At 43.4% G+C, this 144179-nt stretch overlaps 2 protein-coding genes across 2 annotated transcripts; one reads left to right on the plus strand and one right to left on the minus strand.

Moving 5' to 3' along the window:
• Nucleotides 1–32905: 32905 nt before the first annotated feature.
• LOC131830133 (uncharacterized) lies at nucleotides 32906–50075 on the minus strand. Its single transcript, XM_059172511.1, has 6 exons — nucleotides 49847–50075; nucleotides 48929–49747; nucleotides 46959–47000; nucleotides 40864–40928; nucleotides 39808–39948; nucleotides 32906–33118 (listed from the first exon to the last, which is right to left on the minus strand). The coding sequence occupies exons 1-5, from the start codon at nucleotides 50073–50075 to the stop codon at nucleotides 39844–39846; spliced, it is 1260 nt and encodes a 419-aa protein (XP_059028494.1). The 3' UTR covers nucleotides 32906–33118; nucleotides 39808–39843.
• Nucleotides 50076–50394: 319 nt separating this feature from the next.
• LOC131830135 (contactin-associated protein-like 3) lies at nucleotides 50395–107035 on the plus strand. The gene is made up of 13 exons (XM_059172512.1): nucleotides 50395–50410; nucleotides 52138–52267; nucleotides 52899–52907; nucleotides 63334–63461; nucleotides 73830–74000; nucleotides 74913–75131; nucleotides 83954–84193; nucleotides 84738–84968; nucleotides 86182–86315; nucleotides 87121–87208; nucleotides 98674–98904; nucleotides 99131–99202; nucleotides 103890–107035. The coding sequence occupies exons 1-13, from the start codon at nucleotides 50395–50397 to the stop codon at nucleotides 104081–104083; spliced, it is 1863 nt and encodes a 620-aa protein (XP_059028495.1). The 3' UTR covers nucleotides 104084–107035.
• Nucleotides 107036–144179: the final 37144 nt, after the last annotated feature.

Genomic DNA, 144179 nt, shown 5'->3' on the forward strand with positions numbered 1-144179 from the left:
CACATGTCAAGCAGTATGATAGATACAAAGACGAATGTGATGTTCATACATTATGCTGTATTTCCTAAAGAGACTTGCCAACTGGTAGAGAAGAATGACATGCATAAAGCATTATAACAGGTGTATAAAGACTTAGGCTGAGTCCATGTTATCCTACCAGCTCTCAGTAAGGAGTGAAGATCAGATTTCTTGTTGGGTTGAGCAGAAGATAACAGGAGCTCTGAAAATATAGAGGAATATATCATTGTTTGCTTTTCTAAAGAATCATGTTTCAAGCTGGTCTCGTCAAATGGTGAAAACGGTTTATTTTTTGCATGACATCTCTGATAAGTTCCAGGGGTTTTGGTTTTTTTTTTTTTTTTTAAGATTTTATTTATTTATTTGACAGAGATCACAAGTAGGCAGAGAGGCAGGAGGAAGGAGGAAGCAGGCTCCCCACTGAGCACAGAGCCCGATGCAGAACTTGATCCCAGGACACTGGGATCATGACCTGAGCTGAAGGAAGAGGCTTTAACCATTGAGCCACCCAGGTGCCCCAAGGGTTTTCGGTTATTGATTAAAGAGGAACCAGCTAGGCTATCATTGAAAATAGAAGGAGAGATTAAAAGCTTCCAGGACAAACAACAACTGAAAGAATTTGCAAATACCAAACCAGCTCTACAGGAAATATTGAAAGGGGTCCTCTAAGCAAAGAGAGAGCCTACAAGTGGTAGATCAGAAAGGAACAGAGACCATAGACAGTAACAGTCACCTTACAGGCAATACAATGGCACTAAATTCATATCTCTCAATAGTTACCCTGAATGTGAATGGGCTAAATGCCCCTGTCAAAAGACACAGGGTATCAGAATGGATAAAAAAACAAAACCCATCTATATGTTGCCTCCAAGAAACACATTTTAAGCCCGAAGACACCTCCAGATTTAAAGTGAGGGGGTGGAAAAGAATTTACCATGCTAATGGACATCAGAAGAAAGCAGGAGTGGCAATCCTTATATCAGATCAATTAGATTTTAAGCCAAAGACTATAATAAGAGATGAGGAAGGACACTATATCATACTCAAAGGGTCTGTCCAACAAGAAGATTTAACAATTTTAAATATCTATGCCCCCAATGTGGGAGCAGCCAACTATATAAACCAATTAATAACAAAATCAAAGAAACACATCAACAATAATACAATAATAGTAGGGGACTTTAACACTCCCCTCACTGAAATGGACAGGTCATCCAAGCAAAAGATCAGCAAGGAAATAAAGGCCTTAAATGACACACTGGACCAGATGGACATCACAGATATATTCAGAATATTTCATCCCAAAGCAACAGAATACACATTCTTCTCTAGTGCACATGGAACATTCTCCAGAATAGATCACATCCTCGGTCCTAAATCAGGACTCAACCGGTATCAAAAGATTGGGATCATTCCCTGCATATTTTCAGACCACAATGCTCTAAAGCTAGAACTCAACCACAAAAGGAAGTTTGGAAAGAACCCAAATACATGGAGACTAAACAGTATCCTTCTAAAGAATGAATGGGTCAACCGGGAAATTAAAGAAGAATTGAAAAAAATCATGGAAACAAATGATAATGAAAATACAACGGTTCAAAATATGTGGGACACAACAAAGGCAGTCCTGAGAGGAAAATATATAGCGGTACAAGCCTTTCTCAAGAAACAAGAAAGGTCTCAGGTACACAACCTAACCCTACACCTAAAGGAGCTGGAGAAAGAACAAGAAAGAAACCCTAAGCCCAGCAGGAGAAGAGAAATCATAAAGATCAGAGCAGAAATCAATGAAATAGAAACCAAAAAAACAATAGAACAAATCAACGAAACTAGGAGCTGGTTCTTTGAAAGAATTAATAAAATTGATAAACCCCTGGCCCGACTTATCAAAAAGAAAAGAGAAAGGACCCAAATAAATAAAATCATGAATGAAAGAGGAGAGATCACAACTAACACCAAAGAAATACAAACTATTATAAGAACATACTATGAGCAACTCTACGGCAATAAATTTGACAATCTGGAAGAAATGGATGCATTCCTAGAAACATAAAAACTACCACAACTGAACCAGGAAGAAATAGAAAGCCTGAACAGACCCATAACCAGTAAGGAGATTGAAACAGTCATTAAAAATCTCCAAACAAACAAAAGCCCAGGGCCAGACGGCTTCCCGGGGGAATTCTACCAAACATTTAAAGAAGAACTAATTCCTATTCTCCTGAAACTGTTCCAAAAAATAGAAATGGAAGGAAAGCTTCCAAACTCATTTTATGAGGCCAGCATCACCTTGATCCCAAAACCAGACAAGGATCCCACCAAAAAAGAGAGCTACAGACCGATATCCTTGATGAACACAGATGCGAAAATACTCAACAAAATACTAGCCAATAGGATTCAACAGTACATTAAAAAGATTATTCACCACGACCAAGTGGGATTTATTCCAGGGCTGCAAGGTTGGTTCAACATCCGCAAATCAGTCAATGTGATACAACACATCAATAAAAGAAAGAACAAGAACCATATGATACTCTCAATAGATGCTGAAAAAGCATTTGACAAAGTACAACATCCCTTCCTGATCAAAACTCTTCAAAGTGTAGGGATAGAGGGCACATACCTCAATATCATCAAAGCCATCTATGAAAAACCCACCGCAAATATCATTCTCAATGGAGAAAAACTGAAAGCTTTTCCGCTAAGGTCAGGAACACGGCAGGGATGTCCATTATCACCACTGCTATTCAACATCGTACTAGAGGTCCTAGCCTCAGCAATCAGACAACAAAAGGAAATTAAAGGCATCCAAATCGGCAAAGAAGAAGTCAAATTATCACTCTTCGCAGATGATATGATACTATATGTGGAAAACCCAAAAGACTCCACTCCAAAACTGCTAGAACTTATACAGGAATTCAGTAAAGTGTCAGGATATAAAATCAATGCACAGAAATCAGTTGCATTTCTCTACACCAACAGCAAGACAGAAGAAAGAGATATTAAGGAGTCAATCCCATTTACAATTGCATCCAAAACCATAAGATACCTAGGAATAAACCTAACCAAAGAGGCACAGAATCTATACTCAGAAAACTATAAAGTACTCATGAAAGAAATTGAGGAAGACACAAAGAAATGGAAAAATGTTCCATGCTCCTGGATTGGAAGAATAAATATTGTGAGGGACGCCTGGGTGGCTCAGTTGGTTAAGCAGCTGCCTTCGGCTCAGGTCATGATCCCAGCGTCCTGGGATCGAGTCCCGCATCGGGCTCCTTGCTCTGCAGGGAGCCTGCTTCTCCCTCTGCCTCTGCCTTCCACTCTGTCTGCCTGTGCTCGCTCTCACTCTCTCTCTCTCTGACAAATAAATAAATAAAATCTTTAAAAAAAAAAAAAAAAAAAAAAAAAAAAAAAAAAAAGAATAAATATTGTGAAAATGTCTATGCTACCTAAAGCAATCTACACATTTAATGCAATTCCTATCAAAGTACCATCCATCTTTTTCAAAGAAATGGAACAAATAATTCTAAAATTTATATGGAACCAGAAAAGACCTCGAATAGCCAAAGGGATATTGAAAAAGAAAGCCAACGTTGGTGGCATCACAATTCCGGACTTCAAGCTCTATTACAAAGCTGTCATCATCAAGACAGCATGGTACTGGCACAAAAACAGACACATAGATCAATGGAACAGAATAGAGAGCCCAGAAATAGACCCTCAAATCTATGGTCAACTAATCTTCGACAAAGCAGGAAAGAATGTCCAATGGAAAAAAGACAGCCTTTTCAATAAATGGTGCTGGGAAAATTGGACAGCCACATGCAGAAAAATGAAATTGGACCATTTCCTTACACCACACACAAAAATAGACTCAAAATGGATGAAGGACCTCAATGTACGAAAGGAATCCATCAAAATCCTTGAGGAGAACACGGGCAGCAACCTCTTCGACCTCTGCCGCAGCAACATCTTCCTAGGAACAACGCAAAAGGCAAGGGAAGCAAGGGAAAAAATGAACTACTGGGATTTCATCAAGATCAAAAGCTTTTGCACAGCAAAGGAAACAGTTAACAAAATCAAAAGACAACTGACAGAATGGGAGAAGATATTTGCAAACGACATATCAGATAAAGGACTAGTGTCCAGAATCTATAAAGAACTTAGCAAACTCAACACCCAAAGAACAAATAATCCAATCAAGAAATGGGCAGAGGACATGAACAGCCATTTCTGCAAAGAAGACATCCAGATGGCGAACAGACACATGAAAAAGTGCTCCATATCACTCGGCATCAGGGAAATACAAATCAAAACCACAATGAGATATCACCTCACACCAGTCAGAATGGCTAAAATCAACAAGTCAGGAAATGACAGATGCTGGCGAGGATGCGGAGAAAGGGGAACCCTCCTACACTGTTGGTGGGAATGCAAGCTGGTGCAGCCACTCTGGAAAACAGCATGGAGGTTCCTCAAAATGTTGAAAATAGAACTGCCCTATGACCCAGCAATTGCACTATTGGGTATTTACCCTAAAGATACAAATGTAGTGATCCAAAGGGACACATGCACCCGAATGTTTATAGCAGCAATGTCCACAATAGCCAAACTATGGAAAGAACCTAGATGTCCATCAACAGATGAATGGATCAAGAAGATGTGGTATATATACACAATGGAATACTATGCAGCCATCAAAAGAAATGAAATCTTGCCATTTGCAACAACATGGATGGAACTAGAGCGTATCATGCTTAGCGAAATAAGTCAAGCAGAGAAAGACAACTATCATATGATCTCCCTGAAATGAGGAAGTGGTGATGCAACATGGAGGCTTAAGTGGGTAGAAGAAGAATAAATGAAACAAGATGGGATTGGGAGGGAGACAAACCATAAGTGACTCTTAATCTCACAAAACAAACTGAGGGTTGCCGGGGGGAGGGGGTTTGGGAGAAGGGGGTGGGATTATGGACATTGGGGAGGGTATGTGATTTGGTGAGTGCTGTGAAGTGTGTAAACCTGGTGATTCACAGACCTGTACCCCTGGGGATAAAAATATATGTTTATAAAAAATAAAAAATTAAAAAAAAAAAAGTACTTATCACATAGGGTTGTGATAAGGATTAAATGCATTAACCTATGGAAAACAACTAGAACATAGTGATAGCTGTCTATCAGTTAAACAAATGGGACAGACCTATACCATTAGGGCTTACTGTAACAATTTGGGTATTTTTTTTTTCCAATGACACTCTTTACTGAATAACCTAATCCTTCTAAAGAGCATCAAAGTCTAATAGAAACCTTAACTCTTTGAAATCTTGACTATAGCAATTTGCCTTTTAAGTATTTAACTTCAGAACAAATGTAAAATATTCCCAAATTTCCCAAAGGGAACAAAACAAAAGACTGCTTTCCCCTTGTTATCAGTGGCTACATGAAGTAAGCAGAGAGGTAGAAGGAATTTCTGTCAGCCCTCAGAGGAACAGCTACCATTGCTATGGCAGATCTGCAGACACAGACATACGACGTTCAGTACATGGCCTTTCACCCCCCCTCTAAGCAAACATGCTCAGTTTGTTTTGTTTTAATTCAGGTATAATTTACATACAATAAAATACAAGATCTTAAGTGATTCATTGATGAGTTTTGATAATCATATATATCATGTTGGAGAGTCTTGACTCAAGTGCTGCAACAATCCCATCTCAAACATAGAATGCTGACTGCAAGAAAGAAAATAATAAATGGTAATTAAGTTCTAAAGCCTGTCCACAGAAGTCAATTTCACCAATAACTGACACACTATAAAATGATGCAGCTAGTATATGAGCTAACTCAATTTTTACTGGTTGTTCTTAACATCCAATCCTGACTTAAAACACTAAAAGGATATTCTAAGTTACACCAAATTAACAAAATGCCTTTAGAAAAAAGCATGTGCGCTGAGATTTCCTATTTACCTTGTCTCAAAATTTTACTTGTACCCAAATTAATGTCATTTGCACTACAAATTTAACTAGAATTTTCAAATAGAGAATAACCAAAAATAGCTCCTTAAGCCTTATTTTATGTGTCCCTGAATATAGACAGTCTTATTTTAAGTACAATTATTAAAAATAAAGCACTTTTGAAGTTTCTTTGTAGTACTACTCAACATAATATATAGATATACTTATCCCCAAACAAGTTATAAACTAAAATACCAGTATACAGTACTAGTATTCAAACCAGTAACACCTTTTTTCTGCCACAATTATTTTAAGAAAAATTACTTCCACAGATCACATATAAGTTATTTTAAAAATTCTAGTTAACTGGAAGCGGTAACATACATGGAACGCAGATGGCAAATAGAAAGTGACATGTAGATTACAGAGGTAGTGATCAAAAAGCAGTAAGAGCAAACCTGAAGTTGCCTAGCTCACAAGAGGAACTGACGTTGAGCTGAATTGGCAGCAGGAATGAAGGAATAAAGTCAGACTAACAAGAGGAGACAAGAAGAATCGAAAGCTAGTTAGTAAATACCAAGACTGCACTATTTTCCAGGAATTTCTGGAGCTTTTCCCCTGCTTTCTGTCAGGGCTATCAACCAACAGATGCTTAAGGATCAGGTGAGGGGAAAAAAAATTCAGCCACTGATTCATAAGCTACATCAGGTCTACATTTTTTTTCCAACAAATTTTAACAAGTTTAAAATTAACAAAGAGTTTCCAGGTATGTCACAGTTATATCCATATTAGCAACTTCACTAATCAAATTATGCTTTAAACAACTGCCACTCATAGACTTATACGGGAGTCTCATTTAATGCAAGATTTTTTATTTCTGACTAGGTATTCTTTTTCTCTATTAAATGTGTAAAATGTTTATATCTGGTTTCTAAATTGAAGATTCATATTGGTAGGAAAGCAGAAAAAGGAGATGCTGATTTTTCCAGTTGATAAAGTGCTAATTGCATTATTTGAGAACAATTTGTCCTAACATATAAAGCATATAAACATTCCTGTACAGAGCAAATTAATGCTGCCTAAAATCTGATTTTATAAAGTGAAAAGGGTGCGTAAGCACCAAAGCCTAAACTACAGAAATATTAAAAATATTTCTCAAAAAATACAGAAAACTACAGAAATATGAAAAATATTGCTCCAAAAAAATTGGGGATTTTAAGCATAAAGTATAGTGGTCAGAAACAGCACAGGACACAGGAACATTTGTTTAAAAATTCCCAAGGTGCCAGGCCTGCACTAAAATACTTCATGCATAATGTCTTTTGTTTGTTTGTTTATTTATTTTTATTATGTTATGTTAGTCACCATACAGTAAACCATTCGTTTTTGATGTAGTGTTCCATGATTCATTGTGCATAGTGTCATTTACTAAATAGAAGACCAAAGTTCCATTCTCAGCTTTGCAACTGAAAAGCCTATGACTGCAGGTAAGTTACTAAGTCTCTGGGCCTCAAATATTTTTGTTTCTTTTTTCTGCAAAATGATGATCCTAACACCTGATGTAATTTCTTTATTGGTTGTTTCAAGGATCAAATGCGGTATCTGGAAATATCTTTAAAACTATAAACTGTAAAGGGCTATTAGAATTGTAATAAGAAGCTGTTATGATTTGAGGTTGCATGGACTAGAAATATCCTGTTATTTAATTTTAGTTTCAATGTCTCATTACAAGGCAACTCAATATGTTTTTATAAACAAATTATAAAAGAAAAGAATTCCAATATATTCACTTAAATCCACTTTAACATAAATTTTAGGTTCCTTTTAACACTTCTAAATTAGCTGCCCACAATGGCAAACCAGAAAGGAAAACTGACTGCCAAGTAATTTATGAGCTCTACTGGAGCTTTCTATTCCTCCAAACAATTAGGACCTCACAACTTCCTCTAAAATTGTTACATTATACCAACTTGCCTTGACTGAAGAGTTTATACACATTTTTGCTTTGAAAAGAAGTTTAGATGTCACTATGTGGAGTTCTTTTTGTTGCTGTTGTAGTTTCATTTGTTTTAAGCAGGCTCCATGCCCAGCACAGGGCTTGAACTCACAAACCGGAGTTTAGGGATCCCATGCTCTACCAACTGAGCCAGGCTTAGATCTTACTTTCTGAAGGAAAATACCACATTCTTCAAAGGTAACATCAAGAATTGCTAGTAATTCTTCTACTTAGTAGCAATACCATAAATTGGTTCATTTGGCACAAAAGCTGCAATCTGTAACAAAGAACTATGAAACTGTTTTACCTTTTATTCCAGAAACCCCACTCTAACAATGTGCACTAAGAAAACAATGTAAACTATGCAAAGATAGTCACAATATGCTGTTTTTAAAGGGAAAAAATGGAAATAATCCTAACACAGCACAGTAAGCAATGCCTGATATTTAGCCCAATGAAATGCTACCTATATAGCTTTAAAAATGACAAATACCCACTGACAGATAAAAATTAAGCTGTGAATACCTAAGAAGGTAATTATGAGCATAAACACATTAACAAAGAGGGAATGATAATTTCCAGTGACAAATACCTGACACAGAATCAACTTCTTCTATTGTTTAAATTGAAGATTACAGTTTTAAACAAATACTTTTTAAAGGAACAATCAAGGCCCTCTGAACTTTATTTAAATGTAAGCAAACCAGAACCACAGAAAAATATCTAATCAAGTCACTGATAATGCTAGCAATGCTCTAAAACCTAAAGTACAATTTTTGTGTGTATTAAGGGATTATTCCTCTCAACAAATTTAATCAATTTTTCTTCAGAGCTGTTATGAAACAATGTATCTACAAGTGTTCAAACCTACATCTGTGAATCTCTAAAATTTAAGTTGCCCAACTAACTGGTTTTAACGAGCGTAAGAAACAATTACCTCCTTCCTAGCTCTCTGGATGAATACGATAAGGCAGATTTCCTGTTTCAGAACTCTGCTGCTGTTAAAATACACACACGTAAACCCCGCCCCCTCCCTGCCATGGTTCTGCTCCCACTAACAAACATCCAAGATTGACTACCAATGACAAATCAAATAAAATATGGTTATAACTTACAGAACAACTTTCAGAAAGATCATCAGTCCAATATGCATTAGATATACTTGTCAGTATTATATACCTGAACTATAAGCCAAACGCTAACCTAATTTTCTACAGCAAAATCATAATAAAGTATATGAAAAATTAAAAAACTTAAAATTATGACATCAATCCAGCATTATTGTAAAGTACATAAGAGTGTATCTTTTACGCTCTAATCTTTATATTCAGTGTTAGGTTTATGGTACTTCTGTAGTTCATTTCATTATAAAAGCCATGCTTTTTATCATTTAATTTACCAGAGATAACTATCTAAAACACTAGGTTTGGGCTGCTCTTTAAGGTCACTAACTTTCACAAAAAGAAAGACATTCCAACAGGTAAGACAAAAAAGATGATAAGGGATGTATCAATAGTTTGAGAACAAAGGCCTAATATTTAGTGCAAATTTACTCAATACTAGTAAACTACATTAAAAAAAAAAAACACAACAGATTCCAACATTTCTAACTCTATTGATCTTTTAGATGCAGCTGTGCACAAATTTCCTAATGTTTGAAACTACTACACATACATAATACGAAGGAAAAAAGCTCAATACAAAACGTATCGCCAGCAAGTGGGTTTTCATTTTCCTACTAATTAAGCTAAAACTGTAAAATTTCTAAATTTACTTCTATCAAATTTACCTTTCAATGAAACCACTGCTAATTTGAACCATTTTAATGGAAGAAAGCTCCAAACAAGTGTGTGCTAGGCTGCTTCATTTTATATTTGGCTTTAATATAACAGCCCTAAATCTCTTTATTTTATATCTAAGCCAGGACATCATCTAGAAATGACTTGCTTTTTTTTTTTTTCCAAGTGGCAAAAATAGTTTTGCCTAACTGCTGTATTTTAATCCTGGAAGGGTTTATACTAATATAAACTAGAAATACAAGTCTACTTTAAAATATTAAGGCACAGATATTGGCATTTATTACTACATTAATAAGAATCATATTACTGATTTTATGAAAACTGCCTTGGTTCTAATACTGAAAAACATGATTTATATTCTCACTGAGGATATTTTTATCATTATATCAACTTTATAATCACTTGAATAAGTGGATCATCAAAAAAAAACCTCTGAAATTACATATACTAAAATACTAGCCAAAATTCATATTTTAAATTTTAGTAATATGCAGATTTAAATATACTAAAAAATATGAGAGCAAGTCTACATTGCTTGGTTTGAAAAGGCAGTACTTTTAGTTTTAGTCAGCTACCCATAAATGCTTGTTCCTAAAGCAAGTATCATTTTAGTATAAATCCAATTATCACAATTGGGGGAAAAAAGCACAATTACTAATCAATTAGTTGTGGAATCTTCATATGCAAAGGAGAATATACAGAAAAACTTCGAAAATTATTAAGCTGAAACATGAAAGATAAAAAGGGAGATAACTCTGTCAACCAAAAAGCTGTTAAAAAACATAAAAAGGTCAAAATACAGAAAAACAGAAATACCAACAGTTAGATGGGAGGGACAGAAATGAAAACAAGGGAAAGGAGCTCTTAACACCTCACACCCTTTAAATACTATTAGGCAAACAAAACAGGTAAAGACTGAATATTTGGATAAAAATCTCACCTACATACATGCTCCCTCACTTAATATAAGAGACAGAATTTACACACATATTATCTGTTTATACAAAAGGGCACCATTCTCTTCATGACCTACCACTCAGACCCGAACAAATTCTATAAAGTGATGCTTGTCAAACAATCTACTTTCATCAGACATGAGTTTTAAATTGGCAAGATGATTCTTACACAAAAAATAGAGGCCCTAAACACAAAGTTAGATCCTATCTACACTGAAATAGTATGCCTGATCATATTAATCATTTGGCATAACAAACTTCTCAGTAAAAATATCAATAAATAAAGTAGATTAAAACTAATCAGACCCTATTAAGCCCAATATGCAATTTTAAAGACATCTATCCAACCTGGCAACACCAGTTCTTGGGGTGGGGGAGGGAGGGTGTGAAAAGGAATTATGTTACAGAAACAACTTATATATTGTAGCTTGAAAAAGCAAAATTTTAAATGGGAAAAATCACTTCACAGCAGAAAGACAAGAACTGAGTTGTACAAGAAAGCAGAGGACCTGAAAAATATTTAAAGCAAATATTTAAGGAATACATATTAAATCAGTTCCCTGATGAAGTTCCATAATAATGAATTTCTATATATCAACTTTTAGGAAAATTACAGCTTAAAACTATCAAAATCTCATATAACTTAATATCTCAAGATAAAACATGGTGTTCCCACTTAAACATCCAAATAATCTTGTAAAACTAAAATGGCTAAAAGCCAGACTTCCATTACATAAGCTTTAGTTCTCAACCAATATCTTCACATTTTATAAGAAAAATATAAACACTGGCATAACCTCTAAGCTTTATTTTTGCAAAAGCTTAAAATTTGGTATTAGTCTTTAAAGACTATAATTAATAGATAATTCCAAAAAAAACAGAAATGTCAAAAACACTCATATCACTAGATTATCTTAACTTTTTCCTGTATTTGAGTAACAGATCGCAAACCTTAGTTCTTGGACACTACACAGTAATCACAATCTGTGTGACCTTTTCAGTATTAAAAAGAATCCAAATAGCCTTAATAACCAGCACGTGAGTGTATTTTACAGTATTATCTATAATCCTGATCATAGTGAACAGAAACTAGATATGCGAAAATGCATCAGACTTTTTGGTGTGCTGATTCTTATTTTCCATAAATTTCCTACAACTAGCCCACGAAAACTAGCCAGATGTCAGACTGCTTCTTCAGTTTTCAAAAAACATAGATGCACACATTTACAAAGTATTTTTACCATTACTTCATTTTCATTAGTACCAAAAAGGTATATAGCATACCTAGATCAAAATTTCCTTATGCTTATTGAAAGAATTTTATCTCATTTAAAAAATGTTACTCTAACAAGTAATTTTGTTTAAAAAAGAGAAGAGTTTGTTTCTTCCTCAATACTTTTGTTCTAAGTACATGAATTAATACATTTGCTCAAGACATCATTTAGCTAATAAGGTTAAAATTATCTCCCTGTTTTAATACTCTTAAAAATAAACTTAAATAAACTTAAATACTCTTAAAAATAAACTCTGTAATAAATAAATAAATAAATAAATAAATAAAATGGAACTCTGATGGGCAACTAAAAGGAATGAACCATTGATACAATAACTTAGATGAATATTCAAGGTGTTATGTCGAGGGAAAGAAACTAATCCCAAAGTGACATACATACAAATCTATGTAACATTTGAACTGACAGTGGCAGAGCGCACAGGAGTGAAGAGGCTGTGGTTATAAAAGGGCCAACAGTAGAGGTCCTTATGATAATGGAACTATAGAGTATTTTGACTATGGGGCAGATACGCAAAACCTACACAAGTGACAAAGTTGTACTGTACTAAATGTATGCAAACAAATGAAGAGAAGAAAAACTGGAGAGATCTTTCTTAGGCCCCCAAATTTTATCAATGTCAATATCCTGGATATGATATATATTTTTTTTCTGGATATGATATTTATACAACAGTTTTGCAAAATGTTACCATTAGTGAAAACTGGGTGAATTGTTCCCAGGACTTGCATATATCGTTTCTTAAAAGTGCACTGGAATCTGTAGTCACCTCATAAAAAGAAGTATTTCAATTTAAAAAATTAGCAAGATGGTAGTTCACCTAAGAACTTGCTCCAAATAAGAGCATTAAAACAGAAGCTAGAGATGATCATCCCAGGACCCTGGTATCAGGATCTGAGCCAAAGGCAGATACTTAATGACTGAGCCACCCGGGCGGGCCCTGAACAGATTTTTGCCAGTATGTATTCATCCTTGGGGTTCTTCCAATTTGCTTTCTTTACTGTAATTATATTTTCTGTTCTCCTTTCTCAGTTTGACACCTTGCCATGTGTTTGCTATTTCCTTCTTAATATCCTTCTTAAAGACCTGTATCACAGAGATAATTAATTCAATTAGTACACCCTTTGGAAACTCATGACTTAATATTTGGTCACATAATTTACCTACTTTATGACTACTTTGATCAGATGACAATTCTATCACCAACTAGCTTTCTTCCCAATACTTTTCACCCCTTTTTTCTTATAATCGTTTTGCATGCATTCGTGCTGGTTCCTTTTCCATTACTTGGGCTAAAAGGATGAGAGCTTTTCAAGGAAGACCACACGGCAAAAGGTTTACTTGGGAGATGGAACAGAGTCATCCCTTGGGCTAGAGGGGTAATTCATTATGAACAAGTTTTCAGCACATGTTGGTCTCAGTTTACAGATCAACCAGGATGTGCCTTCCTTCCTCGTTGGAGTAGCCTCCACAACAGCTTGCTCTCTTGCTCATCACAGAGCCAGCTCACTGGGGCTGGCATTGCTGCAGCTCCAAATTGAGGAAAACCAAGTGTTGGGCTCATTTCACAGAAATAAGCCCAGAGGCCGAACTGGGCCCATGGAGGCTCCGACTTCCCCAGCATCTGACTAAGGCCAACTGTCTGATGCAATCCAGGAAAGAAAGGTAGTTAAAGCTCTACAGAACAGTTTCATCTGAGAGAGAGGAACAAGACAAAAGAGAACATCCTTTCCCCTTCCACCTTTCTGACCAGCTGCTCTGGCACACAGTGGTTCACACTGAGACTCGGAACATATCCTGCTAGTCTGAGCAATCAGATGTGCTAATTACAAATCTACAGTCAACGAGGTAATCACCCCCCTGAGCCTTCCCCTCCTCCTAACCAGCCTTACTGTCCCCCATGCTTCCCTCACTTTTGTAGAAGGTCTGCAAATCCCGATCAACCGTTGTCAAGTAAGTTTTTGCATCAAATTCTATGTCAGAGGAGTACCCGCTAAGATGGCATGTAAGATTATTTCTGCACATTTAGTGTCTATGAGGTGGTTTTCCCTCATGGACAGTCTCTCTTGCACCATCATGGAAACAGGGCTACTGAAAAGTGTGGTTTGTGCTTCTACACTTCAGTACGTCTCCTTTGCAGAATCAAACTGTCTCCAAGGGAGCTCAGCTATCTAGTTCATGGCACCGTTGTTCATGGAAGTTTTAGGTGTGGATGTGCTCTGTTCATGAAAAGCGCACTGCCAGACCCCGTGCGCATCACAAATGCTTTTGTTTTCTACCCACCTGCTAACATACACACGTTCCTTGATCCATCATCAGCTCTGCTGCAGGTACACTTGCACTGATTTGGGATTTCAGATATCCACTAGTGTCATAGAATGAAGCTTGTCTTGCTCACTTCCCTTAGTGCTTCTGGATGATTTGCAGACAAAGGCAGAAAATGCTGACTTTATACATTTTTCTTCAAGAAGTTCATTTTGTCTATGAAAACCATCTTAACTCAGCTACAGGTCACCACATTCTCTGTTTCCACCTTATCTCCAGACTGTTCCTTCTCTCTTCTTCGCTGAGTCCTCTCATTTTCATGACTTCTAAACATTAGTGTCCCAGGGAACAGCTTTCATTCAGACCTCTCAAATTTGTTCATTCTTACTTCTGAGGAGAGGTGGTTACCTGATCCCTTAGCTTCAAATACTAATTTTATAAGAACTTTAAATACTACCATAAGTTGATAATTTCCAAGTAAGTATCTCCAACCTGGGGTCTTCCCTATATCACCTCTGCTCATACAACCAAATGCTTATTCCCATGTAAACCTGTGCATTTTATAATCATTTCATTCAAGTTGATATCATCCAAATGCCTTCCTGAATGCCTTCCTTTTCTCAAGTATTACATTTCATTATTTCAATTTATAACTTCCTTGCTATTTTGTTGACATACTATGTATGTATATAGTATGTGTATGTGTGTACGTATTATGTATATTATGACATATTATGTGTATGGTATGTGTATGTGTGTTTATTTCTTTTCTTTCCCTATCAGAATGTAAGCTCCATGAGGTCAGGAACAAATTCAGTTTGATCACGTGTTTCAGCACCTAAAACTTGAGTGAGGCACAGCAGGTACTCAGTATTTGTTAAATGTGAAAACGAACATATAAGCAAGTACCTGAGAATAAAAACAATTCATACCATGTCACCTAGTGTCCATCTGTTTAATACATACTAACTCACCTGGGTAGCTCTGACTTGGGGACTCTTCCTCTAGCATCCATGGCTGCTCTCCTTGCTCCAACTTCAGGATCACTTCTGGTTTAGGGATGCAACACGCTGTAATTGGGAAATGACATGGGAATTCGGCGAGGCTTATAGGCTTCAGGGCCCTTGAAGAAGACAGAAGACGAAGCTTCAGGGGCCAATTACAACACTTCATTCTTTACAGTGATTCAACAATCCTTCTGCTTAATACTTGAAATCTCAAACTTAAATATCATTAAACTCAACAAAGCTTGTACAGGTGTCAAGCCAAGAATGAAATACTAGGAGTCTACACGGGAAACAATTCTTACCCACTGAGACAAGGTGGCTATAGTTCTCCAGCATCACCTCCCTGTACAGGGTCCTCTGAGCAGGGTCCAGAGGCTGCCACTCCTCCTGGGTAAAGCCCACAGTCACATCCGCAGATGATAAGGATCCCTGAAACAGCACATTTGTATTCAAATTTAAGTAATCACAATGGGAAGACATGGAAAAGCTGTCGAATAACTGTTACACGGAGTTCACTATTCACAATCAGAAGATGTGTTCTGGCGTGCCTACCTTTGTACTTGGTTGGAGAAAGCATGGCAGACATTCCTCACCAGTGTGATAAATTACCGGCATCCCATCATGTGCCTACATGCCATAAAGAACTCTCCTACCTTGAGAATCTGAAAACCAATAAAACCATATCACTGTTCTCAAGGAGCATATAATCTGACAGACACAAGCATGATGCATCCAACTACCATGTAGCATGAAATCCTACTACAGTAAAACAGGTGCAAAGTAGAGTGAGATTACAGAGGGGAGAAAAGTTCTATTCCTGCTATTAGGGCAGGTTTCACTGATAACACAGTATCATTCATGAGCCTGGGCCAAGAGCATAACCATCCACACTTCTAAAATATGGAGTTAAGGGGCACCAGTTGGTTAAGTGTTTGCCTTTGGCTCCGGTCATGATTTCAGGGTCCTGGGATCGAGCCCCATGTCAGGCTCCCTGCTCAGTGGGGAGTCTGCTTTTCGCTCTCCCCCTGCGTGTATGTGTTCTCTCTCTCTGTCAAAGGAATAAAAATCTTTTTAAAATGTAGTTAAAGGAGTCAGTGAACACACAGGAAAGGACTGCTGGGACTATGTTCACATAAAGAGCTACAGTCGTCTTCTGGGAAAATGCTGTTTAATAATTCTGAACATAACTCCTGTAGGATGGGGTGTCCAAAATGTTTGGTTACTGTTCCATGTAGAAAACCTTTTTCTCTCTTTCTTTCGTTTTTTTTTTTTTTTAGGAAACCCTTTTTTATAAACAGTAAACTTACAATGTCAATTTATATATTAAATTTCATTATTGTTATTTTTCCTAAGTCACTATTATTTTTTCAGATGAATATATTTGGCATGTAACATTGTATAACTCTGATAGGCTTATATACTGTAACGATTGCCAATGTAGCTGTATTTATTGTATTACATAATTACAGCACATTAGTGTGTATATCCATTTCACTGTATACTAGATTTCTTCATTCTTCTCTTTATGGATTACAATAAATCTAGGGAGATACCCAAGTATTTTCTTCCCATAACTGAACTGACTGTCTTATACAGTTCATAGCTTTTATACCACCCATTTATAAAATGACCACTGTGGAAAATACAGCAAGAAGAAACAGAGACATATCATTCCCAGGTTATCAAAACAAACAGCTAATCAATGTTCATGTCATACACTAAAAATTGGTTACTAGGAAAAACAAGACTATTTTCCAGAAATGTATAAGGTATTATTGAGAAAACAAAAAACAAAGAATACCTAAGTAAATGAATACATTATATTCATGGCTTGGACAACTTAATATTACAAAAATATCTCATTTCTCCACAAATTGGCCTATAGATTCAAGACAATAAGAATTAAAATCTTAGCAGATATTTTTGTGGAAACTGATAACTTTACTCTCAGACTTACATAGAAACTTGAATGGCCAAGAATAACCAAAACTACCTTGGAAAACAGAATGGATAAACTCACACTAATTATATAAGCAGAATCTAAGATGACGACCTCCAATGGATCCAACAACGTGACATAAACTCCTCTTAAATGGAAGAGACTTAAGTCCCTGTGATTGTGATACATTCTACGGCAAAACAGATTTTGCAAGTATAAATGAGATCCTTTAATCAGTTGACTTTGGTCTAAAAGGAAGATTTACTTGGGTGGGCCTGACCTAATCATGTGAGTCTTTTATTAATTTATCTTAAATATTTTATTTATTTATTTGAGAGAGAGAGAGAGAGAAAAAAAGAGAGCACATGAGCACACGAGCAGGGTGAGGGGCAAGGAGCCCAACATGGGACTTGATCTCAGGACCCTGGGATTATGACCTAAGCCAAAGGCAGACACTTAACCAACTGAGCCACCCAGGCATCCCACATGTGAGTCTTTTAAGGAACGTAAGATATCAGAGACCCTTCTTCTGACCTCAAAGAAGAAACAAGCTACTGTGACTCCTACGGCTGTCCAGAAATAAATTCTGCCACATATGTACAGATGGGAACCCAACCAAGCCTTAGATAAGGAGTCCCAAGCAACACCTTGATTGCAGCATTAATGCCTAAGAAACTTAGTTAACCTACTCCTAACTCATTCTCGTCTATACATATGAGCCATATGAGCAGGGAGCCTGATGCTAGGATTGATCCCGGACTCCAAGAGCAGGACCTGAGCCGATGGCCAATACTTAACCCACTAAGCCACCCAAGAACTCCTGGAGAGACTTTGTGAAACAATCTCGTATAAATAGGAGTTTTCCAGAATAGCAGATAGGATAATGAATATTTCAGTCTCCTAGGTGCCCTCAGGAGTATCCTTTTTTTAATGTCCAAAAATGCAGGTAGTTAACGTACAGCGCAGTATTGCATTCTGCAGCACAACTCAGGGACTCATCACTTCTCTCCACCACTCAGAGCTGACCACAAGTGCCTTAATTGCCCATCATCCATCGACCCCTCCCCCACCCCCTTCCCTCCATGACACCCTCAGAGTTCTGTCATGAGCCATCACCACGGTGACCTGATGACACGCATCCAACGTTCCATTTCAACTGTCACTCTGTGAGCCGAGCCCCTGGCGGTTGGGTGAACAGGACTAACAGTCCCCACGATGGGGAACCTTAATTGCTGTTGTATAGGTATGTGCCTATCGATTTTCTCAATTCTCTTCTCTGGAGCTGGCTGCCTCCCTTTCACAGAGATCGGCTTCTTCTCTTTGGCTTTTCCTCTCCACCCTCTGATTCCCCCTCCCGGTTGGATGCCTGTGTTTGTTCCTTTGTCTGGGTGATTTCATTGGGATTTTGTGGGGAAGCTGCCTTTCTTAAAGCGCTTCGATGTTCAGAAAACCGTACTCTTTCTGAATGCCCATTTCGGACACAGTCCTACAGGGATAACACACAGGTCACACGCCACACTGCTGTCCCTGCATCAGGAGAATCTTGGTGCGACCCAGGCACCACATTTGAGGGGAACGAATTGCCGGTCTCCTCTTCCCGATGGACATGACAAAATCGGAGAGGAAAGGTCAGAGGTCGAAATGCAGCTGTTTTTAGAAGGAGAGACACTGGAGGATAGCGGGGTGGTCTCATGGGTTGATGTGCAGGGTTTCCCGGGCCGTCTGCTTGATGCCTGGGAGTGCATGGGAATGGGCTGTGCCACCGGGTGGGTGCACAGAACACACGGCAGCTGCACAGAGGACTGTCTGCTGCTCTCAAAGGTACTGCTGGGCTGGGTTCTCCAGGCCCGGCTTAGGGAGGGAGACAGGAGACGGTCTGCTAAACCTACAGTCTCCAGAGGGGATCAAGAGACCTGAGAGTAGACAGGGGATGCTGGCGAAGAATGAGAGAGCAGGGAGGGACTCACGCCAGCCAGGGTAGCCTCACTTCCATCCAGCCTCCTCAGAGCAGTCCGCACGGCAAGAGCGGGCCACTCAGCATCATCAGTCTCCTTCCTGAAACCAACCACTCCCAGCCCACATGGCCACCTACATGTCCGTTTGTACAATCGACTGCTCCTCGGGACTGGCGAGCTCAAGGCAAGCGAGTTCTCGGCCAGGTCCTATGCAACTGTTGGGAGTTTGAATCAGCTTGGGAGCCAAGCAGAACCCCAGGAGCCTGGGCTTCAACTGGCCTTCAGGACGGCCTTGGGCGACTGGGCTGACCTTGCAGAGAGGTGAGGGAACGTGGCTCAAGCTACCCGTTCCTGGTCCTTCACTAGGGCCCCACTGGGCAGAAACCACCACTTAGTTGATGTCAGGGCACCAAACACAGAGGTGAGTGAGGACTGAGGCTGGTCTCGTGGCCCTCGCTCTCCCCTACAGAAACCCTGGCACAGAGGGATTTGAGACTGTGAGGGCAGCTCTTGGTTCAGGGCTTCAGGACCTTTTAGCAGGGGCCGTGGGTTGGTGTCAGGGGCTCAGGGATCTCCAGCCACAGGGAAACGACGACTTTCCTGTCCCAGATCCATCCTTCATCAGGGTGGCAACTCTGGACGGTCCCTTCGGCACCCTATATTTCAGGGCCCTCCACTGTCCTCCACTGTGGCTTTACCCACAGCCAGCTGTCTAGCTGAGTCCCTAGGTGGTCCCTTCCTCAACACCTGCCGAGCGGCTGGGAAGCATCCAGTCCTCCCCTAGGTCCCAGGCACTCCTTGGACTCAATCACTTGGGACACCGTGGTGGCACACTAACGTCTAGGCTGGAGGGCAGGGAAACAGAGCACAGAGGGTTCTGGGGAACACTCTCGGGTAGGTGTGGCTGCTCAGTGGATGTGACCGAGGCTATCACGCGTGCTCACAGCGCTCTGTTGCGTGCTTTTCTGTCCTGTCTCTGCTCCATACAAGCCGTTGCCCACGGAACCTGTGGGTGTGGGAGGGGGCGGAATTCAGAGCACAGCACATGGTGACCCGTTCCTAAGTCCCACCTGGAGGGAGGAATGCCTGCTGGGCAGCTGGCGAGTAGGGGCAGGAGACGGATGGACTAGAAGGAATGGACTTCCAATACCCCTATGGGCTCCTGACAACAAGGTGCCGACACTGTTCTCTATTTCTGTGTGTCTCCCAGAAATCTGTGGGGAGTGTCTCCTGGAGGATGTGGAGACGCCCCCACCCACGCCGCCCACTCCACAATGCCACAGCAAGAAGAGAGTCCGGTTCTCCCTCCACAATGAGATCTTCACAATTGAGGACCCCAAGGAAGGTACCTTGGGGATTGACTCATTACGTTGATTAGAGACGCATTCTGTCATTCAGTAGCACAGACATAACCAAAGCTTTTAAAACTGCTGAGACACATTGTCCTCTGATTTCACTGGTAGCCATTTCCCTCTATGCCGTCCGTCCGTCCCCTTTTAAGTCCACAAGTCATGATGAGATCCTCATTCAAACTTGATCCAAGGGGCACAGGAAAAAAGTGTCTACTAGCTGAAGGGATGGATCTTAGGTCTTTCTGGAACACACAGGTCCCTATAGGTCTCCCCAGGAAACATCGTTCTTAGATGTGTAGGAAGGAAGAGACTATGTTTTTTGCCAGGAACGCTGAACAGAAAAATGGAACAGAATATGACAGGAGGTTTCATGATGTCCCCCCTTCACTTCCGCCCATTAGCCACATCTTACATGGGTGTGCTACGTATCTTCAAAGGAACAGAACGACCTCACCACATTTGGGGAACTCAAGTACCCAGTACATTCCACGTGGTTACCGTTCTACAAATGGGGCCAATGCATTCGGTGATGTCTTCTCATTCTGGAAACAGACAGAAATCTGCGCACTAATGTCTCACACAGTTGGGTTCCCAATAGCCCCAGAAAGGCACTGCCCCCAAATCCATCACGGGAGGAAAGAACACATTCAGTGGCATCCATACACATCATAGAGTGCAATTCAGGCGTAAGAAGAAACTAAGGTTTCCAATATTTTACGAAACAGATGGAACCTGGAAACTTAACACGCATTTTGAAAGCAAGCACACAAGGAAAGAGGTACATTACACGATCCCAGGCTTTGAGGACACTCCAGTAGGGACATTCGTAGACCCAGAAAGTGGAAGGGACAGTGGAGGGAGGAAACGGGGAGGGCCGGTCATGTCGTCACGGGTACAGAGGTGCCATGAGATAGGATGGCAACGTTTTCCCCGTAGATGGCAGTGCGGTCTACAAAGCATCACGGATGTCAGCAGTGTCACTGAACGGACACGCACTAACAAATATAACCCGTCCCCAGTACTTAGATTCCATCACCGAAAAACCCACTACTCCAAGGCACGATAGAGGAGCGATAGGGTCACACAGCAGAGGTGCAGGGGAGACAGCTGAACAGGCCCCATGACCAGCTGAAGAAGTGGCAAGCTGGCTTGGCTTCACAGTGGGCAGGAGGGCTCAGGGGACTGTGCCCTGAAACCCAGGGTGCCTTGAGTGTTTCCCAGACAGATGCTGAGAGTTCCCACTGATGACATCCCCTCCGTTAGAAAGCCAAGGCTCCATTTCCCTTTTCCATCCTGCTCCCCTCCTCTGTGTTTCTGTGTACACCACTGCGTTCTGCGTACACCACTGTGTACTGCGTCCACCACTTTGTCCACCACTGTTGGCCCACTGGCAAGTCAGGCCTTGCTTGGTCACCCTTCACGTCCATTCCCTCTGGCCCCGCATCCACATCCAGCAGACTTAACTCCCCAAGTCATTCCTGAGTAGCGCAGCCAATGTCCTGACAGCTCCTCTCTGTTCTCCTAGACCCTGTGGAGGGCCAGTCCAAAGACCTTCCTAGGAGCTGGACAAAAGAAGGTCCCCCAACTCTCCCTGAGGTAAGCTCGCCTCTGATTTCTCAGAGACACAAATGGTGCTTCCTTGATTTCTTCCATCAGTGGAGTTTGATGAACATCTGGCACTTTAACTCCCAGGGGAAGGGGGCAGCAGTCTCCCCTCGTGGAGGAATGCTGGGTCTGACCTCTTACACACAGTGGACCCAAAAAGGGTGAGGACACAGGACAGCCTCAGTTACAAACTCCATGGGATCAAACACCTTCAGCAGAAAAGGTTTCTCCTTGAAAGAGAACGTTCTGCCTGTTGATCAGAATGGACTTCGGAGATTGAATGATGCTCCAGCATCATTCAAATGGTCCTCTTGAACTCAGGTGGGAGGACATGGACTCAACCACGGGACCTCATCCAATTAACTGCCTGAAGTCCTCCCCAAACCAAAGAGCTGGCCCAACAGAGGACAGGATGCTGGGATCCTCACTGTGTTTCCTTTTCCCCAATCGCAGGTAGACGCTGGGAGCAAGGACAGCTGTACGTATTTAAGACCATCGGGCTCTGGGAGGAAATCTAGAGTACAAAGAAGCCTGCCCCCTGATTCTGGGTTCCAACAAGGAATGGGGGTTGGGGGATACTGACTGAGACTGTCTGGTGAGGCACGGTCACCACGTCAAACAGGGCCTGGGAGAACTCGTACATAGGGAAGGGGTGATCTGTGTGCACGTGGGATGAAGGCCCTGTGTGCGTGGGTGTGTGCGTGGGTGTGTGTGTGTGTGTGTCCCCATGCATTATGCTTGTGAACACGATTGTGTGTCTTTCCCAGGAGATCTTTCTCACACTTCCATCACAATCACAGTGTCCCCCTTCCAAAACACTCTCATTACCCTGGCACACTTTACATACTCCTTCCCCTACTCCCCACAGCTGTACCTGGAGGACATTTCCCTCTGATTTCCTGGGACGGGCATGGTGCGGAGATGAAGGGTCCAAACCCTTGACCTCCTACTTGGAAAGCCAAGATTGGAGCTCAGGTTCCAATCTGAAAGTTGCTCTGGCCTACCCACCTGTGTCAGTCCCTCAGCCAGGGCATCATGATGTACCATGGGTGCTAGCTAGCAAAGGGCCATCAGCATCTGTGCACACAGCCAAATACCTAGATTCTATGATGGTCCCCGACAGGACCCAACATGACACAGTGGCTTCCATGGACACAGAAGCCAGGGCAAGCTTAGAAGCCCACCTTAAAGATTACAGGCTGGTCCCTGGAGTCAAGTGCACAGAGAAAAGCCACATCCTCATGCTCAAGCCCACATGGCTGGAAAGCGTGTGGACCCGTGGAGGACAGAACAGGGCAACATCGGTCATAGCCGGTCTCAGTGTGTACACACGACCGACCAATGGCAGAAAAGCATCACGGAGGGAACTGACTGTACTTGATAAGATTTCCCTAAGCCTCAGGAAGGTTCAAATTCTCTAAGCACACACTCAAACACCACTGGCCAATAGGAAATCAAGGTGAAGCTTGGGTGGAAGCTTTGGACCCAACATCCCCGGAGCAAATCTCCTGCAAAGCAGGCCTACAGCCGATCAGCACACACTCCCAGACTCCTCTGTGTAAGCAACTTCCCACTGGTCAGAACACCTGGGAGGGTTCGGACAGCCACTGTCATCAGGGGAAACACACACACACACACACACACACACACACACACACGGGACAGCTCAAGAACAGTGGAAGGAATCTATCACACTTATCGACGGTGCCGGCTGTTTACGGAAGCTACGATGTCCGTGCTCTCCAGTGTTGCACATGGCATTTTCTGAAGACAAAGGATGAGTGAAGCAAACTACTAGGCTCCTTTCCTGAGGGTTGAATGCAGCCTGGCAAGCAAGGCACCTTTTTATGCTGTGCAAGATTTTACACAGATGTGATGCATATAGTCGCAGCATGTGGGATCTTGGGCCCAGAGCTGATGTCCAAAGCAGCAGCGTGGGACACCTTAGTGGCACGTCAGTCAGGAGAGGTTATGGGACTCGGTCTTCACACAGAAGCCAGGTTAGGCTTCCCATGTCCTGGACTGGCTATTTGGCTTTGATCGGGCTCGCTTTAGCTAGAAAGACAAGAACCCTCTTCGCGTTTCCTCCCTGCTCCTCTCCCGTCCCTTCCCCTCTGCACCAGGACAAGGCCCGGCAGCAGTGCGGCCTGTACCTCCTACGCGCCCCCACACGTGCACACTCCCCTCCTGTCCTCATCCACCCAAACTCCCCGCCTACTTCCTACTTCCTGAGCAGTCTCACCAGTGTCCTCATGGTGCCTCTGTATCCTCCTAGCTCTCCACGATGACCTGATGGAAGAGCTACTACCCACTTTGAGGGCCGAGGAGGAAACTCTGACTCTCCCTCAGGTAAACTCATTGTTCAAGATTTTGTTTATTTGAAAGACAGAAAGACAGAGAAGGGGAGAGAGAGACAGATAGACAGACAGAGAGTGCACGAGAGCGCAAGCAGGGGGAGTAGCAGAGGGAGAGGAAGAAGCGGGCTCCCCTTTCGAGCAGGGTGCCCAATGCGGGCCTCCATCCCAGGACCCTAGGATCAGGTCCTGAGCTGAAGGCAGAAGCTTCAATGTCTGAGCCGCTCAGTCACCTCACTAAAGTCATTTTGTGCTTCTGAGGGACAGCCAGTGTTTGATTTCTCTTTCCATGAAAGTGTCTGAGCATGGACATGCCAGAGGGGTGAGACCATGTCCTTGGTGCTGAGAGCCTGCCGTGAGTTTATACCATTAACGGACAGCAGATTGAGACGGGCACCACCATTGCTTAGGCAATGGATGGTCGTGAGCATTTTCCACCAGGTCGTTCTGTCTATGGGAAATGGCTTTGGAATGAGTTGCTGACGAAAATGGATGGGGGAATTTTGACATAACGTGCTGGAGCCAAGGACAAGGGGGTCATTTTCGGGAGGTCATTTCCTCCTCCTCTGGATCATAGACTCAATGACCGCATCGCATCTAGCTTGCTTACGACACACACCAAGAGCACAGAGATGTGTGCACACGGTGTGCACAGGGTGCGGGGATCCTCACTGGGTTTCCCTTTCTCCAACTGCAGGAGGCGGCGACTCGATACACCCCATATGCTTATTCCCCCATCACTCCATTTAGGGGGACAGATCTAACTCAACAAGGTAGGGTTTTCTCTCCTCCTTTGGTCTGGAGAGCTTCCCCCCTTCTGAGTTCCTCCCGGGAACAGAGGCTGGGGCGGACTGAACAAACGGAGTGTCCTGCAGAAACCCAGGACCCTGTGCTACAGTCCCTGCAAACCAGTAGGTCATTCGGGCGGTGTGCTTGGTGCGTCGGAGGGTTGGGGCTCGCTTTCGCGTGGGTCGATGCGACGGGACCGGGCATGTGGGTGTGTGGACTGCGTGCGTTTCACCAGAAGACATCTCCCACTGAATGGACTTGAGGGCACAAGTCAAAGTTTCAAAGCCAAACCTCCTTCATTCCTGCTGCACACACCCCGCTAAGACACCACATTCCTCGCTGACCACAGCTCCACCTGGAGGGTTGCTCAGGATTCCATCTCCTCAGACAGGGACGGGGAGAAAGGAAGGGGCCCACATCTGTCCTAGCTCGGGACGTTTCTCAAACAGGGTCAAAACACAAAGGAATCAGAAGCTACTTTAGTCGACCCAAACATCACCACCAGCCTTACAAAAACGCTCCCATCTTGAATGCACATAGAGGGAAGGCTCACTGGCAAATGGCAATGGCCAGGAAAGCTTCATCATTAGCTCGGGGCCCGATCCGACTTCCTGACAATCTGCTACATGGCCAGGTTAGAGAGTGCCCTTCTCTCGCCTGGCCTCTGCGCTCTCGTGAACTTGCCGGATCCTGACTGGGGGAGCTGGGTCCTGGGAAACTGGGTCCCGCGGACTCCAAGGACACACCCACATGCCACAGGAAAGGAAAGACTGGGAAGAATCAGCACTTTGCGGATGGGGACTCTGTTGGAATGGTCAGATGTCAGTACATAGAAATCCTGGGTCTTTGGTTTTCCTGACCCTGCATGACTCAGGGACAAATAGAAACCTCTAGGGTACTTGTGCTTGCATTGAATGCAACCCTGCCACACAGTGTTCTTCTGCAGAAATACAATCTCCTAGAAGAGGCGAGAGGTTGGTGGGAGCAGCCAAGAAACGGTCTTGACCATGACCATGACACAGGCGCTGGTTGGAGGAACTTGCCTGTCAGTATGGAACGTGTCTCTTAGTGTTTACCCTTTCTGCTTGAAGAGGTCACCCTGATTCCACTCCCTGTAGCTCAAGTTCAGAGTCAATATTTCTCTCTCCATTCCTGCTCCTTGCCCTGACCTCTCTCGATGCAGCAGCAGCTTGCTCAGTCCATACCCACGCCATACACTCCCGGGCACGCCCACCCCAAGCGAAACTCCCTGAGCTCTTCCTGCCGAGCCCCACCAGTGGACTGACCATTCTGTGGATCTCTCCCTAGCTTGGCTGGATGGACAGGCGGGTGAGCGTTCAACAGGAAAGAATGAGGAAGACGCCCCGTTTTACACCAGAGTGGTACGCTGGCCTTTCTTTGGGGGAGACACAAAACTCTTCTGGCTTTTTAAATCAAGGTTACATAAAAAAAATCTCAGCATGCACCATTGACAGGGTAGGGAGAAGTTTGAGAGAGAATCTGTTACCAAATGCTACCTAACCCCGAAGGCATTGCAGGGGGGCTGGGACAACCACAGCAGGATCACCTACCATCTGGAGGGCAGGGAGCTTTGGTACGGGTAGCAGCTATTCCTCCTTACCACCTATTTTGTCCAGTGGGACCTGGAACGTGGGACCTCTAGGAAGATTGGGCGCATCTGCAGAGGACTCATTTTGCTCTTGTCACACTTTGTGGCTCACGGGCCTCTAGCACACTTCCGCATCGGGCTTCCTCCCATCCCCCAGGGAACAAAAGAGCCATGCAAACAGGACAAAGCCTGATTTGATGTTCATACTGTTTTCTTTTCTGAAATCACAGGTGTCCCTGCTGGAAGAGGACGGCGGTAAGTATTCTGTACTCTAGAGTCACTCACTTGTTTGCAACAACCTGGAAAAGGGCAAAGGTCGGGGCTTCCTCACAGGCTCCACCACGAGAACCACCCTGATTCCAGGTCCGGCGGGACTGAGAAGAAGGGTCGGAGTAACAGAAAGGGATTTTCTGGCGAAAGACCCATGGCCTCATGGCCCTGTCCCCAGAAACTACTGCGCTGCTCTTAGGTGGTGCAGGTTTGGGGGCAGGCAGTAGGTGTGCCTTGGAGATGGACTATTTCACAGCCAACCTAGGCCCTGTAGCTCCAACAGGAGCCAGAGTTTCTATTCACATCCCTGCTCCTCTCCAGGACCTTTCATCCTCCAGGAAGGGCCCACTGCAGCTCAGTCCATACTGATGAGCTCCCCACTTCCACACACTTGTCCACACGTGCACGCCAAGCAAAGCTCCCCGAGCGATTCCCGAAGAGTCCCATCAGGGTCCCGACACTCTCTGTGTGTATCCACCTAGATCCCCTCGACAGTCTGTTCGATGACCCTGAGGTGGACAGCACAGAAGGAGAGGTCCCATTTTTCACCAAGGTGGTAAGTTAGCCTTCCTTCAGGTGAGGTACAGCATCCCTTATGTCCCTGATACTCGCAATCAGATCCGAACACCTCAGCACGTACAATGTCCTTGGTGAGGAGATTCTTGAGGGAGCGACTCTTAGCCAGGGACACCCCATTTCAAAGACCTTGAAGGAAACAGCAGGTTTGGTTACAGTCCACAGGGTCCTTAGCTTTTTCACGGGTGCTACTGACACCGCCGTGCCACCAATGGACCCAGGGCATGCGACCTCTAGGTGGATTCCATATCACTGCCCATGACCCTGCCCATCACCAAGAGACCAAAAGAGCTGTGCACACAGGACGAGGCAGGACTTGATGTTCATCATGTTTTCTTTTCTGAAATCACAGGTGGCCCTGCTGGAAAGGGAGCATGGTAAGTATGCTGTCCTCTAGAGTCACTCATTGCTTTTGAGCAACCTGGACAATGGGCAAGGTGGGGCCTCCTTGCAGGCTCCATCTTGAGAGCTACCCAGAATCCAGATCCTGTTGCAACGAGACTAAGGGTCATGTTCCGGACCGAGACCCGAGGCCTCGTGACCCTGGCCCTGGAAGCTACCGTGCTGCTCTTAGGTGCTGTAGGATCGGGTGCTGGGCACAAGGTCTGTTTCCATGGGAATCCATGTGCTGTGATTCGCAGGGTTGGTGTGTGTGTGTCAGGTGGATGAATGCTGTGCTCTCGAACGTGTCTGGTCCCCTCAAAATGGCGATTAATGGTGTCCGCGTTCTCAGGGATGTTTCCCATCACTGTCACGTCATGAACGTCCATTCATGGGAAAACTCTTCAACACTTACAATTGAAAGAGGGGTTCTTTCCTTGCAAATACAAATCAATTCCCCCAGAAAACAAATCCCGTCGCTAACTAGGAAGGGCTAGACTGTGCCCCAAAGACACAAGTGTGTCTTTTCCAATCCCTGTTACTGAGTCAGTGTCCATGGGGCTCTCCCGCCAAGCTAGGTCTCGGGCGAGAATGGTCACAGCACCTCCCCCTTGACACTGCACTCACACACACACATCTCTGCATCAGAGGCCCCACGATGCATCTTCCCAACCTCATCGAAAACACTGAGTGCGGGGACACACTTCCTCCCTTCTGCAGGTGGCTTCCGGGGCAGCCGCGTACAATAGCCCATTCGGGGATGACCCGCACAAAGGGGTAGTGGCCAGGGAACAGATGGGGCCAATTCACTCCGTGTTTCTCCATGGAGATCTACCATTTCCCTGCAGATACTGTGTCTGAGAATGCAACTGGCCTTCTCCCAGGGAAATCCCACACCCACCACTGGTCCATGCTGGGGATCTTGGAGGTGGGTCCAAAAGGTGTCCTATCCAAGGGGAATGAGGTGGTCTTCAGGGACTGAGCATCACTGGGGGCACCTGGGCCCCCTCCATGCAGGAACGAAGGATGCTCTGTGCATCGCAAGGTGGCCAAAGAGAACCTCAAACCTCAACAGGGGTGACAGAACAATCATCACCCATTTCGCTGGCCATCTGTCCATGCAAAGGCCTTGTTAGATTTGGAAGGTTTGGGCCAAGAGACAACTCAAGGGAGTTCAGTGCCTGGGAATGGAAACAGAGCCAAATCAGGGTTTCAGGGTTCTTTGGCAGACAACAAGACTTTCTCTCATGAGAAACATGTATTGGAACAGAATCTGATTTTCCAACATCTCTTTTTCTCACTCGCATGCGCGGAATCCACGGGAGTACATTTCGCTGCTCTCCGAGGACACTCAACGGGCTTTTCCAGGGTAGTTGCACCAGTATGCATTCCATGAATTGCATACAAAGTCTCTAATTTTCTGCCTCCTTCCAACATGGGTCCTGGGTTTGAATTCCTGGTTTGGGTCCTCGCCACCCTAACTGACAATGCCACAGCTCAGCATCCTTTGGATTCGCATTGCCCTCACGATGCCTTACGTTGAGCATCTTTTCGTACGATGTCTGTCTGACTGGCCGAGTCATTCGTTCCCTTTGCAGCACAGACTATTCCAGTCTTTTTCTCGATTCTTTCATTTGGTGAAATCCCGGTCTTCTTTTGTTTGGTTGGTTTTCTTTGTTGTTCTTCCTTTTTGTCAGTGAACACACCTTTTCTGAAATAAGGATTGCCAAGGGTGTCTCCAATCTGTGGGCTGCCTTTTCACTCTGTTCACTGTTTCAGAAGAGGATGCTTTTCCTGGGCGGTCCTCTTGGGAAGCATCGTGATGCCAACATGAGCGCATTTCCTTGGGCATTTCTCTTCCGCTCCCAGGTGCCCCTGCCTATTTGTATGCCAGCACCCTCCTGTTGGCTCGGGGGAATCATCCAAGGTATTGGAAGGTCAGCTTCTAGAGACCCACCACCGACTTCTTCATATTCAGAAACGTCGTGGTTCGCTGTGTTCCTTTATGGTTTCCTTATCTATTCTAGCAGCTCCTCTGTCCCGAGAGCATCACATTGTATGCTTTCGATCAGTGCTGCACGGAATCCGCTCCCCATTTATTCTAGGAACTGGGGCTTCACCTTAATCTCTTCGGGTCCAAAGACCTCCAGCAGCACCTGGTGGGTGTGTGTGAGCCCAGGAACGTCTTCCCTTGATCAACATCCCTGTCAAGCCAGCCACTGATGCCCGAGCAATACACAGGAGAGCAGGCCTCCTCTCTCGCTCCTGGTTTGTGTCTAGTGCTGAGTGATCCAGGAAAGAGTCTGTCTAGGATCCATCATACACAGTCATTTATTATCTCAGCGCAGTACACGGAAATCATCAAGGGAACAAAATGTCCAGTTGCTCACTCCCACTAGCCACACGTCAAGAGTCCCATAACGACTGGAGTTTCTGATGGTTGCGCTGGGAGGGGACAACGGTCATGGGCATGCAGAACTGACACTGAGGTGACTGCTGCAGCGTCCTGGTCTCATTAGAAGGCATGAAACTCCAATCCCTGTCTCCTCCAAGGGCTCCGGCTCCGCCAGCCCCGTGAACCTCTGAGAGCACTGCAGAAAGGTCAGGCAGATACTGCACGGCCCAGAGACATCTCAACGCACCTGGGATGAAGGGGTGAGGCGGTTTCTCTCCTAACGGCATTGCTCCTCTTTCAGTTCTTGCAGATCTACTGATAGAGAGCATCGAGGACTACTCCTTCAGTGAGGACGAAATCTCTTCAGGTAGGGAATGGCACCGAGGAGGGGAACACTGGGACAGGGCTCCCGGGAACATGGGGTTGCCCCTGCCGCTCTGGAGAAGGAAGAAGGTGGGTCAAAAACCACCAAGGAAAGCGATGCTCTGGCACAGGCATGATTTGCTCATGTCACGTTCTCAGGATGAAAAGAACAGACGAGGTGTCCACGGGCCTTTAGGGTAGGCTGGGTTTGTCATCACCACTCGACTCCTTGCGCGGCTCCTTGAAGGATCTTTCCCATCAAAGCTGCTCGTGCCTCCCTTGGCCACTGCCACACGTCAAAGCTTGGCCTCTTTGCTCATGGCCTCTCGGGAATGGTGCACAAGAGATTCTGCATCATTCTTGGCACGGGCCCAGACCTAGTCATGCTCAGGACTTGGCGGCCTCAACCGCACTCTCCTGGGCAAGAGACACTACGCGACACTCCGTTCTGGTCTGAGCCAGGAGGTATAAGACAGGTCTAAATTCTCTCCCTCATAACCTCCACTACCAAACCATCCTGGTTCTCTCCAAGCTGCTGTACTTCAAGGGGACGCCCAGAGCTGCAGAAGGGAAAGCGTACTTCCCCTGGGTTCACTACACAGGCTCCCGTAAATCGGAGCTTCTGCCAGCCTTCACACCCCAGCCGAGTCTGACCTGGGGACGTGTTCCCAAGGGTGGGATGGCCCCATGCAGCTGCCCTGGAGAACCCCTGTCATGGGCCACGGTCCCCCGGGCCTGTGTGAAGGGGCTGCTGGACCTGCTTCACACACTTGCTGCCCCGGGTCCACTCTACCTCTCACTAGCTGGCATCGAAGCATAGCACAGAGCCTCTTGGGAGCAGGGACAGGGAGTCATGGTTCCTCTCACAAACCCACCTCGCTGGCCCACAGCCCTGGCCATGCTCCCCACTCCCTAGGCATGCCCAAACGGCAAACATTCCTCAGGCCTGCCCAGGGCCCTACACACACCCCGACCCCGTCCATTCCTGGCAAGCCTCAGCAGGAGCACTGGCAGGAATCCCGTGTTTCAGTAACCACACCGCTGGACGTTTTCCAGCCCTGAACAGCTGAGGGCGCCTGCACAATTTCCCATGCTCCTGTCTCCATTCAACCTCTGTAACACTTAGGGAAACAGAGGGTGTTGCGTTCCCTGAAACACGTCCCTGGGAAGGTCATCCCAGTCCCTGGGCAGACATGGGCTGTGGGGACGTGGTGGGCCATCTCTCCCGGCACTTCCCCAGCAATCCCAGACCCATGACAGCTGCTCCCAGCACAGACGGATCGGGGGATTGATTCCAGGGGACCCAGGATATCTCCTCTCTTTCCTTGGTGGCCCCCTCCTGGACAACAATAGGACTGGTGGAGCTTGGCAGGGGGAAGGACATGGAGCATCTCTAGGGGAGGAGATGGAGGAGGAGGAGGAGGAGGAGGACGACGAAGGAGAGCAGGGAAGGACAGGAACAAGGACAGAGGAAGACAAAGTCCCGCAGAGGCAGTCTTAGGGACAGTGACAGCCTCCAGGGGGGAAAGGATCACACAGCCAGGCTTCCGGGTCTTGGAGAGAATCGGAGGTGGGAAGAACAGGTGGGCAACCAGAGACCCCCCTGTACCCTGCGGAGATCAAACGACCAAGGCCAGGGAGGACTCGGAGCTAGGGACGCACCCCACTGAGGGCAGAGCCCAGCATCCCCAGAGCAGCAGGCCGTGGGTCGTCACCTGCACTAACTCCCCTTTGTTCTCTCTCAGGGCCAACCCCAGCACCCTCGCTGCTCCCTAACCCGAAGAAGGATTCCACAGAAGGCGATTCCGATGGAAGGAGCCACCCTGCGCCTGTAATTCACTTTCACCTCCATCTCTTGGGCTTCCTCTCTCCTCTGTCCCTAAGTGCCTCCGCCCAGCTCTTCTCCTTTCCCTGCTTTGACAACGCCAACCCCGGAGGCCCTCGTCTCTGGCAGGCACTCAGGCTCTGCATGGGAACTGCTGCATGAAATCCCTGGGAAGCCCTCCTCACCCCTTTCCTACCATCACCCTGAACCCTCACCGCGGACTCTGGGAAGCAGCCCCGGACAGCAGAGCAGGGAGGAGGGCTGGGAATCGGCAGGGCACGGCTCACCCGGCTGGAGGGGCCTCGGGAAGGGAGGCTGGGCCTGGGTGTCCCCACTTGGTTCTCTGATGCCGGGGAGTCTGTGCTCATGCCCACTTCTGCTCTTGCTCTCAGCTCTCAAGAAACTTTCCTTTGGTGGACTTGGCGCAAACGACAAGGGAAGCAGAAGAAGAGGAGGACTCGGGAACAGGGTGAGTCGGGCAGCAAAAGGGGCCGGTGAACATGGACACATCTTTTCTCTCGTTGCCCCGTCCCTGTTGTGGGTATCTCAGCAAACAGCACAAAACCCGGGGTGCTGCCCTAGCCTCTGACCACAAAGAGGAGAGGAGAGGAAGATCCCAGTCCCTGCGGCACTAGGAGGTCCTGAGAACATCCCACGGGGAACCTCTACCTGATCCCTGCAACTCCCTGTGGTGGTTGGGCGCTGTCGTCCAGGAGCTGCTGATCTTGGAGGGAGGGCCCTGGCTGCCTGGAGGGACTGGACCCCAGGCAGCCTAGGCACGGTGACCTTCTGGCAAAGGGCTCCACGCCCCCCATTGAGGCCCTCCCTCTGCACGACCCAAGCCTTGCACTCCCACCCTGCAAAAGCCAGCAGACGGCTTGCTCCCGGACGACACTAGTCACGAAGAGACAGTGGTGGGGTGGCCTCATCTCCCACTTCAGGCACGTGAGAAATGAGCAAACAAGACAGGCCCCCGGGCTCACAGGAGCAGGACAGCTCACCCCTCCCAGCGCTGCATCCCTGTGGGCGGGGAGTCGGGCCTGGTCTCCAGCTGAGTCATGTCCGCGGGCCACTCCTATACGATCTAACCAACACCTCCCGTCCCCCAAGCCTCCAAGATGCCTCGTGGGAGGTAGTGGGTCCCCTCATGGCACATTTTGCTTTGTGAGTTTCATACTCTAGAGACTCTCCTCGATCCCTCAGTCGGCAGGGGAGACCCACCAGGGAAAGGCCACCCTGCCTACTCCCACCTTGCCCAACACCTGCCCACAGCCTGTGGACTGTGCGAACTCACTTCCCATGGGGGTCGGGAGCACGTCGTCTCTGCCACGCCACCTGCAACACTCATGTGGGCAAAGGCTCCCCCCACAGAGAAGGGCACGTCCAGGGCTCTCAGAGAGGCTGGGGAAGGGACAGCCCAGCAGGAGGAGGACCCCGCCGTCATGGAGGAGGACGCTCAGGGAAGGGGCCTGAGGGACCCTGGCAGTGTAGCCTTCATTCAGCCCCAGGGGGCCCACAGGAAATCCCCCTTTCTTCAGGTCATGCATGGGTTCTGCAGGAAAACCTCCACCTCAACACCTCAGAAGACACGTCCCGCAAAACCCCACAGGCCTCTGGTAAGGCCCAGGCCACACGCCACTCACTATCTCACACCACTCTACCCGTTGTCTCCACAGCTGCGCCACAGGACAGTGTGCCCACCACCCCGAGACACCAGAGGCTCCCAGCGTGCTCCAACAAAGGGAGCCAGGACGGCCCTGGGGCCCCACTTGCGACTCCGATTTGGGCCCGGAGGAGGATTCGGCGTGAACGTACAGGGAAACACGCCTGCAGAAACGGCTCTCTTACGCCTAACCTCTGTAGGCCAAAGAGAAGACTTCTGGGCAGCCCACCAGAGGACGGCACTGGAGCCCCGAGGACGGCACTGGAGCCCCGAGGACGAGACGAGAGGACCCTCTGAGTCGGCCACCACACCCAGAGTTGGCTGCCCGGGCCCTGCCGATGACGGACACTTGGAGCACGAGGCAACCACCTGGGCCCACAACAGTCCGTTGTGTGGGGAGACTGGGCCCACCTGGGACTGGGCGGGACAGCAGCCTTCCCGTTGTCTCCCCTGTCTGCTGCAGGGGCTGCTCCTCCTCCCGCTGTCCCCTGGAGTCCCCGACAACCCTGCAGAGCATGACACATGCAGGACGAAGCGGCAATGCCAGGGCCCCTTGACCACCCTGGGATCGACTCGAGGGGCAGCAGCCCTACCCCTGCTGGATTCCCCGAGGGTGCTGCACCGGAACCGCCCCCGTCGCTTCGACGCACAGGACTGTGACCAATGCTGGACTCAACACTGGCAGCAGCCCCACAAAACGGGCCCTGCTCAGCCTGTGTGTTTGGCAGCAGCAAGAGGATTAGGGAGGAGAGGCTCTCCCCTGCACTCAGCGGCCTCTTCCTTTTACAACTCAGACAGCAGAGGCCTCCCCCAGCTGGGCCTCCGCCACCTGACCAGGAACGACCCACGCGGAGGGACAGCTCTACGCCCCTATTCAGCAGGAAGAAGCTACAGAAGATGAGACCGTCCTCCTTCAACAACCTTCACCACGCAAGGCTCCGCACTGGTCAGGGGCACACGAGGAGGGAGGGGAAGGCTAGCTGAGCGCCAAGCAGGAGCTGGCACGCCACACCGCCCCCCAACCTGTGATACGGGGGACATCCCTCAGGCGCTCTGACTGCCCTCAAGCTGAGGAAAGGGAAAAACAGATTCTCCACAGATGGAGACCAAACCCGGCAAGACCGGAGTCTCCCTTGGTTTGTAAAAGTCCTCGTGATTCTGTAGGAAGAGGCCTGCTTAACGAGAGCCTAGCGACCTGCCAGAGGCCCAGATCTCCGTTTCCTGAAGCCCTGACATCTCCCTCCCCTCCACGACACTGAGGGAGGCTGAGGCTGAAGGAAATGTCCGTAGGACAGAGTTTCTTTTCAAACGTGCAGTCCCTGGGATGGACCTGTGAGAGGAGGAAGGTAACATTCCTCCAGGAAGCTCCGCACCATCTTTCAATTCATGCCTTCCTAGCAGGAAAAACCACCTTCCCTTCACAAGAGCAAAGTCAACTGTAGCCTCGGTGTCCTCTGTCCTCCTGCCACATTCTTGCAAAACCTCCCTTTTGCTTGACCTCCTCCAATGCCATCCCAGAAAGTCAGCCTCCTGTCACGACCCCAGCAAGCAGCCCTTTCTACCCAAGGGTCGTATCCCTGTGCCTTAATAAAATGCACCTCCTGCCAGCAGAGCCGTCTCAAGACTTCTTTCTTGACCATCGGCCTTGAATGCTAACCTCTTTCCTACATCAGTCCTGTCTCCTGTAGGGCTCCTGTGGAAACAACCCTGCAACACGGGCCCATTTCTGTCAACTCTTCCGACTCCATCCACCTCACCCACTGCACATTCTGTGTCCTCCGAGGACTGGACCCTTCTGTGATTCTTGCACTCAAACCCTCACATGGCCCCTCTCTCGGTCCTCGACGTGGTTGACGTTGCCCTTCTGAAACTCCCCAGCCTCCCATCCTCACTTTCTTTGTCTCGCAGGTTTATCTGGTCCATAGGTTCTCATCACCAACATGCTACAACCGGTTTCTGCTCCTGAGTAGAGGACTCCATTCCTTTCCTTTGTCCTCAAGCTCAAATCTTAACTCTCTGATGTTTGTCTCACAACTTTCAAAATTCTTCTTTCCCCTAATGCCTCTCTACCAGTTTCTCTTCTTCCTTTTTCAAGCCGCCCTCCCTCCCTCCCTTCCTTCCCTACATGATCTTTTCGTTCTTTGTATTCCTTCCTCCCTCCCCCTCTTTCCTTTTCTCCTTCTGTTCTGTTAGTCCCCACACAGCACTTCAGTACTTTTTCACCCAGTGTTCCGGGACTGACTCTTTGTGTACAAGACCCAGGAGCTCACGGCAATTCGTTCCCTATTATAAAGGATGAAGGGAGACCCACACGGGGGCATCTCAAAGGTCTGCTTCTCTGCAAGTCAACGGGAAGCTTCAGGGTCATGAACCCTGGCCTTCCACACTAGAGCTGGACACGGGCTACGCTAAGCATTCCCCACAATCCCCTGTCATCCAAGACCCTGAGAATACAGGCTGTCCCACCAGAGACCTGAAGAGTTTCATTTCTCGGCTGAAATGGGCCTCGAGTCAAGCCGCCGCCCGAGTGTCTGGAAAAGTCACTGGCTTCAGCACGACTCACGGGTATATAGTCTTTGAAACGGAAACTTTGAAAATTTAATCAGCAGTTGACGTGGTATGAGGCTACCATGTAGAAAGGTCTATCTGAATTCTGGAAAGGAACAAGGCACGCGACTACAAGTGGCTTGCAGGGGTAGACGCAGCGACCATTCCTGAAGGGAGGGGTGGAACGCGTTAAGGGAGGAACGTGAGGGAGAGATCCTGCCACAGCCCCTCGTGCTCTGGCCATTAGCACAGGGTTCACACTGCACAGGAACCCGGGCAATGCTGGAGCACAGCACGGAGAGGTCTCACGTGCCTCACCTCACTCCGGGTGTGCTGTGTCCTGGGAAGACAAGCCTTGTATTTGCTGACAATGTGGAAGAGCCTTCAGCCATGGGTCCCTGGTACCAGGGACATCAGAGCTCGTTCATCCTGGATCGCAGCACACCCATCTACCCAGTGTGGGAGAGCCTTTAGTCGGGGCTCTAATCTCGGGAGACACGAGAGAACTCACCCTTTCGAGGAATGGAGACATGATACACATGGGGGGAACAACTCCAGGGCAGTGCTCACCTCTGTACACAGTAAGACCACTGGAGACGCACCTCAGCGATGGAAAGAAGGTGGGGGACCCTTGTTTCAGAGAGCTCTGCTCTTCTTCATGACCAGGACCTCACACGGGGTAGAAGCCATGTGCTGGGATTGCTGCACAAGAGCTCACAGCAACATACATCTCTTCGAAGCCATGGGCACATTCCCACAGACAGAAACCAATTGAATTTCATCTTCAGGGAAAAGCATTTACGCCAGCCACACCCTTAGCCAGCACCCGAGGATCCACACCGGCGGCAACCCCAACAAATGCGGTCAACGTGGAAGAGCCGTTCGATACAGCTCTCACATTTGGAGACACCAGACAACTCAGAGCAGAGAAACCTGTGTCTGTCATCACTGGGGCCCCGCCTGTACCCAGAGCGCCCACCTTGCTCACCGCCACAGAAATCACACAGTACAAACCCTTGTCTCCCGTCACTGAGGCAGAGCCTTTAGCCAGAAGTGGGCCCTTTCCCAACACCAGAGAACTCACACAGGGAGAGCCACTAGCCCGGTCATGAACCCTGGCCTTCCACACTAGAGCTCGACACGGGCTACGCTAAGCATTCCCCACAATCCCCTGTCATCCAAGACCCTGAGAATACAGGCTGTTCCACCAGAGACCTGAAGAGTTTCATTTCTCGGCTGAAATGGGCCTCGAGTCAAGCCGCCGCCTGAGTGTCTGGAAAAGTCAACTGGCTTCAGCATGACTCACGGGTATATAGTCTTTGAAACGGAAACTTCGAAAGTTTAATCAGCAGTTGACGTGGGGGTGAGGCTACCATGTAGAAAGATCTATCTAAATTCTGGAAAGGAACAAGGCACGCGACTACAAGTGGCTTGCAGGGGTAGATGCAGCGACCATTCCTGAAGGGAGGGGCTGGAACGCGTTCCTTGAGTCAGGAAGGGAGAAACGTGAGGGAGAGATCCTGCCACAGCCCCTCGTGCTCTGGCCATTAGCACAGGGTTCACACTGCACAGGAACCCGGGCAATGCTGGAGCACAGCACGGAGAGGTCTCACGTGCCTCACCTCACTCCGGGTGTGCTGTGTCCTGGGAAGACAAGCCTTGTATTTGCTGATAATGTGGAAGAGCCTTCAGCCATGTGTCCCTGGTGCCAGGGACATCAGAGCTCGTTCATCCTGGATCGCAGCACACCCATCTCCCCAATGTGGGAGAGCCCTTAGTCAGGGCACTAACCTCAGGAGAACGGGAGAACTCACCCTTCTGAGGAACGGAGACATGACACACATGGGGGGAACCACCCCAGGGCAGTGCTCACCTCTGTACATAGTAAGACCACCGGAGACGCACCTCGGGGATGGAACAAAGGTGGGAGACCCTTCCTTCAGAGAGCTCTGCTCTTCTTCATGTCCAGGACCTCACACGGGGTAGAAGCCATGTGCTGGGATTGCTGCACAAGAGCTCACAGCAACATACATCCCTTCGAGGCCATGGGCACGTTCCCACAGACAGAAACCGGTTGAATGCCCTCTTCAGGGAAAAGCATTTAGGCCAGCCACACCCTTAGCCAGCACCCGAGGATCCACACCGGCGGCAACCCCAACAAATGCGGTCAACGTGGAAGAGCCGTTCGATACAGTTCTCACATTTGGGGACACCAGACAACTCAGAGCAGCGAAATCTGTGTCTGTCATTACTGGGGCCCCACCTGTACCCAGAGCGCCCACCTTGCTTGTTTGGCTTTGGTTCAGGTTATGATGTCAGGGTTATGGGACTGAGCCCGGAGTCAGGCTATGGAAGGCATGGGGAGCCTGCTGATGGGTCCATCTCATCCTCTGCAACTCCCACACCACCACCAAAAAGAAACAGGAGAGAGAGAGAGAGAACGTGTGCCGAAGTCCACTCAGACATCCATTTGTAAAGATGCCCGGGATTCGTGGCTCTAGATGAATGGCCCAATAAAGCAAGTGTGGGCAGAACGTCGATGGTCGAGAGAATGTTTATTTATTAAGTTTTATTTTATATAAAAGAATTTATTTTTTATTAAGTCAGTCGTGTGTCTTACTAAGTCAGGCTGCTATAACTCGGGACTCTGCTACCAGGGGCAACATGAAGTTCAGAGGTTTGGGGCAGGGACTTGCAGAGCCTTCTCCATATGTGCCCAGAAGTAAATTTCCCCCACAGCCAACTCTAGACATTCTGGTTAAGGGTACATCTCCAAGTTAACCAACAAGAAGAGGCTATCATTTCCTCCGGAAGAGAGATGAAGCCGGCAAGAAAGACACCCAGGTCAAGGCCTGAACCTCAACCCAGGGGGGAGATTCAGAACCAAGACAACTTACCACTGCGATGCACGTGCACCAGGGAGATGGCAGCGGTCACACTCCTGGACGTGCTGCACTTCCATCTGCACTGAAGAGACAGAGGCCAGACGCTTTGGATGCTGCCCAGGAGGCCATGTCCCCTGAGCCTCGAAGCACCACCTGTAAAAACAAGGAGACCATTCAGTCGAGGTCTCAGGACCCACACATGGGGAGACACAGAGTCACCCATAATGGAAAGCAGGCCCCTCCCTCCCAGCAGGGAGTGCAGGCTCAAAAAGGCCAAAATCACAGGGCCCTGCCATCTGTCAAAGTCTTAGCATGGCTGCTGGAAGACCTTCCCCTAATACATGCTTAGAGATTTGGCTGCCAGAACTCAACACAGGAAAAGAAAAAAACCAAAAACCAAAACAAAACAAAACAAAAAACCCAACAACAACAACTACCTTCCCCTTCCCCAACACCCTTCCACTATAGGGTCGTGGCTAAGGCAGGCTTCACACTGTGCGCATTTTGCCCTGATAAACGTCAACCCTCCAATAAAGCACAGAGCTTAGAGCTAGGCTTGGGCACCCCGGCGACCTGGCTGGCTGCCGTGGCTGCCTGCCTCCCTCCCTCCCTGGCTCCAGTCCTTTCCTATGAGCATCTGCCTGGGCCCTGGTACTCTGGCTCTGCCCCAGGTACCCCGGGCTCTGGGTGCAGGCCGTCAGAAGGCAGTTGAAGTGTCGCAGACTCCAGCTGGCCAGCCCTGTGCTCCCCTCAACCCAACCACCGTGGTAACCAACGTGGGCCCAGGTGCCAGATCGAACTGCAGCCCCCACCCTCCTGCTCAAACACAGGTTCGCCTCAGAAGCAAGGCACATCGGCCCCAAATAACCTGCCCCTTAGCCCCCACCCCACCGCCCTGAATATCCCCTCGGAACGGAAGCCCCAGAAGCCAACACAACCACCATTCCAGGCAGCGCATTTCACTCATCCTCACGTCTTGCACAGGTTGTCTGAAGGGTCCAGAAAAACCCGCCTACGTGCTGCTGTGATGTGAGAAACCCTTCACCTCCCCAGAGTTTGAAAGGTCACCTGACCCATTTTGGAGGGCTGTCCCAGTGACCACACCCACTCCTCCTGCCAGCCTGGGACTCTGCCTGCAGAAAAAAAACAAGAAAGAACAAGAGTTGGTGATAATGTGAAGAAAAAGGAACCTTGTGTACTGATGGTGGGGATGAAAACTGGTGCAGCCATTATGGAAAACAATGGGAGGTTCCTCAAAAAATTAAAAATAGAACTGTCATATGTCATATGTTCATATGTCATATGTTCCAGTAATTCCATTACTGGGTATTTGCTCAAAGAAAAGGAAAACATTTGAAAAGATACGTTTACAGTGCAGCACTATTTACAGTAAGCAAGATATGGAAGAGCCCGTCAATAGATGAATGGATAAAAAAGACGTGACGTATATATAGATATAGATAGATAGATAATAGATAGACAGATCTCTAATAGAATAGTACTTGGCCTGAGAAAAGAATGAAATCTTAACATTTGCAACAACATGGATAAATCTAGAGGGTATAAAACTAAATTAAATAAGTCAAAGAAAGACAAATATCCTATGATTTCAATCATATGTGAAATTTAAGAAACAAAACAAAGCATAAAAGAGACAAAAAAAAAGAGACTCACGAATATACAGAACAAACTGGTGATTACTAGAGAGAAGGTGGGTGGAAAGAGGGCATGAGACAACGAGGGTGTATCACTGAAAAGGAAAAACAAAACTCGATCTGAAGTCATTATTATTGTCTATGTAGAAAATCTCAAGTAACTTATAAAAAGAAAAAAAAACTATTGGAAGTAATGAGGAAATACCAAAACATCATAGGATACAAGGTCAATATAAAAAAGTCAACTATTTTCCTATATCTGAATAAAGAATTGAATTCCATATTTTCAAATGAAAAAAATACCATTTACAATACACCCCTAGAAAGGGGTACTCAAGTATAAAATCTAACACAATACATATATACAGGAAGACAAACCTGATGGAAGAAATCAAAGATCTAAATAAATGGAGAGAGAGTTCATATTCATCGGTAGCAAGACTCAATATGGCTAAGACGTCAATTCTTTCCAACTTAATCTATAAATTCAATGAAATCCAAATAAAACCTCCCAGTTATCTTGCAGATATTGACAAGAAGATTCTGAAGTTTACACAGAAACGCAAAAGATCTAGAAGAGCCAACACACTGGACACCTGGGTGGCTCAGGTGGTTGAGCATTTGCCTTCAGCTCAGGTCACGATCCCAGAGTCCTGGGATGAAATCCCGAGTCAGGCTCCTTGCTCAGAGGGGAGCCTGCTTCTCCCTCTGCTCTCTCTGCCTCTGACATCCCCTGTTTGTGCTCTCTCTCTGACAAATAAATAACATCTTTAAAAAAAGTTTAAAAAAAACAGAACAGCCCACACAATGTGGAAGAAAAATGAGAATTCACCTCACCTGGTCTTGAGACTTACTATAAAGCTACTAGTAACCAAGACAGTGTGTTAGTGCTGAGAGAGACACACAGATCAACAGAACAGATTACAAGGACCAGGAATAGATCTACCAAAATAAAGTCAAACATTTTTTGACAAAGACACAAAGGGAATAAAAGGAGAAAAGATAGTCTTTCAACAAATGGTGCTCAAACAACTGAACACTCATGCAAAAGAAATGAAACTAGACACAGACCTTACACAAGTATTAACTAAAAATGAATCAGAGATCTAAATGTAAAAATGCAAGAATAAAGAATACAGGAGAAAAATCTCTCGGACACTGGATTTGATGATGAGTTTTTAGATAAAACAGAAAAAGCGTATTCCACGGGGAAAAACATGCGTTGGATATATTAAAAATAAAGTCTTCTGCTCTGTGAAAGACATTTTTAAGAAAATGAAAGGATAAGGCCCAGACAGGGAGAAAATATTTGGAACACAGATATCTAATCAAGGCTTTGTGTCCAACATCACAAAAGAGCTCTTAAAGCTTCAATAGTAAGAAAACAAATGACCAAATGAAAAATATGCAAAAGATTTGAACAAACACTCCACCAAAGATATAAGGTGATGCTCCACATCACCTCAGTGGGGATATGCAGACAACATGACAGTTATTGGAATGGTTACATCAAAAATAATGACAGTACTAATTTCAGGTCCAGAATCAGAACAAGATTCTGATTCATAGTTGGTAGGAACAAAAACTGATACAGCCACTCTGTAAAAATAGTTTGGCAATTTCTTGAAAAGCTAAACATACATACATACATACATACATACATACATAACCAACACAGCAATTTCACACCCTATGTTTTTGAAAACTTATGTTTTAAAACCTACATGCGAATATTTCTAGCACCTTAATTCAAATGGTCCCAAACTGGGAAAATCAAGCATCCATGGGTTAACAACTCTGAAATCACGTATGTAATTCTGAAATCATGTGTATGTATTCTAAAATTGAACTATCAAATAAATGAAATTCAGATATTAGCTAGATTCTCACTGTTAATGCAGGAGATTACAGACAAGCAAGGAGAGGTTAGAATGTTCCATTTGGTAATGATTACAACAGGAGACAACAGTGGGAATACTTAGCTTATTATAGATACAGATGGTTACATACTAAACTATTTATAGACACATGTATATACACGAGAGAGTATATACATATTCCCTTCTTGAGTTAGCTGAGAGGGTCTTTGAGCAATGACTTCCCAGTCACAACAGACACACCTAGTCCCCCAATCTTGGTTTCTCATACTATGCTCCAATGAAAAGAACCAGAACTACTGAGGCGGGGGAAATGGCTAATCCTAGGGCAGGAAAGACAGAAGATGAACCTGGAAAACCTACTGCCACAGAGTAAGGAAGAAATATTCAAACAATAACAGGGTATGTCAATAGACAAGGGAACCAACAGAAGGTGCCTTTTAAAAAATTTATTGACTTGTTTTTGAGAAAGTAGGAAAAGGAGAGAAAGCATAAGCAGCAGGGAGGAGCACAGGGAGAGAGAGAGAATTTCTATTTACTTACTTACTTACTTACTCATTTATTTATTTGACAGACAGAGATCACAAGTAGGCAGAGAGGCAGGCAGAGAGAGGGGGGGAAGCAGGTTCCCTGCTGAGCAGAGAGGCAGATGTGGGGCTCCATCCAAGGACCCCGGGATCACGACCTGAGCCTGAGCCTGAGCCAAAGGCAGAGGTTTTAACCCACTGAGCCACCCAGGCACCCCAAGAGAGAAAATTTCAAGCAGGCCCCACACTCAGCAAAGAGCCCAACGTGGGGCTGGATCCCAGGACCCTGAGATCATGACCTGAGCCGAAATCAAGAGTCGGACACTCAACCAACTCAGCCGGCCAGGTGCCCCTAGAAGATGCTTTTACTAACCAACCTGGAACAACTTGAGCAACAAAAGGAACAAGGTATCATTGTACTATAACCAAAATATAAAATAACTAGCCATGAATTCATGCTGATAGTAAATAGGAGAGAACAGAAAAATCTCCTATGCAGAATTCCTGATAATTTATGTACATAATCATGTAGCTACTCCAACAGGAAGGAGGTATAGTGTAAGTGGTATAGGGTAATTGCCCACTTTCTTCCAAGGAGTCCAGTATGAGGACAGAGAAAACAAAGTAATAAGTCATGTCCAGAGCACTAACCCTTGATATGATAAGACCAAATCACATTTTATCTCTGTGGTCTTCCTCCAAGAAACCCATAACCTCAGTCTAATCATGAAAACAACAGCAGACAATTCCCAATTGAGGGACATTCTACAAAACACCTAACTGTACTCCTCAAAACTGCCCAGATTATCAAAAACAAGGGAAGTCTGAGAAATTGTCACAGTTAAGGGGAGCCTAAAGAAACGACTAAGTGAAATGTGGCATTCTGAAACAGAATACCTGCATGGGGAGAAAACACCAGGGTCAACTATCGAAAGACAAATCACATCCCGTAAAATAAGAGTTTGCAACCCATTAAATGGACAAGCACTAGTATCCCTAATCTATAAAAAGCTAGACACTGAAGAAGAAGAAAAACAAAAAAAGCCACAAACCTAAGAGGAAAATGGGCAAAAGATATGAACAGAGGGTTCACAGAAACGTAAATACCTCTTTCAGATACATGAAAAAATACTTAACCTCACTCATAGTTAAGAAACTTGCAGATATAAACTTCATAAAATACCATGTTTATCTTTCCACTGCCAAAATTCCAGAAGTTGAACCACGTGTTTTATGGGAGAAGCTGTGGACAAACAAGCACTCAGGCGGTGTCGATGGGAGTGATACAAAATGATACCATAATCCCGAATGATCGAGTTATCAATTCTATGCACCCGTTGACCTGGTAGCGCACTTCTGGGAATTTATTGGATAGAAAAAACCTATACGTACAAGGTCATTCATTAGAACATGGTTTGTAATAGCAAAAGGTTTGAAATAATGCATAACTAACAATAACCAGTTAACGAACTATGGAACGTCCATGCTTGAATTACTGTGCAGTTATAACAAAGAAACAATCCATGTTCTGTTTAGATACAGATGTCTGGGACAGGCTTTTAAGAAGTGACAAAAAAGCAAAGGAAGAACAGAAAATCACGTATAGACTCGTTACTCAAAGTGTGGCTCTCTGAGCAGCAGAGTCAGCTTCACCTGGGAGCTTTTTAGAAATGCAAAACCCAGGGCCCCCACCAGATCCACTAAATCAACACCTGCATTTTAACAGGATGCCAGTGGTGTACAGCTGCATCTAAGTTCGGAAAGCCCTAAAGATGATGGATTCCCTTCCAAATAAAAGTAGGGGGCATACAAGATTATCTTTTAACTGAAAAAAGCAGCACTGCTAGGACAAACAAGACAGACAGACATATCTACAGCAGGAGGACCATAACTCCAGTTTGTCTGGGACTGTCCCGATATAGCCAGATGTCCCATCCTAACTTTATGGAACCTCTTTCATTCTCAGTGGAAGTGTCTCAGTTGAGATGAAAAATGTCACCCTTCCTAGAGGGAACATCACTTAACATTTAACCATGTTATTACTAATTCAAAAGTATTTTATTAAAAACAGAGAGAGAGAGAGAGAAGACCAGTCAGAAAAAACACAGACTGAAAAAAAGCAGTGAGCCAAGGATGGTTGGGCAACAAACCCAAGGAGAGGCAACGTCTGGGGCAAAAGGGAAAGACAACTTTGTGAGGAACAGTAAGGGGATGTATCAGAGTTAAGAAAGGAAAGCTAGCAGGCAGGTGTCAGAGACAACAGAGACTGAGGGTTATGCTGCAGGATGGTCAAGTAACACAAAGCCAAAAACTGGATTTGACTACAATTTGGTAGCCTTTTCCAGAGCTGACTCAGGTGAATGTCGAAGAAGCAAGAATGCATTCATGAAGTTGAAATATGAATGAGAAATGCAGAAACCAAAGCCAGAACAGTTGGCTATTCAAGCTAGAGATGTGAACAAGCTGACACAAACCCTTAGGGAGAGTCATCTGGAGGACGCGTGGTCCCTCCATTCCACCAGATCTTCAAAGTCCTATTCCTGCATCAAGCAGTACCATGAGAGAGCTGTCTACTCAGACCTCATTGCTTGGTCCCCTGAAAAGCATCCATACACTTCTAGTACAATGCTGTGTCTACCAGATATGATTATAGGCAATTTCAGTGTTATTAGAAAAATCAAAGGAAGTTTTACAACTTGCACAACTCTGTGAAATTAAGAGTCCTGCTTCTCATTCTACCAACTGTTCTTTGAATTTGCTTGATATACTTCCCTTCAAGTAATTCTTGCCTATTTCTATTTTTTTGTTTTGTTTTGTTTTTTTTTTTAAGATTTCATTTATTCATTTGACAGTCAGAGATCACAAGTAGGCAGAGAGGCAGGCAGAGAGAGAGGAAGGGAAGCAGGCTCCCTGCTGAGCAGAGAGCCCAATGTGGGGCACGATCCCAAGACCCTGGGATCATGACCTGAGCCAAAGGCACGGGCTTTAACTCACTGAGCCACCCAGGAGCCCCTCTACATTTTTTGGTTTAAAAATATGAATCCTTTCAAATTTTAGAAAACTCATTTTCAAACAAAGTGGAAATAAACAAACAAAAAGCTCACCTGGGATGTGTTCATTTTCTGCTCTTAGTGGAGGAGAGAGAGCTGAGGAAGAAGGAAGGAAGAAGGAAGTTAGAAGAGACTTGGCCTGCCTTGCAGTTCTTGAATTTACCTGCCCACACAGCTCCACATACAAGATACTTCCCTCTCCATGTGTGGCTCCGATAGATGTTGAGCTTAGACATGATACTTTTCACTGAGTGAATGTAAACATTTGTTTCTTATTGATTTATTACCAATTTAGGTTCTGTGACACAGAAAAATTAAAAACATGAGAAGATGAGTTGAACATATAACAGTAACCTAAAGGAGGAAACAGTTTTTCAGAACTGATGTGGGAAAAATTAAAAATTAAAAATCTCAAGCCACACTGTTCATCTGTTTTCCTGTGAACACTATTAATCCCCTGAGGTCAGAAAATCCAAGAAACCTCTGGAAAAAGGAGATCGGGGTATTTAAGGCAAGATAAAAAATATATGTTTAATGTTTGTTTCTTACAACTTTCAAAAGGTCTTTTAATGAGAAACTATCTTTGACGTAATTAACAGTGACAAAATGAGCCATGGCCTGGGAATTCGCAGACCTCACTTTTAACCATGGTTCTGCCACCAACAAACTGCATGATCTTGGTCAGTCACCTTCTCAGGCTCAAGTTTTTTTTTTTTTTTTTTTTCCCCATTTCTCAAATAAGGCCAAAACAGATAACCTCGTGCCTGCACTACCATCCTGTACGTCTATAAGGCCAGGAGAGCAGGAACCTCTGCATCTTTCTAGACGCCATCAACAATGGCAAATGGGGAATGGAAAATGAGGGGAGGAGCGGGTGTTCAGGGAGGGGTGATGACAGAATTTCCTTCGCTATGGCTGCTGCCCTGTTTGCCCTCAGACTCTCCAAAGAAGTGACATTTCCTGTGTAGCCAGCGTGCCCACCCTCTCAGCTCCAGCTCATCTCGCTCTTCTTAAATTTGTCCCAGACCTGCCACTGTCACACAGCCTTCGATGGCTTCAGGATACTGTCATGCTTTTACATAACAAATAACAAATGAATACATAATAAATAATAACTGGGGGCCTGGGGAATGTTAGAGCGGGGAAAGGGCCTTGGTGGCTAGCTAGTACAGCCTCTCCCCTCCTCCATTGCACAAATGAGTTAACCGAGCAATGAAAGCCCTAGAGAATTGTCAAAGCTCCAGCCTCACGTTATTACATACACAACAAATACAAGAGCAGCTAACAAAATGTGAGTGCTCAGGGGACGCCTGGGTGGCTCAGTTGGTTAAGCCGCTGCCTTTGGCTCAGGTCATGATCCCAGGGTCCTGGGATGGAGTCCCGCATTGGGCTCCTTGCGCGGTATGGAGCCTGCTTCTCTCTCTGCCTCTGCCTGCCACTCTGCCTGCTTATGTTTTCTCTCTCTCTGACAAATAAATAAATAAATAAAATCTTAAAAAAAAAAATAATGTGAGTGCTCAGAATAATCACGTCGACTATTCGGCCAGAGCAACTCACTCACATCAGACACCCTGCCTGGTTCTCCTACAACCGCGCCCCTCCTAGGAAGCCCGGCGCACTTAAGACGCGCAAACACACACACGTCATAACGCCAAGAGTGCACGCAGGTCGCACAAGCACACTCACCCCTACCCGCAGCCCCACCCCCTCCCCGTGGGTCCGGCGCACACGTCACGCATGCAAACTCCCCACCCGCCGCCGCAGGACGGCGCGGCCAGCTTAGCGCTGCAACCGGACACCTGCGGGCCTTGGGAACCCCAGAGCCAAGGTTCCCACTCCGGACCCTGGTCCCTCATGCAGAGACGCCGCCGCTCGCCGGCCCTTCAACTCTGCAGGCAACGCAGAATCCAGGAGTCGGTCTGGTGCCCGCGGGGCTCCGACCCACAACCGGGCACCCCCGCCCCCGCCGGACCCCCGGGCCGCACAGGGCCCCTTAGGCACTCGCCCCCATCCCCGGGACTCACCCCTAACTCCCTCACCTCGTGAACCCGGAAGCCAAAGAAGGTTTTGCAGGAGGGGCTGGAGGCCGGGGAAGAAAAAGCCAGGAGGAGAAGGCGGAGATGCACATGCGCAGAGGGAGGAAACAGCGCAGCGGCGAGGAGCTGGAGGCCGGTAACGGTCCAGCGGGGAGGAGAAGGCGGGGATGCACATGCGCAGAGGGAGGAAACAGCGCGGCAAAGGAGAGGAGCGGAAGGCCGGGAAATGACTAGCGGGGAGGAGAAGGCGTGGACTCACATCGGTAGAGGGAGGGAGCGGCGCGGCAGCGGCGAGTAGCTGGAGGCGGATGAAGGACCAGCCGGGAGGAGAAGGCGGGGAAGCACCTCTGTTGAGGGAGGGAGCAGCACGGCACGGGGCAGCCAGGAGCTGGAGGCCGGGAACGGACGAGCGGGGAGGAGAAGGCGGGGACGCACTTGCGCAGAGAGAGGGAGCGGCGCGGGGCGGCGAGGAGCTGGAGGCCGGAACGGACGAGCTTGGAGAAGGCGGGGACGCACTTGCGCAGAGGGAGGGAGCGGCGCGGTGGCGGGGAGGAGCTGGAGGCGGGTGAAGGACCAGCCGGGAGGAGAAGGCGGGGACGCACCACTGTTGACGGATGGAGCAGCGCGGCGCCGGCGTGGGGGCGGCGAGGAGCTGGTGGCCCGGAACGGAGGAGCGGGGAGGAGAAGGCGGGGACGCACTTGCGCAGACGGAGGGAGCGGCGCTGAGGTGGCGGCGGGGAGCTAGAACTCTGCTCCTGGCAGCTAGTGCTAGGATAGTGCGTCTACCCTTAAGAGGGCTATCTAACCCTAAGTCTTAAAAAGTTACTCATCGTACTGAGCTAGCAGGGGTTTAGTGAACATTAGAGGCGTTGACCATGTATATCTGGCGCATAAATGATTCAGTACCTCTCTCAAGATTCTCTTCCCCGGTGTACCCCATGAGCTTTTCTTGAGAAACCAGCTGGAGAGTTTCTGCCCAGTCGGCTGAGCTGAGAGATTGCTGTCTGAGGTACTCACTCCTGCTGCCTGGAGCCAGGCCTTTGTCCTGGTCCTTCGACCAAATTTTAGACGCAAGCCCAGAGAAGGGAAGCTGTGTTTGGATTTCATCTCTGTACCCGCTATTTGTGACCAGCATGGTTATTCTCCAATGAGAAAAGCAGCAAGCTAGCAATTCGGTATTAATACTAAAAACCGTTCATGTGTAAAAAACTGTCCATATACCAAACTTGAAGAAAGCACGCTCTCATCTCCTGCAACCTCCCACTTCACGCAACTTCCCCCAATGTTAACATTTTAACAGAGCCATGGTACTGTTATCAAAACTGGAAGCAACTCGGGCGCAATTGTATTAACGAAATTACAGAGTTTGTTCAGATTCCGTCAGGTTTTCCACGAATGCCCTTTTACTGATCCAGGATTCTGTCCAGATACCACGATACATTTATTTAATCATTATGTCTGCTCCAACCTGTAAGTTATTTTGGTCTTTCCTTGTCTTTCATGGCATTCACATGATTGAAGAATAGTGGTCAGGTATTGTGAAAAGTGCCTCTGAATTTACGCTTGCCCAATGTTGTCTCCTTATTGGACAGGTATATATTTTTAGGAAGAATACCCTTGGAAGGATGTGCTCTACCTATGTATCAGGTGACACATGATATCAACATGATTCGTCATACTAACCTTTAGTACTTGGTTAAGGTGGTATCAGCGGGGTTTCTGCACTATATATTTAGGATTTTTCCATATCCAGTCTACACTTAAGAGTGGATTGGCTAAGTCCAGTGCACACCCAGGGACAGAGGAAATTCACTTAGCCCCTTTTCGAATTTATGGTCATATTTTAAAACCACCAGGAGTGTTAGTAAATTTGAGGAGAAACTCTGAGGCTACCCAGGTATCCTGTTTATATTTATAGTTTTGGCCACTAATTTTCGCTTTCATTGTTGGGTCTTGCCTGCAACCACTTTTACTGTGGTGTTCTAAAAGGAGATTTTTCTGTTTTACTTATATGTTTATCGGGATTCTTCTGTAAAGGAAAGATTTTCATTTTCCTCATTTATTTATTCCATCATTTGTTTATGTCAGTACCGGCTCATGGATAATCTAATTCATTCCCCGTGGTCATTAATCAACCCTGCCTTTTTCACCCAACCCTTTGGTCTATGTTTTACAATTTTACCCTTTTCAGAATGTCAACGGCATTATATAATATTTATCTCCTGAGTTTGGCTTATTTCACTTAGCAAAATTCATTTAAGACTCATTTGTGTTAAAAAAAAAAAAGACTCATTCATGTTCTTGGTCCTTTTCTCAGATCAGCTCCTTTCTCTCCACTCTTTTCATTTCACCCATGCTATTATTATGTACCCTATGTCACAACACTAGAAGATAAACGATCTGAACGTTTGAATCTTAACCGTGTAGTAGCTCTGTGTATGGGATTTCTAGATGTCTTCAAAGCCTCTAATAGAGACCGTATAATTGTATCCAAGTTAGGTTTGTAACAGTTGTCAGCAGTCTTGATTTGAATTTATAGAAGGTCTGACCTGAGAGTCTATGGAATAACAAATACATTGGAACTCTGGGCCTGGGTGACAATTCCAGCTAAAATGAATTTGCCCCTCAGGTGTCTTTCTCATCTACGTTAGAAAAGCACATCTTGGGAAGTAAGAAGGAGGAGTCTCTAAGTATATGTTAGTTGGAGAGAATCCTACAACTATTTGAGGTTTTTTATTTTTTCTTTTTCTTTCTCTCTCTCTCTCTCTCTCTCTCTTTTGTTTTTAAGTAGGCTCACTGCAGGGCTGAGCTCATGACCCTGAGATCAAGACCTGAGCTGAGATCGAGTCGTTTGCTTAACCAACCAAACCACCCAGGCACCTCTTGAGTGAGTTTTGAGCAGAGTGTAGTTCGGAGAGAGGAGCAGATCCTAGGTTTTCACAGGCGTGTTCACAACAAGTGAGAATTGAGAATATTGCCCCATTCAGAAGCTCCCAGGCTGCCTAATGGAGAGAAGCCTGGACCAGGGCAGCTGGGCTGGAAGGAGTGAAGGATGGTTAGATGACCTGGGAAATAGAACTGTGCTGGAGGCATTCCAGGGATTTGTGGGAAAGGGCCTTAAAACTAGATGTGAGTCAGTTTTGTCTCACCAATCCCAGTTCAACCCTTACTCTTTGTTTTGTGCTCCCTCTTCCCAGATTCTGAGCTCTGCTCACACAATGAATCTGGCATTGAAAGCTGTGCTGTTGAGTTCTTTACAAGACAGCAGTACAAGGAGAGTTACTTATTTTTCTTCTTGAAGGTTGAGAAGAAATTGGTGCTGAAAATGTAAGTGAATTTCCCTGTCTTTGTGTTGGGGCAGAACCCAGAGGAAACGTTGAGTTTTCCTACCCCAGTCCTGTACTGACCACATCACCACTGGTTTAAGAAAAGATAGCCATTTGAGAAACTGCAATGCTTTAGAAAAACAAAACGTACACTCACTTGAAAGTGCCTCCATCCTTTTTTTCTTAGCTTTGGCTGCCTTCTCTAACTTGAGTAAACAAGGAAATACAGATGTAACAACTTTTGTTGTACAAACTTTGCTGAAGGTTTCTCATTTTTAAAATTTCTTTGAAACAGAACATAGGGGTACAGACATTGTTTAAAAATGTCCTAGACGATAGTTCCATTCACCCAGTGAAAAATTGCACACTCAAGCTCTGCATGGCCAAATCACAGTCAGATGTAGTTGTGTGGGTGGTTTACATATGTCCTTTCCTGCCCCTTCTGCAAGGTGAAAAGGGTATTCTCCCACAGAGGGGCATTTCACCCAGGTGATGTTTGCAGCTTTTTAAGAAGGCAGGTCCGGGAACTGCAGGCAGTCTGTACCTTTAATGACTTCATTCCTCTTTCTCCATCCCAGCTCTGCCTTCAGAGATTTCTGCATTTTTCCAAGGAAGACCAGCAAAATATGAAGAAGTCCTGTGTGAGTTATTGAAGTCATTTTCTGCTTTGTTTTATAATGGAACTTATGAGGATTATGACTCGTGTTTAAAATAGAAAAGTAGAAATAGATAAAATGAACCTGAGGGAACCAGCATGACACAGTGTTTCTCAGACTTTAGTGTGCATCAGCTCAAAACTGGGAGGTGTTTTAAACCATAGAATGGGGCCGGAGAGTTTTGGTTTTGAACAAGGTTGCAGGTGATGTTGAGGTGTGTAGACCAGTAGCATTGGATTAGTAGATCAATAGGGCAAAGTGGCACACACACACACACACACACACACACACATCATATAAAGTCACGTGGTTATCAAATTTGCAAATATTTCAGACTTTTGACCATGACTCCCCCACACTCCCTCCCCATCCCCCATTCCCCCCCCCAAAAAAAAAACATGCATAGAGCATCCCTATTCCTTTCGGAGCCTAAAGACTTTCTGGGATCAAGAGCTGAATAAAAAACTTCTGTTTCTCTTTATATAAATGATGAACAACCTTCTTGTGGCAAACCACAAAATAAATGACTATAATTATTCTTCAGTGGAAGCAAAAGACAGATTACCAAGCAGAACCCAGTTAATGAGGTTTTTTAGGAGAAGGTATTACTAAAGCCCATATAGAGAGCTTTCCCCCGGTCTTGGTTTGTTTTTGTTTTCCCTTTACAAAACCTCGAATTTTTATAGAATAAGTTGAACGCATGTCCTTAAAATAACTCCAAAATTCTCAGACCCTGGAAACCACTAATCTACTTTCTGTCAGTATGGACTTGGATCTTCTGGATCTATTGTAGGAGTATAGTCATACAAAATGTATATTTTATGTGTGTCTTCCTTCACCTTGTGTAATGTTTTTAAACTTCATCATATTGGAGCATGTTACAGACTTCATTGTTTTTCTTTTCTGGCTTTATTAAGGTATATTTGACAGAACTATAAGGTATGTAGTGAACATTGTGATGATTTTGATATTCGTATACATTGTGAGAGGATTCCTCCCATCTAATCTAACACATCCCTCACCTCACATATTTCTTTCTTTCTTTGTTTTGGGTTTTTGTTTTTGTTTTTTTGGTGAGAGTATTTAAGCTCTGGAGTCAACAGATTTTAATTGTGATATCAGCTGTAGTCACCGTGTTATACATGAGATCCTCAGACCTTCATTTTATAGCTAAGTGTGCCTTTTTACCAAGACTTCATTTCTATCATTGAAGAATATTCCATTGTGTAGAAGGACCCGACTTGTGTTCATCCACTTACTGGTTAACAGACATCTGGCTTATTTCTGCTTTACCGCTGTTGGGTAGTGCCGCTCTGAACATTCATGTGCAAATTTTGATAGAATACATGTCTTTGGTTCTTCTGGGTATTTACTGAAAAGTGAAAATGCTGGATCATGCATTAGTTTTAAATTACCGCCGAACCGCCTGTTTTTCATAATGTGCACAATTTTATATTTCCACCAGCAATGCATGAGGGTTAGTTTCCCCTCTTTATTGACAGCACTTGTTGTCATATTATAGCCAACATAGTGGGTAGGAAGTAGCATGTCATTGTGGTTTTGATTTGCTTTTCCCTAATGTCTAATGAGTACCTTTTCAAGCGCTTGTTGGATATTTGTGTATCTGCTTTGCAGACATGTCCATTCAAATCCTTGGCCTGTTTTTAATTGGATTTATTAAAGAGTATTTTGGGTAATAGATTTTTATCACATATGTGGTTTTCAAATATTTCTTCCTATTCTGTGAGTTGTCTCTTCATTCTCTTGAAAGTATATCCTTTGATTCACAAAAGGATCTCTTTTCCTTTGTTGTGTTTGCCTTTGAGGTCATATCTAAGAATCTGTTGTCATTCTAAGATCATGAAGATTCACTCGTGTATTTTTCCTAAGAGTGTTATTGTTTCTAGCTCTCACATTTAGGTCTTTGATCTATTTAGAGTTAATTTTTGTATATGATATGAGGAAGGGGTCCATTTTTATGCATTTGCATGTGGATATTCAGTTCCAATACCATTTGTTGAAGAGACTCTTTTTTTCTCCCATTGAATGATCTTGGCACCCTTGTTGAGCGTCAGTTGACCATAGGTGTATGGGTTTGTTTCTGGACTCCCACTTCTGTTCATTTGTGGAGATGATAATATTCATATGTGGATATTATCATGCTGGTTCCTTGTGTTTGATACTGTAGCTTTATAGCAAGTTTGAAGTCAGGAATGTAAGTTCTCCAGTTTGTTCTACTGAACAAATTCTTCTTGACAAACTTGTCAGGATTGTTTTGGCTGCCTTTTTTTTTTTTTTTAAAGATTTATTTATTTATTTGAGAAAGAGCGAGAGCGAGAGAGAGCACACACAAGCAGGAGGGGCAGGGAAAAGAAGAATTTCTAGCAGATCTCTTGCTGACCCCGACATGGGGCTTGATCTGACGACCCCGAAATCGTGACCTGAGCTGAAATCGAGTGCTGGATGCTTAACTAACTGAGCCACGCAGGTGGCCCTGTGTTTAGAATTTAATATTGTGTTTAAGATCTATCCAAATTGGTTACTTCATTCCTTTTAATATTCTGTTATGACAGCATACATTTTAGTTGTCTGTTTCTTATGTCATTTCTGTTTATCATTATTATGAATAATTGTGCAGTGACCATCTTTTACATTTTCTCTCCCTGTAGAAGAACAAGCATTTCAAGTATTCTGTAGTGTACACGCATGATACATATTGTTGGGTCAGAGAGACTAAGCATTTCCAGTGTCACTTTATGCTCCCAAATTGGTCTAAGTGACCATACGACTCCCACCAGCTGTTAGGTGACAGAACAGCTTTCTTTGTCTCCTTGTTCACAGTTGATACCGTTATTTCAAAATTATGGCCAGTCTGATGAAAGATGAAAACCCTATTGTTTTGATTTGTATTTCTCTGATTTTGGATAGGATTGGGCCTTTCACTTTTCTTCTGTGAAATGTTGATTTATATGTTTTGTATATTTTTACATACCTTTCCATTAATTTTGTTCTGTATTTCTTACTGATTGATAAATATCCTTTATGAGTATTATATAGTAATCTTTGTTCTATTCATTGTAAATATGTTCTCCAGAGTTTGTCTTATTTTTTCACTTTGTGGCATCATTGGTAATATGAAAGTTTTACATGTTGATGTGGTCAGATTTGTGAATCTTTTTTCAATGGTTTTCTTTTGTTTTTTGGTGTTTTGTTTTGTTTGTTTTAGTTCTCTTATCCTTCAGTGTATTCCCATTGTGGCACATAGTCACATTCCTGTGTCTTAAGCTTAGCAGGTATTTCCTCTCTGAGGTATACCATCAAATTGAGACACAATTTGATTGATTTCTTTCATTTGCTCTTTGTTTTTAGGGTTTTCATTTTGATTATTGTTTTTGTATAAGTATTAAAAATATTACATCTTTCAATGGCATTTTAGGCTCTCGAACAGCATTTGGATGCAGTGTACAAATTACTCTGGTTTTCGTTCATTCCTTTTTTTAAAATGACAGTTCTCTCAGTGTTGTGTCCAAATAAATGATGTCATTGGAGTCCTCAAGAGAAATGTATAGATATCATGCCTGAATGAGTTAGGGACGACTTGCTCGTTTTCTAATAAAAGTAAAACATACAGTGAGAACGTACGTCTAGATGTGGAAATATGTCTTAAATCTTTGGCAATCCTCTTAGAAAGGACCCTGTTGTGGAGTTAACCTCTGCTCATCTGTGTTTTAGACAGAGGGGAGTAAAGGACTGTGCTGGGGAGGCAGGCAGTGGGGGGCAGATTAGGCGTCACCTTTCTCATACTTGTCTTTCAGATGGAACCCCAGTGAGCTGGTGTGTTGGAAGAACCAATGAGACACACACTTACTGGGGAGGTTCTCTGCCTGGTGCTCAAAAATGTGCTTGTGGATTACAGGGGAACTGCCTTGATTCTCAGTATCACTGCAACTGCGATGCTGCCCAGAATGAATGGTGATTTCCATATAATTTCCCTGTGCAAACTGTAATTCTGTGTTGCTTAAACTGTGTAAGTTAGGCAGACATTGGACAAGACAGTTGTATAAAGAGAACAGATTAAAGTATTCCCCAGCCAGTTCAAGGTGTAAGCTTTGATGTGTACAGTGTAATTAATCTGAGGACTGAGGCATTAAGGTAGCTATTTCTGCTTACCTGTGAGTAACTAATCATGTCCACTTAATTTTTTTCCTAATAAGACAAGATATGAATACCAGATTAATGTTTCCCATTCACTGAAAGTACCATTATCAGAGTTCCTAGGGTTAAGTTTAACCCGATAGATAGGACGACGGCCCCGTGGCCAGCCCCAGCATGCTTGCTCACCTCCCTTGCTGTCAGCTGCATTTTTAAATGGCCTCATAGGGAAAATCAAACAGGGTCTAGGGTGCATAAAAGGGGGTTATGAGACACAAACCTCTCCCTGTCACTGGAGGTCTCAGAAGGCTTCCAAACCCAGAGGGAAGTTGGAAAGGGAGCGATCTTCCAGCTAACCCCCCAGGTAGCAAGAAATAACTCCCTGAAAACACACATCCATAGACCTGCCCTCACACAGATCCGGAATCCTTGGATTAAGTTAGTGTGTCCACATGTCAGTGGTTCATCGTAGAAGTACGTGACATTCTTGCTAGAGGCCCGTCCTCCCCAAGGATTCCCACAGATAAAAATGCCACCAAACATGAGCTCACAATCAGGGCTACACAGCCCCAGGGGACAGAAGTGGGAGGCAGAAGAAACAATGGAGTAAACAGATGCCTAAAAATCCCAGATCACAGATAACTTAAGAACATCAGATAAAATAAATGCGTGAGCTGTTGGAAAAATAAGGCCTGGGATTGACTGATAAAGCAACCAGATACTATCGACAAAGGTGATCACGATTTACAAAAGAACCGAATGAACGTTTAGAAATGAAAATATTCTCATTGAAATTTAAGACTTGTCAGATCAGATAGATACTAGACACACGGGATCAGGACACTGGTGAAACGGAAAATGCATGTAGATAAGTGGCAGGGACTCTAGCCTAGAGAGACCGGCATGGGAGGAAGGAAACCTGGGACAGGGAGGGGAGAGCTGCGGTCAGAGTCAAGTTTTAACAGAGGAGACTGGCGATAATGAAGGGCTAAAATAGCTAAGAATTGGCCAGACTTGAGAAAATACTAGGACACCAGGCAGGGTAAATAAGAGTAAATCCACCTGTAGAAGCATCATGCTAAAATCAAGGAAGATGAAAGAGAATGTGAAAGGGAGTGGAGGTGACCAGAAGGTGTCAAAGCAAGGACTGTCGGAGCTAGGCAAAACCCCCTCTGTGGATCCAGCAAAGCCTGCGGGCGCTGGCACTTCCCTCGCTGTGCCTCAGTAAGTACAGTACTGTCTGATTCCAAGTGTGTCCCTAGCCAAAATACAGGGACACCCAGACAAACAGACACAGAAGAAATACACCACCAGCCAATTCCAAAAGACAGTTTAAAGAAGAGTTTTTGTTTTTTTAAATTTTTTAATTTCTTTTTTTAAGACTTTACTTATTTATTTGACAGAGCTCACAAGTAGGCAGAGAGGCAGGCAGAGAAAGAGGAGGAAGCAGGCTCCCCGATGAGCAGAGAGCCCGACATGGGGCTCGATCCCAGGACCCTGGGATCATGACCTGAGCTGAAGGCAGAGGCTTTAACCCACTGAGCCACCCAGGCTCACCCAAGAATGGTTTTTAGAATGAAAGTGGGTGATCTGGTAAGGAGAGTCTCAGACCCTAGAAGAAATACTGAGGAAAGAAATGTGTAAACTCAGAGGTTAACAGAAACATAAGAGGCAAATACAAGACACTAGTCATGTGTCAGGCATGTACCATACTGAAACAGGAGGGAGTGGTCCTGTCCAGGACTACAGCCAGGGTTAGAAATAAGAATATGATTGAATTTAAAAACTTGTTTTGTAGAAGTTTGTCAGCATTAAATGGCTCATAGTGCATGCATTAGGATTTCAAGTGTAAGCACTGAAGAATAGAAACAGTGTAATATTCAAATCCAAAGAGGGAAGGAAGGAAAAACAGGATTTTAAGAACAGTTAATTCAAAAGAAGGTAGGAAATAAAATTTAAAAAGGATGAAGAAACAACAAGCAACAAAATGACATAAGAATATTATGGGAGTGCCTGGGTGGCTCAGTGGGTTAAACCTCAGTCTTTGGCTCAGGTCATGATCTCAGGGTCCTGGGTTCGAGCCCCGCACCAGGCTCTCTGCTCAGCGGGGAGCCTACTTAGTAGGCCCCACCCTCTGCCTGCCTCTCTGCCTACTTGTGATCTCTTTCCTTCTGTCAAATAAATAAATGGAATCTTAAAAAAAAGAATATTATGAGTAATTAGACACAATAAATGTGACAAAACAGCCATTTAAGTGCAGATAGGTCATTTTGAATTTAAAACAAGTATATCTTGTTTGTACATCTAGAAATGTTGAACGCAAAATCTTAAAACAACTTATGAAACAAATGTGCACAGAAGTAATTTAAGTTTAAAAGTCTTTTTTATGTTTTTAAAGATTTTTACTTATTTGACAGGGAGGAAGGGTGCCTGTGCCCATAAGTGGCGGAAGGGCAGAGGGAGAGGCAGTCTCCCTGCTTAGTGGGGAGCCCAATGAATTGGGGCTCACCAAAGGACCATGAGATCATGCATGACCTGAGCCAAAGTCTGATGTTAAACCAATTGAGCCACCCAGGCACCTCAAAATTTTGAAGTCTTAATATAGAATGATTAGCATTACCATATAATGATGCTTTTTAATTTCACCAAAACCCCCTAGTAATCCTAAAGTTGTATGTTTCTAACATACATGACTCAAAATGTATATAGAAAATAATTGCCTGAATTGAAAGAAGGAATATACAAATCAACCATTGTAAGGAGAGGTTTAGACATCCATCTGTTGGCAACTGGTAAATCATGCAGATGACAATTATAAAGGATATGGAATATTTTTATATGGAATCAATGGATTGATTTCGTAGGCCCTGAAAATTACAGAGTATATAATTTTCTCAAGCACACATGGCACATTTTTGCAAACTGATTTTCCTAATGTTTCATAAAGCAAAACCCCAAAGATTTTACAGATGTTGTTATGGTATGGACAAGTTCTCTGATTACAGGACACTGAGGTTAGGAATGATTAACAGAGGGACAAAAATATAGGTGGCATTTCAAAGCCACAAATGATTAGAATCAAGGAAATGAAGACATTATTCATAGAAAATATAGTTGCCTACCAGGAAATCCCGAGGATAGACACAAATATTATTGAAATTAATGAGAATTCAGTAGGGCTTCCCACTGAATCTTAGAATAACTGAATTCCTACAAAGAGCTTATTACCGTAAGAAAATATCATGAAAACCACTTGAAAAATCAGCATGAAGACTGTAGATCTTGCAATAAAGATAACAGAAATATGCAGAACTTTTATGTTTTATTATGAGATTATAAGAAGGTATATCTAAATGCAAATATCACATGACGGCCATGAGTGGGAAAAACTTCATTTTCTTGATTCCATTTCATTCCAATGCCAGTTATTTGCTGAGTGTTTGGGACGGTGAGACGCTGGAAAGATGCACGTGGGAAAGCAGTGGTCCATGGCAGTCCTGAAGGTGGAAGCAAGGACAGGAGACTGGCCCCCCAGGACTTGGAGTGTGAGGGGACCGCAGGCTCCGGACGGAGGGCGTTTCCTACGGGATGAACGAAGGGAACAGCACAGCCCGAGAGCGAGCCCGGGAGCTTTCAAAACAGGGAGCTCCGGGCGGCGATGGTTCCCTGGTCCCCAGGCTCGCTTTCTCCAGAACAATTAGGAAACGGGAAAGCTGACTCGGTGTTCCCTGAAGCCTTTCCCAGAACTCAGGAGTCGCGGTGGCTGTGCTGCACCTGCGAAAAGGTGTTGTGCGAAACAGCCCGCGCAAGCAGCGTCTAGAGCGCCGGGAACGGAAGACCAAGAGGAAGCGGCCTTGGAAGTCCCGTCACTGAGTGCTCGGAACCTACCATGAGAGCTGCCGGGCCTAGAGAGCAACACTCTGGCCTTCGGGGAAAAGAGAGAAACATGGAGAGGCAAGGAAAATCCTGAGATGTAACGAAGTTCGGCGATTTCGAATGAGTCTGGTGACCCTGGCAATGAATCTCGTCCTACGTGAAGCGTGGGCATTTGGGAATGACCTGTGCTGAGAAAGAATTCTCAGTTCTGAGCTGTTTAAAATTTCCTCAGGCTCAGAAAGTTACTTTGCAAACAACAGAATTAAAAAAGAATGTATTATGATTATCTGCCTTAACACACACAATTACCCATTATGATTTTCCTTAGGTTTTTTTGCAGGGCTCTTTGTGCTTTGTCATTGCTAAAAACAATTAAAGTGTAGCTTTTCACTGCATTATAAATGTAGCTTTTAAATGGCTCTTTAAAATTCAGGGTTACTCCGGGCGCCTGGGTGGCTCAGTGGGTTGGGCCACTGCCTTCGGCTCGGGTCATGATCTCAGTGTCCTGGGATCGAGCCCCGCATCGGGCTCTTTGCTCAGCGGGAGCCTGCTTCTCTCTCTCTCTCTGCCTGACTCTCCGCCTACTTGTGATTTCTCTCTCTGTCAAATAAATAAATAAAATCTATAAAAATAAATAAATAAAATAAAATTCAGGGTTACTCAATGAATAACTAATGCCCTTACATTTTCCCTCTAGATGTTCTACGAAAATAACAATGACAGGAATGAAAATGCTTATTTGTAACATTTCCTGATACTTAACACCAGGAATTAATTTTTCTGTGTTAGCCCCACATTTATAAGAAGTATTTATTCAGACTGACTCCCCCCACCATTCATGCCACCTTCTGGCTTGTGACCGACCACCTGTCCCATTCCCAACAAAACCAGGAGTTCTGTGTTTGGGAGGACCTGCCTGTGTGCTTCCAAGCACAGAAATTGCAGGGCCTTACAGATAAAGCCCTGGGGTTTTGTTCCATCTGATTTTTGGAAACCATCTGATTCCAAAAAAAATGTTTCTGAACTTTCAGGATATTTAGTTCAAATTTTTGATATCTTGCCAATATGCACCGGCAGTCACCTTGTCAATTTTTAAAGCAAAATAAAAATGCTAATAATTTCAAACTTCCTACCTTGAAAGGATATTTTTGATGCCTCAACAGAATTGGAATGATTAATTATCAAGTGATGCAGGGTCTTTTTGAAGCAAAGCTATTAGCCTGAACCATTGGAACCATGCTGATTGTTTTGACTTGCAAAAACATCAGTTTCAGTTGCTTCCATTTGTATACATCAGAGCAAGTGAGGGCTTTATAATTGTTAGAAACTGAAACTTCCTAGGTTCTACACAGATGCAGGGCACCTGAAGGATACATTAGACACACTGTTATTTGTTCTAAATCCAAAGTACGTACATAATTGAAGCAGGACGTAAAAACATGAGCAGCTCACAAGGTGCAGAAGAATCTTCTTTCTTTGCCCAGAACCGTGGTTGGTGGCACAGCTTGATTCCTACTCAGGACCTCTGGCTCTAGTCTGGTTTTTGTTACATTGGAACTATAGATATTCAGTCCTAAATATTCACTTATGTGATTGTATTATATTACAAGTATATTTTTGTCATTATATGTAATATCCACTAGATTCCTTGGTGACGATGATGGTGGTTCTTATGCCCATGCCCCCAACATGCAGGACCTGGCAAGGGGTCACTCTGCACCAAATGTTAGCTGAATGAATGGATATAGACAGTCACGACGAGCTCTTCCCCTGCATTACCCCAATTATTAATTTTAAGAGCATATTGTATCATACCTTCAGTTTGGTTTAATCAACCTTTTCTTTCTTTCTTTCTTTCTTTCTTTCTTTCTTTCTTTCTTTCTTTCTTTTTAATGGATGGCATCAATACATAAGGAAAGGCTTAGTAACCACAATAGGAGTTTTGGAAAATTGAGTTAAAAAAGAAAAATCTGGGAATTGAAAACCTAAATCTTTTCAGTTGGGTGGTTTGGTTTTTGTTTTGTTTTGTTTTGTTTTTAACAAAGCCAAGTAAGTTTTGCATTTAAACCTCACAAGGCGGGCAAATGGGAAAGGGCCTCGAGCTGCTTCATTGCAGGGAAATATAATCTCATGCTCGCACTGACGATTATGATTTCAGCCCTGCCCGTTTTCCTCTGTGGTCACGCAGAGGAACAAGGATCTTGGATCCTCAAACCTTATTGAGTACGTTACTATGTCAGAGTTCAGATGAGTCCTTTGATTTCCTTATTGTTATGTATTTACAAATTTAGCTTACCATGTCTTACGCTGCAGTAAGAGAATATTTGCTCCTTCTCTGGATGTCATTCAGAATAACACTAAGGTGGTCGTTTTTGTTTTATAGGACCAGCGACACAGTAGTTCTTTCCCATAAGGAGCACCTGCCAGTCACTCAGGTTGCGTTGAGAGACACAGGCCGACCACATTCAGAAGCGGCTTATGCGCTGGGGCCTCTGCTCTGCTCCGGGGACAGTAAGTAGTGGCAAGAGGAACTGCCTTGACCCCTGGAAATGCATGTCAGTGTTTTAGGAGACATGTAGCTGCCTGAGTCCGTAAGAACACTGTCTTTGCTAATACTCTGCATCTCATTAGGAATGTGTTAACTTACAAAAGAAGTGTGTATTGGCATTCTGCTTGAGAAAAAAAGGAGGTATATTGTATTACCTTCGGAGTGTGTGTCCTCTGTGTAGTATTTGAGTTGGACTATTGCTGTGAATGTTGGTGGGATGATCTGAAACACTGATCACCGTCAGCAAAATCTAGTCATTTGATAATTAATTAATTGGAGTAAGTATTGGATGAGTGCTGAGATGCCTAAAACTGGTAAGATACTGAGAAACGGGGTGACGGAAGCCATCATTTTTCTGTTTGTTGTCACCCTCTGACAGTTTGCGAACCTCAGTGGTCCTAACTATCCTCACCCCTCCCACTACATGTGGATTTCTTACCCACAACATTCTGGGTTTTCCCTCCTTCCTCCCCATGCCAGTGACATTCTATTGTGGTGCCCCCAGCCTGTGTGCTCAGCCCTCTGTCTCTCTGTTCTCCAGTGGTGAGCTGTTCCCAATAGGCTCATGGCTTTAAATCCCACATTGAGGTCAATGATTCTGTCATCGCTATACCCCAGGCTGTCTCCCTGCACTCCCACCTCTGCCACCCAGCTGCTTAGGCTCAACAGGCATTTCAAAACAGTTTGTCCAAAAGAAGGAAAAAAAAAAAAGTTTTTCCACGAGAACCTTCCCCAACTCAGGACATGGCAACTCCATGCTTCCTTTCGCTTAGACGGAAAATGTAACAGCCACTCATAACTTCTTTCCTCTCTTAACACACATTGAACTCATCCACAAATACAAATCATATCACTTTGAATTTCAAAACTGTCTCCAGCAACCCCCACCAAGTGGCTTGACTGGCCTACTTGCAACTGCTTCTTCCCACTTAGCGGAGACGCCACAGAATGGCCAGAGGGAAAAGTCAGGGCACGTCAGTTCTCTGGCCCAGACTCTCCAGTGACACTCGTATCAGAGCAGAGGCCAAAATTCAACATCTACCAAGGCTGCGGTGGCCATCCCTTCCCAGGGTCACATAGAAGGAGAAATCCTGGCATTTCTGAGATTTGCCATTCAGAAAATGGAAGTTTCCTACTTCAGATGACAAAAATATTGAGAGGTGGATAGTCACAGTGTAAAGAACATATGAACATGCCTTGATGGAAGATAGTATGAAGAATTGTTCTTCCCACTCATGACCTTAGACAGCAGACCACACTCTGTGTCCGGATAGGACGAACTAAGCACGCCAACCTCACTTCTCCCACGAGTCCCCCTATGAAACCTGGGCAGCACGCCTGAAACAGTTATCTCAGGGCTCTAGCAAGCCAGGAGAGTCAAGGAGGAGAAACCAGAAGGCATCATTTACTTTTCCCTCCAGTATCTGTTGGTCAACCCAGACGTGGGCACTGGGTCATGGACAGAAGTTCCAGGAGAAGCCCTTGAGCCCTAGCTAGAGACTGGAACAGAAAGTTCCTAACTTTCAGGGAAGGCAGGAATCCCATTTCCCTCTTTTTCTATCTAGTCAGACCCATAACGATAACAGCAGAAGCTGCCCAGGGAACGCACAAGAGCCAGGACTTCAGAAGGGGACTTTTGCCCTGCATAGGGCAGCTGTGGCTCAGAGATGATGGAAAGACTCCTCTTATTTTTATTTTCTTCCTCCACTCACCCATCGCTTCGCAATGGACCAGGTACAGTTGCATAGGAGAGCATTACAGAGCAGTCTCAGTAGAGCCTGTTTTCCAGTTCTGTGACTGACAAGGGAGACCAGGGGACCAGAAAGTACCTAGAAGAGCAGAGGGAGGCAGCCATTCAGGAAAGCATACTACATGTTGTTTATGAAGTCCTGGGCTCATCTCAGAGCGACACATGCATGGATCCGGTCCTAACTGTAGACCCAAGACCTAGGCTGGCCACTGGGTCATGCACAAGTGAGGCAGAGCTGAGTCATGCTGCAAAGGCTTTGGAAACTGGACTGCCATTAGAGACAGCCCACCCTCTCCAACACACATTGCCTGTCTTGCTAATTTTGGCCATTCTAACTGGTGTAAGGTGGTATCTCAATGTGGTTTTAATTTGAATCTCCCTAATGGCTAGTGATGATGAACATTTTTTCATGTGTTTGATAGCCATTTGTATGTCTTCATTGGAGAAGTGTCTGTTCATATCTTCTGCCCATTTTTTATATGACTATCAGTTTTGCGTGTGTTGAGTTTGAGAAGTTCTTTCTAGATCCTAGATATCGACCTTTTGTCTGTACTGTCATTTGCAAATATTTTCTCCCATTCCGTGGGTTGCCTCTTTGTTTTCTTGACTGTTTCCTTTTCTGTAGAGAAGCTTTTGATCTTGATGAAGTCCCAAAAGTTCATTTTTGCTTTTGTTTCCTTTGTCTTTGGAGACATATCTTGAAAGAAGTTGCTGTGGCTGATATCAAAGAGGTTACTGCCTATGTTCTCCTCTAGGGTTCTGATGGATTCCTGTCTCACATTGAGGTCTTTTATCCATTTCAGTTTATCTTTGTGTATGGTGTAAGAGCATGGTCTAGTTTTATTCTTCTACATATAGCTGTCCAGTTTTCCCAGCACCATTCATTGAAGAGACTGTCTTTTTTCCACTGTATATTTTTTCCTGTTTTGTCGAAGAGTATTTGCCCATAGAGTTGAAGGTCCATATCTGGACTCTCTAATCTGTTTCACTGGTCTATGTGTCTGTTTTTATTCCAGTACCATGCTGTCTTGGTGATCACAGCTTTGTAGTAAAGCTTGAAATCAAGTAACGTGATGCCGCCAGTTTTATTTTTGTTTTTCAACATTTCCTTAGTGATTCGGGGTCTCTTCTGATTCCATACAAATTTTGGGATTATTTGCTCCAGCTCTTTGAAAAATGCAGGTGGAATTTTGATCAGAATGGCATTAAAAGTATAGATTTCTCTAGGCAGTATAGACATTTTAACAATGTTTATTCTTCTGATCCAAGAGCATGGAATGGTCTTCCATTTTTTTGTGTCCTCTTCAGTTTTTTTCATGAGTGTTCTGTAGTTCCTCAAGTGCAGATCCTTTACCTCTTTGGTGAGTTTTATTCCCAGGTATCTTATGGTTCTTGGTGCTATAGTAAATGGAAACGATTCTCTAATTTCCCTTTCTGTATTTTCATTGTTAGTGTATAAGAAAGGCACTGATTTCTGTACATTGACTTTGTATCCTGCCACGTTGCTGAATTGCTGTATGAGGTCTAGTAGTTTGGGAGTGGAGTCTTTTGGGTTTTCCATATAAAGAATTATGTCATCTGCAAAGAGGGAGAGTTTGACTTCTTCATTGCCAATTTGAATACTTTTTTTTCTCTTTGTTGTCTGATTGCTGTTGCTAGGACTTCTAATACTATGTTGAACAAGAGTGGTGAGAATGGGCATCCTTGTCATGTTCCTGATCTCAACAGGAAGGCTGCGAGTTTTTCCCATTGAGGATGATGATGATATTTGCTGTGGGTCTTTCATAGATATATTTTATGAAGTTCAGGAATGTTCCCTCCATCCCTGTACTTTGAAGTGTTTTAATCAGGAACAGATGCTGGATTTTGTCAAATGCTTTTTCTGCTTCAGTTGAGAGGACCATGTGGTTCTTCTCTCTTCTCTTATTGATTTGTTCTATCACATTGATTGATTTGCGAATGTTGAGCCATCTTTGTAACTCAGGGATGACTCCCACCTGGTCATGGTGGATAATCTTTTTAATATGCTGTTGGATCCTGTTTGCTAGGATCTTGTTAAGAATCTTAGCATCCATATTCATCAGGGATATTGGTCTGAAATTCTCCTTTTTGGTCGGTTCTTTGCCTGGTTTGGGATCAGGGTAATGCTGGCTTCATAAAAAGAGTCTGGAAGTCTTCCTTCTGCTTCAATTTTTGAAACAGCTTCAGGAGAATAGGTGTTATTTTTTTCTTTGAAAGTTTGGTAGAATTCCCCAGGGAATCTGTCAGGTCCTGGGCTTTTGTTTATTTGGAGGTTTTTGATCACTGCTTTAATCGTGTTACTAGATATCAGTCTATTCAGGTTGTGGCCAAACTCTGGAAAGAACCAAGATGCCCTTCAATGGACAAATGGATAACGAAGATGTGCTCCATATACACTATGGAGTATTATGCCTCCATCAGAAAGGATGAATACCTTGGGGTTATGGACATTGGGGAGGGTATGTGCTATAGTGAGTGAGTGCTGTTAAGTGTGTAAACATGGCGATTCATAGACCTGTACCCCTGAGGATAAAAATATATTATATGTTTATAAAAAATTAAAAAAATTTAAAAAATCATAAAAAAGAAAGAAATAAAGGATGAATACCTAACTTTTGTAGCAATATGAAGGGGACTGGAAGAGATTATGCTGAGTGAAATAAGTCAAACAGAGAGAGCCAATTATCATAGGGTTTCACTTATTTGTGGAACATAACAAATAACATGGAGGACATGGGGAGATGGAGAGGAGAAGGGAGTTGAGGGAAATTGGAAGGGGAGGTGAACCATGAGAGACTATGGACTCTGAAAAACAACCTGAGGGTTTTGAAGGGGAAGGGGGTGGGAGATGGGGGTACCAGGTGGTGGGTATTATAGAGGGCACGTATTGCATGGAGCACTGGGTGTGGTGCAAAAACAATGAATACTGTTATGCTGAAAAGAAATTTTTAAAAATTTTTAAAAAAACATTAAAAAAAAAGAAAATGGCTGAGCCTCTAGAAAATAAATACACTTTAAAAAATACCCTCTCACTTGAAAAACTTAGATGTTAAAAAAATGAACTGAAAGTAGAAATACATGAGTCCTTTTGAAACCTAAAGGCGTATGGCAATTTTCTAAAAATAATTTTAATTTTAGTCATATGATACTTAAGAAAAATAATCCTCCAATTGAATACAAAACTACTTTGAGAACCTTGATCCTTTTATATTTGTCCTGAGAGCATAGACTATAGTGTATTAGAAGTTGAGAAAGCTTTTGAACATATAATGTAACTTTTACAGTGTGTTCTAAATTGATACAAATTCCATGAAAAGATAATATATTAATACAACACATTTATTATACACTTGTAAAGTAAAGCCATGCCTACATTTATATAATATGATTCAGACCTCACATGAAGCCATGCAAAAGCCTTTTGGAATGTTGTGACATTGTAAAAAGGACTGAGTCTCCTCTTGAAATGAGAAAACAGGTGTCCTGACTTCCATTGGTCTGACATTTAACAAGGAAACCAAAAAATATATACCATGCTTGAGTGACCTTGAGCTCAACAGGCATTCTTAGTGGAGTCTAAGCAGGAACACAAGTGAAGATGAACAGGAATGATCCAAAATTCTTGAAGATATAGATTGGTATAGCTTTGTTGCTATACTACCTCCAAGCTGTTTTCTCAGACATCTTTGCAGATGAGTCTCCAGATCAGGCACACATGAAGTGACAGGGTGTGGAGTTTCTCAGGATTTACTCCAATCAATACATTTCATGCTCTTATCTAAGGTGCTCAAATATGATTGCATACTCTTATTATTTACAATAACTCTGAGATCTGTCCAGACATGGAAAATCATGAAAAATCCTCAACTTTTAAATATAGCATGTTTGTTACTTCTGCAGTTTGTTGGTTTGTTCATTCATTGCCAATTCTCTGCCATACCTATGAATATATTTAGCATTTATTCTATTTTTATTTATATATATTTTATTTACCCTCTAGTCTAAAAGCTATTTGTTGTGAAAATAAACAACACTTTGTCTTACAAAAAGATAAATAAAATAAAATTTGTATATATGCATATGCATATATATATGAAATCAACATGCTCCACAACATTTAAACAAAGCCCAGAATTTATTAATATAATATTTAAAATATATAGGAAGTCATCCAAAATTACTTAGCACAAAGAATGAGAAAAGTCTAAGCTGGCTTAGGAAAATATAATCAACAGATACTAATGCAATTGTGACACAGTGGTTAGAACGAACTGATAAAGAGTTTAAAAGAGCTATTACACAAGAACTCTAACAAGTGATCATAAACACTTTTGTAAGAAATAGAAAAAGAACATTCACCAAAGAAATAGGATATCCAAAGAGCTAAATGAAAACTTTAGAACTGAAAAATACGAAACTGAAATAAAAGATGTCCTGGGTGGGCCAAATAGTGGATCTGAGATGAGACAGTCAGTGGCCTTAATGATAGGAATGACTTATCTGATCAAAAGAAAGAAAAAAATCTAAAAATGAACAGGGCCTCAGGGAACTCTGAGTCAACAACAAAAGATCTAACATTCATGTAATTGAGCATCCAGAAGCAGACAGAATAGTGTGGTGCTGAAAAAAAAAAAAATGGAAAGAAAAAAGGCTGAAAATTGTCCAAGTTTGGCAAAAAACAGACTTGAGAAGCTGGATGAACTTGAAACATAAACTCAAATTCACCTCCAGACATATCAATATTAAACTGCTGAAAACAAAGGCAATGAAGAATGTTTGAAATCAACCAGAGAGAAGAGTGATGCATCATCTGTAGGTGAACTCCTACTCATATGTCCATGACTTTCTCAGTAGAAATATGGAAGCCATGAAGGAAGTGGCAAAACATTTCTCAAGGGCTAAAAGTAAAGAACTGTTGGTCTGGAATTCCATATTCAGCAAAAATCTCCTTCAGGGATGAAGATAAAGAAATTCTCAGATGAAGGAAAGCTAAAAGCATTCCTTACCAGAAGATACTTTAAAAGACTTTCTAAAGGAAGACTCAGACAGAAGTGAAATGCTATCAGAAGGAAATTTGGGATCTCAGGGGTATAAAATCAGCTTGAGAAATGGTAAATATTGGGGTACATATAATAGACTATTCTCCTGTTGAGTTATTTTAAATATACCTTTGGTTGAAAGCAAAAAATACAACATTATTTCATAGAGCTCTTAATTTGTACAGATGGAATACATTTGGCAGCAATAAATGAAGAGCACTTGGTAAACTGACAGAATTGTTGGCGAGGTTTTGACATATGAGTCCAAGTGGTTAAAATGCAGATTCTGAGCAGACTCTGAAAAGTTAAGTGTATATATTGTCATTCCTAAAATAACTAACCAAGGAACTGCTAGAGACAAAAATAGAATACTAAAAAATGTTTAACTCCAAAGGAGACAGAAAAGAACAACAAAGCCTAAGAAACAGGAAAAAAATAATAAAATGGTAAAACTAAATTGAACTTGTCAACATTTATATTTAATATAAATGGTCCAAACAAACCCGTTAAAGGACAGATGGGTATGACTCAACTATGTACTTTGTACAAGAAACTCACTCCAAATATAATGATATCATACGTTTAAAAAGAGCGGCAGGGAAAGATATACTACACAAGCACTAACTGAAAGAAAGCTGGACATTCTGTATTAAATTTTTGCTTGAAAGCATAGAAAGTTAATAGATACAAAAAGCAATTAAGAAGACATGAGAATCTTAAATGTGTACACTGATAACTGACCTTCAAAATACATAAAGCAACAACTGATAAGATGGAAAGGGGAAGTAGGTAAAATCACAATTATAATTAGAGAATCAAATACTCCTCTCTCATTAATCTTTGGAACTAAAACAGGGGAAACAAGCAAAGTGTACATAAAACCTAATGTCACTACAAAGCAATAGAATTTAATTGACATTTATGTAACACCCTACCAACAGTAAAATACACATTCTTTTAAATTGCACATGGATACATCATATTCTATCTCACAAAACAAACTTGAGCACATATCAAATAAATCACACAAAAATACATTCCCTGACATAAATGAATTAAACTAGAAACAAAGAACAAAGAGAGTGAGAAAGTCTCCAAACACTTAGAAATTAAACACCATACTACTAAATATTAAATATAATATTAAATATTAAACACCAAACTACTAAATATTAAATGAGTCAAGGATGTCTCAACATTATAAAACATATTGATCTGAATGAAAAGGAAAATACAATATATCAAAAATGGTGGGAGGCAGTTATGTCAGTGCTGGGAGAGATAGTAATAGCATTAAATGCTTGTATTGTGAAAGAAAAAGATCTCAACTGAATGATTTAAGCTTTTACCATAATAAATTAGAAAAAAAGAAAAAATAATTCAAAATAGCAGAAGGAAGGAAATAATAAAGATAAAAAGAGAAATTAATTAAAGGCAGAGATCTATAAAAACAAAATATTTGTAAAAGAACAATAAAATAGATAAATCTCTAGCAAAATTGTTGAGAGAGAGAGAGAGAAGAGAAATATTACCAATATGAGTAGTGAAAGCTGGAGTATCACTATAGACCCTACAGACATCAATAGGATAATAATGGCATACCACAAACAACTATACACATATCAGTTCTCCAATGTAGATAAAACAGACTAATTCCTTGAGAACCACTAACTACTAAAACTCACTCAAGATAAATTGAACTAGTAGAGACCCAGAAGTATTGACAGAATTGAATTCAGTCAGAGATGACTTCACTGGTGAGTTCCACCAAAGAGGAAATAATACTGTGTTTGCACAATCTCTTTCAGCAAATAGCAGAGGAAATTCTTTCCAACAGTTTATGAGGGCCCTACATTGCCCCAATACCCAAACTAGACAAAGAAAAAAAAAAAAAAATTAAGACAGGGATAACTATGAATAGCATCATCACAGATACATATGCAAAAATCCTCAACTACATTAGCAAAAAATCCAGGAACATTAAAAGAATAATACATCATCACCAACTGGGGTTTACCCCAGGACACAAGGCTGATTCAGTGCAGCTGACCCTGGAAAAACATGGGTCTGAACTGGGTAGGTCCACTTGTGTGCAGAGTTTTTTCAATAAATACAGTACCATCCTATAAATGTGTTTTCTCTTTCTTGTGATTTTCTTAATAATATTTTGTTTTCTCCAGTTCACTGTATTGTAAGAATACAGTATATAATAATATAACATGCAAAGTGTGTATTAACCAAATGTTGATGCTTCTTGGTAAGGTGTCCAGTCAACCTGTCCAGTAGGCCATTAGTAGTTAAGTTTTTGGAGGGTCCAAAGTTACATGTGAATGTCCAACTGTGCAAAGGTCAGTGCCCCAACCCCCTTGTTGTTTAAGGGTTGACCATATTTGGAAATCAATCAATGTCATCTAGCATATTAACAGTTGAAAGAAGAAAAATCACATCAAATGCTTTTTTTGCATCAACTGATATGAACACAATCATTTGAATTACTATGATTATATCATGAACTAACATGATACATTCATATCAGATACCACTCATGATAACATTTTTAGGAAACTATGAATAACAGGAAACTTCTTCATCCTAATAAAGATTATCTACATACAGAACAGCTGGCAGCATGGTTACTGGTGAAAAACTGAACCCTTTCCCTGCAGCAGTGGGCACAAGATAAGGATATTCAATCTCACCACTTCTGTTCTATGACTTCAGTCACACTGGATGTCCTAGCCAGCGCAGCAACCGAGGAAGGAAGGAAGGGCATCCAGGTTGGAAAGCAAGAAAGAGAACTATTTGCAGATACACGTGTGATCAGCAGACATGTTTAGGGCAGCTCTGTTTGTGAATGATCAAAGCTGGAAACCATACTGACGTTCTCCAGTGACAAAGAAATGGTGGCCCGATCCACACAATGAAGGACGATAGAGCAGCAATAAATCATGGCATACTGAATGAATCTCGAATTCCAATGAGTGAGAGAAGCCAGTCTCAGAAGATTACCTACAGTGTGATTCCGTTTATATGACACTTGGAAAAGGCACAACTGTAGATCACAATGACCAGGGCTTAGGGGCAGGAGGAGGGTGTGACTGTAAGAGAACAGCCTGAGGGAAGAGGGGGGATGGAGCTGTCCTTTATCCTGATTTTGGTGGTGGTTATAGGGCTCTACACGTGTATTAAAGTTCATCTAACTGTATGTCCCCCCAAAGTCTATTTGACTTAATGGTAATCTATAAATAATATTGTCTTCTAAAAAACACAGGGTATTTCCAGTGATTATCTGTCCACTCAGTTGCAGTCTTGTCCGTCTTAATCCTTGAAAGAGTCACTCTCTGGATATTCACATTGTGGCTGTATGTTTGGAAGAACCCCCAAATGAAGGCTTGCATAGATAATGAATGCATTTAATGATGGTAAAAATGGTAACAACGGTAAAAAAATTGCTAGAAATACAAAATATGGTTATTATTCTGTTTTCTTGCTATTGTCACTGTCTTTTTTTTTGGAAACAGATTCATTTTGGAATTCCGCTTCCTTCAACACCGAGACCTCATACCTTCACTTCCCTACGCTCCGTGGAGAGCTCAGTGCTGATGTGTCTTTCTTTTTTAAGACGACAGTGCCTTCTGGGGTGTTTGTAGAGAACCTGGGGATCACAGACTTCATCAGGCTAGAGCTGCACAGTGAGTTGCCTTCTGGGCAAAGCCACCAGGCCTAAGTATATAGCAATAACCCTTCTGGGAACCTAATTCCCAAAGTACTGCTATGTTTTCTTTGTCACTTGTATTCCTTTAATGCAAACTAAAGTTCTAATACCTTTTTAAAAAAGATTTATTTATTTGAGAGAGAGGGAGCAGGCTTGGGGGGGGGAAGAGGGAGACAGAGTCTTAAGCAGACTCCACGCTGAGCATGGAGCCCAGTGCGGGGCTTGATCCCATGACCCTGAGATCACAACCTGAGCTCACACCAAGAGTCGAATGCTTAACCAACCGTACCACCCAGGAGCACCTAAAGCTCCATTATTTTAAATCCTTATTTTCAATAGAGAGGTAAACAGTGATTCACAAAACACACACAGTCTGTCCAATTTTGTGCTGCCCTGTGTGTGCAGTAAGGATCTTTTAAACCAAACTGGTCCGATAACTACTCCCTAAATCGCAGAATCATTTCATGTAATTGACTCACCACATTGTTCATGCATGTATGCAAGGCTCGGTTCCTTACTTCAAAATTTCACAGAGGGCTTTTTAAATAAAGTACATGAGGATTCCCCCCACCTTGAAATAAATTCTCTGATATATAAGAAGGCATGCCACAGACCAGTTTCCCTCTGGTGGGGACAGATCTCTACTCCTTAAGGTTTAGCAAGATGAGGAGCATTGTCTGAGGGGGAATCAGGTAAAATGGCTTTGTTTTTCTTCCCTCGGGACACACATTTCTTTTGCCCTCCTAGCCAGCTCAGAATGACATTGGTCGGCAGCAGTGTCACCATCTGCTTTCATAAGGAGCGTGTCGTGCCGCTGCCCTCCTGTCTCTTGAGGCTGAATTTCCTCCCTGGGGAATGAACCACACTACTCTCTTCTCTGTATTTGCAGCTCCTGCAGAAGTGAACTTTTCCTTTGATGTGGGGAATGGGCGATGTGAGGTCACAGTGCAGTCTCCCACTCCCTTTAACGACAACCGGTGGCACCACGTGAGGGCCGAGAGGAATGTAAAGGAGGCGACCCTTCAAGTGGACCAGCTCCCCAGCAAGACACAAGCTGCGCCCGCGGATGGCCATACCCGCCTGCAGCTCAACAGCCAGCTCTTTGTGGGTGAGTGTGGCTGCCCTCTGGCTGGGCTGTGCTGGTGGACACAGAGAAGACTCGAGCCGTCCAGCCATGATGGCAGCAGGTGCACGTGACTCCTGCCAGCACCACAGACTGAGAGCTCTAGCAAGAGTCAGGCTCTTTCCACAGATGGTTGTTAATACAGTTTCCATAGTGTGTTTTTCGGGATCATGGTTTCCATAGATTTCCCAGGTCACAGAGGAGATAACGGAGGTCCAGAGAGAGTGAGTGATGTAGTCTAGAAACTGAAATAGAAGAGAAACCCAGTCCCCAGTGGGTGGATTCCCAGGCTGGACCTCAACAGTATTGATGACCTGTGTTTGCTTTAGTGACTTCTTATCAATGCTATTTATAAAACGGTTAGCAAATTTCATCTAGAACTCCCGGCTTCACTTTTCAGTGCAGTCAGGGAATCCACTGTGTGACTGTGTCCGAGTTCTCCTGTACCCCCTCTAACACAGACCAAAGGAGGACTCATGTGGCTGTGTCACCCTCCTCTGCTTCCCAGTCCTTGCAGACACAAGGTTCAAAACTGGGCTGGCGCCATTCTCAATGCTGGTGCTTCAGGGATGAAAGCTCTGGGTAGTGGAAGTCTTCCTTTTCATTTACTTGCTTATTTTTTTTATTAATTTATTTATTTATTAAGACTGCTATCTTGTTTTTTTTAAATTAATTAATTTATTTTCAGAAAAAGAGTATTCATTATTTTTTTCACCACACCCAGTGCTCCATGCAATCCGTGCCCTCTATAATACCCACCACCTGGTACCCCAACCTCCCACCCCCCCCACCACTTCAAACCCCTCAGATTGTTTTTCAGAGTCCATAGTCTCTCATGGTTCACCTCCCCTTCCAATTTACCCCAACTCCCTTCTCCTCTCTAATACCCCTTGTCCTCCATGATATTTGTTATGCTCCACAAATAAGTGAAACCATATGATAATTGACTCTCTCTGCTTGACTCATTTCACTCAGCATAATCTCTTCCAGTCCCGTCCATGTTGCTACAAAAGTTGGGTATTCATCCTTTCTGATGGAGGCATAATACTCCATAGTGTATATGGACCACATCTTCCTTATCCATGTTTTTTTCTTTTTCTCAAAGGGAGAGATAAGTTTTGCTACATTACTTTTCAGATAACTCTATTCTAATTTGGAAAGCAAGCAAACAATTGAGGTAACTCTTCCTTGGTCATTTCTCATGTGTTTTTTTTTTTTTTTTTTTAATAAACATATATTTTTATCCCCAGGGGTACAGGTCTGTGAATTACCAGGTTTACACACTTCACAGCACTCACCAAAGCACATACCCTCCCCAATGTCCATAATCTCACCCCGTTCTCCCAAACCCCCTCCCCCCAGCAACCCTCAGTTTGTTTTGTGAGATTAAGAGTCACTTATGGTTTGTCTCCCTCCCAATCCCATCTTGTTTCATTGATTCTTCTCCTACCCACTTAAGCCCCCATGTTGCATCACCACTTCTTCATATCAGGGAGATCATATGATAGTTGTCTTTCTCTGCTTGAATTATTTCGCTAAGCATGATACGCTCTAGTTCCATCCATGTTGTCGCAAATGGCAAGATTTCATTTCTTTTGATGGCTGCATAGTATTCCATTGTGTATATATACCACATCTTCTTGATCCATTCATCTGTTGATGGACATCTAGGTTCTTTCCATAGTTTGGCTATTGTGGACATTGCTACTATAAACATTCGGGTGCATGTGTCCCTTTGGATCACTACATTTGTATCTTTAGGGTAAATACCCAATAGTGCAATTGCTGGGTCATAGGGCAGTTCTATTTTCAACATTTTGAGAAACCTCCATGCTGTTTTCCAGAGTGGCTGCACCAGCTTGCATTCCCACCAACAGTGTAGGAGGGTTCCCCTTTCTCCGCATCCTCGCCAGCATCTGTCATTTCCTGACTTGTTGATTTTAGCCATTCTGATTGGTGTGAGGTGATATCTCATTGTGGTTTTGATTTGTATTTCCCTGATGCCGAGTGATATGGAGCACTTTTTCATGTGTCTGTTGGCCATCTGGATGTCTTCTTTGCAGAAATGTCTGTTCATGTCCTCTGCCCATTTCTTGATTGGATTATTTGTTCTTTGGGTGTTGAGTTTGCTAAGTTCTTTATAGATTCTGGACACTAGTCCTTTATCTGATATGTCGTTTGCAAATATCTTCTCCCATTCTGTCAGTTGTCTTTTGATTTTGTTAACTGTTTCCTTTGCTGTGCAAAAGCTTTTGATCTTGATGAAATCCCAATAGTTCATTTTTTCCCTTGCTTCCCTTGCCTTTTGCGTTGTTCCTAGGAAGATGTTGCTGCGGCAGAGGTCGAAGAGGTTGCTGCCCGTGTTCTCCTCAAGGATTTTGATGGATTCCTTTCGTACATTGAGGTCCTTCATCCATTTTGAGTCTATTTTTGTGTGTGGTGTAAGGAAATGGTCCAATTTCATTTTTCTGCATGTGGCTGTCCAATTTTCCCAGCACCATTTATTGAAGAGGCTGTCTTTTTTCCATTGGACATTCTTTCCTGCTTTGTCGAAGATTAGTTGACCATAGATTTGAGGGTCTATTTCTGGGCTCTCTATTCTGTTCCATTGATCTATGGGTCTGTTTTTGTGCCAGTACCATGCTGTCTTGATGATGACAGCTTTGTAATAGAGCTTGAAGTCCGGAATTGTGATGCCACCAACGTTGGCTTTCTTTTTCAATATCCCTTTGGCTATTCGAGGTCTTTTCTGGTTCCATATAAATTTTAGCATTATTTGTTCCATTTCTTTGAAAAAGATGGATGGTACTTTGATAGGAATTGCATTAAATGTGTAGATTGCTTTAGGTAGCATAGACATTTTCACAATATTTATTCTTCCAATCCAGGAGCATGGAACATTTTTCCATTTCTTTGTGTCTTCCTCAATTTCTTTCATGAGTACTTTATAGTTTTCTGAGTATAGATTCTGTGTCTCTTTGGTTAGGTTTATTCCTAGGTATCTTATGGTTTTGGATGCAATTGTAAATGGGATTGACTCCTTAATATCTCTTTCTTCTGTCTTGCTGTTGGTGTAGAGAAATGCAACTGATTTCTGTGAATTTATTTTATATCCTGACACTTTACTGAATTCCTGTATAAGTTCTAGTAGTTTTGGAGTGGAGTCTTTTGGGTTTTCCACATATAGTATCATATCATCTGCGAAGAGTGATAATTTGACTTCTTCTTTGCCAATTTGGATGCCTTTAATTTCCTTTTGTTGTCTGATTGCTGAGGCTAGGACCTCTAGTACTATGTTGAATAGCAGTGGTGATAATGGACATCCCTGCCATGTTCCTGACCTTAGCGGAAAAGCTTTCAGTTTTTCTCCATTGAGAATGATATTTACGGTGGGTTTTTCATAGATGGCTTTGATGATATTGAGGTATGTGCCCTCTATCCCTACACTTTGAAGAGTTTTGATCAGTAAGGGATGCTGTCCTTTGACAAATGCTTTTTCAGCATCTATTGAGAGTATCATATGGTTCTTGTTCTTTCTTTTATTGATGTGTTGTATCACATTGACTGATTTGAGGATGTTGAACCAACCTTGCAGCCCTGGAATAAATCCCACTTGGTCGTGGTGAATAATCTTTTTAATGTACAGTTGAATCCTATTGACTAGTATTTTGTTGAGTATTTCCGCATCTGTGTTCATCAAGGATACTGGTCTATAGCTCTTTTTTTTGATGGGATCCTTGTCTGGTTTTGGGATCAAGGTGATGCTGGCCTCATAAAATGAGTTTGGAAGTTTTCCTTCCATTTCTATTTTTTGGAACAGTTTCAGGAGAATAGAAATTAGTACTTCTTTAAATGTTTGGTAGAATTCCCCCCGGGAAGCCATCTGGCCCTGGGCTTTTGTTTGTTTGGAGATTTTTAATGACTGTTTCAATCTCCTTACTGGTTATGGGTCTGTTCAGGCTTTCTATTTCTTCCTGGTTCAGTTGTGGTAGTTTATATGTTTCTAGGAATGCATCCATTTCTTCCAGATTGTCAAATTTATTGGCATAGAGTTGCTCATAGTATGTTCTTATAATAGTTTGTATTTCTTTGGTGTTAGTTGTGATCTCCTCTTTCATTCATGGTTTTATTTATTTGGGTCCTTTCTCTTTTCTTTTTGATAAGTCGGGCCAGGGGTTTATCAATTTTATTAATTCTTTCAAAGAACCAGCTCCTACTTTCGTTGATTTGTTCTATTGTTTTTTTGGTTTCTATTTCATTGATTTCTGCTCTGATCTTTATGATTTCTCTTCTCCTGCTGGGCTTAGGGTTTCTTTCTTGTTCTTTCTCCAGCTCCTTTAGGTGTAGGGTTAGGTTGTGTACCTGAGACCTTTCTTGTTTCTTGAGAAAGGCTTGTACCGCTATATATTTTCCTCTCAGGACTGCCTTTGTTGTGTCCCACAGATTTTGAACCATTGTATTTTCATTATCATTTGTTTCCATGATTTTTTTCAATTCTTCTTTAATTTCCCAGTTGACCCATTCATTCTTTAGAAGGATACTGTTTAGTCTCCATGTATTTGGGTTCTTTCCAAACTTCCTTTTGTGGTTGAGTTCTAGCTTTAGAGCATTGTGGTCTGAAAATATGCAGGGAATGATCCCAATCTTTTGATACCGGTTGAGTCCTGATTTAGGATCGAGGATGTGATCTATTCTGGAGAATGTTCCATGTGCACTAGAGAAGAATGTGTATTCTGTTGCTTTGGGATGAAATGTTCTGAATATATCTGTGATGTCCATCTGGTCCAGTGTGTCGTTTAAGGCCTTTATTTCCTTGCTGATCTTTTGCTTGGATGACCTGTCCATTTCAGTGAGGGGAGTGTTAAAGTCCCCTACTATTATTGTATTATTGTTGATGTGTTTCTTTGATTTTGTTATTAATTGGTTTATATAGTTGGCTGCTCCCACATTGGGGGCATAGATATTTAAAATTGTTAAATCTTCTTGTTGGACAGACCCTTTGAGTATGATATAGTGTCCTTCCTCATCTCTTATTATAGTCTTTGGCTTAAAATCTAATTGATCTGATATAAGGATTGCCACTCCTGCTTTCTTCTGATGTCCATTAGCATGGTAAATTCTTTTCCACCCCCTCACTTTAAATCTGGAGGTGTCTTCAGGCTTAAAATGAGTTTCTTGGAGGCAACATATAGATGGGTTTTGTTTTTTTATCCATTCTGATACCCTGTGTCTTTTGACAGGGGCATTTAGCCCATTCACATTCAGGGTAACTATTGAGAGATATGGATTTAGTGCCATTGTATTGCCTGTAAGGTGACTGTTACTGTATATGGTCTCTGTTCCTTTCTGATCTACCACTTGTAGGCTCTCTCTTTGCTTAGAGGACCCCTTTCAATATTTCCTGTAGAGCTGGTTTGGTATTTGCAAATTCTTTCAGTTTTTGTTTGTCCTGGAAGCTTTTAATCTCTCCTTCTATTTTCAATGATAGCCTAGCTGGATATAGTATTCTTGGCTGCATGTTTTTCTCGTTTAGTGCTCTGAAAATATCATGCCAGCTCTTTCTGGCCTGCCAGGTCTCTGTGGATAAGTCAGCTGCCAATCTAATATTTTTACCATTGTATGTTACAGACTTCTTTTCCCGGGCTGCTTTCAGGATTTTCTCTTTGTCACTGAGACTTGTAAATTTTACTATTAGGTGACGGGGTGTGGGCCTATTCTTATTGATTTTGAGGGGCGTTCTCTAAACCTCCTGAATTTTGATGCTCATTCCCTTTGCCATATTGGGGAAATTCTCCCCAATAATTCTCTCCAGTATACCTTCTGCTCCCCTCTCTCTTTCTTCTTCTTCTGGAATCCCAATTATTCTAATGTTGTTTCGTCTTATGGTGTCACTTATCTCTCGAATTTTCCCCTCGTGGTCCAGTAGCTGTTTGTCCCTCTTTTGCTCAGCTTCTTTATTTTCTGTCATTTGGTCTTCTATATCACTAATTCTTTCTTCTGCCTCATTTATCCTAGCAGTTAGAGCCTCCATTTTTGATTGCACCTCATTAATAGCTTTTTTGATTTCAACTTGGTTAGATTTTAGTTCTTTTATTTCTCCAGAAAGGGCTTTTATATCTCTCGAGAGGCTTTCTCTAATATCTTCCATGCCTTTTTCGAGCCCGGCTAGAACCTTGAGAATTGTCATTCTGAACTCTAGATCTGACATATTACCAATGTCTGTATTGATTAGGTCCCTAGCCTTCGGTACTGCCTCTTGTTCTTTTTTTTGTGTTGAATTTTTACGTCTTGTCATTTTGTCCAGATAAGAGTAAATGAAGGGGCAAGTAAAATACTAAAAGGGTGGCAAAAACCCCAGGAAAATATGCTTTAACCAAATTAGAAGAGATCCAAAATCATGAGTGGGGAGAAAGGGGATAAAAAGAGGTTCAAAAAGGAAGAAAGGAAAAAAAAAGAAAAAAGAAAAAAAAAAAGAAAAGAATTTTTAAAAAAAGAAAACACCTAAGAAAAATGTAAAAAAGAAAAAATATATATATTAGATAAACTAGTAAAAAATCGTTAAAAAAGAAAAAGGTAACAGTTAAAAAAAAAATTTTACCCGAAGGCGAGAATAAAAAAAAAAAAAAAAAAAAAAAAAAGAAAGAAAAAGAAAAAATTAAGTTAACTGCAAGACTAAAAAAAAAATCACAGGAAAAAAGCCATGAGTTCCGTGCTTGGCTTTCTCCTCTTCTGGAATTCTGCTGCTCTCCTTGGTATTGAAACCGCACTCCTTGGTAGGTGAGCTTGGTCTCGGCTGGATTTCTTGTTGATCTTCTGGGGGAGGGGCCTGTTGTAGTGATTCTCAAGTGTCTTTGCCCCAGGCGGAATTACACCGCCCTTACCCGGCGCCGGGGTGAGTAATCTGCTCGGGTTTGCTTTCAGGAGCTTTTGTTCCCTGAGCGCTTTCCGTAGAGTTCCAGAGGACGGGAATACAAATGGCGGCCTCCTGGTCTCCGGCCCGGAGGAGCCGAGAGCCCAGGGCCCCACTCCTCAGTGCGCCCTCAGAGAACAGCGCCCAGTTACTCCCGTCTGCCTGACCTCTGGCCGCGCTCCGAGCTCACCGAGCCTGCGACTGGTTCAAGGTAACACCTAGCTGTGAGCTTACTGTCGGCTCTGTCTCTGTAGCCGGCTTTCCCGTTCCAATAGCCGCAAGCTCTGCGACACTCAGACACCCCCGATCCTTCTGTGACCCTGCGGGACCTGAGGCCACGCTGACCCCGCGTGGGCTTCGCCCCGGTTTAGCCTCTGGAGCGATGTCCCTCAGCGGAACAGACTTTTAAAAGTCCTGATTTTGTGCGCGGTTGCTCTGCTGCTTGCCGGGAGCCGGCCCCTCCTCCCGGGGTCTATCTTCCCGTCGCTTTGGATTCACTTCTCCGCCGGTCCTACCTTTCAGAAAGTGGTTGTTTTTCTGTTTCCAGAATTGCTGTTCTTCTTCTCTTCGATCTGCCGATGGATTTTCAGGTGTTTGCAATCTTTAGATAAGCTATCTAGCTGATCTCCGGCTAGCTGAAGCAGTCTCAGCTTGCTACTTCTCCGCCATCTTGACTCCTCCCTCTCTCATGTGTTTTCAAGTAAATAAAGAGCTGGTCCAATTAGGAACTAATCTAAATCACAGTTTAGCCTGCAGTCTGCTTTGCCAGAGGACACCTACAGCTTCTGGGGGCTGTACAATGCAGGTAGTTGTGTGTGTGTGTGTGTGTGTGTGCACAACCCATGATACAGAAAACTTCAAGGCTTCACGTCAAGTCATCAGACTGTTACTCAAATTAAACAATTCTGTTTTCTGATTTGTAATCCTGAGGATCAAGGAATGGAATTTCTAGGAACAAAGTTGACATGAACACCTACATGGAATTGACATCCTCATGGAAACAATGTTTCCAGAGCATGGGAAGCTGGCGGAAAATGCTGATCTATGCCCCAGGCCCACCAAGTCAGAATCCCTGGGAATGAACCCCAGGAGTAGCAAGCACTCCAGGTGACCCCCGCACCCCCAGATTTGAGATTAGGTTCATGTGAGGCATGATAGAGAGCTACTCAGTGTTCAGTGACTATTACCCTCCTGACCTCAGAGCCAGCAGCCTGGAGCAAGGCAGGCCTGAGCCTGGATTTTAATGTCACCCCTGCTTTCTCTTTCTTTGCCTGCTCCTCAATTCCCTTTTCATGGCATTGTTAATGGGAGCATTTCTAAGAAAGGATGGTATTACATATATAATTTGTTATTATATGTAATGTATGCATTATATTATATACAACAAGCGTATAACAAATACATAACAAAATATGTATGATAAATGCATATACAAATTATAATGTATACTACATATTAACCCTATACAATTTATATACATTTGCATGTTACAAATTTGTAATATGTATTATATTGCAAAGATTTTCAACTATTTAACTTTATTGTGCCCATCACAGTTTATACACTTAAACTTTAAAAAGGAGAGTTGGTCTTTTTTTTTTTTTAATGAAGGAACCAACTTTAAACTGTAAAAATCTTTCTAAATAGAACTTGAAGAAGTACTTTTTAGAATAAATATTTACCAAGTTCAATTTTAAAAATATTTCCATCCGTGGTTTATTCGATACCATTTGATGATTCTTAATATGAGATCACAGCCTAGGTTTTCAAAATCGCATGTGTTTGTAAAGCTTCGGGTGGGTCGCCTTTCTGAAGGGATCGGTCCAGCCACAGTTGGATGTCAGTTGGAAATGCCACCGAGACCCCCAGGGCACGGCTGTAATTGTTTCCCTTGTAGGCGGGACAGCCACCAGACAGAGAGGCTTCGTGGGGTGCATTCGGTCACTGCGGTTGAATGGGCTGGCTCTGGACCTGGAAGAAAGGGCCAGGATGACACCAGGAGTGGACCCAGGCTGCCTGGGACACTGCAGCAGCTATGGACACCTGTGTCGCAATGGAGGGAGATGTAGGGAGAGACCCAGGGGCATTGCCTGTGACTGTGCCTTCTCTGCGTATGACGGGCCATTCTGCGAGAGTGGTAAGTGTGCCCTGGGCAGGATGGGGAGAGGGAGGCACCTTATGTGGGTCTTTGCCTCCTGTTTCTGGCATTTGACCCTTTCTCTACAAAAGGATAAGGCGGTTCTCTCTGATTGGCTAAAGGAGAGTTGTTTCTCTCCCAAATTTGTCCATTTATGATTCTATTCTTGAGAAGCTCGTGATGACTTCTGTTGGATTCTGCATCATTCACGTGACACTGAGATGGACAATAACTCTAAGTATATGTTCACACTTGGCGTTTAATGCTGTGTAACTCTGAGATGAAGCATTTTGTGGGCCATAATAAAATATTGTTACTCAGTTCAACATCATGCGAATATACACGGGGATAAGTTATCTTTTTATCCATACTTGATTACCTTTTTAATCAGAAATATTTCTAAATTTAAAAAAAAAACAGCAAAGTGTGACATTCTTGTTTTCTGTCTTGAGAGACTAAGGGTTAGAGATAGTGTGTAAATACACATAGAGAAGAGCCTTGCCTTGACTTCGTGCTAACATAACAAAAATGAGTGTCATTCCAGAGATTTCTGTGTATTTTGGAATTGGCTCGTCTGTTATCTACGACTTTCAGGAACATTCTAACTACACCACCAGCAAGAATTCAAGCTCCTTTGCAACTTTACTTCATGAGGGTTTGACGCTGGCTGGAGAAATGGCCACACTGAGCTTCTGGACCACAGGGACACCCAGCTTACTCCTCTATGTGAGCTCCTTCTACGAGGAGTACCTGTCTGTGATCCTCACCCCCAATGGTGAGTGTCGAGATCATAAGAATGAGGAGGCTGAATTAGAAAATAAGGACCACAATGAGGGGGACCCTTTAGGTGTTTAACTACGAAAAAGAAACACAATTGCATGGCTTGCCATGCTTGTAACACTAGTTCATGATAACCCTCAAGTGTTTATTACTAAAGTTCACATTTCCATGATTACATTTAAGATACATTCCCTCCATGGAAGTTTGATCATTTTAGGTATTTGATGTGCTGCTAGGCTTCTTGCTATTCTGGGAAGTCTTTCCATCTGTATGTGAATAAATTAGTTCTGCAATTCACTCTGAAACAAGATAGCTCACTTTGTACATGGAAAATATTTCCTCCTCCTTCTTAGCAAAGTAAAGAAGTATATTAAGCTATCTAAAACCCACGATTCCTATGCATCACATGAATAGCATTGTTCTTTACTCTTCAGCGGCTGAGAAGCCATTCATGGCAATATCTACATACGAAGAAAAGTGGGATGAGAGGTACCCAACTCATGGCCACAAGTCTTTCCAAGACGTTGCAGATGAAGCATTAGCTCAAGCTGTAACCTTGCTTCACAGGGCGGAAGGGCAGGGACCTACTTTCTGGAAGATCTTCTCCAGGCAGTACAGGGTTATGGGGCAGTGGGCATCCCTGTGAAGGACATCAGGAGATTTAGATGTTGTAGCAAATCACTGGTCTTTCTTCTGTTTCTTGATTATGGCAGAAACATAAGGGAAAAAATTCTAGTTGTGCAAAAAGATTCTTTATGCAAATGTCAGCAATACATTAAAATGCATTAAAATAAGTCATATTAAAAGAAGTGATGCTTATAGAAACTGAATGTTAATGCAATATTGCTTGAGGTTTTGCCATTTAATACTATGAATACCACATGAATAATTAACTTCAAGCCTAGCTCCGAGTTCTCATATGCTTAACTTAGAATTTTTTCCTTTTGTTAAGGAAAATGGAAGAACTTGGGGAAAGACCATTTGGTCTTCACTTTTAAAATAGTGTAATCGGATTCTGAATTCAGCCCTGGAATAGCACATAAATGATCACTCTTCCTGGAATAGAGACTCTCAGTGTCCTTAAGCAAATGCTCAATAAATTCAAATTATAGGAAATAAATAAAAATAAAATGTGCTTTAGAACCTGCATTGATGGTTTTTATAAAATTCCACTTTAGTTAAAAATGTCATTTTTTGGTCTTGTTTAGGAAGTTTGCAGATCAGGTATAAGCTGGACAGGCACCAAGAACCTGATGTTTTTAACTTTGGTTTTAAAAACTTTGCTGATGGGAAGCTTCACCAGGTGACAATTCACAGAGAAGCAGCGGTGGTCTCTGTAGAGGTAAGAGATAGATTCACAGCAGCCACAGTAACCAAACCTGTGGCATTCAGTGTATGACCTCCAGCAAGGCTTTGAGAATAAATCCTAGTAACAGAGATACACGTTCATCAGTCTTCCCAGAAAGTCTTGGGGACAGAAAACGTAGTCAAAGTGTTTTCTTTAGCAGTGTCATTTGTTTGTTTAGCAAGAGGCTGACAGGGTTTTTGTTAATATCTGACTGCTGAAAATGCCAAGCTGTCGTCGTCGGTCGGGGAATATTGCCAGTTTCTCCCAGCGATTACTGGAGATGTTCCAATGAGAATGAAAGCCTATTTCCATCTGAGTACAAAAGAGCAAAGATGGCAGAAATGTAAACACAAGGGGAAAAGCAAGATTTTGCTGAAAGTGGGAATACATTTTTTAAAAGCCTCCATGTTTCAATTATTCATTGTCACTGGGTTTTGAAGAATTACCTTTATATATTGAATCTGTGCCAGTAATACTTTTTGTGGCTTGTGTTACTAATTTCTGTTTGAAATAAGTAAAAGCTTTAAGGTTTGAAATAGCTTATTGCATTTCTTTGTGAAAATCATACCAATTACGGATCCCTAAACCATGAAGACAAATAAAGGGGAAAGAATAGGCAATGGGGTGGTGTAAAATCCGAGGTATTAAAACAATTGCTATGAAACCATTTCACCTTTGTAACAGCACAAATGTATGGCTTGTTTTTACCATTTTCCTTGGTCTCCCTCAGACTCCCATTCTCCTATCCACCAAAATTACTTGCCATTTTGATGTTTGCTACTCGTGGAATATTTAATAGGTTAACCAGAATGCAAGGAGACAAGTTGTCCTGTCGTCAGGGACAGAATTCAATGCTGTCAAGTCCCTTATGTTGGGGAAAATTTTAGGTAAGTGTCAGAAAAAACATCGGACTCCCATACCCAACCCACTGACATGGATCAGAAGTGTCAGGTTGCAAACAGGGGAAGGGTTCATAAGGCTGAAAGAAGCTCCTTGTCGTATTCATGGTTTCCCAGCAAGTGACAATCAAGGTAGAAGCAGCCCTTTTGTCCAAGTGTGCCTGTAATCACCAGGGAGGGCTGTCTGCTAGGTGAGCCACAGTGACCCCTGAGAAGTGTCTCCACAAGTGCCCTCTCACTTGGTAATCAAGCAGAATGAAACTTGGTATTTTTCTAACAATTGAGGAAAGGCAAAATCAAAGCAGCTGTCACGTTTACAATTGTATATTAATCAGGGGTCAAGTGCAGAAATCACCCAACAGTAAATATAGATTTATATTAAGAAGAAAGGACTTACATTTTCTTTGGGCAAGTGAGTATGTGTTGGTGGTAGGCTGGGCTCTGCTCTGAGATGTGTTCAGTGCTCCCAGCTACCCCTGGAAGGTCAGGATCTGAAGATCCCCCACACCCGCTTTAGGGCTGGTAAAAGAATACCAGACTACTTAAGCATCAAATTATTTATGCCTTTGTTTTCCCCCTTGTCACCAAGAATTAGATTGAAATAAAAATTTGAAAGGTATTTTTTTCCTTTTAATTGTTTATATTGTAAACTGTACATGCTATCAATATCTAAAGTTATTTGGGAGAAATCCTCTTGTAGTCTTGGGTAGAATTTCTGCTCTGGTACATGACACTCATCTGGCTGTGTTGGTCCGAGATAATTCATGGACTTTTTACTACCTTTTCAGCCATTTGTACCTTGATTCTTTGATCATTTCTTCTATCCCTGGCACGTAAAACATCCTACAGATGCTGGAATCTACAGACAGCCCATGAGCCCATGTTCAAAATAGGGTGAGAAGCACAGTAACTGTTAAAATGGTGACATTTTTCTAAAAGACGATGAGCAATAAAATTATAAGTTCTTATTTTTCAGAGGAAATGGGGCAGATCGCAGTGTGTCCTTGTAAATGGTAAATGCAGATGCACATCATTTAGATGGTAGAGGGGATGGGAAGCTCTGTGTTGGTCCTGGGAGTTACAGTTGCAGATTAAGCCAGTGAAGCAGGGTCCCGGGGTTCTTTGCTGTGAAAACAGTCTTGGCATCATGTAATGGATACCAACTTTGGGCCAAAGTGGTGCTCCTGCTTTCTAACTGTGCCTTAGTGTGGATAAAGATTCAGGCCCCATGATGTGTTGGCAGAAAGGCTTTGCTGTGGCTTGCCGTGCGAGTGCAGAGTGGGCCTCCAGCAGCTGGCACAGAAATGCAGATGAGCACAGTTGTTCCCCTCAAGTGCTGGGAGAAGTCTGTAGCTCAAACAGCCCATGGGAAAGAGAGGGGAATAGCTTAGTCTCTAATGCGTGAATTCAGGTGTGTTTTCTAGGTGTTTCTGGACATCCATGTTTTGTGATATTAGTAGATTTTTTATTTTATTTTTTAAAGTTTTTATTTAAATTTTAGATGGCTGACATATAGTGTAATATTAATTTCAGGTGTAGAATTTAGAGATTCATCATCTAGATACAACACCCAGTAAGTTTTTTTTTTTTTTTCATTCTATTTAGAACAGTGGGAAGGGAGGGTGTTTGCCTGAGTGGCTCAGTCGTTAAGCATCTGCCTTCAGCTCAGGTCATGATCCCAGGGTCTTGGGTCAAGCCCCACATCAGGCTCCCTGCTCAGTGGGAAGCCTGTTTCTCCTTCTCCTACTCCTCCTGCTTGTGTTATGTCTCCCACTATCTCTCTCTCTCTGTCAAATAAATTTAAAAACCAAAACCAAACAAAACAAAACAAAAACAGTGACATAGTATAGAAAAACCACAAGAACTGGGAAAACAATAGAAAGAGATAAGGTTCTCCTCTGGCTTTGACCCATGAGAATAACAGTATACAATTAGCGGGAAGAGGTTAGGAAGTTCATAAAAAGTCAGAGCCTAGTTGAGTTTCACAGAACAGTGAACAGTGGGATGGAACCACAGCCTTGGCTGTCAGCTGTCAGCTGAATAGTATAATTTTTTATACAATCCAAGTGGAAAGGAATTTTTAATATCCAAGTGGAAAAGAATTTGCTCCCTTTTTACGTGCTACTGAGCTCCACTCTCTGGCCTGACAGTTACCATTCATGGCTTGAACAGAGTGAGGAGTAGATCATCTTAGGGGTGTGCAAGCCTCAGAGCTCAGCTTACTTACATGCAGGTGAGGTCTGTGAGTGCAGGGATGGCCCATCTGCCCCCAGTAGAGTCATCCCTCCTTTGTTGCCGGAGCAGGTTTCTGTGGGCACTCTTCCCAGCCAGGAGGACAGATAGGGTCAAGGAACAAAAGGAACATAACACACACAACTAACTGCCTGCCCTCAGTGACTCTGGCTCTGAGAGGAGAGATGAGGCAGTTTCAGAAGTGACTGTGGCATAAGGTAGGAAGTTGCCAGCAGGAAGTGTGAAATTGACAAACATTTTTAAAGACAATTTAGCTTTGAATGTATTAACTGTAAAAAGATACATCATGGGTTATGGAAACTGATTTAATAACTAAACTACCTTATATAAAGGGAGTCATTTAATAAAAAAGGAGAATAATACATTTTATCATATACATTTTTATTTTCCTGCAAGTTCATCTGTAGAGAGCAGTAGCATGGAATCAAAGATGTTAATGTTTCTATTCAAGAATGGTCTAGTCAAAAAGCATCTCTCTCAGGCTGTAGAAATTGAAGTTGAAATTCATCAATGAAGTTTATTGCCTGAAGCAACTGAGTCTAATAAAATTATAAATATTCATTTCATCTGTACCTAGAGGTACACATCTTGATCAAAGGCTAATAGCACTTATCGTGTTTTGGGTAACTTTATTTAGGATAGCTTCTCCTTAGCAGTAACTACGAGAAGAAGACTATTTCATGTTCAGATTTGGGAAATAGAAGCTGAGCTTCTTTTCATAAAGTTGCATAAAATAGACCAAGAGACTGGCTAATGAAGAGCCATTCATTTTCCAAAAACAGTTGTCCCAAGCTATGGCAAGCTGTCCTCCACTTATTTTGGTGAGCTCCCATTCTTCAGTGGTCTTATTAACAATGACACTCAGGTCAAGTGCTCCCGGTTACTATAAAATAATTTCAGTAAAATCCGAGTTTAAGTGCAGATCATTAGGTTTCTAATTTTCTGTCCAGTCTTAACTTGGATGTGACCTGTAACCCTGAAATATGAGAGCTGTAAAATACAACAACCCAGTAAGATTTCCTGGCATTTTCATTAGGTTTTATCTCTCTAAAGGCTTTTGTGTAAATGGTATTCTGTGGATTTTTTCTTTTGTGCATTAAAGAACAACAATAGCAAAGATCCCCAAATTACCAAAACAAAAATCTGTTTTGAAGGGTGCAGAGTAAAGATGTGCCTTTCTCTTCCCTCCTGGGAAAGAGTGCAATACGTCGAATGTAGTTCAAGTCAGTACAGTCATGCAGTTAAACCTTAGTGGGGAAAAGAAACCCACTGAAGGATCTTGTGTTGAAATGGAACTCCATATATTAGAATTGGGTTATAAATAATATGTGGGGGTTACTGATACCCTCATGGACAGACTACAGTTTGGATACTAAAAGCTCCATTGACTTCTGTGATGTATGTTTTGTCTTTGCTGTGCTCTGCCTAAGAATTTATCTCATTTGGGAGGAAAGTCATAGGGTGGAAGACACAAAAGTTTATATAATTTCAGAATATGAATACAAATGAAAAGTTCCTCAACAAAATATTAGCAAATCGAATCCAGTAAAATCTAATCCAGTAACACAAACAAATTGTCATATGCGACCAGATAAGATTTATCCTAGGAATTTAAGGTTGGGTCAGCAGATAAAAACAATCAATGTAATACAGCATATTAATAGAATAAAGGACAAAAACCACATGGTTGTCTGAATAGGCACATAAAAAGCATTTGAAAAAAATCCACTGTGCTTTCATTAAAAAAATAAAATAAAACAAAAAAACAAAGTAGGAATAGAAAGAAACCTCCTTGCATGTAAAAAGACAGCTACAAAAACCCCATGCCTGGCATCACACTTAATGGAAAATAATGGAAATCTTTCCCTAAGATCAGGAATAAGATAAGGATGTCTACTCTCACCACCTTCCTTCAGGATTGTAGTACAGGTTTGAGTGAGGGCTACAAGGCAAGAAACAAAGAGTAAAAAGTATCCAGAATGAAAAGGAAGAAGTAAAACTATGTCTATTTGAACAGAACGGGATCTTATAAGGAATCCATGAAAAAAGCTAATGGAGATAGTTCACAGTAGGAGCAAGGATATAAGATCAACATACAGAAATTTATTGTATTTTTATACTAGCAATGAATAATACAAAAACAAAATGAAGACCAAAATGTAAATTCCACTTAAAGTAGCATCAGATAGAATAAAATACCTTGGAATAACTTGAACAGAAGAGGTGTGAGACACATACACTGGAAACTATGAAGCACTGCTGGAAAGAATTAAGGAAGATTCACACAAATGGAAAGACATCCATGTCCATAGACTGGAAGTGTTAACATTGCTAAGGTGGTGGTGCTCTCCAAATTGATCTACAGGTTCAATACAATTCCGATCCAAGTCCAAGTGACAAGTCGATCCTAAATGCATATGGAAATGCAAGGGACTCCAATTAACCAAAACCATCTTGAAAAGAAGAGTGAAGCTGGAGTTTTTGCCCTGGATTCTTTTTTAATTTATTTTTTATTTTCAGCATAACAGTATTCATTACTTTTGCACCACACCTAGTGCTCCATGCAATCCATGCCCTCTATAATACCCACCACCTGGTAGCCTGACCTCCCAACCCCCGCCCCTTCAAATCCCTCAGATTGTTTTTCAGAGTCCATAGTCTCTCATGGTTCACCTCCCCTTCCAATTTACCCCAACTCCCTTCTCCTCTCTAACTCCCCATTTCCTCCATGCTATTTGTTATACTCCACAAATAAGTGAAACCATATGATAATTGACTCTCTCTGCTTGACTAATTTCACTCAACATAATCTCTTCCAGTCCCGTCCATGTTGCTCAAAAGTTGGGTATTCATCCTTTCTGATGGAAGCATAATACTCCACAGTATATATGGACCACATCCTCCTTATCCATTTGTCCGTTGAAGTGCATCTTGGTTCTTTCCACAGTTTGGCAACCTTGGTCATTATTGCTATGAACATTGGGGCACCGATGACCCTTCTTTTTACTATGTCTGTATCTTTGGGGTAAATACCCAGTAGTGCGATTGCAGGGTCATAGGGTAGCTCTATTTTTAATTTCTTAAGGAATCCCCAGACTGTTTTCCAAAGTGGCTGCACCAACTTGCATTCCCACCAACAGTGTAAGAGGGTTCTCCTTTCTCCACATCCTCTCCAACACACATTATTTATGGTTTTGTTAATTTGGGCCATTCTAACTGGCGTAAGGTGGTATCTCAATGTTGTTTTGATTTTGATCTCCCTGATAGCTAGTGATGATGAACATTATTTCATGTGTCTGTTAGCCATTTGTATGTCTTCATTGGAGAAGTGTCTGTTCATGTCTTCTGCCCATTTTTTGGCATGAATATCTGTTTTGTGTGTGTTGAGTTTGTGGAGTTCTTTATAGATCTTGGATATCAGCCTTTTGTCTGTACTGTCATTTATGGATATCTTCTCCCATTCCATGGGTTGCCTCTTTGTTTTGTTGATGGTTTCCTTTGCTGTGCAGAAGCTTTTGATCTTGATAAGTCCCAAAAGTTCATTTTCACTTTTGTTTCCTTTGCCTTTGGAGACATATCTTAAAAGAAGTTGCTGTGGCTGATATCGAAGAGGTTACTGCTGATGTTCTCTTCTAGGACTTTGATAGATTCCTGCCTCATGTTGAGGTCTTTTATCCATTTAGAGTTTGTATTTGCATATGACATAAGAGAATGGTTGAGTTTCATTCTTCCACACATAGCTGTCCAATTTTCCCAGCACCATCTATTGAAGAGACTGTCTTTTTTCCATTGTATATTTTCTCCTGCTTGGTCGAAAACTATTTGACCATAGAGTTGAGGGTCCATATCTTGGCTCTCTCCTCTGTTCCACTGGTCTATGTGTCTGTTTTTGTGCCAGTACCATGCTGACCTGGGGATCACAGCTTTGTAGAAAAGCTTGAAATCAGGCAACATGATGCCCCCAGTTGTTTTTCTTTTCCAACATTTCCTTAGCAATTCAGAGTCTCTTCTGATTCCATACAAATTTTAGGATTGTTTGCTCCAACTTTATAAGAAATTTTTTACAGAGTATATACAGAGCTCTCACAACCAAACAAAATGACAAATGACCCAATTTTAAAATGGTCAAAAGATCTGGTCAAAGGCTGAAATCAAAGACATTTCTTTGAAGATTTACCAAAAACTGATATGAAATGATGCTCAAGATCATTAGCCAGCAAAGGAATGCAAATCTAAACCACAAGATATCACTAAAAAACCATAACAAGTGGAGGAGGTGGAGAAATTTGAGAGTTTGTGCATTGGTGATGGGAATGTAAAATGTGTAGCCACTGTGGAAAAACAGTTTGGCAGTTTATCTGGGAGTTAAACACAGAGTTACCATATGACCTCTCCTAGGTATATACCCAAGAGAATTGAAAACATATGTCCAGACACAAAAGGTGTACGTAAATCCCTGTAGCTGTGTTCTCCACTAATAACCCAGCATGGGAATAGCCCCAGCCACTGACCACTAAGTGATACAGTGTTATGTTTCATGCCAGTGTTTCACTGTGTGCTACAAACAAAAGTGAAATATTGGCCATAAAATGTAATGAAGTAGCAACACAGGCTACAAATGGGTGAAAACATGATGTTAAATAAATGAGGATAAATACCAAAAGTGACTTACTGTGTGATTTATTTTGGATGAAATGTCCAGAATAGGTAAATTATAGAAACAGGAAGTTTATGTTTTCCCAGGGCTGGAGAGGGGTAGGAATGGGATGTGGAGTCTAATGTGCACTAGGTTTCTTTAGGAGAGATAGAAAGATTCTGCGAGTGAATACTGGTAACGGTTTTACAACTGTGTAAATATACAAAATCCCCTTGAATTGTATACTTTAAAAAGATCAGTCTTATGGTATGTGAATTGTATCTCAATATAAAAAAAAAGTATTACAGATTCATTTCTTTTGCCAATGCCTCTTCTGCACACACAGCTGGGAGAAGTGATGGTGAGTGATGGTGAGTGATGAGTTGTAACCGGGTGTCTATTTTGAAGTGTGAATGAGTGTGTTCCAGGACAGGGTGTGATGGGAGGTGGGGGGAGAGAAGTGGAAGGGCTCAGGGTTCAGGACTGCTGAAACAGGCAGAGACACATCAGGTGGGGCTGCACAACTGTGAAGACGACTAAGGAACTAAGAGCAGCGATTGTGTGGAGTTCTGATGTAATCATCTTGTTGGGTGAAAGAGTGGTGGGGATTGCCTACGTGTCATTACACAAAGAGTCTGTATTATATACTAAGGAATAGTGCTCCAGGAAGCTCCTACTAGCATTGCTCACTCTGAGTGCATAGGGCACCAGATTACCCCCTGATTTTTTCTCTGGTATTAGCTGCAAGCACTGGGAGAGCCTGGTGCTCCGTGGGCCTGTGTTTCGGGGAGGAAGGAATAATTCATTCACTTCTTTCTCACTCTGAAAATCAGGGCCTCCTGTCTCTGAATTGTTGGAAAGATGGACTGGAAAAGTCTGTCTTCTACTCGTTTTCTAATTATGTCATTTATCTTGAATTAAAAAAAAAAAAAAGGTTTGACTTCCAGAGGGAAGGTCAGCATTGCTTAGCATGGTTATACCTATCCTCAGTGCCCCTCGTGGAGCAGGAGATGGGCTGAATGGTTGGGCCATATTCCTTCTGCCATGGTAAGAGAGAGAGAGACTTCTTCCTACATTCTGTTTGGGGCCAGATCATGAACCTGCAGGTATGCTGCTGGGTATGGGACAGAAAAGATGCAGCCTCTAGCTTGCCAGGACCCCCATACCGTCTAAGATACTCATCCATGGAGTTCTCATTAGCAGAACAATAAATCAATAGCTAAAAAGATGATGTTGCCCCTAAGAAGACAGGGAGGAGGACTGAAGACAACAACTACAATTCCCACATCAAAATAGAGCCATTAAAGAAGACAGAACAGGGCGCCGGGGTGGCTCAGTGGGTTAAGCCACTGCCTTCGGCTCAGGTCATGATCTCAGGGTCCTGGGATCGAGTCCCGCATCGGGCTCTCTGCTCAGCGGGGAGCCTGCTTCCATCTCTCTCTCTCTGCCTGCCTCTCTGCCTACTTGTGGTCTCTGTCTGTCAAATAAACAAATAAAATCTTTAAAAAAAAAAAAAAAAGAAGACAGAACACAACTGCGATGAGACTTGGCACTCAAAGACACTTGAAAAACTCACACACCAACTCTGGGGGTTAAAGTAAATACAGGTTTTCACAATTTTACAGGGTTATCTGAAGGAGAGAATCATCACTGGTTATCATTAGACAGTGGTCTGGAATATTACAGAGATGGGCTATCTCAAACCGCAAAGAAAAAAAGATTAAGAGAGAGAAATTAGAAGGGAAAATAAGAGAAAACCTAATGGGGATAATTAGAGATCCAGAAACAGAACTGGAAGCAAAGACAGTAATTATGCATGAAAAAAAATTCTCTGAGCTAAAGGAAAACTTGAGTTGCAGATTGAAAGTACGCATCAATTCTGACGAGAAAAGGCATACAACTGGGAAAATTTCCAAATTGCAAAACCCACAGAGAAAAGTCCTCCAAACTTTCCAGGCAGAAGTTACTACAATGAAAAAATAATGATTGTGGCATCAGCATCTAACTTCTCATTTGTTACAGCAGGATAAAAAAAAATGATGTGGATCATTGTTAGTATGGCTGAGGAATGAGCCACAATGCAAGCATCTAATATATAATGTATTTGACAAGGTTAAAAAAAGATATTTTGGATAACAAGGATGGATGGAGATTAAATATGAACCATGCCTCCCATCTAAGGAAAATACTAGAGAATTATTCCAGTCAAAAAACGAATCACAAGCATGACTTTAGGATGGAAAATACGAAGGCAGCAGTGAGCAGTAAACTTGCATGCATCTTGGTACCCCATACGCATACAAAGTCATGGCTACAGCTATGGGGTTAATAACAGGATATGGGCGCACATGAGCCCACCCACACATGCCCATACTCACAATCCACAAGTACGTATAAATGTCAAGTACAAGTTCTTGACTGCAATACAGTGTTCTACTGGCACTCCTTTCTTGAATAATAGCACTGCCTATAGACATTTTTAAATTTACCTTTAGAATGAATTTCACAAAGTTAGTCCAATTAGTTAGTAAGATACACGTCTGCCCAGGATTGATTCTGTGACCCTAGCCTGGTAGCGCTCGTGTCAGACTTTGACCGGTTCCTCTTTTGGCTCAGTGGCTGGGACTTTTAATTGGCCTGTGGTGTTCTGTTTTTGTTTTTAGTATTTTAGCATTGTGGTAGTCCTATGTTACTATCATAGCATTTTCCTATTTTAGTTCTTCTTGATATTCTTTTAAGTATATTCAAGCAAGGATGCCTTTCTTTATGGAATGAATATATATTGTCTGAATGCAAAAAAAAAAAAAAGTGACCTGTAAAGAACTCTATTTTTTATTTATTTTTATTTATTTTTTATTTGAGGGAGAGAGTGTGTGCATAAGGGCTAGAGGTGGCCATAGGTCAGTTGGAGAGGGAAGGGCAGACTCCCCGCAGAGCAGGGAGCATGAAGGGGCTCAATCCCAGGACCCCTAGGTCATGACCTGAGCCAAAGGCCAACCCTTAACCAGCAGAGCCACCCGGGTGCCCCAGAAGAGCTCTTTAACCTAAAATGATCCTTCAACTGAGTTGTCTCCAGCTCGCTTACTTCACTGTAAGAATCTACCTGGAATTCATCATACATAAGCCTCCTTGATGCCTCATATAATCAGCCTGGCCAAGAAAGCTGTGTGTTTCAGAGAGTTGTTTATTAGGATTGTAACAATGTAAACATGCCCCTCATTTTAGTTGCTTTTAGAGGTCTTTTACATAGCACTTAGAGCACCCCTCAAAAACTCAAAGGAAGTAAACATTACCCCCTAAGAGTTTATCCACAACATCAAGAGGGAGGGATCACAGCTGAGATTCTCAGGGTGAACTTAAAGACCTGCTATCGCGCTAACCAAAAAGACTTGTAGAGTCACGCATCTATTCTATGGAAGGTATAGCATTCATTCTAAAAATAGTGTAACGACCCCCATTTACCCCTCCCTTCATGCCAGCAATTACCAACATGTCCAAAAGCTACTGGCAGGATAGAGAGAGAATATCCTGTTGAAAAGGGGGCTCCTGTGACCAGCCTGGATCCAGGCCGCCCCACGTGAGAGACATTCAGATATTTCTGAAATCTAATGTGAACTGGCTTCCAGCAGGAATAAATACTCTGGCGGTATTACATTGCGAGCATTAAATTCTCAGTTCTGCAAATGAACCCACACGGTGGCCGGCCTGTGGCAGGCACCGGGTGAATTCTTGGTTGCTGTGTATGGTTGGTTGGAGAAGATGGACACACTGGTGGACTAGTGGACACACTGAAGAAGGGAGGGAATCAGATGCAGATGCCGCGGGTCCCCACACTGAGGCGGCTTCCCTACGCATCCACGAAACGTCCGAAGCCTGCACGTAACTGGGCCGGGTCAGATTTGGGGCTCACTGAGCAAGTGCAGTGTAGGGGCTAATCGTCCTCGAGGTGAAGGGATTGGTGCTCTGCTTTCATGGGTGCGTCGCGGCCCTTCTCCCGCTAACTAACCTCGGTCAGATCCGAGCCAGGTCAGGGACTAGGACAGGGAGCCAGCCCAGACTTGGGGGAAGGGGGCAGAGCCCACCGCTGTGACTGGGGAAAGACAGCGGGAGGTGGGGCTCCCCGGTGGTAGCTGCAGCTGGGGCGGGGACTCTGTGGGACTGAGAACAGGGGCCAGAGTCAAGTGTAAATGGGGAGGTTAGAGCCGCCCTAGGGATTATTCCCAGAGCACTGTTGTCCCCACGCGGGTGACATTTCACTGCGACCGCCTGGATAACCGGCCACAGATTCTGTTACAAAATATGCCGTGATCTTTGAAATGGGCAACAGCAGAGGGTGGAATCCTTTGTTGGGCGGGACTGCACCCGGGGTCGCTGCGGCCTGCCCGCGGGCAGAGCTGGCACCTGCCGGTCACTAACAGGGGCCGCAGGGACGGCCCTGCCTGTCATGCCCTACGGGAGGAAGGGCAGAGGATTGGAGGGCGGGTCGGTTGGTGGCGGCCCTGCAGACGCGGGCCAGGCCTGCGCCCCCCGCACCCTTAGGCGTGCCCTGCTTGTCTGCCCGCAGAGCCCCCCGGCGCGGACCCGGACACGCTGCGGGCCGGCGCGCGCGGCTTCATTGGCTGCCTGTCTGCCCTGCGCTTCGGCCCCGCCACTCCGCTCAAGGCTGCGCTGCGCCCCAGCGGCCCCGTCGCGGTCACCGTGCGCGGACACATGGCCGCCGCCTCCCAGTGCGCAGAGTCCAAGGGGACCAGAGCCCCAGCGCGGGAGGCCAAACGCCCAATCGCAAGTGGCACAGGTGCGTGCCCCTCCGCCCGCAGTGGCGCTTGCTGCCCACGGTCTTCCACCCCGTCTGCGTCTTGGGGCTGCCCAGGCCCTCGGTGGGGTCGCGCGGCCCTGCTCTGGTCTGGGTTTCCTGCTCCTTCCCGCCCGCGCAGCGCGCTCTGCTCTCCTGTCAGATGTTTGCGAATGTCACCAAAGTCCTCTTCCCTCTGCCTCTGTCATTCTCCCTTTCTCTGCTGTAGGTGGCTCTGGACCGACAGACCGGGGTGAGCCCTTAGTTAGCGCTGACAGAAGTGACCCTGCTGTCATTGGAGGTAACAGGGCTGTGAACGACCTGGTCCTTGGCATTGCTGTCACCGCGGGCATAAACCCTTGTCCGGGAGTCCGAGCTGAGGGGCGAGGTCAATGGCGGGACACCCCTTTGCAGGCATTCTTCACGGGCTGGCCCCGATGTCAGCCTCTGCCCGGGCTCAGGGGCGCTGAGTGGAGAGTACCCATGGTAGGACCGAGACACTCTTTAAAGGATAGTTGCCGAACTACAGAGTAATAAGGTTTTTCATTTGAAAATACCCATTCATATCTCTCAGGAGATCATGTACATATATGACATATTCACCTTTACTTCTTTGATCCAAAATAGCCAAGACCTCTCAGTCCATTCGCCCAAAACTTTTAAAAATAATATTAAAAGTAAAGCATTAGGTGAGTTTAGAACCACCTAAACTGTGCAAGTTGTCATTTTCATAAACATAAAGATAGAAAAACCTAAAGATTTTTCTAAACATAAATATGCAGAACTGTTTTCTGGTGTCAATCTTATCTTAGATTTACATATATTTATTTGTATTTCTAAAGTAACTATTCACATATATTTGCATTATATATATACGTTCAGTGTCACATGTATTCTATACCTGTGACAGTAAAACTGGATATAACACAGTTCTTTAAAGCAAAGTCCTATAGGGGCGCCTGGGTGGCTCAGTGGGTTAAAGCCTCTGCCTTTGGCTCAGGTCATGATCCCAGGGTTCTGGGATCGAGCCCCACATCAGGTTCTCTGCTCAGCGGGGAGCCTGCTTCCTCCTCTCTCTGCCTGCCTCTCCGCCTACTTGTGATTTCTGTCTGTCAAATAAACGAATAAAATCTTAAAAAAAAAAAACAAAGTCCTATAGATAAACTATGTATGTATTTACATATATATTCACATATAATGTATATTAATATTTTCTATGTACTTGCGTATATTTAAAGAGGTACAAGTAATTCCATCTTAAATATCTCCCTCTGTATTCTCTGAAACAGAATTTATTTAGGCCTGCTTTAAAAAATGAATATTCAAGTCTCCTCCTTATGATTCAGAGAATGCTTATATTTATTAGACTACTGGAATGTGTCATTTGTAAACTCTATGGGCTGAGAGGGAGTGAGCGGCTCTCCATTTCATGGCTATTCCAGATAAGGGAGGTCATCCCCAAGCTGGGGGATGCAGGTGGGTGTCCACTTTTCAGGCAGACCAGACTGCATCTGCCCCTTGGTTTCTGTTCATCAAGATGTCAGTTTTCTCCAGACTATTAGGAAGGTACTCAGATATTTTTACGTGCTGACCAAATCTGTGTAAGAATGTGAACTTGCCCATTCCTATCGTAATCGCTTCTGTTTTTCTAATGAATGAGGTATATGATCTCCTGATTTCACAACTCCAGGAACAAAGAAACATATATGTTATTCATAATGTATACCTAAAAGGATTACTTTTGTGTTAAAATATAAATCGAATCTTAATCCTGTTCTCATTTATTTTGAGTGAGAAGACTTCAGTATAAAGCAAAAAGCCGATTTCAAATAAATCAACTTAAATGTGATTCATGTTTTCGAAATAGGAATCAAAGTCTAAACATGCAAAATGTCATGGTTGGTGCCATGTTTAGAGAGAGCAACAATGATAGGTTGGTGCTAGAATAGAAGGCGTGGTCTCTGGAGCTGTATTGCCTTTGGTTAAATATCACTGGCAAGTTGTACAAAGTAAGTAAGTTGCACCAATATTTTTCCCCTTGAAAAATCCTGCTTGGCTCCTTGCCACTTCCAGTCCATGAACGGGAGGAGAATGAGGCACAAACAAGTCAGCTGCAAGAGAAAGGGAGCAGGGGACAACAGTAGAAAAGACTGTTGTCCCCAACAACTCCTCGATCCCGCTTTCATTAGATAGAAACAGTAACCAACAGAAGAGCCAAAGAAGGCCAAACATTAGTCATAGGCCTTGTAGATAACAAAGAAGGAAGGCAAAATATGTCTGGACAAGCAGTATATAGTTGAACAAGCACATTCAGAGGACTTATCTAAGTAGCCACAGGTGCTTTCTGGGGGAAAGGGGAGATAACGGAAAAATGAAGCAGGCGGCGTTCCTCCCTGAGCGGGCCGGGCGTTCCCAGCTGCTCAGCTTCAATGTCGTATATCGTCCTCTACCCTACAGCCTGTTACCAGTATGTGTTTTTCTTAAGGCTATGTCTAAATGTGCTTGGTAACTAGTAAAATTTCCCATGGGTTATATTTTAAGTAATACATTGTTCTAAGGTTCAGCTGAAGCTCCTGACAGACGGGAGGGAGAATCAGAGCACATGGGGTGTTAGGGAGGTAACAACTCAGGTTGCAGCTCCTGCAACTCACGTAGCTCTGCCTTTGATCTGTGTGGTGGCTGTGTGCTGCGTGTTTGTCCACTGCCAAGTATACTGAGCTGCAGTGTAGAATCCTGGGTGGAATCCTCAGCCCTGTGTCCAAATGACCCCAGACCACACCACATGTAAAGTACTTAGTCCGGTTAAAGAACCACCCCGGCAGGTGGATTTCTTCACATGCTGCGCTCCATCACCTCTCCTCTTGCAAACAAAGGGAACAATATAGGAAGGGGAAGTAACCTAAATCATGTTCACACCTGGTACACCGGAGATCATGGAGTTTTTCTTGCCATGGGATCCATCATGTCAATGAACAGGCAGAGAAGGACACAGATGTGTAGATGGATGGAGAGACAGACAGACCTAAGTGATTGTCACAAACACATTCACAGTTGGATTGCTGAAAGGAGGGTTATAGAAGGCATCAGATGCATTAGTCACATCATCCGCGTCTCTTCAGAGAGCAAATGAAGACAGAGGTTGCTCTAGAACCCTACCAAGTCTCAGAGAATGAGCAAGCTAGTACTCAGTTACATACACAATAACATCCCGGGTATTTGAGGATAACAGTGACAGTGATTGGATAACCAAGTGGCCTGGTCACTGTTATTGAGTTCCTGTCCCTGACACTAAAATTGGATACAATGTAGCTCTTCAAAGAGAAGTCCTGTAAAAAAATTTAAGAGTAATTAAAGTGACAACTCTTTGTTGTCAGGTAAGGTACAAGGTGTAGTGAACATGTTGACTGTTGTACTTGTTAGTATTTAAGAACCTTTCCAGAGGCTCTGAGCATCTCATCAGGAATCCCTGTGACCAGAGGCACCCACTGAGCTGTGAGTCTGTTGGGCTCCATTATGGTCTTTATCTCTGTCCCAGAGCATAGTGAAGAATCTTCACTTAACAACACGAATTTGGATTCAGTTAACTAAACAGGAATGCATTTTCCAACATTTGCTAACTGCAATATCAATGCCTGTGTCAGCCATCTCAAAAGTGTTTGACTGATGGACGCTGTTTTGGTACCTCCCTGCTTCGGTATGGATTAACATTCATTCTTTAATGAATATGGCAGCTTTAGCAAACCCCTCTAGGCCTCATCTGACCGTCCCAACCCTGACAGCCCTTGAAAAAAATCAGAGGAAATTTTAAAACAATACTGGTGCTCAAGCTTCCCACTGAAGATTCTGAGCTATCATCTGCTGTGCAGCCAAAGTTGAGATGCACTGACACAGCTAACACTTCAGTACTTAAAGCATTACCAGCAAAAGATGCCAAATAATCTACTTTCCCTGTTGCTGAACATTGTCTCTCTTTCTACAAATTTTTAATATAGTGGTATATCGGTTATCTACTGCTGCCTGACAGATCACCACCCACTTAGAGCTTAACCCAACTCCTTTTTAGTATGTCCCAGTTTCTGTGGGTCAGGAGTCTGGGCAGAGCTTAGCTGGGTCCTCTGCTCAGTGTTCACAGAAGCCTGCAGTGAAGGTGTCAGTCAGCATTGAGGTCTCATTTGGAGATTCCTCTGGGGAAGTATCCACTTCCTCCTCCTCATGGGTGTTGACGGCATCCAGAGTCTTGTAGCTGTAGGACCGAGAGCGTCTCGATTTTCACTGGCTGCTCTTAGCACCTAGAGTTTACCTGTAGTTCCGTGCCATATAGGGATTCCCATATGGACTCCCACCATGACTGCCTGCCCCCTTACCACCAGCAGGAAGAGGGACGGTTCCATAAGACAGGTGCTACCATCTCACATACCATAATCACATAACCTAGGTACAGCGCATCACCTCTGCTGTTTTCATTGGTTAAAAACAAGCCACAGGCCCTACACACAGCAACAGAAGGGGATCATGCTCAAGGCATGGCCCCCAGCAGCAGAGATCACGAAACATTTTTAGCCTCATAGAAGGAACTGGTGTACTCACCACAGAACTGTAAATCAGCAGAATATCAGCAGCAGATCTTTTTAATGTACTTGTACATAAGTACTTAATTACTCTATGACAAGTCTATACACTCCATCCTTTTAAAATAATGAAAACGTGCCCGCTTGTTAGCATGAAGTGAGGGCATGACCTAGAGGCCATGCTGTGGTTCTGAATTTTAACAGGTAGACACCAAGTGAAAGCTAGGCCAATAGATCTTTAACCTAAAGGCAAAAAACTGCTGTATCCAAAGGACGTGTGGACTTAGAACTCAGTGTTCCAGTAAGCCAGTGCCCACTTTCCTGATGATGCACGTGTGATGTACATGAGCTTGCTATCAGCTACGTGAGTCCTGCACGTTACAAGTCTGTGTTCTGACTGCGCCTCCCCCTTCTCTCCAGGTGTGATAGCGGTGGTGGTATTTGTCTTGCTCTGTCTTACCGCCGTGGCCACACGCATTTATCAGCAGAGATGGCTGTACCAAAAAAACGAGTCAACTGTTCCCCCAGCTGGAGACAGCGCTGAGACAGCTCTGAAGAGTGAGGTCAATGTGAAAAGCTCAGTCAGTGAGAGCCAGAGAGAGTACTTCTTCTGAAGGGCAGCTGCACCTCACTTCAGGCTCTGGTAACGGGACTTTCTCACTAAGCGAGGGGACTCCCAGAAGATGAAGCCGCCCGCGTCCCCATCCCGCGGACAGGTGGCCATCCTGCAGCACTGTCAGCTTGCTCAAATGCAGTCCTGGGAGACTCTGCTCCGTGATGCTTCATGACCTGTGTGTGTAGAAGGACTCAGCAGTGCCCATTAACCCCTGTGCGGTGGTGTCTGACTGTCTGGCCCGATTGTTGAAAATTCACACATGGTTTGCATAATGATTTTGTGTTTGAAGTGAGAATAAGGATGTGAGCTGTGGTCCTACTCTCTTAAAAATGAGACCTGGAGGGGCGCCTGGGTGGCTCAGGGGGTTAAGCCTCTGCCTTCGGCTCAGGTCATGATCTCAGGGTCCTGGGATGAAGCCCCACATTGGGCTCTCTGCTCAGGGAGCCTGCTTCCCTCCCTCTCTGCCTGCCTCTCTGCCTACTTGTGATCTGTCTGTCAAATAAATAAATAAAATCTTAAAAAAAAAATGAGACCTGGAAGTTTATAAAAGTCAAAGTTGGACCCTAGTGTTGTGTGTTGCATGCAAATCTGTATTTTGCCTCCTCTATCGATCACCTGCAGATGCTTCTAAAGCCGGGAAGTGCTTCTCCAACGTTCTGGGAGTGCGTTTCTATCTCCATTTGAACCAAAGCCCACGGGCCAAAAATGCACTAACAACCTAGAAAAAAACATTTTTTTTTGGCTGATTGTTTTTATGATCTGTCTCTTTAAAGTCACTTTGCATACATTTTTAGTGATGAAATGAATATTGAATGCCAGCTATGAAATTGTAGTATTTTATTCATTTACGGAGCAGAAAAATTCATAGGTAGCAAAGCACGTAAAGCATCCTAGTCTGCGCTACTTTGCTTTTTTTCTTTGTAATTCGTCATTTTAATCTTTGTAAATTATGATAAAGATCAGCTGATGATCTCCCCAACATGTATATTTTCTAACTGAAATAGTGCCCAAGTATAAACTGGCCTGAACACTGCAAATGTATCCTTCCTCCCTTTCATCAGAATGAACTTAATCCTTTTTTTAAAAGATTTTATTTATTTATTTTACAGAGAGAGAGAGAGAGAGAGAGAGAGAGAATCACAAGTAGGCAGAGAGGCAGGCAGAGAGAGAGGGGGAAGCAGGCTTCTCGCTGAGCAAAGAGCCCAATACGGGGCTCGATCCCAGGACCCTGAGATCATGACCTGAGCTGAAGGCAGAGGCTTAACCCACTGAGCCACGCAGGCACCCTTGAACTTAATCCTAAATTTGTTTCTTTCAAATGTGGGGTGCTATGGTCACAATTCTTTGCAGTCTTGTGGTTCTCTTGTTCTGAAGGTAGTCACAACAACTGGATATCTTGCAACTGTCTTTTCATTTACTTGGGAAAAGTCCCGTTTTGAACAAAAGCTCTCCATTTCTTTTTTCTAAATTCTGAGTGATCTAGGCCAACCATTCTCTGAAATACCATCTCAGTCTAGTCACTGTTTGGAATGTCAGGGGAAGGGTGCTGATGCCAGGGAAAATGCAGGTTGTAGGATATGGACCCAATCTGTCATGCTGGTCAAGAATCTAGGATCTCGGAGTCAGAGTCATCCACCAGAGTGCCCAGAATCAACCAGTTCATTTCATATTCAAGGATATTTGCATACTTGGGCGTAAAGAATTTGTATTAACCACAGGAATTTTTCCAGTAATGACTTTTGTGGTAGCGGTTGGAGGATAATTGTATGGAGCTGACCATTTGCACTCACTAGCCATTTCTAAGTGAAATGTCTTGATAAGCCACTTGCCACATGCCTGCCAGGAATCATGTTGCTTCCTTTGACCACAGCAGCACCACCCAGAACTCCATACACTGAGCCTTGCAATGACCTTTGAGTGTATGCCTATTTTTCTGTGATTTTTTTAAACAATAGAAAAAGATGCCCTCTGTACTAAGCCTTTTCTCCAAACAAAACAAAACAAAACATAGTTTTCAATGAGGTTTAATAAGTCACCATAATATATTATCTCATAGTTTCTGTGGATCAGGAGCTGGGCACGGGTTTACTGTGTTTTCTGCAAGTCTGCTTTGAGGCATCAGCCAGGACTGTGTCCTCATCCAGAGACTCAGCTGGGGAAGTCCTTGGTCTTACAGTTATGGGCAGCATTCCATTCCTTACTGCTGGGAGATTCCTGGAAGCCTGTTTCTGCTCGAGACCAGCAAGACAGAGAGGGAAAGAGAGAGACAGAGACTCTAGAGCAAGTCTGCTAACAAGATGGAATTTTAAATACTGTAACATGATGATGGGAGTGAAGGCTCATCCCCACTGCCAAATTCAGTTGGTGAGAAGCAAGTCCTAGGTCCTGCCCACACTGAAGAGGAGGGAATCACAGAAGGACTCGAACCAGCAGGCTGAGATCATGGGAGTCAGGTGAAAGTTAATCTACCACAGTACTATATTGAAGTTTCTTTAAGTGAAGAATGAAGGATTTTCAGGATCTGAATAGAGTAATATATGAAGAACCTACTTTGGTAAATGATATATACTCCCCCTGCCCCAAAAGTGGAGAAGGATTCAGCACAAAAATGATAGGTTCTAGTTAATGCACAGCTGACTGTTAACACTCTGAAATCACGACAACTTTAACAAATGATCACAATAAGTTCCGGAAATGTTCATCACTTTGGTAGATTTTTGCAGATTTATAGATAGTGAAATTAATTGTATTCTCTCTTTTTAAAAGAGAAAACAAAATATTTGTACCAAACTGCAGTGATGTATCACCCAGTTTACTGATTTGTAAATTTTACCTGCTTTTTGTTAATGAAATAATCTTTTTGGATTAAATTAGGAAAATATTTTTAAGAGAAATTGAATGAAATTTGAATTATGAAATTATATTGATTTTCCCCTAAAATATTAAAAATTGTGCAAATGCATATATTCTGTTGTGGTGTGTGTATTATTTTATCTCTGCTGTATATAGAGAGTACTATGCTCTGTTAATATGATTTGCCAAGGTGTTTAATTGTCAAACACAAAGTAAAACATAAAGTGCCTCGTATTTACTGATTACTACGACTTAAAATACCTATGAATGTAGGTATTTATACCTTTGCCAGAGAACAATAATTTAGCATTCAGTAAGTTGTTTGTTGAATGTTTACTATGTACTCAAAACAGGTTACACAAGATTTACTCCCAGAGCTGGGTTTCTAGAGCACTATAAATATACAAATCCCAATTTGCAAATAACACCTTTCTATGAAATAAATGTTCAAAGATAATAATTCCCCAAGTTTTATTTCCAGATGGTAAAGGAAAATAGCACATAATTAACACTTATTATCAGGACTAGAACTTCAGAACCCCTGCTTACTCCATGATGAAGTAAAACCCCCTTCACTACCACCCCAGGATTATGTAGCTGTAGAGAAAAACATATTGGGGCATTCTGTGCATCTAGAATAATCACCATTTCTGGAATTTCTGTTTGTTTGTTTTCTTTCCTTACAGAATATCTGGTAGATAATTGTTTTCCATGGATTTCTTTAAGAATAAAATATAAAGTTCAGGATTCTTATCCTGAAGGAGGACAAACGCGATGGAGGTACTTTCCTGTATAGGCATAAACTGACGGTGATGATGTGACTGGGATGTTGAAATAGTCTTCCCACACAGGGTCCGTGGACCATGTTCCCACACAGGGGGCGTGGACCGTCTTCCAACACGGAGGGCCGTGGACCCATAATGAATGAACACGTTTATTGCGTTGCCTAATCTGTTCACAGTGCATGTAATTAACATGTTAAGAAGTCCCTGGGTGCTCTCCGTGGTCCTGGCAGTCTCCTATGCCAGCATGGCTTATCAGGTGTGGCAACATGGGAGGAAGAATTAGGAAGATAGTGATAAACATGAAGTGGTCTGCCTTCCAAATGAGGAAATGGACTTGGTGTGTATGTGTGTCTACAGCTCCCCTGGAGACCATGGGCTCATGTTCAAGCTCTAGGGCATTGGAAGATTCTCTACACGTTGAAAATACTACAGCTGAACAAAAACATTATTAGTGTTAGATCTTCGGGCTACTTAAACCCACATATCAGTATTACGACGTTTTGTGGGGGACGAACGTATTCATAAGCACTGATCTAACCCTTGGGAGGGCTTAGAGCAGCCCCTAACCTACAGTGAGTCTGTTAGTTTATTGCTTCTGTTGAGTCAGCTGAGGATTTGGAGATCTCATACATATAAAGTATACTGAAGTGGGAATGAAAGTGGTTATTCGGGTATATTTTTAGATATAAACAGTTGACTGATAGTTCAGACCCCATGGGAAAGATTCATTAACTGAAAATAACTCATTAATAACCATCTTACATCCAAGTTAATGATGTGGGAGCCACTTTATCCACGCTTACAGGGGAGTAAGAGGAACTGCAGATGCAGTCGTCCAGGTCATGGGACACTAGCAGTCACAGGAGCAGGAACCAGCCGGGCCAGGCCCTGATTTCCAGCCTCATCTGGGGCTGCACACAGGGATCAGACTTAGGGAGAAGGACCCCGACCTAGGGTTTTTCAGCTGCAGAATTACTACCCTTGTTATATGCAAATTCAGGGATTCAACCCAGAATCCTATACTCAGGAGAAGATTTGTGAAAAGGGAGTGTGAAGGGAAGACACTTTGGATAACTAAAAGTGAGTACGTCTTTACATGGAGATCTTCATTAACGACATTTTAAAGCAACATGGCTACAAAAGTTGGGTATTCATTCTTTCTGATGGAGGCATAATACTCCATAGTGTATATGGACCACATCTTCCTTAACCATTCATCTGTTGAAGGGCACCTTGGTTCTTTCCATAGTTTGGCGACCGTGACCATTGTTGCTATAAACATTGGGGCACAGATGGCCCTTCTTTTCATGACATCTGTATCCTTGGGGTAAATACCCAGGAGTGCAATGGCAGGGTCATAGGGAAGTTCTATTTTTAATTTCTTGAGGAATCTCCACAATGTTCTCCAAAGAGGCTGCACCAACTTGCATTCCCACCAACAGTGTAAGAGGGTTCCCCTTTCTCCACATCCTCTCCAACACATGTTGTTTCCTGTTTTGTTAATTTTGGCCATTCTAACTGGTGTAAGGTGATATCTCAATGTGGTTTTAATTTGAATCTCCCTGAGGGCTAATGATGATGAACATTTTTTCATGTGTCTGATAGCCATTTGTATGTCTTGATGGGAGAAGTGTCTGTTCATATCTTCTTCCCATTTTTTGATATGTTTGCCTGTTTCGTGTGTGTTGAGTTTGAGGAGTTCATTATAGATCCTGGATATCAACCTTTTGTTGCAACATGGACAGGACTGGAAGAGATTATGCTGAGTGAAATAAGTCAAGCAGAGAGAGTCAATTATCATATGGTTTCACTTATTTGTGGAGCATAACAAATATGGAGGACAAGGGGTGTTAGAGAGGAGAAGGGAGTTGGGGTAAATTGGAAGGGGAGGTGAATCATGAGAGATTATGGACTCTGAAAAACAATCTGAGGGGTTTGAAGTGGCAGGGGGGTGGAAGGTTGGGGTTCCAGGTGGTGGGTATTATAGAGGGCATGGATTGCATGGAGCACTGGGTGTGGTGAAAAAATAATGAATACTGTTTTTCTGAAAATAAATAAATTGAAAAAAAAAGCAACACGGCTCAGTAGAAATTTCTACGAGGATAGAAAATTAGCCACCAGCCACATGTGGTTATCAATAAGCATGTAAAATGTGGCTACTCTGACTGTGGAACCCCATGTAAATGTTAATGTTAATCACCTTAAATTTGGTGTGCCTGGGTGGCTAAGTGGGTTAAAGCTTCCAGGTCATGATTTTAGGGTCCTGGGATGACCCAGCAATCCTTCCCTTTACAGGGTCCAAAGTGCTCAGGGGACAGAGAGGTGTTCAAAGGCTATCCTCTGTGTCTGTTTCTTCCTCACAACCTCAGCAGTGAGTGGTGTGGAGTGTATTGGACTGGGTGGCCCTTTCCTCTCTGGGGGAAGCATCCCAGCCAGGACCCCAGACATCAGTAGTCAAAACTCCTCTCACAAAGTCCAAGTTCTGGTGGACTCGAGTTCTACCCTTACTCAAGGACTAAGTACTTCCAATGTAATCCCACAAATTTAGGGGGGGGGGGAAACAAACAAACAAACAAACAAAAGGCACATTCTTGATAATAAAGCCAGACAAAGGTAAAAAAAAAAAAAGACGAGGTTCAAAGGTTGCTGGTTCAAGGCTATACACCAAGAACATCTGTGGAATCTTGTCAAATGCCTTTTCTGCCCCAACCAGGGTGGCCATGTGGTTTTGACCTTCTCTCTGTGCGTGTGGTGATCTGATTGATTTTCATGTGTTGAATCACACTTCTATTCCAGGAATAAACGCCACTTGGTTGTGGTGTATAATCCCTTTAATATGCCATTGAATTCAGTTTCCTTGTATTTGCTGGGGGCTTTTTTAAAATTAATTTTTTATTTTTTATAAACATATATTTTTATCCCCAGGGGTTTTGTGCTTTGGTGAGTGCTGGGGGCTTTTGTACCAATATTGATCAGAGATACTGGGCTGTAATTTTTTTTTCTTGCAGTTTATTTGTCTCGCTTTGGTCTAAAGGTGATACTGACCTCAGAGGATGAGCTTCAAAGTGGTCTATCCTTTTCAATTTTTTGGAAGGCTTTCAAGAGAATTGGTGTTAATTATTCTTTAATTGGTAGAATTCTTTAGTGAAGCCATCTGGTCCTGGGCTTTTCCTTGCGGGAAGGTTTTTGATCACAGATTCAATCTCCTTAATACTTATTGGTCTGTCCAGATTTTCCAGTTCATGATTCAGCCCTGGTAGGTTGTGAGTTTGCAGGAATGGTTCCATTTCTTTTCATTACCCAATTTCTGGGCATACCATTTTTTCACAGCATGTTCTTATAACCCTCTTTACTCCTGTGGCACTGGTTATAATGTCCCCTCTTTCTTTTTCTTTTCTGATTTTATTTATTTGAATGTTCTCTATTTTTTTTTCTTACTTAACCTAGCTAAGAATTTGTCAAATTTTTGATCTTTTCAAAAACAACCCTCAGTTTTATTGAAGAACGCTGTCATTTGGTACAGTTCAGATGCGCCTTGAGGACATGATATTAAGTGGGATAAGCCAGTCACAAAAAATAAAATACTGTGTGATTCCATTGGTATGAGGAACCTAGAGTAACCACATTTATAGAAACAGATACTAGGGATTATGTTTACCATGAGATGAGGGGAAGGGGAATTGTTTAGTGAGTACAGAGATTCAGTTTGCAGGATGGAAACGTTCTGGAGATCTGTTTCATAAAAATGTGAATATATTTATCAGGACTGATCTGAACAGCACTCTTAAAAGTGGTTACAGTAGAAAATTTTATGTGGTGTGTTTTTTTTTATTACAATTAACACACACACACACACACACACACACACACACACACACACACACCCCTAACGGAATCCTGCTTTCTCTCTAACCAAAGGAACAGGGAAGGGGCAGCCCATTGAGGAAGAAAACTTTTCGGGTAACTATTCCACTCTTGATCACAGCACAGGGAAACCCGTAGTCCCACTCTCAACATGCCAGCAGAGTCAGGTGCAGATCCTAGAATTCCCTTGTGAGGCTTTTGCACACAGTCGCAACACATGCTCATGACCAGGGCAGTGTTGAAGAAGGTCTGCTGAGCGGTCAGGACTTCCGTCCCCCAAAGTCCTATTGCAGATAGCACATGGGAGGCTGCATTCCCTCCTGACCCAGCAGCAAGGTCCCCTCACAGGGACGCTGGGGGAGGAGGCCTGGTAGATAACTGGGTTTTCCCTAAGTGCCTAGGGAAATCCAACAAGGCCAACCCTCCTCCCAGGCACATTGTTGGAGGCCACGGGGGAGCAGTCACAAGACGCCACCACCTATCCCAGCTGGGGAAGTATCAACCACACAGGCCCCAGTGTGTGGTCACACCCCCCACCCCTGCCTAAAAGTAATGAGGACCCCGTCATGGGGTGGGGGCTAAAGGGGGCCAAATAGGGAAACTTCCCTTCTGCCCCTACCTGGCAGACATAAGCTGGCATTCCTCACTTCCTCTACAGATGAGTGTTAAAGGAAGCCAGCTCACACAGTAGCTTTCAATAAGATCCAGAGTCTTACCACGTAATGCCCAAGATGTCCAGGCTTCAGAAGAAAACCATTTGTCACACAAAGAACCAGGGGAGATCTCTGAATGAGGAAAGGCGGTCAAGGATGTGAAGACTGAGGTGACAGCACTGTTAGAATTATCCAACAGATATGTTAAGTGAGCTAGCATATGAGAACCTCAACAAGCAATTATGAGCCCCGTTGAAACAAAATAGAAAACAGTTATTTCTCATAGTTCAGTCTTGGCAGAGAAATAGACCACTTATAGAGGAACCAACTGAGACATGTAGAAGTGCAGAATATAACAACCAAAATAAAAAGCTCAGGGCATGACACAATAACAGAGGGGAGGGTGAAGGAACAGGAAGATAGAGAAATAGAAATTAGCCAGTTTGAACAAGAGACTGAGAGCAGTCTGAAAAAATGCACGCAGCCTCAGGACCCCATGGGACTGTAACAGAAGCTCTAGTGTTCGTGTCCTCGGAGCCTTGGGATGACAGAAGGACGTTGGGCTGAAAATGTATTCAAAGAAGTACCAGCCTCACAGCAGCATAGATGGACCTGGATGGTATCATGTGAAGTAACACACTAAGTCAGCTGGAGAAAGACAAAGGCCACGTGGAAATGTCTGAGACAACTATAACCAGGAAGAGTAAAGGGACCTCATTTCAACAGCAGACCCCAGTCATTTATGTGTGTAAAATGTAGCACCTAGAGTGGCCACTAGAAAGCTATGCAGGAGACACTCTCCAAAACACTAGAGCTAAATCAACATGAATTCTAGAATGCTCAAGAAACCCACAGGAAGGCAGGAGAAAGGGATTATTTTTATATAACTGGTCCAATAAACCAATGAAATTACCAAATACCAAAAAGACGGGCAGAATGGAATAAAAATCGAGACTCGGAAATATGTTGTCTATAAGAAATTCATCTTCAATATAATAAAGATACACATATGGTTTTATATATATACATATACATGTATATATATAAAGAGAATCCAATACATACATTGGATTCTCTTTATTCCTGGTCCTTATGTTCTACACAGTCACAGTGAACACTGAATTAGTGAATACTGAAACATCTTCCCTAGGGAAAATTGTGGATGTGCGCATGTGCACACAAACACCCCTCCCCCATAGATTAAAACCTTAGATCCTAAGAGCAATTCATTGATTTTCTTTATTTTATGAAAGAGAAAGGAGGGTTCAGAAGTGTTAAGGAGTTGCCTGAGGCCACCCCCCCAACCCCGAGCAGGTGTCAGAGTGGATGGTGCTTCATTTACACTGCGCTTTCCCTGCTGTCTGTGTCTTCTGTCCATCTCTGTCTGAAAGCCAAGACAAGAAAGCTGTCCATGCCCCACTGTCACTCAGCAGGAAACAGGTGTGCTGGGTGAAGAATTTTTCAACGCCCTGTGCATGTCCGTGAATGAATGGCTTGAAAGCAGCTAAGTATTGACTTTGGAGGACGAGTCAGTTTTAGTGAATAGGTAAATTTTAAATACAGAATCGTTGAATTATATGCTTTTTCTTTTTTTTAATTTTTTAAAAAAATTTTTATAAACATATAATGTATTATTAGCCCCAGGGGTACAGGTCTGTGAATCGCCAGGTTTACACATTTCACAGCACTCACCATAGCACATGCCCTCCCCAATGCCCATCACCCAACCCTCTCCTGACCCCCCTTCCCCAAGCAACCCTCCATTTGTTTTGTGAGATTAAGAGTCTTATATGGTTTATCTCCCTCCCAATCCCATCTTGCTTCATTTATTCTTTTCCTAGCCCCCAAACCCCCATGTTGCATCTGCACTTCCTCATATCAAGGAGATCATATGATAGCAGTCTTTCTCTATTTCAATAAGCATAGTACCCTTTAGTTCCATCCATGTTTTCACAAATGGCAAGATTTCATTTCTTTTGATGGCTACATAGTATTCCAGTGTGTGTGTGTGTGTGTGTGTGTGTGTGTATACCACATCTTCTTTATACATTCATCTGTTGATGGACATCTAGGCTCTTTCTATTCTTTGGCTATTGTGGACATTGCTGCTATAAACATTCCGGTGCACATGTCCCTTTGGACCACTACTACGTGCTTTTTCTTATAGAGATAATTCAAGTGCCATGAATGTTACCTGTGTCAAGTGTATACACAGAGTTGTGTACCCATCAACACTCTCTAAATCCGGAACATTCCATCACCCCCCCAGCAAAGAAACCACAGACAGATTAGCAGTCTCTCCCCACATGCCTCCTTCCCCCAGCCCCTGGCAATGACTGATTTATTGCCTTTCTCTATGGGTTTCTTTTCCTGGACATCTCATAGAAGCTGCAGTTCACAGTACGTGGCTTCTGACATCTGGCTTCATTCACTTACCATCATGCATTTTGGGCTGAATCTTGTTGTGGCATGAATCAGTAGTTCATTCCATCCTACGGCTTGTGTAGTAAAGAATTTCACTGCCCTTTGTCCCCAGCTCCTGGGAGACAACCTCCCAATCTTTAGAATTTCCCAAGAGTTAGAAAGTCATTGTGGGTCCCCTCACACCACGCTGCTAGAGTTTGCTCCCAGATAGCTTGTGGTAGGGCTAGCCATACTGACAATCTCAGGGCAGGCTCACCTAATGAGCCAGATGATGTCAGCCTGACCTCTGAGAATGAACTGGGGCTGAAGAATGAGGTCAGTTACATGGGCAGTGGTTCAGTCAATCACGTCCATGTGATAAAGCCCCAGGAAGCCCTTGGAACAGCAATGCTTGAGTGAATAGGTAAATTTTAAATACAGAATAGTTGAATTATATGCTTTTTCCTGGCAGACCATCCTCCATGTCTGCACTGCCCACATGCCAGGAGGGAGCGCCTCTCAAAGGACTTGATGCTTGGAACCCTCCCTGTCCCAGACCCACTGTGCATGTTTCTTCCTTTGACTGGTTCTGATTTACCTTTTTGCTATAATAAAACTGGAAGTAGAGTGCTTTCCTGAGTTCTGTGGGTCATTGCAGCAGAGTGGCCAGACTTGAATGCATCTGTAGGGATACGACTTGGGCCGGTGTCTACTGTCTTGGGCAGATGGGGGCAGTCTATAGGACTGTGCCTGTGACCTCCAGTTTTGTGGCCCCTGGGTAAGCTGAATGAGAGCCCATCGGATGGGTGCAAGATTCGTGTATCCATTTACCCACCTACAAACTTGAGGAGTTTCCACTCTTTGGGTATTGGGAATGAAGCTGCTGGAAACACTGGTGCACAGACACCACACCACAGTGTGTGGACTTAGGTTTTCAGTGAGCTTGGGTGTACATCTGGGAGTGCATTTGCGGGGGTCCATGATAAGTCTATGCTCAACTTTCTAAGAAACTGCCCGTCATTGCCTAAGCCCAGTCCATGAAGGTTTACTTTGTTTTTTTCTGGAAGGCTACAGTCTCAGTTCCTGCATGTCACTCTGTGGCCCACTATCAGTGGGTCTCTGTGCATGGTGTGGGGGGGGGGGCGGGCCGCACTCTTCTGCACGAGGATGTTCAGTTCTTCCCGCACTGCCTGTTAAGGAAGCTATTCTTTCCTCATTAAGTGGTCCTGGCACTCTTGTCAAAATCGATTGATAAATGTGAGGGCTTCTCTCTGAATTCTCAGTTCTATGCCCTTGGTCTTTGTGTCTGTCCCTACCTACGTTCTGCATTCTCTTGGTCACTGTACTTTTGTAGCTGGTTTTGAGATCAGGAAATACAAGACCTTTACATTTTCCTTTTTTTGTTTGTTTGTTTGTTTTCAAGATTAATTCCTCCTTTCTGGGCCTTTTGCATTTCATGTGAATTTTGGGATCATCCTTGTCTATTTATGCATGAAATGCAGCTGAGATTTCACTGGGGTGTGGTGTGAAGCCGCACCCCCGTTTGGGAGACAGCCGCCTTGATGATGCTGCCTTCCAGTCCACGAGCCGGGGTGTCTTTCTGCTTCCTGACACCTGCTTTAATTTCTTCCAACACTGCTTCATACTTGTGGTATACGAGTATCACACCTCTTTTGCTAAAATTATTCCTAGGTATTTTATTCTCAATTATGCTATTTGAAATGTAACTGTTTCCTTAATTTCATGTTGGACCATTTGTAGGTAATGCATTTTGTCAAATTCTTTTTATGCATTTATTGAGGTTATCATGTTTCTTCTGTTTGTTTTTTCCTTCTATCAGTCTGGTGTATGGTATTGATCGACGTTCAGTACAAGGCCAGCCTTGTTAAGATGTTAACATGCCCGGTCAACTTTGCATTGTTCCACTGAGCAGGTTGTGGGATGAAGGGGTGTGCGAGGAGGCGGGGGTTAGAACATTCCAGATGCCGCTTTCTCACCAAGGGTTAGTGGCTTCTGTTGGACAGACGGCTGTTGGTTTGTTCTGTGACTGGGTTCATTTCCAGAATTCAAAACTAATTATTTTGAATTGTTTGCTTGGCATTTGTTGTTTTGTTTTGTTTTCCTGGAAGACCAGCATGCTGAGGTCCTCACTCTGCCATTGAAGAAACTGCACCTCAGTGTGTTTTGGGGTCAGACGAGATTAACGACTCTCCTCCGATGTTCCAGAAATGGCACTGGTTCTCTCAGTTTCTAACTTTTTGTGATGTGCACAGAAGTGCTCTGCTAACTAACTTTGAGGACACTGGCATTTTCCTAATTAATAGGGAAAAAACACAATTCCAATTCCTCTCTTAAGTTAAATTTCTTCACGCTTGTGACCCCAGCTGACATCTGATTCAGCATGACTCACCGGGGAAGAGCTGCTGGAGGTCGTCCCTGTCGATGATTCAGGCGCCCTTCAACAGGTCTCTGGAGGCGGGTGAGCTGACCCTGTACAATACCATTCATTATTTTACACTCTCAAGCATGTATCTTAATAATTTGTATTTAGCAGAAGTTGAATTCATGAGGAGCTATACATAGAAACAGAAATAAGCAACTCTAATTCATGGTTGTTGGAAGATGAAGCAGATTCTTAGGGGCTAAGCCAAGTGTGTAGACAGTGGCCGTGCTTGGCATTCAAGGCATCACAGCAGGCATGACTTTAGAAAATAGCAATTCTGTGCATTCATAAATATGAACTGTTTGGTTGGCATTTTGTTGTTTGTTGGCATTTTGTTGTTTTGTTGGTTTTCTTTTCTTTTTTTTTTCCCCACCTGGAAGAGCGGTTTGCTGAGATCCTCACTCTGCCATTGAAGAAAGAGTGCATCTCAGTGTGTTTAGGGGTCAGATGAGATTAACAGCCCTGTGGTGAAGACTTCCAGCAGTAGAAATGTTCCTGAGACATGCGGTGTAGTTGTGGCAGAGGAAGATCTAGAGGGCTTACCAGTTGACTGAGAATTGACTAAAGAGACATGGAACTCGCCCCACCCCACCCCGCCTCCATGATAGCGAATGTAATATAGCAGGATGAACAGATATAGGGAACCAGAAAGGAGACTGAGAACAAGCCTGAGAACTTCCAACGAACACTTCCATCTTTGTTCATCCACTCGTTTCTGAACACCTGCCATCTTTCTTTTACAAGAAGCTATTGTGCACTGGCCTCCAGAATCATTACCCTGCGGCTGGTTCTCAGAATCTACACTGAAGGAGAGAGGGGAATCCTTCCCAGAGCCAAGAAGCCACTAGATCTTAGCAACAGGCGAAGTGGGGCAGGATCATGGTAATAAGATGCTGCCCATCCATGGTACAAAAAGGTGTCCTGCCCCTTGCTTTGCAAAGTATATCAGTTCATGGAGCCTTCAGGGGAAACCTGCATTTCCCCGCTTTCTGACCCAGTAACTCCCAAACAGTGCTAGGGAATTGGCATTTTACATTTGTCTGTAAAATAGTGCTCATAATAACCATTTTGTCTCACAAATCAAATTGTATCCATGTGGCCATGACCCCAGCCACAGTCAAAGGAATGGCCACTACAGTTCTAGACCTCAATATTATTACTGACTTTGCCTTATCTACATAATGGGTTTCACAGCACTTAAACATAGGCTTGTGTAATCAGTTTCCTGGTCACACACACTGCTTATTGAGAACAAAGCTTTTCTGTTAGAAGGCTTTCTGAAAATTTTCCAGTTGTCGGTTGAATATATAATTACAAAAAAAAAAAAAAAAAACACAGTAGGTGTTCAGGAAAAGCCATGCTCTAATGCATCTCTTCTATTTCTTGGTTTTAACTGGTGAAGAATGATTAGAACATCAGAACCAGAGATAGTAAAGTGTAGCTTTAACGCTAGTACCCCCAGCACTCGACTCCTGGAACTTATGTGTTAATGATTCTCATTTTTTAAAGAAATCTTACAATCTGCCTTCCAAACATGTGACCTAGGAATCAGCAATAATCCCTTGGGGAGTGAGGGGGTTCACAGTGAGGCCAACACTCGGTCTGCCCATGGGTGACTGCTTCCCACCCCATCATCTGTAGAGTCCACAGCTGTGCTATGCATGCCCAATGGTATGTGGCTGCTAACATCATCTGCGCCCTCAAATCCAGTCCATCTTTTATTCAGCAGAAGACTGTCATTCTGGGAGGACCTGTGTGGTGCCTTTCTTCAAGACATTACTATCTAAGGGAATTAGAATTGTCTTCTGTAACAGTGACCAGTCCTACCAGCAGACCCTCTTCTGATGTGCCATCTGGAACTCTTCAAACATCTGCCATCTAAGGGATCCCAGGAGCTCCTGGCAGGTTTTGGAGGTTCTCCGTGGAAATCTTCACAGTCTGCAGGCACCAGGCTGTCATGGTTAAGGCACGGTGGGCAGGAAGACAAGACCTTCGCAAAATCACACCTGCTCACTGCCGCATTGGCCTCCTTCTCATCCCTCAACCAAGGTTGGCTGGGCAGGAAGCACGTGCCACAGGGCCTCCTGGTTAGTTTCTTCATGAGCATTCCTGCGATGTGGACCATGTGGAGAAGACGTGTGCCTCAATGAGAAAGTGTGTGTTCACTGTGGAGCACTCTGGGTAATCAGATGCTGACTTTGTAGGGGCTTACAGCTCTGCAAGCCGTAAATACAAGCTGCCATGCAGAATAATTCTTGTCTAGAGATGTGCAGGCGAATTCAGTCCTGAGGGAGAACCCCCACCCCCAATGCAAAACAAACAAAAAAAGCCTGTGTTGCCTTCATGTGTACATTATGCTTGGTTATTCCATTTATCCAACGAGTTAAATAAATCTTTAACACAGGTTTATTTTATTTGGTTATGAGAGTCATGATTTTCTCCTTTTTGGAAAATTATTTCTAATAACTGCCAGGAAAGTAATGCCACCAAGATAGGATCATATGTTATGCCTGACTTTGCTCCTGCTCACAAGAAGAACGCCTAACAACTGTTTATGATCAAGACACCGCTGAGAAAATCCTAGAACACAGGCGTGAGGCCGAAACTTCCCCTGTACCACAGAGATGAAGGCGGATTGCATCAGATGAAGGCCGATGGCAGAGGGGCAGCTACACGTTGTCCTCATTGCTGCTCCTCCAGGGCCCACCCCTTGGTGAGGACCCCCCTGATGGGAGAAGAGAAGGAAGATGCCTTCCCAGCATTGTGGGTCACTTTGTGGGAACTGTTGCTCTCACATCACACCACAGGGATTGCAAGAGAATCTTCAGGGCTCAGGCACTGAGAATCTGACGATGAGGAAGGAGCTAGTTTATACCATTTACTATTGATTCTAGTACCCAGTGTTGACAAAACACTTCAAGAACTCATACAACTCAACAACAATAACAACAAAATCCAATTAAAAACTGGGCAAAAGACCAGAATAGACATTTTTCCAAAGAAGACATCAGGTGGCTACGTTACATAGAAAGATGGTCATCACCACTAGTCTCTAGGAAAATGCAGATTAAACCACGTGGGATATTATCCCATGCCAGTGACAGTGTCTGTCATCACAGACACAGGAGATGTGTGTGCTGGTGTGAATGTGGAGAACAGGGGACCCTCGGGCACTAGGGGATTGTGAATTGGAACAACCACCATTGAAATCATTACACCTATACAGTTTCCTCAAAAAATTAAAAGTAGGGTTGTCATATGATCCAGCAACTCCACTTCTGGGAATATAAACAAAAGAATAGAAACACTAGCTTGAAAAATCATTTGCATACTTACGTTCATGGTGGCAGTATTTGTAAGAGCCAAGGCAGGAAAATAGCCTAAGTGTCCGTCAGTGAGTGAATGGATAAAGCAGTTGTCTCTCTCTCTCTCTCACACACACACACACGTCCTACCATTGGCCACGACATGGATGGAACTGGGAAGTGTCATGCTAAGGAAAATAAGTCGGACAAATATCACACGATCTTACTTATGTGTGAAATCTAGAGGGAAAAGTACAGAATAAAACAGAAAAATCCTGTTAAACTCATACAGAAAAAGGTCAAATGCATGGTTTCTGAGGACAGGGGGGATGGGGAAGGGACCTGGGGGGAGGTGGCTAAAAGGTACAACAGCAGTGAGATGCATCAGTACGAGGGATACAGTGTACAACATGATGACCAGGGTTCGAACTGCTGTGTGATAACATTCTAAAGTCAATATAATAGATCTTAAAAACTAATCACAGAGAGAATTTCTGTCTTTTTTTTTTACTGTATCCGTATGAGATGATGGATGTTAACCAAACCTACAGTGACGATCACTTTACAATGTACATAAATCTAACCATCACACTGTATACCTTAAACAGACATAGTGATGTATGTCAATTGTTTGTCGATAAAACAGAAAAAAAATAACCATCAGGAGATACTGCTAAATCTGATGTAGATGCTTCTCTATGTACGGATTTACCTACTTACTTAAAGTAGTAATAATAAAATATAATTTGTTACTTATTACAACAAATGTATCTTAAATTATTTATTTTGATAGGTTATATGGCCTAAATTCAGTGGGTAAGTACCAAACCTCTGAGTCACTTTGTGCTATAGAGAAGCTTATCTCCAAATGCATGGAGATGAATCGTGATTTCCTGGGTCATTTTATCATTTCTATTATAGACCAAAACCTAAAATCAGAGATTCATTTTTGTATAGCACAAAAGTTATGTTAAATTAAATGTAAAATTATATATAATTTCTGAAACACCAGAGACTTTATGATTTTATCATTTTTGAGGCAGTCTTTTTTTTTTAAGACTTTGTTTGTTTATTCAAGAGAGAGTGAAAGAGCCCAAGCAGGGGGAGCAGCAGAGGGAGAGGGAGAAGCAGGTTCCCCACTGAGCAGGGAGCCCAACATGGGGCTCGATCCCAGGACCCCAGGATCGTGACCTGGGCCCCAGGCAGATGCTTCACCAACTGAGCCCCCAGGAGCCCCTCCATGGGTTTTTTTTTTTTTAATACAATAAATAAAATGCATTTTTGGTTGTATGTTCCCTCTTTGTATAGATATAACAAATCATATTTCCATATTAGTAAGGTTTCCAAAAATCTTGGAATTTGTGAATTAACAAGCAGATCATTTACAGTTTCTATTCAGGGCTACTTCCCTGCCCACATAGCTCTGTAAGATTCATGTTACTGGGGTCAGAGGAAGCAGCGTCGGAACAACAAGGTCCAGTGAGACCACCACAGAGTGCGACCAGCCTCCTCGGCTCCTGAACTGGGTCACACGGTATGGGTGGCACTCCCTGCCCATGCTGATTGCAGCTGGGCCTACTTTATTTTTTTTTATGCATGGTTTCTATTCCAACATCTTAGATGCTTTCTCTACTCCTGGATGTGAGTAGTGAAGGCTTATAATTTCTAATTAAACTCCCAAATCTTAACTGCTCTAATACATTATTTATAATGTGCCTGTTAGATGCAATGTGGATGAATGAGGTTTTAGGGACACTCTTGAGGCTCTTGAATAATATTCTCGCTGGTCCTCGGAAATCTGGGTTAGGGCAGCAGGGATGCCAATTCCCAGTGATGATAACTCATGTCATCTGAACTCAGCATGTCCAGAAGAACTTGCCCACTGGATTATGGTTTCTATTCTCGACTGCTGGCTCCTGCCAAGGCTCCTTTGTTCCTTTGCTGACTCCCCGTCACCTGACTGCAGGCTGTCAGAGGCTCTTGGCAGCACTCTGGGGTCTTCTCTTATAGCTCCATTGTGTCTGCAGGTAGCTCATCTAGGGCACTGCCTCTCAATAAATTCCACTGGAGCCTCCTCAGACATGCGTGTTCATTTGTAGGTCAGAGAGACAGCTTGAATCCTAGACGTATCAGTATGGAATTCTTAGTTCCCTCTTCCTCTGGTAAGTTCTGTGTTGGTCCAGAGCACTGCCATCTGCAGAGTTACTGCAGTCCAAGGCTGCCATCACCCTTCCCTTGCCCCCAGCATCTGGCTTGCTGCTGGCCTCAGGTCCTACAGAGTACATGGTCTGTGGGAGATTCTCCTGCCCCTGAAGCAGGGGGTGGGACCGAGTCCCCAGACAAGGCAGGAGAGTTGAGAGTCCTGTTCCCTCTTTGATCTGAGATGGGATGTTCCTTTTTATGATAAAAGTCAGAAAAAGAGGGCAGATAAGGACACATGGAGAGGTATTATTGTACGACCGGAAAGATGACAACGTTTCTGAGAGTGTTTTTCCCATGGGAAGCATGACTCTGGGCTGAGATCATTGAAAAAATTCGACAATATGTCACAGCATCTTCTTTACGGACAGGAAACAGAGCTAACAACAGAAGCACATTAGGACTGCTGGCAACTCCTCTGTTCCCGTTTGGGACCATTGTGATCTAACTACAGCAGCATCACGGAGTGCTTGTGACCTCCCCAGTGAGATTCAGCTGCTTGGGGCCAGCACGAGGTAGGAAGCAGAGCTGCTTTTGGCAGAAGTTTGCAGAATACGTTTGAAGGAGGAAAGAGGGGTGAGGAGCAAACTTGCCCATTGTTATCTTAGAATAAATGAATTGATGATATGAATTGATTATATTTAATATATGACCAGTCAGTCACTGTGTTTTTGAGTCTATATTTTTACTAATTTATGATCGTGCATCACATGTCTTTACTTCACCCTCTAGAGTGGAAACTCTTCAAGAAATGCCCATGATTGAGAGATGCAAACAGTCCATCATATATAGGCACAGAATATTTGATCATCACTGATTAGGGGTCATAATGGGCTCATGCTGGTCATTGGGATTGTAGGTCTGAACCCTGACTTGCTCTTGACCTGGTGACGGTCTTCTGCTTACAAGTGGGTACCAGCGTAAGAGTTTGTGCATGTTAAGGAGTACCAGCCAGCTTTGCTGCTGTGAGGAGCCTGTTGCAAGGATCAGGTGTTAGATTTTTATTTCTTGCTCATGCTGCCTGGCAGTGGCAGCTCTCCTTCCTTTGCGTTCCCTCTGACATCCGCGTCAGGACCCAAGGGTGCGTCAGGACCCACCAGCCATAGCACAGGAAGACTCCCAGGGCCCCCACCGCCTTTGTGTTCCCTCTGACATCCGCGTCAGGACCCAAGGGTGCATCAGGACCCACCAGCCATAGCACAGGAAGATTCCCAAGGCCCCCACTGCCCTTCTGTTTAGCTGTGCACAAATCTGGAAGATAGTTGGTGTTGGCCACACATGAACATGAGGTAGATTTAGACCAACCCCTCTCCATTCCCAGGACAACAGGGAAGACGATGCTGATGCACATTTCCCAGGAAAGGGCCCAGGGGCCAATGTGCAAGAATCTTGCAATCTTCATGAGCTTTGCCCAGTGGACATTTGGTGAGGCAGCCCCCAGCCCATGGACATGTCCCTTGACCTCACCAGGGCTCTCTGCCACATTTGAACATTAGGTGGCTTGTCCTTTCTCCGTCCATTTCCCTTATGGCATGGCTTTCCATGACAGCACTTATCACCCCCAGATTCCCTCTTCTCCTCTGGCCACACCACCATTTCAGGATGCCTCCAGCCTTCTTTCTCCTCTGTCTTCAGCCTTCAGAGGTACTCTGAGTGGCCAGTTATGCAGTGATAGTCAACTACCATTTCTTCGTTAATGATAATGAAATTCTCTCTCTTTCTCTATCATCTCCAAGGACTCAGGTCTCTTTCTGGAGCTCCAGAGCCACATCCACTGTTCTTTCATTCAGTAGGGGATTTTGAAATGATAACCACTGAAAACTGTCCTGAGCATCGGGGATAGAGCTGGATCCAGACCAAGCCTCCTCCTCACAGAGCTCACATTCCAATGCAGGGAATCACAGAAATTCAAACACACAAACAAACAAATTAAAGGTCAGGGGGTTGTAAATGTTTGGGGGGGAAATTAAGCAGGATGAGGTAGGGACCAGAGGAAGGAGGAAGTGAGGCTGCTATCCCATCTTGGGGGACAGTTGAGACCTGATCCCTGGAGAGCATCATACAATGGTAGGAAGGACCTTAGGAATCAGGACTGTCCTTGCCTTTGTTGGGCTGTTCAAAATCCCGGATCTCCAGCATGGCAGTTTTAGGACAATGGGGTAAATAAAACCACAAAGTCGCAAAAACTCATGCTGTAATGAGTACAAATGGTGGCTGTTTGCTTAAGATACTTGGGGAATCATCATTTTGTCATGAAATGTAAGTGGGTTAGACCAGTGGCGACGCACACACCAAAGCTGAATAAAGCTGAGGACACACAGGATACCATCCACAGCTGTGCCAACCAAAGGGCCTGTCATTACTCAATGAATGGGACGCACCTATCACTCAGCCAGTCCTAAAGGCATGGAGTTCTCCTTGTGCAGAAAATTGTATTTTTGAATTCTGCACTGGTCTGCTGTATCAGTCAGATGCACAACAGGAAACAGATGGTGCGCACCAGGGAGGTTCCTCAAGAAGATTTTATTTACCAAAGAGCTTAATTATAAAGTAGGTGCAGGTCTCAGAGAAGGACAGTGCAGGGGCCCAGGGCTAGCCGCACCAACCCAGGTTTGAAGGCACACGGAGGGAGATCACCAGAACTTGGAAGGAGGAAGATTCTGTAGAACAGGCCACCTTGGCAGCAGCAGTGAGCTTTGTCAGGGACAGAGCCAGGGATGACCACACCGAGAAGGAACTAGGGAAATAAACAGCTTGACCACTTTCTCCCTCTCTCTGTTCTCCTGCCAGAGTCTGTGCTGGCCAGAGGGCATGGGACTCCCAGCTGTCATCCACAGAGGGTGGCCTCGGGCAGAGAGTGGGGCACAAGAAATGAGGCAGGTGGCACAGAGGCTACAGGCCTCCAGCATTAATCACAGAGACAGGCCTGCATGGAGCTGCAGACCCTTATCAACACACAGGCTTTGGAAAGTGTGAACTTGGGAATTCAGGGTTAGAAAACACTAACTGGTATCTTCAAACACAAACATAAGTTTATCTCTTTAGAGTCCAAGTACAATCTGGCTTGTGGAAAGTTTGCAAACTCCAGGGCCACCACGGAATAACAAATAACCAAATAACATTTGTTGGAAAATAGTAGCAGACATGTACAGGTCTTCCCCTTCGGCGCCCCCTAGTCCCATGGCAGACGAGCTGTTCCAGAGGAGGGTAACCCTGCACAGAGATCACTGTGTGATGGGCTCGTCTGCTGGGGGGATGCCCGGAGTTCCTGGGCATGATGGGAGCATGGGAATGATGGGGCCTGGGGGGGCAGCCACCCCAGAACTGGCAGCAAAGTGGTCGTGGACGCTTGCTCCTGAAAGGTCAGAGGCTGTTCGGGGAGCTCGGGGTCGCTGCAGCTTCGGTCCCTGCAGTTGAGCTTCTTGGGTCAATGTCGGTGAAGATTGGAAGAGCGAAATCATGTTAACGTGAACAGTCCACTGGGCCGGGTAGGCGACTTTGATTTCCAGGGCCAGGGCTTCTGAAGAAGTGGTGGCTCAGCCATAGAATTCGAAACAAAGCCTGGACCCATCCACCGGGTTTCCAGGCAGACTTCTAACCTGGGGAGGGAATTCTTCAAAAACACCTTCCTTCGGCACAGACACCCAAGCTGCCTCCCTTAAAATCACTCAGAGGCAACAGTGAGATGGGGATCTCAGGGGCCATGTGTCCCCCGATGACCTGCATCAGCACTTTTCCCCGTCCCACTTCAATCTCACAACATGCTGGGCAAAGGTAACCTCAAGCCCTCTCTTTCATTTTCATCACTAATCCTTGAGTTTTAAAAAATAAATGTGCAGCCAGAGATCACCAGATCTAAACAAAAAGATGTAAAAGAAATTGTAAGGTAAGGAAAGTGGAGACTGGAACCCTGGAGAAGGATCCTGGGGAAAGATCAGTAATTCAGGTAACAGAAGTAATGGTTTTATTAAAAATTCTAATTAGCATCCTCAGAGGGATTCAAGAAAATTATATGTATATAAAATTCCTTTCCAAGAAAAGATAATAAGAAAATGATAAAGAAATTAGGAAATTGAAGTTACCCCTGGAAATATTTTAAAATATGAATTCAATAGTTGAGCTTCAAGATAAGTTGAATGACTTGTTCAGGTTCTCTTATGGTCAACAAAAACAATAAAAGGCCAAACCCAGAAAATAGGAGATCGAGTTAACATGTGACAATGTTCAAACTGTCCAAGCCCTGCATTCCGCATACCAGTTACAGTCGAGGGGTCCCCAGGCTCCTTGTGTTCAGTTTTTGGAGCTTCTTCTGTGTCTGCCATTTCTTAAAAATAATCAGTTCAAGATAAAATTTATGTCAAAGAAACATGTTTGGGGATGGTATATTTTGCTCCGCTCCCCAGAATGAGGGAGTCTGTGGACTCCCACCAGAAAGAATGTATCTGAGTGTCTGTAGACAAGAATCACTCAGCATAGCCTCAGTTGTCAGAAACTTTCTTAGTTGTTAAATCGCTCAGGGGCAGTAAAAGGCTCAGTGCAAGCACATGTTCTGCGTCAGATGACCTGAAGGGTGTGCTTCCCATAAACACGGTGCCATTTTCCACAAAAGCACACATATTGCAACGATGGGTACATCTGGCTGGACAGGCTGAGAGCAGGAGCTTAGGAGCTTGGAGCCTTGGATTTTCATTATAAGCAGATCAGTTCTATTTCATGATTTATGTGTCATTCTGAAAAGACTTAAGGTAAACAGCCTTAATGTCAAATATAGGATAGGATGGAGACCTTACCTTAGTCTTTGCATGCAAAAGTTCTGGCATAGGAACAGCTCTACGTAACTCCTCCCAGTCCCCTAGATCCTAGTTTTCATATCTGTTCCTTAGCAATTAAGAATAGAGATAAAACCCTTCAGAAAAAACAATGGCATTTTAAAAATATCTCCTTCTTGGGTCCTCTTGCTTCCTGCACATCTCTTTAGTATACTGAAGAATTGTGCTTTGTGAACTTGGTGCCTAACTAATTAAACAACCCAGCAGACACCAAGGAAAACAAACATCTCCCAGAGCAACAACATCCTCACAGCTGAGTTCTGGACTCATTATTATCAACAGCGAGGAAGCAAGGAACGTGCAGCCAGAACACATGTGAGGTTAGGAACTGGGATGCACAGGAGCACAGTGTCATTTCCCACTGACTGGGATCCACCCCCAGGCCACAGATGAATAATCTGTTGTTGGAGGTAGCACCAAGACACTTTTGAATATTCCCTGCAAGACATTTTGTAAAAGTATAAGGAGCAGTCTAGGTTAGGGAAAAAGTGCTGTGGGACTTTGACTCTAAACAGGGCCTCACCAAGGGAGTTAGGTGACCTCAACAGGGACTAGCCACCTTCAGTTTACAGTAGCATTTCTCCCCTTACACCATAGGACATTTCCCACAGGGTCCAGGTTGACCTGCAATAGTCTGTGAAAAATAAGATGACAGGCCCAGGACGGGTGGCTTATTCTAAGTCCAATGTCACTGAACCAAGCCTTGGATGTTTGTCTCTCTCAGAAATGGAATCTTAAACCAGCCAGGTGAGAATCACCTGATCAGCGTTAGTCGGGTCCTCAGCCTGGTGGATGCCCAGTCATCCCCCAAAGGAAAGTCAACTAGCAACGATCAATCTGCTTTTCTGCCTCGTTCCCGTTCCCCTCTGCCTGCAAAGGTCTTTCATTCTGTGTGACTCCTTGAAGCTCCTCTCTTTCTGCTACACTGCGTGCTTTCCAACCGGAATTGATTTTTGCTCAGATAAACTCTTACTAGTTTTATATGCTTCCGTTTAACTTTTTTTTAAGCTTTTTTTAAAGTTTTCTCTGTTTGACTTTTAATGGTTCTTAACGTCAAAGCTAAGTCAGCCACAAGGGATGTGTCAGTTTCACAAAACTTAACCTTTGCCATCCGCAGATCCTGGAGACAGATTCACATGGAAGCTAAGGCGGCTTGAGTTTGAGGCACCCATTTGCATCAGCCTCTTCCAATGCTTGTACCTAAATTTCTATTGTTTGCCTTACAGACGTGCCTAAGCTTCTGGACCTACCTCACTCAGAGCTCAGCTAGCAGCTCATAGTCACATCAACTTCCCCCTCCCATCCCTTCCAACCCCAGAACAGATCTTTCATTTCTCTGCTCTTTTCTTCCTTTTCTCTTCTTTTCACCTCAATTGGGGAGAACAGGCCACTGGTCTCTTAATTCCTAGCTCAGGAACTAAAGGACTGGAAAATGCAGAGTTCTGGACTTTCAGGGATGTACTCCATCCCTCAGCAAATTGTATTTGGTGGTGACGTGGCAAGTGTTAAACATTAATGATGCCAAGGTAAATGGCACATGGCACCAGGGAGGAAGGGGCAAGTCATCTGGCAAAAAGGAACAGACACGGGGTTGCCTGGGGGCTCAGTGAATTAAAGCCTCTGCCTGGAGCACCTGGGTGGCTCAGTGGATTAAAGCCTCTGCCTTCAGCTCAGGTCATGATCCCAGGGTTCTGGGATCAAGCCCCACATTGGGCTCTCTGCTCAGCGGGGAACCTGCTTCCCTTCCTCTCTCTCTGTCTGCCTCTCTGACTACTTGTAATATCTGTCTGTCAAATAAATAAATAAAATCTTTAAAAAAAAATAAAGCCTCTGCCTTTGGCTCAGGTCCTGATCTCAGGGTCCTGGGATCAAGCCCTGAATTGGGCTCTCTGCTCAGTGGGGAGCCTGCCTCCCCCCTCTCTCTGCCTACTTGTGATCTCTCTCTCTCTGTCAAAACATAAATACACTCTTAAAAAAAAAAAAAAAAAAAGAGCAGACACCAACAAATTCATCTGAGATCCATCACCCCAATGAGAAAACCAAAGGCCATTGGGCCTCCCTAGAGGCAGAAGGTCAGCCACCATCATCTGTGCCTGCAGACACTTAAAGGAGGTAAGAGAATGGGAAAACTTGGTAGTGGAAACAAGTCAGGTTCTAGGTAAGCTGTCATTGGAGCTTGTTAGCACGGAGAAGCTAGAGACAAGCTAAGTAGAAGAAAGCCTGTTATGTGGGTGGTTCGGAAAGCGTTTGAGAGATAGAAGTGGGCATGTGATGCTGAGTTAGGGGTCAGAGTTCTCTTGTCCTATATGACCTGGTCATTGGTGGTTTGTATATTCAGTCTCTCAGCTGAGGACAATAGTGATAAAAATGACAATAACAGTACTTAAGCGATTAATGTCAAATTTTTGAAGACCTCTGTTTAGGAGAAAAAGACTTTTTACTCTATCCTTCTAGGTTCTTAGGCTAATTTATAGGCAAAGTAACAGAGGGCAGATGGAAAGGAGAAAAACAAATTTAATCATATGTGAACTACTCCACAAAGACAATGTGACCTAAGGACACTTGGGCAGTCAAAGGTCATGTGCCATCAGGAGCTGAGGAATGGGAGGGTGCCTGGTGCTTCAAAGTGGAGGGAGATGTTACTGTTACTGCTCCACCTGATGGTAATTTTCACTTAGTAACAAAAGTGTTCGTAAAAGAGAATGCAATAGAGAGAAATGCCAACTTGAAATTGTGTGATGTGTTGAAGCTGTATTTCTTCCGAGGGTCAGTTTGCACTTGAACTTCTAGCAGGGCTTTTTTTTTTTTTTTTTTTTTTTTTTTTTAATTTTTTATTTTTTATAAACATATATTTTTATCCCCAGGGGTACAGGTCTGTGAATCACCAGGTTTACACACTTCACATCTAGCAGGGCTTTTAAGCACACATGCACACGGTTATTTGAATGAGACTTACCTTTGAGTCAGACCCCCCAGTTTATGCAGCCAAACAATGTAATTTGTGTTTGCCTACATGGTAATTAATAGTTAAAGAGACATATTAAGGACTTCAAACTGAGCGTTCTCAGAGCCCGTCCTTCAGCTCTCCCTCCGACTTTTCAATACTTTTGAGCTGTTCTGCAATTCTGTGAATTGTAGATAACTGCAGAGCCATGCAAATGGCCCTGGTGCTGAGATGGCAGGCGAAGGACGGTGGGTGAAGGAGTGTCATATGGAAATGCCACTGATTTCCCTCCCCTGGCATGAAAGCCACCCTGTCCACATCTCTTAAGAAAATTCTTTCAGCATTCTTAGTAGCCTTTTTTTTTAAAAGATATTATTTATTTACCTGACAGACAGAGATCACAAGTAAGCAGAGAGGCAGGCAGAGAGAGAGAGAGGGAGGAGGAGGAGGAAGCAGGCTCCCCACTGAGCAGAGAGCCCGACACGGGGCTTGTTCCCAGGACCCTGAGACCATGACCTGAGCAAAAAGTAGAGGTTTTAACCCACTGAGCCACCCAGGTGCCCCTCTTAGTAGCCTTTTGTATGTCCTGTCCTTCTGATTCTTTTTCATATTGGTCATCACCTTGCAGGCTCCCTTATTAACTAATGTGATGAATAAAAACTCTGCCACCTAATTGTTTTGTATTTCTATGAGAACTATACCTTTCTTAAAAAAATAATTACCTTTCAAGAAAGGGAATGTCATAGAAAGGGAGATAAAATACTTTTTTTTGATGGAATTCCTTTTTTTCAAGATTTTATTTATTTACTTGAGAGAGAGAGAGCACAGGGGAGAGGCAAGGGCAGAGGAAGAAGCAAGCTCCCTGCTGAGCAGGGGCCCTGACTTGGGGTTCACTCCAGGACCCCAGATCATGATCTGAGTGAAGACAGATGCTTAACCCACTGAGACCCCTGGGGGACCCTGGGATTCCTTTCTAAGTCTGTGCATTCTAAGGGTATAAACACTGGACCTGAGTCTGGATAGTCACAGGGAGTGAAAATAGCTGTGTTCATCAGTCAATGAATAAACAGACAAATGGGGTTAAGGCAAGAAGATAAAGAGTCTTCCTTTCATTAGGAATGCATGCCGTGTGATGAATGAATGGGAAAAACAGCTAGAACCGCCCCCCCCCAACAACCACCACAACGCGTCAATACCAGCTGCCTCTGGGACCTCAACACTCCTCGTCCACGTTCTGTTTATGACACGTTCGTTTCAGTGACCAGAGTTGAGTTAAGCAGCATGATACACCTCAAGCTTGTGATACTGTTTTTGGAAATTCAAATCTTAAGGAAAATACTTTTTTTAAAGTAACAGCCATATATCTAGATGGGTTTTGATTTTATTTTGAAGTGACTTATTATAAACAGATGTTATAAGCTTTTGAGTATGCATTGCTTTATGCAACTTGTGTCAATACTGATGTGTCATCTAAGTTATGGGAAAATGAGGAAAGACACCAGTTTTAGCTTTTTGGTCAGAAACTTATTAGCGAGTACTTTTTCTACAGATAATAGAAATAGAAATATTTGTTTCTGTGGTTAAGATTTCTTTCAAGGTAGACTATTTTCAGTAGTATGACATCTAAGAATGTATACTTCTTTAAAATAACATGGCAATTATTGAACATGAACAGAAATAAGAGTAAATTTCAAGTGAACCTCCCCAACATGATTTCGACTATTTACGAGTTCAGACAAAACTGGGACTTGATGGGTCGTATCCTTACATAAAAAAGGATAAACAGAGATGCACAAGAGTGAAAACTTCCTGCTGGTTGACCTGACCACAGGCGGACACATGGGCCCAGTCTTGCCACCACAGATTACTTGCCACTCTTATTACTGCTGTATAAGCCATGTTTTGCAAATACGGAACCAGTCTGCATGGAAGATGATAATGTTGATAGACATTTATATTTTCCAAGAAACCATTGACCTTGGCACGAGCCCCTAATGGCTTAACAGTTTCGTGGAAACGTGCATATTGCCTCATTGAGCAGGTGATAATGTGTAGGGAAGGGTAGTATGGGGTATGGGTTTCCACTTCATTATTTTTATAATTTTTAATATAATTTTCAGAGCATCTTCACAATTTCATTATATCACATAAAGCTAAATAACACCTTTCAAAAACCTTTTTCCCCTCTCAAATTCCAAGAAGCATCTTGGCCAAGAAACCCAACAAGAAAGAAAATATCAAGCTCAACAGTTTAAAAAACATGCCTCTGCCTATTGGTGACTTCCTGTGGGATAGAAAAGACAGTTTTAACTTCCAACTAGGCGTATAATCTGGATGAAAGTCATTTACTGTGATTCAGTCATCATAAATTCATTTAAATGTTCATGGCCTGGACTTGGAAGGAAACAGGGCAATTCTAAAATGCAACAATAGAAGCACCAGGAAAGACAATAATTCATCTTCTGATTCCAGAAACTTCTCTCATGTTTAGAGAACTGCATGACATCATGGAGACAGCAGACTGGTTTCCAGATGAGCTTGTGTGGTCGAGTCACTGAATGAACTCATTACTCTGTCTCCTACTGATGGGTCATCTTAGCCTCCACCAGGGAGTTCGGCAGCAAACCCAAAAGTTAGAGCCTTCGAAAAGCCCAATTAAAAAAAAAAAAAAATCAGAAACTGAATGGTCAGAGTCTGTAGCTGAAAGACCAAAGCAAGCCACCTCTGGTCTGCTCCTGAGTACAGAGAGCCAAGGGCCATGCTGTAATGTTTGGATTCAAGACAGTTTCCTTCCCTCTTCTCATGTGGATGTTTGAGGCAGGAAGGTGGATCTTCTCTGGATTACTGGGGTTGTGAATATGGGGAGGAGCCTCCAGGGTCACTGCATCTTTGGATGTGCCCTGGACATGGCCTGTCACTGGATGCCTTGGTGGTCAGGGGCTTCACCAGAGTTTGGGCCCGCTCTTGGACTTGGGAACATCCCTGGGCTATGCTGCCCTAGATCCTTCCTGATTCCACTTGCTTCTTCCTCTTGCTGGTCTCAGACCCCTGACACCTAGCCACTTCTCCATCTGGCCAACTGTCCCTGGGTGCTTCAAGGTCATCTCTTCCAGCCCTGGGAGGTCCTGCAGCAACAGGTCCCACATGCTCATACCCAGGCCAGCAGACAAAAGCAGGTCACCACAGGGTCAATCTGTTGAATGATTCTTTGGCAGAATGTGTTTCTTTCTGTTATTTGGGGTTGACTTATTTTCAGGTTAAGAGCACATTAAAGAATGTCCACTTTGTGTGTTTGTGAATAAGAGGATTTATTCTCAGTAGAATTTTCCCATGGATATATTCTTCTCACTAATGAATGCTTGTTATAGGCGTTACTCACAGATAATATATACATTAGGAATGTATTCTCAAAGAACACTCTCTTTTGTTTTCAATTAAATTAATTAATTTATTTTCAGAAAAACAGTATTCACTATTTTTTCACCACAGCCAGTGCTACATGCAATCCGTGCCCTCTATAATACCCACCACCTGGTACCCCAACCTCCCACCACCCCGCCCCTTCAAGCCCCTCAGATTGTTTTTCAGAGTCCATAGTCTCTCATGATTCACCTCCTCTTCATATTTCCCTCAGCTCTCTTCTCCTCTCTAACACCCCTTGTCCTTTATTTTATGTATATATGTATCCTCAGTATGCTCTTGAGTGGGAAGAACATCATATGAGTGCATTCTGATGAAAAAGAATATATTAACAAAAAGAGAGTCTTAAGCATTCATCCTATTCAATAATCTTATGAATATATTTCAGGGGTCTAGCTCTCTTTATGTTCTTAAGTCTCCAGAATCAGGGTCAGGGAAGCAGCGATAAATCAAATGTTTCTTAAAATACTATTAAGAGGAAAAATGGAAACCAGTCAAAACTATAGGTGAAAGGACTTGGTGAAGTTTGGCACTGAGCTTGTTTGACAAACTGCTATCTGGCTCTGCTCAGGAGTTCCTAGTCCCCAGGAGCAAGGTGCCCAGCAGTGCCCTGTGGGCTCTTCTGTTGGATTCCATAGAGCAAGAGCTGGAAGTTTTCCTACTCTCTCTCTTCCTTTCCTCTGGAGACATTCCTGGTGTTCTTACTCTTCCAAGCAAACTGAGACCTCAGACCAACTGGGTGAAGTTCCATGGTAGGCAGTTAGAGGTGACGGGAGATGACAGACAGATCTACTTTCATCTCTCCAGGTACCTACCTACCATTGTCTCTCTGTCTATCCATCTATCATCTATCTATCTATTATCTGTCTATCATCTATCTATCTGTATCTACCATTGTCTTCCATCTATCCATCCATCCATCCATCCATCCATCCAACATCTATCATCTATCTCTATCAATCTGTTGTCTCTATCACCTATCTCTATCATCTACCAATTTCCCTATCTAATCAAAGTTGCAGAAATTTCAACAACTGCATATTAAGCAACTAAGAAAAAAGCAAAAGAGAAAAAAAATTGTTACAGGTAAAAACACGTTTTATTGGGTTCTGGGTTGATTTATTCTGAAAATAAATCCATAACTCCTAATTGGTTATTTCCAATCTTAAGCTGTATATTTTAATTGAAAAGTGGTTGCATATATAGGGAACTCAGTTCCAGGAAAATGAAAATATGGAAAATGCCAACTTATTAACACAGTTTCCTGTGTCAGGAGACATTTGTGGAATAAAGTCCATTCTCTGTGACAACATACATAATACATTTAATGTCAGGCCCTGATATTAAACTTAAACCCTCACTTGCTTTTTATTCAAGAATTGTTTAAGGTAAGCACCTGGGCTTTCATACTGGATATAAGTAGACGACCATTGTGTGCAATTTTAGATAAACATCTGTAGTGCCCTATAACACAGTTTCATAACAAGCATTTCAACTTTGGAAAAACAAATAGTCTTAGAAAGCCATTACCACGATGTGTTCAGTGCTCCCAGAGGGCATGCTCTGATTTCCAAGCTTGGCAATGATGTCAAAAGGAATTGCATGGACAGGGCTGGCTGCCTAGGAAATAAATATCTAGATGTGCTGTGAAATATGGACTTCGTGTGATGAATTTTCTGGTTTGATAAGCAAAGCATTATGAGTATATCACTCTAATATAAAACTTAGTGATTTGATATAAGGCAAACATACCACCTAATCTACTCATGTAATGAATGATAACACATGGATTGTATAAACAGATATCAGATGCTGGCTTGCATGCTGGTGCCCAATGGTCAGGATTTGGAATAAATATACAACTTCTTTCTTCTATTTAGCAAAGCTCTAGCTTTCTTACATTTCCTCTTTCATTGCATCTGATGACCAGCACCCAGCTCAGCTAAACTCTTGCCTGTTAGGAATACGTACACGTGCCCTAATGCAGACACAGCTCACAAGCTATCTTTGACCAATGGCATATTCAGTTGCTTCCTGCTCCCTCCCCCTACAAGGACTATGCTCTGCGAACTCTTCTGTTTAAGATTTTCCACCACCTGTCTGCCATTTGCTCCTTGATGCTGATTCAAGCCTTCTTGCCTTTGAGATTGTCTGTGTAGTCAAATCTCAGAGCAGGTTCTTTGAACATTTTGATCCTGCTCACCATCAGAATGAGGCACTCAGATACCCAGAATGAAAATGTGACTTAGGTCAGCCCATGTGAAAGGCAATTCATGAGTCAGTGAACCAAAAGATTCTTGAGGTTTCTTTAAGCATGTAAGAGCAATGTGAAGACTAGCACTAGGGTTTCTGGTTTGGGGACAGATATAGTCACAAATAATAACAACACATTTTTCACATTTTTTAAAGATTTTATTTATTTATTGAACAGAGAGAGAGATCACAAGTCAGAAGAGCGGCAGGCAGAGGGAAAGGGAGAAGCGGGACCCGATCTCAGGATCCAGGGATCATGATCTGAGCTGAAGGTAGACGCCCAACCATCTGAGCCCCCCAAGAGCCCCAATAAAACAAATCTTGATAGGTTGCTTAAAATAGCCTAGGTGCTGCTTTGAGCATACTCCATAATTTGATTCACTTCACTCACATGAATGACTCTATGGGGTGGGGTCTTATTATTTTTATTAATTATTAGCATTATGTAAATAAGGAAGCTGAGGCCAAGAGAGACTAAATAAGCTGTCCTAAGTCAGTCATTTTGAGGTTGAACATTACAAATTGATTAGCAGGCTCTATCACCATACAACCGATGTTCAGTTCAAGTAAGATCACTTGACACTCACTCTGTAGTCAACTCCGGTAATGATATACGTCACTTTACATGGATGAGCATTTATGTGTGGTCGTGAGTAGTCCTACATATTCTGATTTTAGGCAAACACAAGCTATACATTGTATCAGGATAGTTTCCAGGGCAAAACCACAAATCATGAGCTAGTGTTAGGTTTCTCTAATGCATTTTTTCCCTAGATGTTTTGTGTGTGATGGAATGAGGAACTTATTAAAAATATCTGATTCTTCAAGACCAGTTGTCAAAAAAGTGACATTATACATTAGCCTCTTCCCTGATAACAGCGCTTCTCTGCTAATATTTTCTTTCTAAATTATCTTTCAAGCCATTTCCTTCTTATACTTTGCTTTACAGTCAATTATGAGGTATGTCAAGGCAAGTGAATATTTGAGAGATAAATATTCATTGTGGATTTTTTCTAAAGGACCGCATTATGATTCTGACCCTTTACATTGGTATTCATTGAACAACAACCTCTTTATCTTGCTGAATACAGCCCATCACAAACTTCGTGCAAGTTATGGAGGATACTGGGTATATTTAGGAGGAGGCTTGACAACACATCCACTGGGTCTGTGTGTGGGTCTGCTGTGTGTGTGCACGGCGAGGTTTCACTCACATATTAGAGTTGAGATTCCTTCTAGAATCCCCCCATGACCCATGTGAAAGAGAAGCGACTACAGTGCAGATACTTTCTGAGAAGAACATTAAGCTACTAGCAACGCTGACATGAATTCAGTAGATTTGGTGCCATTAGCACATTAATTATCTTCTGGGGCTGCAAGAAAGTGGGACACAGGAATTTTGTGAGGAGGAGAAGGAAGGGCTCCCATGCCCAGAAGCCAGCCAGGTGGAACAGCACGTGGGACCTCAGGCTTCAGCTGGCTATGACACGGGCCACTGGCCACAGTGGACAGGTTGGATGTACTAAACATACTGAAGAGAAGGGAGAATGGAAGAAAGAGAGAGAGGCTTTACACATAATTTTCACATTTACACTAGGAAACATTTTTGGTGTCTTATACATAAAAAGCACACACGCACGCATCACACTGGGCAACTCGGAAAATGTCTGGCTGGTGATGGGAACTGTGTTAACACACATCCTTACCCTGCTCTTGGGTCTGAAACACAAAGTATGAAAACATGACATGATCAGAGTCTGTGAAGTGGACCTAGGAGGTTCCTCTGTGAGCTCCGTGAACTCATGGCAGTCAGCAATGGGAAACATCTCTCCAGGGCACACTCGCCTCCCACTGCTGCACTCAGCAGGAGGGAGTGGAGTCCCATCTACTCAGAACAGGTCATAGCTGGCGGATCTGGACATATGAAGTCCACAGAATGGTGGGGACAGGTGGCCAAGATGGAGGAGGTCTCAGAATGGAGTCGGATGGAGGCGGTTGAAAAGCGAGAGGGAAGGGACAGATGGGTGGAGGCAACAAGATCCGAATGAAGAAACTGGCCACGAGCAAAATGAACAGAACTCATTTACATCAGTGGCAGGTCATGTATTAAAAGTGTAAATTCCTTTATGATTACAATTTTACTGTATTGCTTCCGTTTTGATTTTCAGCCCCTTTCTCGCACAGTCACAGAAAAGATAACAATTCCATCATCTAAAATCACAAGGTCAAAAATATTTTGTGTGTAGTGTGGGGGGTTGAACAGGGTCTCCTCACAATTCATGGCCACCCAGAGCCTCAGAATGAGACCTCATTTGGGTACAGTCCTTGTTAATGTAATTAAGATAAGGACCGAGATGAGATCATATCGGCTTAAGTTACAGTCTAAATCCAATGAGTGTGTCCTATAAGAGATAGAAAAATGACACATGAAGATGGGAAGGAAAGCCCCGTGAAAACAGAGGCAGAGATGAGGATGATGTGCTGGAAATTGAGGAGCCACCAGGAGCCACCAGGAATCACCAGGAGCCATGAGGAGGCACCAGGAGCTTAAAAAAAAAAAAAAAAAAAAAGGCAAAGGACCCTCCCATGGAGGCTTTGGAGGAAGCAGGGGCTTACCAACACCCTGATTTCGGACTTCTGGTCTCCAAAAATATGCAAATGAATTTCTGATGTTTGAAGCCCCTGACTTTGTACTATTGATTTTTCACAGCAGCCCAAAGAATCTGGTAGAGACAACTTTTGTGAAAAACTGACAAATAAACAGATATTCATGGAAAATAAAAATAATTCAGACTCGATTGCATAAACCCTTAAATCCATATAATCACAAAATATAAATTTTAGTATCTCTTGTGGAGGAAGGGGCCCACAAAAGCAAAAGGTCTTAGGACCAGCAGAGGTCACAATGAGGCACCCAGGAGAAATGTCACCTACATGCCAGCAACCAACAGACATTCCTACTAAATGCTCCAAGCGCCGGCTAATGCTATCTGGTTATTTGGTTTTAGCCCCCTCTTCCCCCATCGTTTTTTGCTTTCCGGCAACCAAGCCTCTTCAAACTAGGCAACATGCAGCTGCTCACTTTTTCCATAAGATGTAACTCCCACACCTGCCGTCTTCTGCCGCTGGTGAATCTGAGCCCCCTCACACGGGGGAGTTTTTCTTCTGACAGGTCTCTGCAGATGGATGAAGGGCTCTGAAAGATCTCAGCAGCCATCTGAAGATGTGGGATACCCTCGGTCCTTTACTGGGGTCATTCGAGCCTCTGCGTGTGCCACACAGCTTGCTCCTCCCACTTCATAAGGCGTGTGCTAGTCTCCTAGGAGGGAGGACGCACCTAACTGCTGCTGCGTCTGTCATACTGGAGGGCAGGCAGAGCTAACAGAGGGGCCACCGTGTACAGTCAGAGGACAGAGCATTCTAACTGGGGAGCTTGCATTTGTAACAGGAGGCCAAGCTGGTCTGGCAGAGGACATACATATTCAATAGGCAGATACAGGAGTCTAGATGGAGGGCTCACACGTCTGCCTGCAGGGCATGCTTGTCTGATTGAATGGCACACATATATGATTGGGGGCCATGGGTATCTAATAGGATTGCACTAATTCATAACTGGAAGGTAGCGGATAAAAAACAACCTTGGGTGTTGAGAATGAAAGTTTCCATGGAAATGGGAATGATACAGCTTTTATTTTGTGGGATCGGGACAAATACAGATAAAGTGTTTATCCTCAGGGAGTTTTCTTCCTCACCCAGAAACATGATAACTAAAGCTACAAAAATCAGCAAATTCATATGCAGTGATCTACTCCTGCCTGGTGTACTATTATTTTGTTGTCATGTGTTACACAGAATGACCATTTTATTTAAGTATTAGGTAATTTGGGGGAGGCTTATAATAATTCGCCTAATCCATGTTCTTATAAGTAAAATTATTTTGACTTGGGTGAATTAACTGAACATTTCACCAGTTAATGAAGAGAAGCAAAAAAGAGCTACAGAATGCTCGTGATCAAGGCCTTTCCAATCTCTCAGTGATGCGCGGCTGCATCTGTATTCTGGAAAGGCTCTTCCCTATATCTCAAAATTATATTTCAATTCATTAAAAAAAAATCCCAAGATGGCAAGAAACATTTAAAAATAACTGTACTGACAATATACTTTGGAATACTCCTGGTAATTATAGCAATGTGAGGGACTGACTGCTAATAGGCTTTGTGCGACTCCCGATGATTGTTCAGATCTGAAGTTAGGGACATGATGGTGAAGTTGGAAAACTTTGACATCATTGACTTCGTGAGATGTTCCAGCTTGAGAAATCAACTCTCTTTAGGTGTTACCTCGTTTTTGTTTATGTCTTTGCTTGTTTCCACTGGGTTTTTGTTCTGCTTGTTTATAATAAGGACAACATTAGAAATGAGGTTTAACTGTGCCCTAGGAGTCTCCCCAGTTGGGCAAGGCCAGGCAGTGTCAAGAAGAGGCTGGAAGGGTTCCTCCCATGCGCGGGAACATGCCTATCTGGAAGTTGAAAAGGACACAGGCGAAGGAACTCTGCTCTATTTTCTTTGCTCGTTTCCCATCATAATCTTGTAGGGAAGAGACTGAGTTTCAGAAAATATTTTACTCATTACTAGAATGCACATTTGGTTCTCTGATGTGTCCCAAGCTGCAACAGAGCTTGACTTATGGTACGTCTTGCATACATATTTTTGTAGGGGTGGAGGGAAGGCAAAAAGAAGAGAAGAAAGGGAGGGAGGGAGGGAAGGAAGGAAATATTTGAATATATGTTTATGTATGTTTATAATACTGATGGAAAATCGAGGGAATTCAACTTAACTACTTGGAATTACAATATTACAGAATTTAAAATCCTTCTACCCATATAAGCTAATAGTGCACGGCTGGTAGTGTTTTATTATTTTAAAAAATATGTATTTTTATTTATTCTCACTATTTTAGAGTTATTATATATTTAAATTGGATAGAAAATTTCATTGTGAATTATATGTCAAAAAACAACAGTCTAGAGAGATCTAACAGAAGATATAAAATATAAAGAATCTTCATAATTTGTGAAAAACAGTGTCATCTGTCCAGGACTGTAAACAAAAGACCAACTTGAAAGTCACTCTAGACAACTGGTTCCCATAGAATTTGCTGAGATGATGGAAATAATTTGTCACCTGGGTTGCTGAATACATTAACCACTACTCCCTGTGGCCATTGAGTCCTTGAACTGTGACTGGTGTGATCAGATAACCAAGCTTTTAATTCCAGCTAAATTAAATTTAAATTTAAATATTCACGTGTGGCTCTTGGCTGCAGTATTGGATGAGAAACTCCAGATACTGGCCCATGGAACTCTAGATGATGGACGAGCCCATTGTCATTATTGTGTTCACCCTTAAGGAAAAGTCACCGTTAGCAGACAGACTCCAAAGGTGTGTCCTACACCCCCCACCCCTGTGTCCTGGTGTTGGCATCCTTCTGGGATTCCTTGCTCACTTCCCCGAGGTTGGGACCTGTCACTTGCTAATAATCCACAGTATACAGCAAAGGTGATGGGAATGTGTGACTCCCCGTTGCGATATCCATACATAGGATTGTGACTCATCTCATTAAGGAACTCACATTCCTTCTGCTCTGGGTTCCAATGAAGCAGACAGCATTATTTCGGAACCCACAGAGCAAAGAACTGGCCGTGGCCTTGAGAAATAGAGGCAAACTCTAGCCATCAGCCTGCCAGGGTTTCTGGCTTACAGCCACCTAGAAAATGGGATCCCATTCCTACAACTGCAAAGGAATGAATTCTGCCTGCAGACAGACTGAGCCTGGACACAGACCCTTCCTATCTCGGCCCAGATAGGAAGGTGTCTTGCAGCCTTGCAGAGAGCCTAGCTCAGCTGGGTTTGGGCTCCCCCAGAAATTGTGACCTAATACACGTGTGCTGCTCAAGCCCCCAAGTCTGTGGCAATTCACTGCAGGGCAGCAGGTAATGAATACAAATGTTCTTCGACATACTAACCCGTAGAATTACAATATTACAGAATTTAAAAATCCTGCAATCACTTTTGCTATGGCTTTGTTAACACGCATGATGAGCTGCCTTTAAGCTTACCTCCCAAAACTTTATTAGCTTCATTAGTCTTTCCGTCTGGGTTTCTGCTTGTGCTCATGTGCTCAACCCTTAGCTGTTGACAGAGCAGCTGTCAGCCTCTGCTCAGCTGAGGCCAAGGGGGCACGCCAGTCACACTGCCCCGGTGCTCCTGTCCTGCCACGGGCCCCACACTTGTTAACCCAAAGCCATTCAAAATGCTTCTGAAAGATTTCAAGTCAGCTGAGCTTTTCTAGCAAGAACTGAGCTGCAGTAAATGGAAGGGGGACGTCTCCTTCTACACACATCTAAACTATTTATGATTTAATCAGCGGTAAGCCAGGCTGTCTGAAAAACTTCCTGTCATCATTCAGGAGATTGCTTGATACACTTTCCTGCTTATTATAATTAATTGTCATTATAATATGCTTTCCTGCTTATGTTATCAAATGGAAGCATTTTTTTGAAATATATTAAGAAAATCTAAAAAACTTTTTTAAAAAGTTATTCATGTCTATGGGGGCACACTGACCCCCTTGCCCTTTCCTACATGAGCACAGCACATGGCAGGACATGACACATCTGGCCCCCATTGAAGGGAGTGCCTCAGACTCCTCCTGGATAGTCTGAAGGGAATTAACCTCTGGTCCCTTCACATGTCATCTGTCACCAGCTACAGCTTGCGATTGTTCTTTGAAGTTTGTTTTATTTTATGGTTTGGAATGAAGAGATGGTACTTCCTTTGCAGAACTGATGTGAGAACAACTCAAGAATCAAATGAGCCCGAGACATCTGAAAGGAAGTGTGCAGCTGGTGAGCTGTGAACAGAAGCAGTTATAAGAAGCCTTCAATGTGTTCATAAACCAGAGAATGACTTCGAGATTACTGGGAAGGAGTAATGTAGATTCAAAATCCTCCACAATGTGGTTCTGGAAATTCATTAAGGCTCAACTACCTGGTTACAAGACACTTATCTTTAGTGCTTCTTCATTATCTACTTTTTTTTAAAGCTTTTACTTATTTATTTGATAGAGAGAAATCACAAGTAAGCAGAGGAAGGCAGAATCAGGGTCCCTGTGGAGCAGAGAGCCCAATGTGGGGCTTGATCCCAAGACCCTGGGATCATGATCTGAGCCGAAGGCAGAGGCTTAACCCACTGAGACACCCAGGCGCCCCTAGGATTTATTATTGATTTTGAAACATTAGATAATTTTAAACACCCAAAGTTTTCAAGCTAAAATAAGTTTAAATACTATCAAAATGCTTCAGTGATATTTATTGACTCAGCATGAAAGGTCCAAATGTCTTCCCCATTGAATTCTGAGAATAAAAGAGCTGCCTAATATGTAGAAATAATTGTGGTACAGGTGGTTCTAAATACATGAAATTTCAATCAAATCACAAAATGTTCCAATTATTTTAATCTATGAACAAAGCCATATACTAGTCGGAAATGTTATGTTCTCTCTATAAACCCAAATTCTACAGGTGACTTAATAGAACAGAGCTTCATTTCTGACAGTCTCATTGAGGTTGAATTGATATATAATAACACACAATGCACTACACTTGATCGTTATTAATTAATGATGTGTGTTAATTGATGTGTGTTAATAATGGTGTGTATGCGGCACACACCACAGTGACAGTCAGGATAGCCCTCGAATTCCTATTGGTAGTAACTGCTTTCTTTTGAACCCAAATTCCTCCCAGAGTCTAATAAAGATATAATTTTATTGTGTGTAGCCCAGTTTCCAGACAGTTCTATCTGGCCCCTTTTAATGAGGGAGGGGCTTTCCTGTGGTGTCCCAGCATCTTACAACGTGGGTTGTCATAGTCTGCTCTCCAAGGGGCACAGGTCACTATCCCCATCCCGCGCTGGGCTGTGTATCAGTAAATGTGGCAGCGATGGGACCCTGGCGAGTCTCCAGGCTCCTCTAACAGTCACGCCCGATTGGAAGCTCTTTAGCTGATGGGCGGGTGGGGTGGTGACTTTGAATGGCAGCAGGGAGGGCACCTGAGGGGTTTGCTCTTCCAACCCATTCCAGG

This window comes from Mustela lutreola, chromosome 4 (genome assembly GCF_030435805.1).
Source record: "Mustela lutreola isolate mMusLut2 chromosome 4, mMusLut2.pri, whole genome shotgun sequence".
NCBI lineage: Eukaryota > Metazoa > Chordata > Mammalia > Carnivora > Mustelidae > Mustela > Mustela lutreola.

Excerpts from the sequence above, each read along its gene's own strand:
- LOC131830133 (XM_059172511.1), bottom strand. The coding sequence starts at position 50,075 with ATGCTGGTCACAAATAGCGGGTACAGAGATGAAATCCAAACACAGCTT. Across the intron at positions 49,748-49,846 it reads GGAAGAGAATCTTGAGAGAG|GGTTAGATAGCCCTCTTAAG; the intron begins GTACTGAATCAT and ends TTTAAGACTTAG. Across the intron at positions 47,001-48,928 it reads ACGAGGTGAGGGAGTTAGGG|CTCTCTCTCCTCCACTAAGA; the intron begins GTGAGTCCCGGG and ends CTTCTTCCTCAG.
- LOC131830135 (XM_059172512.1), top strand. Across the intron at positions 74,001-74,912 it reads CATCAGGCTAGAGCTGCACA|CTCCTGCAGAAGTGAACTTT; the intron begins GTGAGTTGCCTT and ends CTGTATTTGCAG. Across the intron at positions 75,132-83,953 it reads CAACAGCCAGCTCTTTGTGG|GCGGGACAGCCACCAGACAG; the intron begins GTGAGTGTGGCT and ends TTTCCCTTGTAG.